The sequence below is a fragment of the Copadichromis virginalis genome, linkage group LG12 (genome assembly GCF_057382275.1).
Source record: "Copadichromis virginalis isolate Kocher_CV1m ecotype Utaka linkage group LG12, C_Virginalis_male_GT1.1, whole genome shotgun sequence".
In the NCBI taxonomy this organism is placed as follows: Eukaryota; Metazoa; Chordata; class Actinopteri; order Cichliformes; family Cichlidae; genus Copadichromis; species Copadichromis virginalis.
The window spans coordinates 23,509,905-23,654,083 of record NC_140629.1 but is presented as its reverse complement, the minus strand read 5'-3'; the positions used below and the strand labels follow the sequence as shown (position 1 = coordinate 23,654,083).

Genomic DNA, 144,179 nt, shown 5'->3' with positions numbered 1-144,179 from the left:
AGTCACGGCATATTTGAGAAGTCCTAAAATAATTTTTAGGGCCTTGTGGTCCTTTTGACTGTTACTACCTCTCTCTCAGCACAGGAAAATTCATCCTGAAGACTCACTGCATTGACCTCGAGATGTATCCAGTTTTTCAAGATGTGCCCACTTTCTTTATTTAATGATCAAAACATTTTTTTCCCATTGGTCTGGTCTTTATTACAAGAAGAAAAATTTGGTGCAAATTTTGGTGCAAAATTTGGTTGAAATTTGGTGCATTTATTTGAGTGCTTTGCGTATTTATTGTTGTTTTTTAATCCATAGCTAAGATTTTTTTCTTAAGCTCTCTGTACATGTACACTCCTTTTCTCTGTGTGATTGGAGCATCCCCATGCAGCACAACAGAAGAGCCTGTGTACAAGAATAATAGTGAGGAAAGGACACAAACTGTGTGACATGGTATTGATTTTTCATAGTTTATTACAGATTAACATCATGAATTTATTGTGGTAATGAAATGCAAGGTTGCAAGGTAAAAGATAAAGCATAAATAAGAAATGTGTTTATATGTCTTTAATTGTGAAAAAACATAAATATGTTAAACATGTAAATAATACCACTAGCAAGCATCTTATAAAACGTAGTGAAAACATGCCTTGTGACACATGATACACAGTAAGATGAGCTTTACTGCAACCTGCTAATGTGTTCTAAAGCCAGATTTCTCTAAATGCATGTAACACAGAAAGTGAACAATGGTAACACATTTATGTATTGAGCAATACATTTCCTAAGCAGGACACTCAACTCATGCTAATATGCTGTTAGCTGACAGCTTCACTATATTGTTAGTAACCCCACAGTCTCCTTCTGTCCTATCTGAAAGACTTCAAAGTAATTTGTCATTAAGATTAGTGTCAGGTATCTTGGATTACTGAAATCACAATGAGAAAAAAAACAAGCTGAAATTAAATATTTACTCTATTTCTTCAAAATATACAAAGCAATTATTAAATAAGCATACAATTTTAAAAAACAAATTAGCCACAGCAGCGTGGTCTGACTTTGTAATGTAAGGTTACAATGGATCACGAAAGCAGGTAAGGCTTGCTAACATTTGCAGTTAACACAAATCCTTGAATGTTTTACTTATATATATATATACACGCGTGCGCACGCACACACACACACACACACACACACACACAAAGATTAAACTACATGGACTTCACTGTGGTTTAAATGCTTTTGTACATCAATGTAAATATTGAATATCAATTAGCAAAAATGAAAGCAGAGCTCTGTCTGTCTATGGACACAATTACCCACTAAACACTTCTGGGAACAAGATGAAGTATATATGAGCCAGGGGATGATGTCATATCCTGGACCGGTTGAGGGCTCTGGCCACTGCATACCTGTGTTACATTTGAGCGGGGTGGGGTTATTTTGTTTGTTTTTTGTTTTTTTCTAAACAGTCTTTTCTGTCCTGACGTGTCATTTCATAACGGTGTGCTTTGCCTGAATCAGCAGCAAACCATTCATGCGCATTTCAGAGCACAGCAGTACCATTGTTGCATTCACTGTGAAGGGCCCTTCTGGTACAATTCAAACAGTGTCTTGAGTGCAGTCAATCAACTCTAGCAGTCGATTTGGAGTCACAAAACGATGTAGATGTACTGTATCTATTTAAGCCCTTCGAATTTCACTCTATTTGGCTCCGGGTATCTGAACATATTGCTGTCTAGAATAAGATATTAAATGTTTACATTCCAGCATGCCTTGTCCAGAGCAGTACAATATACTTTATCATAGCTGAAATCAAAATATTTAAGTTTAATGTCAGCTGCATAGGGATCTTCAACTTTACCTTTACTTGATTAACTCTGAAAACTATTACACCCACAAAGAAGAGTCGTAGCGATGATGCATCAGTTATTTATTTGAATGATACTTAAAGTTCACCAGCAGCTGCTGTTTTCTGTAAGAATGTTTTGGTGAGATGCCTCAAGCCCTTAAATACTTCTCCGTTTTCAGACAGCTTCAAAGTTAACAGAATGAGTCTTTCGATTTGAGGTCTTGCAGGCAAAATTAGGGAGCTGAACCAATATGTCTTTACTTCTGCCTCTGTGTGTGTGTGTGTGTGTGTGGGGGGGGGGGGGGGGGGGGGGGGGGTTGGTGTATGTGTGTGCATGCACATGTCTGAGAATGGATGTGCCCTTTGAGCTCAGCTCTGCTGGTTGAGTGGACATTGTCCAGGATGATGAATTGAAAGTTCAGAAAAATATCTGTTAGAATTTAAAAGCCATCAAAGTAGAAAATTGGCAATATTGTCTACGGCAGAATCCTCCACGCCCTCCATTTATCATTTAGAGATAAAAGGTTAGCGCGGTAGCTATGGCCTGTTTGTGTGTGCATGTGTGAGGCGGGTTACATTGGAAGTGGACAGACATTTGCTCATATCAGGTTATTCTAGGGTAATTTTTTTGCCTTGGCGGTGTATGTGCATATACAGCCTACAGTGTGTTTGTGTGCTTCTAAATCAAAATGAAATGCACTGATGTGTCAGTCGGCACCAAAAACAGAAACGTTGTGTTATTACCGATCACAGCGGGGACACTGAAAAGCATTTGTTCTCCCGTTAGCCTTAGTTTATTTTGGGGGAAATTTGTGTTCAGCCTACTCTGCATGCATGTCAGGCTGTTTATGCAGACTGGGGTTTTCTATAGTGTGGAGGTCTTAAAATTCTCGCTGAGTATGAGTGTAATTTGTAGGGAGTGGGATTTGTGTGTGCGTGGGGACACTGTTTGTGCGTGTACAATATGAGTACACAGCATTTCTGGCCCACTTCATTCAGCGACATAGTCTCACAGCAGGTGGTTCATTACACGGCCTGTAATTAGGTGGACTTGACTTTCTTCTGCTCCTGATTACAGATACATATTGGTTCCAGTGGAGCATGGAAACACAACTTTTTAATTATTTTTATTTCAGTAAATTATTTGTTGCTTTAGTCTACTGGGGTGCGTTTGTGAGTTGAGTCTGCAGTGTTGTGTTTTGTATGAGTCTACTGTGATTATAGTTCACTGAGCCAGAGGTGTGTCAAAATATTATTTTAAAGGTTTTCTGAAATTTGTATGCTAATGCAGATATATGCAGAGTGCGCCTTTCTGTTCTGCTCCTTTTGTATTAAAGACAAAAGTATATGCTTCCGAATGCCCCTTTTTTTATTATATGGCTTATGATTAGATCATTTAGAAACTGATTTAAGACAAATATCCCTGCTTCTCACTGCTGAACTGTAAAGTGTTCTTCTGTGTCTGTGTTAACTTCCCACAAACAACAATATTAATTCTGTGTCAACTGTTATTAGCCTTAACAAGCTGTATATACTGTATTATTAAAGGCTCTGAAGAGTTTCTAAGTCTCATGTGGTTTAACATTAGTCAGAAAATGTTGACATGATAAATGTGTCTTGCAACAGCCAAAGTAAAGAAAAAAGAGGGGTTTCCTTTCAGTTCGTCCATGATTCAGATTTTTATTTGCCTTTTGCGCATAGGACCAGCAGTCCATGCACATTGGAATTTCAGGTGAAGTTACATTTTTGAGAGGTATAAAGACAAAGAAAAATAAAGCAGAGAATGCAGCAATCTACTAATAATACTTACTATATGAAAACACTGTCCAGAGAGAGTTATATTACACTCTGGAAAGAATCTAAATGACATTCCAGGTATTGCACACATAGTATGTCTGCTTCGCAAATCTGTTTCAGTAAGTATATTGGACACTAAACAGACAGTGATCCACATATATGCTTTTCCATGTTTCTCCGTGAAAAGCCAAGAAGAGTGAATTTAAATCATAACCGTTGATATAAAATTACTAAAATATTATGCATGCAGTAATGAACTAGTACATTTAAATGTGGCTTCTAACTGAAAATCCATCTGGCTCCTGAGTTTTCCAAATAAGTTAATATTTCTCTTGAGCATGACTTTCTCCCATCAGCTCTGATTTTTCCATGTGATGGGTTGAGGGGAATGAGGATGGTGATCAGGTAACCTTTCTCCTCTGGCAATCACAGTCACGAGGTGACTCACTAAGTGCCGCCTGACCTAGATACAGTTATAGGCAAGAGCAGCTGGAGATAGAACAGTGAAGCGGATTAAGGGTATTTTGTGGAGAAGCTACACAAACTAAGATAGAACTTTATTAATCCCTCGGGTGGGTTCCTCTGGGAAATTCGACCTAACTAATTTAGTAATGTGTGTGTTTTACTAGTAAAAAACAGTGTTGGATATACTCGTACAAATTTCAAAAATACAAATAAAAATACAATGTGACCAGATCTAGCTGAACCCACACTTTTGATTTGTGGCTGGAATTGATTTAATCAGCAGTGAAACTGGAAGCGTTCAGCACCTTGGACAGCGACATCACCCACCAACACCCACACGCTCAGACTGTTTCTCTCTAAGGACAGAGTCCCTGGGACAATTGTTCTCTCTGCAATTATCCTAGACTAGATCTATGATTACACAACAGTTCTCTTTCACCTTTTACCTTTGTTTGCATTTTTTTAAACCCCATCATACCTAAAAATTTTAATTACCCAAACTTTAGTTCTATTACATTACATGCATCTATTACATTACCTGTATCTCAGCCTTTGACTTAAACTGAGTGGTGTTTCAGGATTTGGTTGCTGAGTACAAGATGAAGAAACTGAGCTCTGAAGGAATCACACAGGGTTGTGCAAAACTCTTGAGCCACTGATTTATTGAAATGTGCAAATATACATGGAAATATTTTATATAAGCTAAAAACAGTGTACAGTTCTAACAAGCTTTAAAGTCCATATTTAGTATGACCAGCTTTAGTCTTCAACACAGTCTGAACTCTCTTAGACGAGCTTTCTTGTCATTTGTTTAAGTAGTCTCCAGGAATAGTTCTCCAGGCTTCTTGAAGAAAATTCAAAGGTTTTCTTTGGATATTTGCTGCCTTTTGTTCCATTCTCTGTCAAGATGATCCTACACTGATACAAGAATGTTGGAGTCTGGTCTCTGGAGAGGCCAATCTGACTGATAATTCTGTCCAGGTATGCTTTTGTTGCATTTGCAGTGTGCTGTGTTTGAAGCTATAGCCAATCAGACACTTTCCAGATGGTATTGCATGGTGGATTACCTTCCTGCATTCATAATTCCATCAATTTTGACAAGACCTGTGTCATGGTTTGAGGCTGTTGAAATAACCGGCACCATGTTTTTGGCTGAAGACACTCACTGTGTCACATGATCATATTTTTTAACTTCAATTTGAAGCAAAAATGCCAAATTTAGATCCATCACTCCATAAGACTTGTTGCCACTTTTAGTGCAGTTCTTGTGTAATTTTACAAACCCGAGCCTTCTCTCGGTGATTGTCTTCCTTAAAATGAGTTGATAGCCATTCTTCCACTGAGACCATTTCTGAGATCTGTGCCAGATCCTTGACAAATCTTTTCCAATTTCTTAAGGACATGATGTTCAGATACTGTTCATCTGCTGTAAATTGTTTTTCTAGACTTGCCTCTTCTTTTGTCCTCAGCTTGCCAGTTTCCCCAAATTAAAAACGCTATGCTGGTCACTATGCGGAAATGCACACATTTTCAGCTAAAAGCTCTTTGAGAATCAAGTCTCCAATCAGTTTTACCAAGCAAATGCTCAAAGTTTTGGAACAACGGAGACTAAGCTAAGAAGAAACATTGTTAAAATTCCCTTTTAATTAAAAATAGTTTTGCTTTTTCATGTTTGAACCTTGCCACACAGAGAGAGATGTGTGTGTGTGTGTGTGTGAAGTTTTTGCTCACCCAAAAAACAGAGCTTAAGTTTTGTCTGTGGGTAGGATTTATTTACATCCAGCTATAATTTGGAAGCCAGTCCTGATTTTATACATAAACTTTCTAAATGTGGAAACTTTAAGCAATCAAGAATGGTATTTTCAGCAAGAGTCATCTTTTGTTGAGTGGTAGAATTTTCAAAATTAAAGATTTTTGTATATTCAGAGTCTCGATTTTAAAGGTCACTTTAGGAATTTCAACAAGGTTTCAGAAACACATTGTTTCTGACTGTCTTATATGTTTTATACATCCTCTAACATACCAGGAGGGAATCTTAAAGTGGAAAGTGAGTTTTTATAACTATACAAAGGTATACTTGACACCAAGAATCTTACATGTTATTTCAAAAGAGAGTGGAAGGGTTTAGAAGAAAAATGCCACTGAAATTGTTAAAGCTGAATGACTGAGAAAACAGTGATGAAACAAGGCATAGCAGCATGGCAATATATTATATATATTTTTCATGTTTCTTTAGGGCTGATTTTACCTCTTGCTTGCTTTGGAGATTACTTCATTCAATTACGTGTAACTGATTAATTTGCTGCTGCTGTAAATATTTACATGACATACAAATATAAAAATGAAAATCAATATGAATCCAGTTATTTAAAAGTTATTTAATATGGTATTTTGAAAAGTACTGAACAATTTTCACACTGATTTTAAAACATTATAGGTTACGCTTACTCCTATATGCACAAAAGCAGCACCCTGTTCTCTTTAGGTTGCTGTTTTTCTCCATTTACTCTCACTGCAGTTTTTCCACAGTCTTGACATTTAAGGCATTGGGCACATAAGGCACATAAGGCTGATTATGTACTTGCAGCATTTTGCTTAAACCGTGGCCTTTAATGATTTTGTTTCCTCTTACCGGTCGATGAAGCTCAGAAAAAAAGCAGGCATATTGTGGATTAGTGGCTAGACAGACGGGGGGGGGGGAGAGAGAGAATAAGGCAGACCAAAAAAAGATTGAGTGACAGAGAAAGGAGTGTGAGTCAGAAGCAGTGAATCAGGAATTTAATGATACCAGATAATGCTGGGATGAGATATTCTGGGAACCGTAGCATAGATACCCACGAGAAACATCCACATTATAACAGTGAGAAGGGAGGAAGTCTGATTTGGCCAAAAATATGCTCTAACAGAATGATAAAAACTTTGTATGCAGTGAGTAAACTAGAATTAACTTAGTGAATTAAAATAAAGTGAATTTAAAAAAAAGAACCTTTTCCTAATCTGTCTATATATTTTTTTCCTCATTTACAAGGTGTAAGAACTAACTTTGTTGACATTTCTCAGAAAGACATCTCAACTGCTTTTTCTCCAAGTGTGACAAAAAGATGGCATTTCTGGATATTAGATTGTATGCTTAATATGCAGTCTGGATAATATTCACAGTTCTTTTGTGTTGCATTTTTTAAAACCAACCATTACAACCATTGCTCCCTACTTTGTTGAAGATCTTTTGGCAGCAATTACAGTCTCAAGTCTTTTGGAGTATGATGGTTTAAGCTTGGTACACCTATTTTCGGGCGGTTTCTCCCATTGTGTTTTGTGTTTGGTAACTTCTCAAGCCCCATCAAGTTGGATGGGAAGCGCCGGTACACGGTACAGATCTCTGCAGAGGTATTTACTTGGATTCAAGTCTGCGCTCTTGCTGGGTCACTTGAAGACAAAGCAGTCTCAAAGTCAGTCCTTCTTAATTTTGGCTGTGTGTTTAGGGTCATTGTCCTGTTGGAAGATAAACCTCTATCCCAGTCTAAGGTCCAAAGTGCTCTTGAGGAGGTTATCATCAAGGTACATTATGGATTTCATCTTTCCCTCAACCCTGACTACTCTCCCAGGTCCTGCTACTAAAAAACGTCCTCACAGCATGATACTACCAACAACATGGCACCCCTCGTTGGGGGCATTTCACATCGGGGACAAATGGTTAACCTTAATTTTCAGTGAAAGCCTAAAAAAAGCCCGTCAAGATTTCTCTTTACAGCCAAACTTATAATTCACGACGCTGGAATTTTAAACTATGAGTTACTCAGTGTATCTGCTTCTCTTTCGTTCTCTTCTTCAAAAGCCTCCTGTCCCCTGAAAAGACACCAGCACTTACAAAAGGAAACACCTACGGACATGAAAAATGTTACCCCTGAAAGTGAGAAACATAAAACCTGAATTTAAAGAAAAGGGAAGGAGATGAGGCCAGAGGAGGCATGTGAACACAAACACACGCACACATAAACATGCACGCAGGGGGGAGAAAGCAGAGATAGTGTTGCATGATATCACAGAGAATCATCCACTCATATGCGTCTTTTCTATCTTCACTCTGACTATGCCACAACTCAAGCTGATTTTCATGGTGGACAGGATTTGATTTTCCCTAACCAATCACTGGAGACCAAAGTGTCTGCCTGAATCTAAATTACTTTTCAGATCAACACTGATGCTTAGCCATGCAAACATGATGGTTTTGCTGGGGATTTGGGAGCAGAGTAAAGTCAAAACAAGCTACAAGTTCGGGGCAATAGTCAGGATACAGGTTGGCCATGTTTTGATTTCCAAAAAAGAGGACTCTTGGCCCACTCATGAAGAACTTTAATAATACTGTTTGCTTAAAGAAAATGTTAACATATTTAAACGATGCCTTCTCTGTGCGGTTAATGAATGGTGAAATTAAAAAAAATGTGATATAGGCTTTTACAAGTCAACAAGGGCAAAAAAATAACTTAAAAACCTCTGGAATTAAATAATGGTACAGAAATAAGGCCTCATCTGTATAAGAAAAATTCCCAGTTCGGGACGGTACGAGGGACTTTTTTTTTTTGCAGTTTGTTTGAAAAGCTGCAGTTGCGCTTTGGCATCTTTTAAACATCACTAGGCGCTGCTGCGCGCTGTTTGTCCCGTCTATGAGCGCAGAACAACCGCTCACAAAGCAGCTGCTCAGGGATGAAGTCACACATATGGGTCCTCTGTAGAAAAATCCGGACATTTCCATTAATCTCGAAAATCCCCCCCCCCCCCCGGATGCCCCGGACAGAATGTGAAAAGTGGACATGTCCGGGGAAAAGAGGATGGTTGGTCACCCTACCCTGCGCATATACTGTAGTCCACATTGTTTTTGCTCTTTTGTGATATGAACAGCTTAACAACACTTGGCAACAGCTTGAAGGTGCTGTTAGTTCCACCCATCCTGCTGATTGGCTAATTATTAGGCCTCCTGTGGAGCTTATTTGACAGATTTCCAACAAAGACAGTGCTAGTTTATGTTTAGATGCCCCACAAATCAGTCACTGGATGGAGGGAACGGATTCAAAGGTCTGGCCCCGTGGCATGAGATGGTGGCTGTAAATGTGTCTTCCAGCATAAAATGCCACCAAATACAATGAGCTCTCTCTAGATGAGCAGTGTCAAAGGTTCCACTCCACTGAAGAAATGTACAGTGCATTCAAAGCTTGGAACAGTACTCAACCATTATCAAGAGCCGCAGCACAATATGAACTCCGTATATCAGCACACCTCGTTAAGCTGTCATAAGCATGAGTTATAACAGTGCAGCAGACATGACAGAGGTCGTAAAGCTGTCTGCTAGTATAACTAGTATGTCATAAACTGTACTAGCCACTTAAGCTTGGCTGCTTCAATAGTAACATACGTCAGGGTAGCTGTACCACAAAATGTCAAGTGCGGGTAATGACCTCCCTCACAGTATAAAACAGGATTTAGCCTTTAAAATTGCAAGAATCAGTCAGCAGTTTTCTGATTTGTTCTCTGTAGCAGCTAATATTAGATCCAAGATCCAAAATCACAATGCTTCATTTATATTTGTGTATAATTTGAACGATATTTCAATTTAAAAACTGCGGTTCTGTTTGTTTGTATAGCTGCTGCGCCACGATTTGTTGAAAAGATCAGTGTAACAGTCTGCAGATATCACACCAGACTAGCACACAGCAGAAATGTGTTGTTGGTTTTAATTGAATTTGCCTTCATTTTAATGACTCAGCAGATGTTTCACTGCAGGTGAAATAGACAGTGTTATGTTGATTTAGAGACACACTGTGACAGGCTAACCTGACAAGTGAATGCAATACACGGGGGGGGGGAAAAACGTGGCTTTTTCACAAAACATTGATTTTTTTACATTTTTTACATTCCAATGTCCTTGGAAAAAAATCAGTGTTAGTTTTAAAATATTTCTTAAAGGAGGTATAAAAAGTAATACCACAGATTTTTGGGAGGATTACCTGAAGTGCTTTTGTCTTGTTCTTTAATTTTGCTGTTTGAAATTTGAAGTTTCTGACTGAGCTGATGTACTGAAAAACTTCAAACTTCATTCCCTTTTTGAACTTCAAAATCTCAGTGTGAGTCCAGGGTACAATTACAGGTGATCAAATATCATTTTAATAATTAGCTTTAGTCAATACCTTTTTGATTGTTCATGCTCAAATGGCTTTTTTTTGGTTAAAGGTTAAGTGTGCGCCAGTTTGACTTTTGTATTGATATGCATGAGCTACTTAATGATAACAGTCCAGTTCAAACATGAGAGCCTACTTCTGCTCATTGAGAAACCGTAGCAAAGTATGTGTTGTTCCTTGCTGCAGTCTTTTTCTAGTCTGCTTGAACTGCACCCGAATCTAGCCAGAGGTAGGCTAATGCATAATGTTTAAAAATGTCCAATTATTTTTTTGTCTGACTGTCACTGCATCAGCAACACTTCTCTGAGCAGAAAGACCCCCTCTAACAGCCAGCAGGAGGGTGTAAGTGACAAACAGCAGCGTAGGGGGTCCAGTATCACTCATGGCCAAGATCATGATTTTTGCATTGAATCACAACATGAGCACAACAGTTCAGAATGGCCTGTGTGTGAAGCATCTCATCATGTTCGCCTGCTATTGCTGGACTTGTGTGTAGAGTGACTTTCTACAGAGTAAAAACCTCCCAGTTGAAACTGTGAAAAAGTTGATCTTGGCTGTGTGTCTCAAAAGTTGTACGGCTTTGTTGTCTGTAATTGTGTTTCTGTAGTGATGGCTGGAAATATCACTCTTGGGCTTCTATTAAAAAACTGACACCGGCTGGTCATTTGGTAAGAGCTTCTGTTATTTTTACAGACCATGAGATGTCTCTGGATGTTTTCTAACTCTGCTCTAATGTTAGTGCTGTTAAGGTGTTTGTTCAGTTTCCCCCTGCTTGCATTTGCAAACTCCTTAAAATCCCTGCTGCTCTGATATTTACCATAGCTTATCAGCATTCTGTGTCTAAAAAAAAAACCATTTTTCACAAATTAAGGTCCAGTAAGCTATAAGACAACAGACTTTTATTTCTATTGATTTTCATAACAAATTCAAGTAGCAGTTCTAACAATTGATACAATTCTGCTTTTGCTGATGGCAGAAAACCTAAGACGATAAGACTAGTTTGGATATGAATCATTACATAATTTTATCATGTCTTACTTCATTAAGTAACAGTCGCGTTTCAAAACAATTGGTGTTTATTCGATTCCAGCTGTTGCTAAGACACATCGAATGCAGAATTATGGTCTGTCTCCTCACCATTAACAGAGATTTCCATATGCTTGCTCCAGATGCCCAGTGTCTCTACTTCTCGCTCATTATCTGCTCTCTGTTTACAAGCTGGCAGAGAGGAAATCATATCTCATTCCAAGTGCAGCTGGAAACATTTTGATATTCAGCTGTCCATTTATTTTAAGTGTATGCTTTGCTCATTACAAACACCTCTTATTCTTTCATTATAGGTAATAAGATGTTATCAGATATTATCTGTGCAGAATACCAATGTACTCAATAAATGGATATCTGTTTCTCAGAGTTCTTCCATATTTCCATGTCAAACAGCAGCAATAATGAATAGGAAATAGGAAAAATTTACACTTAAATCACCCTTCGGATCGGCAGGAACAAAATATCCAAGTTGCAAATCTTTACAGATATACACTCTGTAATTTATTAAAGGAAAATGGCATAACAACAGTCACTGGAAACCAAAATCACCAAACCTTTGAAGGCCGGATTGAAAAACACACCAAAAATCAAAGCTGAAAACAGAATAAATTTCATAGTGTGGCTCAGTAATGTGTATGGCCTCCATTTGCACTTCCGACAGCATTTGGGCTTGCTCCTAATGTGATGGTATCGTGGAGGATCTCCTAGGCCTGGGTCAGTGCTAGGGATATTTCAATCTGATATTTGGATCAGCCATCAGTCAGATACTGACTCAAAAAGCTGCATTAAATATAAATATGACAACAAGCCAATCCACAGTCTGACACGTTCTCCATGGTTCTGTATACCTCTCGGTTTACTTTGAGCTACACCAGCATCAAGTGGCAGATGATCAGTTGATGCTAACAGCATGAAGCTAACAGCAATAATACAGCAGGGTGGGGGCTGTATTATTGCTGTTTAAACAGCTTCCATTTGTATGTTTTTGTGCAGGTTTTTTACTTACCTGCAACTTGTGGTCAAAGTGAGCGAACCAGAGTGAAAAGAACTGACAACAATGATGCTTTCTCTCACTCACTAGCTTGCATTAGCGCATTACTGCAAACAAGTTTAATGAAAAACACCAGTACATGTTTTATTTTTTTAACTGCATTAATTCTTCCCTTTTTTTCATATATTATTTAACAAATACATATGAAAAAATTAAATATAATTCGATGTAGTTATTTATTACATTTTATTTTGTAAGTTAGAAACGTCATTTCAGGTGGAGTGTCAAGTTTCCTTACACATAAAATTATTAAATTAATAAATATAAAATTATTATTACTTGCGGCAACTAGTAAAATTTGGAATGGGATGTCCCTCGTTGGTGCTTCAGTGAGCTCCTGGACAGTCTGAACAATCAGCAGATGTACAAATCCATAACACAGCCGAGGTTATCAGGGTTGAGGGGACTCTGACTAAAACATTTCATTAGATAATGATGGAACAACAATTAATATCTGCTGAATGTTTTTATTCTTTTCCCAAAATATTTTTTCCAATTACAGCCTGGAAACAGATTGGCATCTTTATCTACTTTAAAAAGTAACTGCGGAAAGTAAATTTATTAAAAGTTATGTTGTTGCTGAAGTTTAGATTTGTGACGAACAAATACAAATAAAATAAAAAAAATCAGCGGGCAATTTTAAAGACTATCAAATTCTGGAGCTTCTCAGTTTTTTACCCTAAATAACCATGGACACAAAGCAACATTCATCAAACTGTCATTTTACAGTTACCTGCAATTTAATACATTTAAACCAATAAGACACCAAAGAAAAAATATAATCATTGTGTTTTAAAATAAATTCATGACATTTCTGCATGCATATTTTACAAATTTGTCATATTTGAAGCAATTGGACCTGTTTTTCATAATGGCTCCATTCTTCTTCCTTTTTTGTAAAAGCCTGCAAAGCCCATCATCAGTCCATTGCTTTTAAAGAGCATGTGACCAATAACAGGTCTGAGCTCTCTCTCTTTCTCCAAGCGAGGTGGATAAGTTTGACCCTGCTGTGAGCGAAATTAAAGGCCAGGGCTGTTAGTATGCATTGCCTCGTTTCCCTCTATTTTTTATGCCTTTATCATTACTTTTTCTGCTCTTGTGCTTTATTTCATACTCTTCCATCCCTCCATCTCCCCTCCTCTTGCTTTTTTACCACTGCCTTTGTTTTGTTTTGCCTTTGAAATTTGCGCCTTAGAGTGTGATAATAAGCTGTCTGTCTAAGGGTGCAATGGCACCCAAGAGTCACTTTCGGTGCTTGTGCGCCTGTATGTGTGAGCTTGGGTATGTGCGACAAAAAAAGACAGCTGAGTATTTGTACGAAAGTGCCACAGTCCCTTTCTGTTTGTGTGTGTGAGTGTTTGTGTGAATGCAGACGTATAATTGTCTGCAAATGTGTGTTGTGTGTGGACGTGAAGGAAAGTGACAATCAGCAAGTGTGAGCGTGTGTGTGTTTGCGTGGCATCTGTCAGTTTCCCTCAGACTGTGAAGGCAACCCACAGAGCAGGAAGCAGGGAAAGCGCCACACCCCCCGCTGGAGAAATAGAGAATGAGCAGGGCAGATAATGCCCTCTTATCTTCCCCACCAACCCCCTCACCTCCCTTTTCTCACTCTAACCCACCTCCCCCAACTCCCCAATACAGACACACACAGACACACACAAACTCCCCCTTCCTCTCCCAGCACACTCTCAGCAGGGGGAAAAGCTTTAAGTTGGATCTGGTAGTGGCAGCGGGAAGAGGAGGGGTACTCACGTTGCAAAGACGCCAACCTCATAACTCACACAAACAAGCATTCACATTTTAGCCAATTTGCACAAGAAATAAACCCGAGTGTACAGAAACATGCACACCATCTCAAATTTTAACTTGTGATAAAACTGCCTGTAGGAATCTTTATGTTTAATTTAAGCAGGCAACTTAATTAAGTGTAAAGACTGACATTGGTGATATCAGATTTAAAGCCTGGGGTTGGATTTTTTTGTGTTTAATTTGTTCAAAATTGATTAGATGATTGTTAGTATCACAAAAGTTTATTTTCCTTTTGTGATACTCCTCCTTTCTTTTTATGTCCATACATGTCTTCCTTTGACCACAAGGATCCATATGCATTAAGATAGCTGTCTATTAGCCTTGGCTTTCTGAACACGTTCAGATTGTTCCATCACTCACACTGGCTGATGCACTCACGCTTGCCTTATTTTACTTTGGGTTTCTATCTTAGACCTCCACTGGCTTTCAGATACCTAGACCCAGACCAAGTACCGGTATGTGGGATTCCACCATCCCCCATCTGCCCAACTACCAAAGCGTACCCTGGACTCTTGGCTGTACATCCAACGAAACCCACCCGTGAAGCATACCTTTACTCCCTCTCAGTCCAGGCAGTTATTATCTTGTCAACTTGCAACCACTTTCAAGTTTGTAGTTAAATCTTACATCTTTTCTCTGAGTTACACTGTGGGCTCTGTGGTTAAAAGCTACCCTGGTGATACATTTCCCCTCTTTAAAAAAATCTTTACTTTTACCTTCCCTTTCAGATGATTTGTGACAGAAGTGTAGCAGCAAGAGTGAAAGGTAAAGGTGATAAGATGGTAGTTAGACCTGCTATGATGCTATGATGTATGGTTTGGAGATAGTTGCACTGACAAAAAGACAGGAGGTAGAGCTGGAGGAGATGGAGCTGAAGGTGCTAAAACTTTCACTGAGAGTGATGAGGATGGACAAGATTAGAAATGAGTACATTAGAGGGACAGCTCAGGCTGGGCTGTTTGGAGACAGAGTTAGGTTGAGAAGATTTAGGCATGTGCGGAGGGCAGTGGATGTAGTGAACCAATGATATGAAAGCTGGAGTTACTAGGCAGGAGGAAAAGAGGAAGAGCACAGAAGAAGGTTCATGGATGTAGTGAAGGAGGATATGTAGCTGGTGTGACAGAGGACAGGGTAAGATGGAGGCATTTGATTTTTCTATGGCGACCCCAAAAGGGAGCAGCCAAAAGAAACAGAAGAAGAATTGTTGGGTTGTATACATCTAGTATAATAGTTTCAATTTCCTGAATGATATGAATTATTCCATACCTGTGCAAGAAACGGATTCCTCCTCAACAAGCAGAGAGTGCCACATCGAGACAGCACCCATTATACTTGTGTTACAGCAATAAACTTCTGCACAACAACTGATAAGACACAACCAACTGTGCTTCACAATGCAAACTCTGTAGCATGCAAACAGGAATAAATACATTTAGACAGTTAAATTGCAAAAGCCCATAGTGGGGACCACTAGTTAGCCAGTTAGCACAACAATCTGTGAGTAGACAGGAAAGGCTCTGCCACTAACAACAGAAATGACGGAGGAGGAAAAAGAGAGGTCAAAGACACATCTAAAGAACCTGTGCAGGTCCTCCACACCCAGACAGGGGAGCATGCCATATTTAAGGCCAATAAGTGTTTTCCTGAGGGCTGCATATTTTCTGCCATGGGAACATTTTGAGTTTAAGCTGAGTGACAGATAAGATCCCATCAAGAGAATAAGCCACTAAGATGACTTGGTTTAAAAACAGTGGCAATTTTTGCCATTTCAGTCAGTCTGACAAAGTCAACAATTTTCCACTAAAATTTCTCCAGAAATGTCACTAGTTTATATAATTTAAGTACAGTTTGCTATAATACTAAAGTCAGAGAACCCATTTTATTTAATGTTTTGGATATGTGGTTCTATTTTATCTCTGTTTTGTTTATTTCATTAAGAGGGACTCTGTATTCTGGTGGCAAGTAGAAAAGCCACCAGAATGTTTAAAAATATCCCAGTTCAAATTTGTGGTGATACCACCCAGCGCTAATAGATACTGAACACCTTATCTTATTGTGTGCACTCTCTAATCTTTGGTAAATCCTTTATTGTTCTAATTTAGCTTGAGAAAGTCACAGATGATATGATTCTGATTCAGTTTTTGTTCCTGGAGCTACTGGCCATGAAACGTACCACAGACTGGTTTATAGTTCATCTAAGGTGATTGTCATCGTTAGTTGCAAACAAAAAGGCAAAGGCTTTTGATAATGTATCAAACTAATATCAGGCTTAATACAATCTCTCAGACATCAGTCACATACAATGGAACTGCACAGTATCAAATCAGGCAATCTGTGGATAAAATTAATAGCTTCAAGTCTGCTGATGATTATAATCTTCTGATTGTATTATCTTCACAAGCCCCCAGTGGGATTCTACGTGTATTATAACAGTCATTATTATGTTTATAACTGTAGTTGGGGGAGAGGTGTGTGTGTGTGTGTGTGTGTGTGTGTGTGTGTGCGTTTTTGCGTCTGTATCCCATTATCTCTGTCGTTAAGCACAATAATGGCACTCACTGTGGGCACCTCAGGCTATGTTTTGAAGATCTCTTGTGCACACACACCGAAGCTGTCTTCAGGCCTGCATCTCTGCCTAATTGGAAAGGGAATAGTTGCGGTGTGGGCGATCACACCAAAGCCCCTAGCTCATTGACACAAGGTTAAAGACCCATTAACTTGACCAGTAGAAAAATTGAGGAGAGGACAAAAGGGAGACCGGGTAGATGAGAGATAGCAAAAAGGAGAAAGAAACATGCAGAGAATCTCCAAGGCGGGCCTCTGCAAGCTCATTAATGTGAGCACCTGCAAGCCCGCCCAAAGCTTTGAAAACACCATCACGCAGCATGGAAGCCAGAGTAATGCTGTTTACAGGCCTGCTCATATTTGAGGTCTTTTCATAAAAGATCATGTTCGAGTTTTTGTCACAACACAATGTAGAACCGGGCCTGTGAAGAGGCAGTCTCCTAGTGTTTGCAATTACTATTAGAGAGGTTAGGTGCTACAGTTGCTAGAGTTTGGATGATTGCATTCATTATGTAACTAATAAGTAGTTTCCTTTAAGGAGACTCTGCAAAAGTCAAAAATACATATCACCTGGTTGACAGAGCACTTTATTTGCAAAAGCAAAGAAGAAGCAGTAACCACATAATAAGTTCACCACACATTATTTATTGAATAAAATGGGGACTGCAGTGATCTGTTGAGGTTTTTCACTTTGTGTGTGTGTGTCTTTGTTTTCATGTGCGTTTGTAAATCAGTGGGCACATAGGTGTGTGTGTGTGTGTGTGTGTGTGTGTGTGTGTGTGTGTGTGTGTGTGTGTGTGTGTGTGTGTGTTATCATTCAGGGCACCACATCAAGTGTCGAGAATGGAACATCCTCTTTCCTGTTTTTGATTTTCTGAGAAGCACGGTGCTGAAAGTAGTGAAGTCCAGAGGGTGAAGGGCTGGGCAAATCAATTCTTTTTGAGCTGAGCTTTTGTCTGAACTCTAACGCGTGTTTTGCTTCTGAAATCGAATGAGAAGTCTTGTAAAAGGAATATTCATGTAAAGAGAATAATTAAGAAGGAAAAACAGTTTCTGGAATCTTAATATGGCCTTGCCAGCGTGGTGCCTTGACTTGATACACGTAGAGGTCGGCTGATGTTGAGTCAGTTTGATTATTATCACAAAATATTTGCACACATTTTCACTGAAATCACATGCCCTGCAACCTAGCAAGTGGATAAAAAAAATCTAGGGGGCAAGTTAAACTTGCCCACTCAATTTCTGTTTTTCCTTTGTACTTCTCACCTCACAGCTCCTATTTTTTACTTTTGAATCTGCCATCTTTTATTCTTTTTGATAATCCTCCTCCTCGCTCATTTGTTTCCCTACTTTTTTCTTTCACTTTTTTCGTTGAAACTATTTTACTGTGCGCATCTCATTATAGTGTACTTTTTTTCATGTCTTGTGCATGTCGATGGAGCATTCATTACTTCTTCCTAGCCCCACCTACCCTAACCTAAAACAAAGACTTGTCCTGATAATGAAAGAAATAGCAGTAAAACAGCACAGACAACACAGGAATAACACCTGTCCTGATCGTTTAGTCCTTATGTTGTCCTTGTAGAAAGTGGCATGTGTTGGTGTTTTGTCCCTGCACTCAGCACTGAGGTGCTAAACTCCCACTTAGCTCTCAAACACACAAGTCTTCCCTTCAGCTCGTTTGCATCATTTGAAGTGACAACATCCCATTGCAGCCATGCATACGGGCCAAAGTCTGTTAACCCAGCACACACCCTAATGTATGCAATCACAGATACACACACAAAACAATGAGTGCCAAGAAACAGCAAGTGTATCTGACATGAATGTTCGTAGTCTCTCGCCTCTTTCACAGGAAACAACTGTACCGCAACAGAGCGGTGACTCATAATACAAATAGCCTTCGTGTATTGTAAAGCCTCAAAAAAGACTATGACAGAAATAAAGAAAGAAATCAAGAACCTAAAAAAGGGAGAGGAAATGAGAACACGAAAGGAGATGAAGAGATTGACAATGAGTCTATGACTCTCTGCTCTGACACTTACTGCACACAGCATGTTGCACTGCCAAGCATTCTTTTGTTTGTAACGTGATTGTTCTTAGCTTGCTCTTCAGAAACAAATTACCTGAGGTTGAAAAAAACACAGAATTATTTCAGCTCAGTTTTATGGCGCTGCGATAGTGTATAGATACCAGGTGTTTGTTTTGTCACAGTCAGAGTGACTTTACAAGTAACATATTTCAGCCGAAAGCTGTTTAATTCCATCTATTCATTCATTAATTTCCAGCTGCTTACCTGAGTGTGTGTCGGGGGAGGAGCAGTCTAAGCAGAGACACCCAGACCTTCTTGTCACCAGCCTTGTCCTCCAGCACTTCCAGGTACACACAGAAGCATTTCCAAGCCAGTCAAAAGATGCAATCTCTCCAGCCTGTCCTGGGTCTTCCCTGAGGCCTCCTTCCAGTAGACCATGCTTTCAGCCCCTCACTTAGGAGGTGCCCAGGAGGCATCCTGGTCAGTTGCCCGAACCACTTTAACTGACACAGAGTTATGGTTCTACTCTGAGACCTTTCCAAATGGCCAAGCACCTTATCCTATCTGTATGGAAGAGTCCAGTCACAGTCACGCTCATTTCCATCACTTGTATCCATAGTTTCATTCTTTTGGTTCCTATCCAGAGCTTGTGGCCATAGATGAGGGCAGGAATGTAGATTGACTGGTTAATCTCTCTTCACCACAACAGACCTGTACTGTATCCACATTATTGCAGGCGTTGCATCAATCTGTCTTTTAATCTCACTCTACCCTTAATACTTAAACATACAACAACAACTTATCCCCAACCTGGAGTTCATATCACCTTAGACCAGGGGTCGGCAACCTGCAGCTCTTTAGTCCTTTTAGTGCGGCTCCACGTGGTTTGGGAAAATAATTTGGGGGTTTTTAACCCTCAACGCAGGCGTTGCCGATCTGCAACAGTTAAAAACCAACAACCTGATTACCCCACATGCATATTTTATGAGTTTTTTTTACTCAGAAGTACCACTGCAGGACTTGGTTGTGCATTAGCAACAAAAAGTTTAATTTGAGCCTGAGAGGGTTAAGTAATTAGCTGAAGTGTATTTTATTTATGTTAGTTCTTTTTTTTAAACGTGTAGTTCTAAATTGGCCTTAGACCCATGTCTTCAGCTTTGGAGACGTTAGTTATCATTCCTCCTGCTTGACACTTACCTATGAACTGCTCCAGTCCGAGATGGAGGCTGTCCACTGATGAAGCAAAAAGAACTACATCATCTGCAAAAGAAGAAAAAAAAGCAGAAAGGTGATCCTGGAGTCACCAAACGAGAGACACTCTGCTACTTGAGAAATTTTGTCCAGAAAAGTCATGAACAGAGTGGGTGACAAATGCTACACTACATATTTTTTGAGACGATACATCAGAACTTGGTATCAAGGAAAACTAGAAATTTGATCAAATGTGATAAAAGACTAGAACTATGACTTTGTAAACCTTGCCATGTAGTTTTGCTGCATATACCTAAAAGAAGTGTAAAAATAATACAAAGGAAAATAAAATAAAAGTGTTATTTCCAATGCTTCATTCAAAATCCAGTCTCCTCTGAAAGTCCACCGACTTGTACTCTGCCGCTGCCTCCTTCCCTTTCAAGTGGATTTCGCAGCTTATTCAACCTGGAAGCCGCCAATTCATTCATGAACATGAATTGGAAGAAATAAGTTTTCCATTAACTGCTAAAACTAACTAACTCATAATACATCATAGGAGAAAAACTAAAAGAGAGGTATAGGGTGACTAGCAGAACATAGAGTCTGCGTGTTAATGAAACATTCACAAAATGTAATCTATCATTCCTGGATGCAAATTTCATTTTCATTTTCATGAACAATTTTTTAATAGAAGGACTCACATGCATTGATTTTGTCCATGTTTTAAAGGGACAAAAAAGTAAGAATTTGGATGTTGGAGAAGTCATTACACCTTTTGTATCTGACACCACATTTTTCTTCTACTGTCATTTTCACTCATTATCCAGTAAAGTTTAGAACCAAAACTACTTGGTAATAGTCAGAAAAAGATGAAACTGAAACGTCTGGGGGGGGGGGGCATAACAATCCTTTTCTTTATATTCTTTGAAAGATATTTTCTAAGGGTGTTACTAGTCACAAGGGGATGCTCATAATCAAAACGCAGAAGCTAAGGCAAGCAGAAGAGCACAGCGAAAATAAGAGAGATATAATACTGGAAGATGTTAGGCAGAGTAAGAAATGCACTGAGCAGATGGTGGTGTGCTCTCAGGTGTATAAAGACCTGCAGAGAAAGATCTGTTGCACAGAGGGAAGGCGGTAGAGATCCAGAGATAGGTGAATGATGGGAGGTGCTGAACAGGAACGGAAGGTTGTGCGAAAGCTACAGAACATGGAAGTAAACTGAAAAAAAGAGCTTAGAGGAACTGGTTAACGGAGGCTGGCGTTCAAGATCGGAAGAGAGGATGAAGAGAACAGAAGCTGGGTGCAGTAAAGGCACGGATGGAGGCATGGTGAGCAGGTTAGAAGTTGAGGTGAGAGCCAGCAGGATACGAGGTGACCAAAGAGATGAAAGACAGGGTTAGAGGCAGTGAAAGTTAGAACAACTCAGATATGCTTCATAGGTGGAAAGAAGGGTGGATGGAGAGGAAGGAGAGTAATAAAGGATCAAAGAAAGATGTTTTACAGAGCAAATAGATGAAAAGGGGCAAAGATGGAGGGATGGAGAGACAGACCAATAAAAGGAAGAACGTATGGATGAAAGGGAAATAGATCACTTACAAAGTATAGAATGGAAGGAAATGAAAAGGGGGGGCAGGCAGATAAACGGAGAGAAAAAAAATCTGCAGATATAGACAGATTACTTATGGAAAAGATAACAAAAGGCAAAATTTGGCTGTAAGGATGGAGAAACAGGATTCAGAAAATGCCAAGATATCAAGCCCTTCCTACTTGATCTTACATATATTGTTTTCTTATGTTTTTAAGCTTAGAAGGTGTTTTCTTTCTCCCTCATCTCTTTAACTCAACGGCCACTTTTCTTTTCTTACTCATACTTTTCTTATTTCTGTCTCAACATGTTAACATCAAGGGTGACCCTTTTAATTAATGAGCTCTTGAGCTGCTGGAGAGGTTACCTTATGACCGAGTAGGGCTTGATGTTCCCTTCTGCTCCCAGTCATTAAGGTTAAGTTAACTTAACCAGCTCTACTTCACACTTGCAATAAAGATATGTGAGTGGTTTAATTCCTCTCATTTGGCTTTTGGCAGGATAGCAATAAGAGTATGTTAAAGTATCTATCAAGCATGAGCTTTCCTTATCTTTAGCCAAGTGCTTTTCCTTGCGTTAAAGGAATAGCTAATAGTAGAAATATGCTTGCTTGGTTGCTTTCTTACCAAGATTGATTTCCCATCTTCAGGTAAAAGATGAAGCCTAGCTGCCTGTAGCCTTAACAATCTGTCTGGAGGCAACACAATGCTGCTACCTTTGTTTCTTTGTAAGCCACACTGATTTTATGAGGTCGCTTTTTTTTTTATTCTCAATTTCTCGGTGAAAACAAGACATCAGCATTGCTCAACCTAACCAAAGCTTCAATTTTACATGCCCTTGGTAATATATGCAAGAAATCTAGACTAATAATCTCCTCAAATGCCCAGAAAATTGCAAACCAAAATGTCTGACACACACACACAAACACACCAGTTGCAGCTTGTACATCACGTCTCCACCTTTTGTTCCCTCTTTCTCATCTACTCTCTCTCCCCCCCTCTCTTTTCGTTTTATACACATGATGACCTTATCAATGCAGCTGTCATAAATCCCTTCTACATGCTTGTTTTGTGTGTCATCGAGTTGAGGAAGAGTATGAGAGAGAAGGTTAGAGACAGACTGACAGAGAAATCCCATTCTGTGTTCAGCGTGAGTGCACCTTTTATCTTGTTCCCTCTCATTTGTGAGGGTTTGATCAAAACATTTACCGACGTGCCGATTGGTACAAAGACTAATCAAATTCGCACATAAAATTATGTCATAAAACTGGACTTCACAGACTGATAAACACACACTCAAACACCAAGCCTGTCCCACATGAAGTCTGTCTTTGAGCGTGAGGACATGCTGATTGATTGGTGCCTTGGGGGAGCTGTCCCTTCCCATTAACATCTATGTGACTGTGGGATTGTGTGGATTGTGTGGATTTTCTGCTAGCAGGGTCTGTGTGAGCATTTCTTTTGTGTTAGATGTTAGAAAATAACAGAAATATAAATCAAAGCAATGTCACCCCAAGATCCATTTATTAGCTGTTCTGGAAATTTTAATCAGATAACATGATGATGATGTTTGCTGAGAAATTAATGGATCTGTAAACAGATATATAGTACTATATTTGCCTATCAAATACAATATACATTATATTCGTACATGTACAGTCATTGTACACCCTCTTTCAGTTTTAAAGTTTTATGTATCAGGAAAAAAAACATCCCTAGCTGGTTTAAAAATGAGGTAAATACAACAATGTTACATGACATAATACATCGTCTCATTGTATTTTTATCAAAAATTAAGCCAAAACACAGAAGTGGTGTGCAGGAAAACTAAGTACAGCTTACTGCTTGCATTGGAATGAAGAGTGTAAGCAGAAGCCAGGTGCTGCTAATCAAATGCACTTGATTAAATGATCATCAGCAAGTGTGAGCCCCTCTATTAAGGCAGCAGTGTTGGCAGTTTGCTGGTCTAGAGTATTTAGGTGAGGAGAGACATCAGTAATGATCTCAGAGAAAGAACTGTTGCTGCCCATCAGTCTGGGGAGGGTCATAAGGGCATTTCCAAATAATTTAAAGTCCATCATTCTACAGTAAAAAGGATTATTTACAAGTTGAAAACATTCAACAGTGGCCAGTCTTCCCGGGACTAGATGTTCCAACAAATTCACCCCAATCAAGGTTATTATCATTAACGAAAACTAGCGAAATAACGAAAACTAGAAGTGAAAAAACATTTTCGTTAACGGAATTAAAAATAAAAACAACAAAAGGAAAACTAACTGAAACTGTAATGAGTGTTCACAAAACTAACTAAAATTACCTGAATTTATACCAAAAATGTGTTTCGTTTTCGTTGATGTGTGCGTGTCCTACAATAGTCAAGAGTGAAAATGAAGTTTAGTTTCCAGATTTTTTTCTTGCTGTGTCTAATTATGCCAGCAGGTGGCAGTACGTTAGTCGAGTCGTCTGTGTTGCTGCTCCGTCCACGCGCAGAATCTTGTTGTCAGGAAAAGTCGGGAGAAAGCGCCAGAGTCCAATTTGGGATTACTTTGAATATGACTGTGTTTTGGATAAAGCAAGTGTCTTGTAGTGGAAAGAGACAAATTATGAGGGACATTTATAAAGGGGAAAAAAATCCCACAAACCTTAAAGTGCACTTGAAAAGCTCACACAAGAAGGCTAACCTAGCTTACCTTGAGAAGGGAGCACACTCAACCCTCATCCCCAGAAAACAGAAGCTAACCCCAGGCAAGGCAGCGTGATGCATCCCGAGACAACAGGACGGGGACATCTACATAACTGTGTGAGTCAATTGCCTTCAAATAGTTTATCAATTCACTTGAACCAAAATTACAAACACCCGGTGCTGCAAGAGTTAATAGTCTCATTGGGGCCAAGTATATACATTTTATAGTTGCCTGGTATCAATGGTTGTTCATCTCCCTTTATTTATTTATTTATTTATTTATTTATTTATTTAAAGAACCCATAGGTGGGAATGTGAGTTGTCTGTCTCTACGTGTTAGCCCTGCGACAGACAGGCGACCTGTCCAGGGTGCAGGGTATGGTAGCTGGAATAGCAACATACCCAAGGATAAGCAGAAGAGAATGACTGATATGATGAAACTGGGATTTTGTTACACTTAATTATTGCAAACACAACTAAAACTATAACTGAAACTAATCAAAACTAAACTGAAACTAAGGATTTTCAAAAAAATAAAAACTAAACTAAACTAGCAAACAATTGGTAAAAACTAATTAAAACTGAAATAAAATTGAAAATCTGAAGTCAAAACTAAATAAAAATAAAAACTAATGAAAATTGCAAAACTATTAAAACCCTGACCCCAATGTCAGGCCATGCACTGCTCAGAGAAACTGCAAAAAAAAAACAAAAAACCAAGAGCTACATTTGAGATTCTACAGGCCTCAGCTGGCATGATAAATTTTAAAGTTCGTGACAGTACATTTAGAAAAAGACTGAACAAGTATGGCGTGTTTGGAGGGTCTAGCACAGTGGTGCAGGGGTGATGATTTAGGCTTTTTTTCTTTTGTTTGAACAACCATTCTACAGAGTGGCTAAAAAGAAAAGAGTCAAGGTGTTGAACACTTTAACCTGACTGAAATGCTCTGGTGGTAACTCAGCAGAGCTGTGCATAAACATATGTCTACCAACATCACTGACCAAAAACAATGTTGTGAAAACAAATCTCTCTGATGAAAGCCATCTAGACAGACAGGCAGACAGACCAGGCTCTGTTTATGCATTAATATTTGACCTTGGAAACAGTGCTGTACTTGATGAACAATTTCACTGAAAGGCTTCAGAACACCTCCACCTACGTCAACTTTTTGGTTAAGTTGTTATGTCAACTTTTGTTTCCGAGGTCAAGAATGAACTGAAATCATAATCGTGTACTGAGCCAGTTAGATAAATCATCCTCCACTAAAGTACACTTTTGGCTTGAGTTCAAATTTGGTGCCTTTCGCCCATAAACAAACAAAAAAAAACCCATCTGCCATGCTCTAAAAGTATTTTTAGCAAAATCCTACAATCGTAAATTTCTTACACATTTGACATGTGGAATTATTTTGAGCCTGATAGTTAATGATAAATGACTTGTGCTCATATATAAGCAATTTATATATAAGCAATTTGTCCTCAAAGCATTAGCTGCAGTTGCATTTTAGCATAGCGCTGCTTTCTTATTATAAATGGATCTCTTAGATATAATAAGATTACCTCATTCCTTACTTTTGTTCTTCTCACCTCATCTTTCCTTTTCAGAGTTTGTATGCTACGCTGAATGCTAATTAAGTCTTCTTTGATTATCTTTGTTTACAAATGAAATAATTACAGGGTATGGATTACAAATTCATGCAATCAAATTGCTAATTACTTTGTTCTATATTTAAGAACTAATATTTAGTAACAAACAGCATGTCTTGTACTTCTTCTTCTTCTTCTCTAAACATGCTATGATCAAAACAACTTTCCCCAGAAAGCAAGGCTCCATTACTTTCTAAGTAACATCCACCAGACTATACCAAATGTATATAGCTTGCTTTCACTATATGACAGAAAATACTGCACACAACACTCTGCCCCGTGTAATGTGCAGAACTGTAGGAAAGAACACCCACACCCCCAGAAGCTAAACAAGCCCTTCCAATCTAGTTGTCAAAATTATATTGCTTTGACCTTTTCCCTTAGGTCTACCTATTTCCCAGTAGCTATATGCAGAGATTCACTGAACTGCTGATGTCTGCACCACCTTCCCTCTTTCTACACATTTGGATAAAAAGGTGATGTGGGGGGAGAAAATATCTACACCTGCAATTTCAGCTCTTAATTTATACAGACAGGACACACGAATGGCAAACTGAATTCCCTGGAGCGTTTTTCTTTACCACTCAGCTGTTCCAGTAAACAAATGGAAAAATATATGTGCTTTGAAAATTGACTCGCTGGTTTTTTTTTATGTTTGTGTGCTTACCATGTGGCTTTCCCCACATCAAGTAAATTTGTGTGAAGGACTTCAAAAAGGGCAGCTACAGAGAGCAGATACTTGTTTACCCTCTGTTATTATTTGTGAGGATGATGTTGTTGGTAGCAGGTCAAAGAAAATTACAGTTATCTAGCCGTGACCTTAAACAACATTGTACCAACGTTTCAAAGGTACCTTGTAAACAAGGTCAACAGATTTTAAGCTAAGTTGGTCATAACTTGTTTTTCAAAATGCAGTGTAATAATTGTACCGGTTTTACCATCTACACTTTGCCTTGCTGTTCATGATTGACATAACTCTTTATACTGAAAAGCTGTGACTGGGTTTGCAGTACATAGTCAGCTGCTTAGTACCAGCACTTTCCACACAGACCAAACCAAAGCAGGGGAATCTGCTTGTAAAACATCAATAATTACATGTATGCACTCTATAATCTATATGTACCTTTCAAAATTATGCAAGCTGCCAATTCCATTTCTATGTACCCCTATACCATCAGAGTCCAGAAGATGCAGGGTCATTGTTTTTCAAAAATTTCAACTTGTCTGACCACAGATCAGTTTGCCACTTTGCCTCGGTCCATGTTAGCTTAGCTTTGGCCCAGAGAAGACAGATACATTTCTCAATCATGTCTTCTTATTTGCATGGCAGCACTTTAGCCTGTATTTGAGGACAGCACCACAAGCTGTGTTTACAGACAATGATTTCTGGAAGTGTTCAGCTCATGCCGTGATTTCCACAATAGACTAATGCCTGTTTTTAATGCAGTGCTCCCTGAGGCCCTGAAGATGACGGGCATCTAATCCTGATTTTTGCGTACAGAGATTTCACCAGATCTGATGTTTTGATGATATTATGCACTGTAGATGATAAGATATTCAAAGTCTTTGCAATTATATTATTGTTTTACAATTTAAAGACACATTTGTCTGCTGATTAATTTCTGTGCCCATTGTTACTTCTGAGATGCTCTGCCATTCTTAGAAACTCTTTTTATTTGCAGATGCGTTTTTGACCTGCCACCAAATAATCTAATTAGTTTCACAATGTTCCAGCTGTTTCTTTTTAGTACCATGTACTTTCGCAGCCTTTTGTTGCCCTCATTCCAACGTTTTTGAGACAGACATGAAATTTAAAATGAGCAAATAATTTCTTTATGAAATTGAAAAATGTTGCAGGTTTTCTGTGTTCTGTTGTGAAGATAATATGGGTTTATTAGGTTTGCAAATCATTGTATTCTGTTTGGATTTACATTGTATACTTCATGATTGTAGCTCAGGGGTGGGCAACTCCAGGGCCGGTGTCCTGCAGGTTTTAGACGTGTCCTTGATTCAACACAGCTGATTCAAATGGTTAAATGACCTCCTCAACGTGTCCTGAAGTCCTCCAGAGGCTTGGTAACGAACTAATCACGTGTTTCAGGTGTGTTGACCCAGGGTAATACCTAAAACCTGCAGGACAGCGGCCCTCGAGGCCTGGAGTTGCCCACCCCTGTTGTAGTTGTATATTTTGTCCCTCCTGACAATGGGTTGTCACTACTTTACAGAAGCCTTGCCAGTTGTGACCCAAGCAAATTTTTTTCACCAGCAAGTTTTTTTTTTCACACTCTGAGCACTGTTAAAAGATCATCAGATACTTCAACTGTGAGCAGTGTAATGTTTGTGTATATGCAGCCTAACATCCGAAGCAGTGTAACACAAAGGTTATCCATTGTGTCACTAATTCATTTAAAATGAAGAGGATGGAAAGCAGGGTTGTCTGAGTCAATCTATGTCATAGATGACTGTTTCCCAGTGTCCTTTGATTCACTGTCCTCTTGTCACACCCTAAGGAACAAGTTAGCACTTTTATGCGTATGCATTTGTGTGTGTTTGAGTGTAACCCGAGGCAAGTGCCAGCTTCTACGACCAGATTCCCCCACCTCCAAGCGTGACACATTAGCTAGTGGCAGCTGAGGGCAAGGACATGATGTGAGGGTTAGATAAAGGTGTGTGTGTGTGTGTGTGTGTGCACTATTATTCACTTGCACTACTGCATATGCACTTTTACCTCTGTGTGCAAACAGTATACATCAGTAGTACATGACATAAAATCATTGACCATGATTTTTAAAACTTCCCTCATGCTGGAGTGATCGCTCAGGCTCTTGGCCAAACAGTCATAAAGTATGATTGACTTCCACCACTGAAGCTTTTATTTAAATGTGAAAAATCTCATGAAATTGTATAGCACTCCCCAGACTTGTTAGTCTGGATGATATCAAGTTGACATCACGTTACACATGAATTTAGCACTCATGTTTACTGTAATAATTTAGCGTATTGACAAGAAAGTATTTCAATAACTTAGTGCTTGCCCAAATGTGTTCAAAAGCATGTCTGTCTTCTATTCACAAAAAAGTCTTTCTTCAAATTAGTGCATAAAAAGTCAGCATTATAAAGGTACAATCTTCAGCTGACAGGTATTTATCATATTGGCATGTTTCAGCAAGACATAGATTCAGATAATATAAATCCATATCTTAGAACAACTTAAACATGGAAGGAAGACATTAACAAATTTTTGGAGAAGCATTTAACAATACATAAAAGCTACACAAGTATTTTTCTTTTTTACTCCAAGCCTTTCATGATGACATGTGATTCACTAAACATGAGGAAATTTTTAGCCAAGCTAAATCTGTGCTGAACAGGGATCACTTAAGCTGAAAAGGGGTCATTTGTTTGCCCTCTTTGGAGTACACTAAAGCCCACTCCACTTTACATTAATAATCCTCATTCCACCTGTTAAAAACTGCCGATCTGAATTTAAAGAGAGTGTTGGCTGACATTGACCACTGAGGACAAATACAGCCACTTTACCATATTTATTCACCTTCAAATAAAGAGACCTCTCTGCTGCAAACACTTCAAGTTTGCACAAAACAGCAGAAACAGCACAAAACAACTAAGTGCTGAAAGCTAGCCTAGTTCTAAATTATCGAACAACAAACATCCTCACTGCGTGGGAAAGAATTGATTTTATAAGTCCACATAAACATAGAAACACACACACACACACACACTCGATGGTATAACAGTATATGTATTCCTGCCAGGTTTGACTCGTGCTTATATAGAAACTGCGATAGCTGCGAGTGTAAGTAGCATAAATGCTTGCTTGAAATGAAAAGATCAAAGTAAGTCGGTCTCAGCGATACCTATTTTGATCTATTGTTGTAATGAAACAACTTGCGAATACACGTTGAGGGCTGCTCAAAGACAAGCAAAGAGGAAGCAAAGGGCAAAGAAATATCCACAGAAAAGCTGCTGGAAAAAAGAAGTGAGGAGTGGAGAGAAGAGGATAAGGAAAGGGATATGCTGGGCAGGTTAAATGTGGTGTGGGGATACGGCGTGATAAAGACATCTTGCCTCGGAAGCTTTAGTGTTCTTGTGAGAGCTGCAGACACAAACAGCAGAGGGATTAAATACAAACCTTAGACCCTTCTTCTCCTCTCTGTTGTTGGTTTTATCACTTTATGGCTCTTCTCTTCAAATCCCTAGACGCACACTTGATACATGCTGTTTTTAAACGCCTTCTTCAAAATAAAACTAAGCTGTTATTTTTTGCCTCTAATTTGTGTTCTGGTATTTTTTTTATTTATTTTTTTCATTTTTCTTTCAGTATCCTTATACAGCCATACTCACTCACTCACTCCACTGAAGTTGAAGAAATGGCCATAAACATGAATGATCTACAGTCATTACAAAGTTTTCATCGTTCCAAAAATGAATTTAGCCTCACAGACCTTAACAGTCATGTGATTACGTACACAAGCATCAAGGTGCACTGGTCACTTGGTCCAGACCAAAACAACTACTCGGAGGAGCATTTACATTAGATTTATGATCTCTTACTCCTGAACCACTCTGATTTTTACAGATAAAGAGAAATTGAACTTCCCCTTCTGATGACTTGCAGTAAATGTCACACCATGTCACTCCTAAGACTACAGAGACTACAAAGCCGTGAATCTTTGTAGAGCTTACAACACTGTTTTGTTTTTGTTGTTGTCTTTTTCCTGTGTTTTACCACTTTTTTGTACTTTCCCTCTCATCCACTCTGAGAGATTTTGCAGTCTCCCTACGGGAATTTGCCAACACGTGTCCTTATATTCTCAGTGAATATTATTCTCTCAAGTGAGTTTATCCTGAGTTTATCCAAGCACTTGATGTTGTCAAGTGCTTGCTCGTGGGAGTGGTTTAATTGTTGGAGTTTTCTCTGTATTATTGTAGGGTCTTTGCCTTACAGTATAAAGCACGACACAAGTCGAACTGATAAATTCAAAACCTTTGATGACAAACTAGCCAGAAATGCACAGAAGGAATCAAGGGCACTGAACAGGCCAATCACAACAGTTGTGGGCTGCACCAATGCAACAAGTATTATATTATGATGCAGGATTTAAGAGGGGTTCATACTTACAGCATAGATTTAACATAGAAGTATTAAGTCTGTGCTCAGTTAGTCTCAGCTATGTTTTGCTTGAGTAAAATTAGCAGTTGTTTCATTGTTTCATGCTAACGATAATATGAGTCTGAATGCACAGTCAGTGTGGCTTGAATAGAGAACCTTGGATTACCCCACACACACACACACACACACACACACACACACACACACACACACACACACACACACACACACACACACACACACACAGGGATGAGCAAAGGACAATGTTACAACACAGTATCTGTACATGGAAAACTGATTTTTGCTGTAATCTTCATGATTATAGGAGATTTAAAAAGAAAGTTGTGCAACTCTGCACATAAAAAAGTCAAGGCCATGGCTGATTTAAATTTGAACGCTTTCTTCTTTCGTGGGGCGATCGTGGCTCAAGAGTTGGGAGTTCGCCTTGTAATCAGAAGGTTGCCGGTTCGAGCCCCGGCTTGGACAGTCTCGGTCGTTGTGTCCTTGGGCAAGACACTTCACCCGTTGCCTACTGGTGGTGGTCAGAGGGCCCGGTGGCGCCAGTGTCCGGCAGCCTCGCCTCTGTCAGTGCGCCCCAGGGTGGCTGTGGCTACAATGTAGCTTGCCATCACCAGTGTGTGAATGTGTGTGTGAATGGGTGGATGACTGGATATGTAAAGCGCTTTGGGGTCCTTAGGGACTAGTAAAAGCGCTATATAAATACAGGCCATTTACCATTCTTTAAAGTAGTCTCCTTGTGCATCTCTGGACTGCTTCCAAAGTTGTTGTTGTGTGTATATCGATGGCATCAGCAAACTTAACTATAAAGGAAACATCGGTTTTGTGTCAAACTGACCCAGCCTTGATGTATAGGTCATCACAGAAGCAAGCTAGCTCCAACCACAAACAGGTTTTCGGTGGAAGAAGAGTGACCAGGAGCTTACTCGACAATATTATTTCATTGAACAGAATGAATTTGTACCCCAGGATGAGTCTGACAAAACTGAATTCTACTAGAACATCCTGAGATGTCTGTGGTGCATACCATTTTGTGATCCAATTTTCACTCTACCCCTGCTCTGCTTGTCAGATCTGACTCCCTGCAGCAGCTTTGTCCTCTTCTCCAAAATGAAATCTAGCATGCATGGCAGCTGCAAGTTCAACTGGTCAGAACAGCACTCTGGGGAGCAGTCTGAAAATAACAGAGGGACTGGAAGTGGTACAGTGGCACAGGAGGAAATATAGCGAGCCAATTTAAATAAGGTGAGGTTGGCTTTTAATGAGAAGAGTATCAGACAACAGCCTGTATATAGGTTGTGATCATCATGTAGCTATTATGAGTACTAGAGGCCACGGTCATTTAATATGGTCAGCTTGTTAACAGTACAATGCAAAAATTGCAATTTCATTTCATTTTTAGGAAGCACTCATTTAAGAACACATGCTTAGATGTAAAACTAACTGTAAGATATAGAGCATGCCAGCTTCATATTACAGAAAGCTTTTGCTTTCGTTGTTAATCTAGTAATTCAATAAAAACTAGTCTTTTTTTCCCCAGTCCCTGCCTAAAACATGAATTCATGAACCGCAACAGACATGAATCATAACAAATTAGCAATCAAAATCAGTTCATTATACCTTACTCCAGGAAAGCCCCTTAATTATCCACAGTGTCCCATCATCTTCACACCTCAGCACCTGGATTCTGGAAGAAAAGAGGAAGTACGACTGCACAGCAGACCGGCATTAAGAGGAACACCCAAAGTTAGCAAAGAAAGTTACTCCACTTTTCAACCAGATGGTTGATTAACAGGCTTACATGAACCTGGAGTAGGCTTAATGTTCTGGTTTGAATTACACAAGTATGATGTGTGTGTAATATGAGCAGCTCCATCATGCCCTAAAAAAAATGCTTTAATATTGTCCCCACATGCCAGAAAGTCCAGCTTGATCATAAGACAGATCAAAACCATATCACATAACCTAGTCAGCACCGACACTTGAGCAGTTGTGACAGCTCTGTTGGCCAAATTTACTCATGAGTAACTTTCACCGATGGAAATGTCTGTCATTAGGAGTTTCTGCTCGCTTACCAGAAAAAAAATGTAAAATGTAAACAATAAATAAAAAATAAACCTTGGACAAAAATGGTTCCGCATGTCGCTCCTCCCTTATCTCAGATGGAGTAAAAATAAGACAGAGAAGCTACGTGCGTCTGGGACACGCCTGTGGTTGCTTGGCTGCATTGCTGTCCCAGCATCACAGTGACTCCAGGAGGGGTTGGTTCATCAGATCAAACTTTATTGCCAGCCAGATCATTACCCGAGGTTACAGATACCCTTAAACAGGGAGTGGAGGACACACCTCGCACATCTTCAGTAATACTTTTTATGTGTCAAAACATAATCATCTGTTTCCAGAATGCCTGTAATTTTACGCTCACTCACATAAGTGGCAACCTGATGGTTCCCGCTTCTCTAGGCTTGATGCATAATGGGCATTTGGCCAGTGAGACACAGAAAACGAAGCGATCCGTGTGATAACACTCACACACACTTTTTTTTTTTTTTTTTTGATCAGAACAGCTTGTCTTAGTGACTAATACACAAGTCTTCACGGACCATTAACTTGCTCCAATTAAAACATGAAGCAATATGTTGTTTTCCTAGCGAGAGTTTTTAGATACTCCTTCATCAGCCCTCGGGGACGACACCTTGAGTCTATTTCTGCGTCTTATCCCTGTGGTCATTCACATATGGTTGTTTGAGGCTTCTGGGTACTTACAATATGGTCAAGGAAAAAGTGGTTACTTTGAAACATTTTTTTCTTGTGAGATACTTGTACATACATAATACTAACTTGAGAAAGAACTCTTTCTCCCAAATTTCTTTGCAGTGTCTAAGGATGAAAAAGGAACTTAGCATATAGCTAACTGTGACAAAATAACTCATTGCTATTGGTTCAAATTCCTTTGGAAATCTCTTTTAGACCTTTTGTCAGGGGCTGGGTTTGTGACCCAGCATTTTGAGTTCACTTTGTATTTTTTGATTTCTTATATGATATTGAATATATGCTTAGTTCTGGTGTTGCCATTATTAGTTAGGATTTAATTGAGTTTTATTCTAGTTTAGGTTTCCATCTATGTGAGTCTGTTCTTGTCTTCTGTGCTAGTTGTCATGTCTACGTCTCTCAGTGTTTCCTGTTTTATTTTGAAAGTCTTGTTTCTATGTTCATTGTGCTTAATGTACCTTTCCCTGTGGTGTCATGATGTTCATTTGTGTCAGCTGTTTTCCCCATACGTTTCCACTTCCCCTAATCACCTCTGTGTGTATTTAGTCTGTGTTTTCTTTTAGTCGCCGTCAGGTCGTCAAGTTTCACGTATTCTGCTCGGGTTATGTTCAGGTTTCATGTTCTTGTACATCATAGTTTCTCGCACGTCCCTGGTCAGGATAATGCTCATGTCGGTTATCATAGTTATCACAGTGTGGTCAAAGTAACAACAAAGTAACAATTGGAACTTTAAGAGAAAGGAAAAAATACATTTATTTCTGTACCTACAGGGTACAGTAATGGTAAACACAGCTAAACTCCTACAACATTTTGCACTACCTCCTACGTAAATATGGCAGCATATAACATATTTCTCACACAGCATATAAAAAATAAAGTGCAAGTACAACTGCTTTAGCCTTGGCAGTTGTGACAGCCACTTTTACAGCTTTTGATTCAACTCAAATGTTCATTTTAGGTTCTAGTTTATGTTGCTGTATTAGAGTGAACAGTTGTTTTTTCCCACTGCAACTTAGGTGTTTTCCCCCTGCAGACATAGCAGCTTTGATAACTATTACTGTTCTAATTCTTTTGCAATATGAAATAACATGTGCATGGCAATAACGACAGTGCCTTACACCAGTACCTACCTCTTTATCAGAAATATTTATCTAGAAAATATAAATACTTAATCAGCCTTGGTGCATATTTGTGTTAACAAACAATCCTATAGCTATTTGACACAATGGATTCAAATTAAATTTCTCAAACTGATTTGAGATAAATATGGGAAACAAATTATAATATGTCAACTTTAAAATGACTAAAGCTGATCTAAAAGAGGTATTGGGGGAAAATAACAAATTAAACATTTTTAAACAATATAAATTAACTGAAATGTAAAACTTCACTCTTGTAACAAACTGACACTATGCTGAACTTAAAATTTAAAATATATATATACGAAACTATCATAACAATGACATCCTTGTGGGTAATTCTAGACACAAAGCACAGGGTAGTTTCCATCTTTTCTATGTTGGGTGAAGTTTTATATTGTTTAAACTTATAACTGTTTATTTGAAAAACAAGTTTAATTTATTGATGACAGTTAATTCAGCAAAAGAAATTCATCTAAAATGTACAATTGTGTATAAGTGGTGATGCATTAAAACCTAGTCTGCTTTGTTTTTTATTGCTTTTCTGTATGGCTGTTTGTTGCATTTTATAGCTAATTAGTCATTATTGAGGCAACATTAAATCTCTTAGCCAACGACTGACTTGGGAACAATGCGTGGGTGTGTGAGCGTGGCTCCTTAGCCACATTAGACTGCTGTCTATCAGTGTGGGAATGCAGACAAGCTGAAGAGATTTAATGCATATACAGGAAACTCACTGCGGTCAGTGTGCATTAATTACTGTAATATTGAAGTTATGAGACAGATGCAGCCACCTAGGTACAGTTGTGTACTTATTAGATATGTTGCTAACTTTCAACTAGCACTTCTTCTTTCAGCTGCTTACTTTTAATTGGTTGTACCAGTGGATAACCTGCTTCCACCTCACCCTCTCCCTAGCATGCTCCTCAGTCACTAACCCTCTACCTCTCCTCCTTCACTACATCCATAATTCTTCTTTATAGTCTTCCTCTTTTCCTCCTGCCTGCCTGCTCCATAATCAAATTTTTTTTGTCCACCATATCCTCTATCCCTCCTCTGCACATGTCCAAAAAATTTCAGTCTTTGCTGTCCCATGATATAGTCACCTCTTACTGGACATCATTATAGGGTGACCACACAAAGCCCAGCTGGAATGAGGAGACATTCCTCATTTCATTTAATTACATATTTAAATGTTGATTTCAGTTCTGCTTGTTTAGGAAAAATAGTTATATATATATATATATATATATATATATATATATATATATATATATATATATATATATATATATATATATATATATATATATATATATATATATTTTTTTTTTTTTTTTTTTTTTTTTTTTTTTTTTTACAGCTCATTATATTTTAATAGCTGTATTACTTCAATGCAAAACTGTACATGCCATGGCCAGAAAAATAATTTTGTCTTATCAAATCAAATCTGAGATCTTTGTGACTCACCCAGGATGCCCCCTACCATGAAGTAAGCAAATGGCACACATTTAGTTCACTCTTCTTGCTCTCTTAGCTACAAGCCAGGTTAGCTTATCTCAGCTCTCTTCCATTTTTATTAACATGAGCTTTAACACTTTATGGCTGACTCAAGTAAGGTGACTACTGTTACTTTTCTGTGGTACTGGCAGCGCTGGTAGCTACTTCTCACACACCGGGGGAGACTCGCTGCCTACAACAAACCTGGCCGCTGAGTGAAGCACAGAAGGTGAGGACTTAATTTAGCAACCTATTTGTTGTCTGCTCTCTGCTGCTCTGGGCACTGTGAACTCCTGCTGGAGTTCACAGTTAAACTGCTCCACTGTACACTGTGCTGTGATTCTCAATTTTTTCTATAGTTTCTGGATAGCCTGTAAAACTGAGTCACTGCATTTTGGCTCTCTAATTTAGCTTTGTGAACGAGCTGAGTACCGCATGTATGACGTCTGTGGATGTGGTGTATCCTGGTTTAGTCTAGACATTTTTTTCCCCCACTGAGCTGCCTGATTGGAAACACTGATGAATAACAAGGTATGCCTCTTTGGATGCACTCATTTCATTACATGGGTTTGTTTCATGTCTTGGGATTGATTTTTGTCAGATGACAGTGCCTAAATGTTGCATAAATTAATAAAAAAGGCAGTTTTCAGTTGTTCAAATAAAGAAACAATGAGTGATATGATGGCTATGACCTAAAAACATTGTTTTTGTTTGTACAATAAATGAATTGTCTCCCCAGCTCATCTACATATGCAATGGGAATCATATGCACGGGCATTAAATGGCATGAATCTGCAAGGATGTTTAAAGAATATGGAACAGAGCACAGCATGTAGTCCAAAGCTCTGTGTGTGTGTGTGTGTGTGTGTGTGTGTGTGTGTGTGTGTGTGTGTGTGTGTGTGTGTGTGTGTGTGTGTGTGAGAGAGAGAGAGAGAGAGAGAGAGTGTGAGAGAGAGTGTGAGAGAGAGAGAGATCATGTGTAGCATAATCTGTTTGAGAGAGCCAGGTCTGGGGATTTATTCCACACGAAACTTAGCCCTGCAGGGGTTTAGAGGGTGTATAGACACACTCCCTGCAGCATCACTGGTCATGATGAAGGAGGCAATTTGAAGTTATGCTCCTATTTTCCTGTATAATAGCTCAATATACAGAGCAAAACTGGACAGTCTAAAATATGCATAAATTGGGGTGTTATAGAGGCAGAAAGAAAAACAGGAATAGCAAAGGAGAGATATAAATCTTACTTAAAATGTTTTTCTTTTTTTTTTTTAATTTCTCCTTCACCTCTCACACTTTAGTGGTTCACACAAAACTACTTCAAGAAATAAAGCTCCACAAATTGTAAAATATTTCTCTCTGTAACTTCATCAAGCTACTTAATCATGGTAACCTTGCGTGGATCTTTTACTTCACTACTTTTATTTTTACTCAGTTGTATATAGTATTTGTATTTGTATTCTATTTTTATCTTATTGTATATTTATTTTATTTTATTCTACTGTATATAGTATATTATTTTATTCTATTCTGTACAGTTGTGTACTGTATTTATTCTTATTGTATTCTAATTTTTGCCTCATAACTTTTGCACTGTCCACTTCCTGCTGTGACAAAACAAATTTCCCACGTGTGGGACTAATAAAGGTTATCTTATCTTATCTACATTACATTTTCAGAACGGCAGTGAACTAAAGGGACACTATTAGAGTCTTTAAGTGTCCTTATAGTGATATATATGGAAAAAGAGCAGCATAAAAGCCTCCCAGCCATTTCACAGTCGCGTAATCTCCGGTAAAACAAATATAATATCACAGTCTTGCATATAGACAAACAAGCCAATGGGCAGGAAGCACATAGAGTAAGATACAGCTATATTAATATGGAGCTTATGTGACAGCGATTTATTTTTGTCTATCTTTAAGCCTGTGTTCACAAAGTGATCATAATTAGCAGAGCGGTTATTAGCTGAAGAAATGTAATGTAAATTTGAGGCACACCAAAAGGCATCCAGCATGAATAGCAGTGACTGTTGTAATTGTATATTGCCTTTTAATTTCACAAAGCTGTAGGTTTGTTTATACTTACAGGTGTAAATGTAATAGGCTAAGGCAGAAAATGAAATTTTGAAACAGTACTGATAAGAGCAAAATTGGCTGCAGCTTTAGTAACGGAAAAAAACGCAGAGGTCACTGCACCAAACTATATCTGAAACAAAATATCATTATATTAGGTCCATTTATCAAATGTCAGCTAAAGCCAACACTGCTCGTTATCGCAGTTTCAAAATGGTCTTATGTATCCGCCTCTGTCAAACCTAAGGAATGTGGTTTGTATGTGGTGTATTGTTTACAATGCCTCTCGTACCACAATCTGTGACACAGTAGTGTTATAATAGTCATATGTCGAAGTGTCAAAGGGTCGCTTCCCCGGTCAGATCATTAAATTTCCAGGTGCCCAAAAACACCTGGCTGGGGTTGAACAATGGGTGGCCCCACATCAGCTATTATTATTGCAAATGCTGTGTTACAGCTGGTTGGGGTAGTAAAGGGCAGATCCCATATCAGATCATTAATGCCTCCTGCAGAGCTGAAACTGAGAGAGGAGGGAGAGGCTGAGGAAGAGAAACGGAAAGAGTTAGTGAGGCAGATAGATAAGATGATGCCTCATGAAGTGTATTATCTCTAATCTAATTTTTTCTCCTCAACTCCACAACCAGTGTTGGGGAGTAACGGAATACATGTACCGCCGTTACGTATTTAAAATACAAAATATGAGTAACTGTATTCGTTACAGTTACCGTTTAAAAAGGTGGTATTCAGAATACAGTTACTTTGTTGAAATAAATGGATTACACGGCGGTACTTTCCCGTTTCATATTGTCGCGGACTGTTTGGGTTTTGTTTGACAGCTATGTTCTGTTGTTCCAGGCGGCAGCGTTACAGTTGCCATGGTTACAGGGTGACGCTCTCTCTGCGACTGTGTGTTTCCTAGGTGAGAGAGCGCCTTTTTGTTGTTGTTGTTGTTGTTGTTGTTGTGCTAAGCTAATAGGCAGAATGCTACAGGCATAGCCCTAAAGAATGTAGCCTCATGGGCAGTGTAGTCCGTGCTGCAGGGAGAATGGACTGCCATACCGGTGATGTGTCTGTGAGCGCGAGGAGGGAGAAAAAGGAGAGTTGAAAAGTACGACTTGTCACCGAGCAGAAACGGGAGCTGGAAGCATGTAAATATAATAATAACCACTGCAGCCTGACGAGCCCAGTTGTAAGTACGCTATTAAGACTCGACTGTACACCGTGTTCATGTTTTCCTCCGAAACAATAAGTTCCGTTGCAGCAGCCTTTCAACGCCTCTCTCTGTCTCTCGCAAGCAAAGTTGACCCACACAACAAAGTAAAGCTAGTTTTCAGCTACGAGCCCGACACGGAACCCGACGTATTAGTCAGAGGTCCCTTTACTACCATTCGGAGCCGCGGACCTTCAGTAATAGTAACAAATCACATTCATGTAGTTGTAAACAGCATGATAATATATTAAGTAATCCAAAGTATTCAGAATACATTACTCTCATTTAGTAACGTAACAGAATACGTTACAAAATACGTTTTGGGGCATGTATTCTGTAATCTGTAGTGGAATACATTTTAAAAGTAACCTTCCCAACACTGTCCACAACATAGCCGCAAAAAACTTGTTACCTGTGTAGCCATCAGACTAATTAAGAATGACCACCATTCTGAGATCCTACACAAAGATGGAACCACTGCATAAAATTAGAGTCACAGTTGACAAGAAGACTGGAAAGAACATGTGAACCTAGCTTGTGAACAACCAGGTGGTAGCCTTTGTGGTGTCCTCCTATTAAAACATTCTTATCAAGTGTTTATCTGTTTATTGACCGTACACAGCAGTGTCCAAATGAGAGTCCATTTACGATGGCATCTTTATGTTATCTAAAACTTGTGTTTCCACCGGTAAGAAACCTAATTTACGTGTAAGACTGAAAACTGTTCAGCTGTACATCGTAGCTACATAATTTACATGCCTGCCTTCCTACCTGACTTGCGCTCAAGTGCAACTACAAAAAGCCCTTCCAGTGATCACTTGGGGTCAATGAGCGTCTGCGTGTGGAAGTGTGAAAGATGAAAATGCAGAGGGAAAATGAGAGAAAGAAAAGGGAGTTGTGAAAGAGAGAGACATCAATCTTCCCTGTGCCCCCTGTGGTCCAAGGTACCTGTCCTGTTTCTGACATCAACAAAGCCAAGCCTTCTGGGTAGTAATCAATCAGTCACACTCCGACAAGCTGGCGGAACTGAATGGTCTGTTAGTGCGAATGTGTGTGTGTGCGCGCGTGTGTATGTGAGTATTCAAGTGTATGAATGAGTGAAGGGAGCACATTAGCCAGGCTAAAGATGTGTAGAAGGAGAGAGATAATGGAGTGTGGACGGTGTGGAGAGAAAAAAAACACAAGTGAGACCTGTGTGTGAAGGAAGAGCAATGAGGAAAAATTACAGTACAGAAAGCATGAATTTAACAAGATTATAGAGAGGCTGAGATGGCTGAGAAATGGAAAGGAATAAAGGGGGCTGGGCAGAACAAAAAGACTGAGACAAGCTATTTTTCATAAAATCACACAACCTTTCCTGTCTTTCACTATATGTAACTGGCCCACAAAATGAGAATGGCTGCATAAGCATGCAACTGTCTCTAACGCTAACAAAAATAAAAAGTCCTCTGTGAGAAGTCTCTATTTCTGTTGCCACATATGGATGCTAGGGTCAAAAGTTTGCAAAAACAACATGAAAGCATGGATCCATCCTTCCTTGTATTGATAATTTAGGCCCATGCTGCTGGTGATGTAACGGCATGGGCATTAGTTTCTTGGTGTACTTTGGGCCCTTTAGTGGTTGATTTCAGCAGTATAACACCATGTCACAAAGCTCACAGCATCTGTGTTTGTGAGCATGTGTGTGTAAGAAATAAAGGTAAGAAAACAGTGACTGCTGTTGGCTCTGATATGCTTGTGTTCCAATCAACCATGGCCAAGCATGCAAAATACCAGGATTCTGACACCAAAGCATCATCATTAATATTATGATTTAAACCGTTTTCATGCTGTGATATGTCAAAATGTTTCCCATGAACCATGGTGGGCTTGCAATTCCCAGCATGACTCCACTACAAAAGTAATAAACACCTACTGACCACAAGAAATTCTCACAATCGCAGTTTTAAGTTGAGAAGCATCATCAAGATGCTTAATCATGGTAACCTTCACATTATTTACTTCACAGAATTTAATTTAAATATATTTCTATTTGAAATTCTTATTATGAAGTATCAGGTGATGATGCTAACTATATTCCATAATATTTCTTTTACTTTACAGCCAAAAGTATCCTTTGAAATAAATGTCAATATAATTTATAACACTGGCTTTCTTACTTATTCCAGTACCACTGGAAGAGTTGCACGTGGCCATTGCTCACGGTCATTTGGTGGAAAACTAATTACAATGTACTGTACTAATCAACTCTACTGGAAAAAGAATAGAAAAGCATTTTTATTAGACAATCGTTTTATTTTATTTGGGGTTTCTTTCCTACAACCTTGTCTTTTTACAGAATGTCTTCTGAATGTGATCAATGAGTCCCTGCTTTAAAAGTCCAATAAAAGAAAATTATAAATGTCACTGTAAAAGTTTGTTTAAAGTTAAAAAGATTTTTGAAGGTTGTCAGGGGATTTTTAAAGCCTCATTCTGCTGAAAGATGTCAGTTTACATGTTTTCTGAGATCTCCTTAATGCCTCTTAGTTATCTCGCAATGGGATGTCAGACCACCAATCCGGCACTACAATAAACTGGCCCTCGTAAATCACTAAGGATCTCTATTGAATTAGCCCTACAGTCAGATCAAATCTACCATAATTGGTTAAATGCATTATGCTGATTAATTGGTTCTGCAAGCTGTAATAAAGTCACAAGCAGCTCATGGAGAGCAGATCTTTGTTTTGTCTTTTTTTTTTCATCTTTTTTTCCTTCACTAAGAAGTCTTTACGAATGACTAGGCAAATGAAAGTAAGTATCCTCCTCCTTCTTTACTGTCAGTCTCCCACTCAATTCTCCTTTTTGATTGTTCTTCCATTCTGTATCTTAGGCTTCCAGTAAAAGCTCTTTTTGCCGCCACCCCCTTTCTATCTCGTTATCTTCCTCCCTATCTTCTGATGCATAGGCTTTTAGGAATGAAAAACTTTGCAAAGCAACAAAACTGCCCATTCTAACAAAGAAAATCCCATTCTTCTTCTCTCTAATCACAGCCCCTTCATCAGTAAAAGCCCGAAACATGCTGCCTGTATTTAAAGGACTGCTTTTGTGCTCTGAATAATGCTATAATTGCTGCACACATTTTGGAGAAAGAGCCACAAATCCAATAGATGTTCCAAGAGGAGAACTATTTACACTTATCAAGTACTTCTTCACCAAAATCCAACTTCTCAGAAATTGACAAAACCCAGTCTTCTTTGCACTCATTAGGTGCTGAGCATAATCATCTGCATATTAAACCTATGTTTCATACAGAAATCCTCAAAACCTCTGCTAAGCTGCCGTGTTTTTGTAGTAAAGTGACTCAGTGTGCGATCATGGGGTGTAAAAGAGTAAAGTAGTAAAGGGAACCGCCTGATTTGCTCTATAATGTTATGCTCTTCGTGCAAACCAAAATTTTCCTATTCTTGTTTCATATTAAAAGATTTCCACCTTTAATCTTCTGGAAGGCTTTGCCTGTGGAACACATGCACAAACTCCTAATTGCTTCTTATAAAAATGAATCTCTAATATTTGGATAGCTTGGACTTTTAAGCCTAATCTGACTTTTATATATTGGAATAAATGAACACCAGCTTAAATTTTTAAACGTCTCTCTTTTGGGTGTTTCCCCAGTAATAATGATGGGAGTTAAGGATATTGAGTCCAGACTGGATAAGCTAATAGGTGCAGGAACCATTACCAATGTGAATAGTCTAAGTTTAAGTCTAAGGTTCTGTCTTACAGCTTGAGATTGATAAACAAAACTGGATAGATGGTTAGTCATGAGACAATCTGGGAGCCCATCTGTTACCCTGCTGTCTTAGTCTTTGGTATAAACAGCCAATATTTCAGGCTTTCTGCTAAAGCCAAGCTGAGGCGTAAAATAAGGAGGCAAAAAAAAACTGATACATGACTATAGCTAGTGGACGGCATATGAGCACATGTGTTCCCTCCTTAGCTACCTGCTTATAATTTTACCCAAAACGTTTGCCTTTGTATTCTGTATATTTAGAAGCAAATATTGGTTTATATAGATTAATTATATGAAAGCACATTCTGCCATGGTGAAACCATAAAACTGAGTATGCAGAGAAGCACAATGTTTCCGACAGGTTTGTGTCTCTTTTTGAAGTTATGAGATAAGCATTTGTGATTTTGCCATCTTTGCGTTTCAAAACCTGATGTCATGATAAGGCGCAGATGTGACTGTGAAGCCACACGCTTATTGGCTTACAGCTTGTCTATCACAAGTCATTATCCAGTGACAACATACTAGGTAAAACTCTCCTTTCTGACACTTGTACTGCATCATAAATGCAGCAGAAAAATGTTTAGCCCCCAGCAGAGGGCTGTTCTTCCAACAGACTTCTATCGAACTAGAACTCTTTTTGCAACCACAGGTATCGCCCTCTGGTGCCCTTTAAAAAGAATGCACAAGTTTGAGGCAATAAGTTGCAGAAACATTTGTAAAATATCTTTTGGGGCGTGGTTTCAATTGTTTTGATATATGTACAATCACCATTTAGTGTGGTTAAGCGTATAAATGTTCATTAGGTTTTATTTACTGAAGCTATATTTACCCTAAAACAATAACAGGCTACAGCTAATGTGACCTGATCTTTTGCCTCAAAAGTTTGATTTTCATATTATGGGAAATTAGAATAAATATTTATCACGTATGTGGAACATGTCCCTCGTCAACAGAGATGTTACACAGTCTGTTCCTACAGCAATCTGGCCGCCAAGCATCAAGGCTATCATCCAACATCCATCCAAAATATCAATCTCTCAACTGACCCAGAGCTACAGCGTTATTGCAATGAGCATGTCATGCTTTGACACAACTATAAGAAGGAGGCCCTTCTCCGTCCGCATCGTCGCCCGGCAGTGATCCTGTTTGACAGATTAAGCTTTTACCAGAGTTCTCTGGCAAGATACCAGGAAGGATCTTTTCTGTGAATGAAAGCTTCTCATGTGTCCTTCTTCACTTGAGACCATATGCTGCTACTGAGTAAGGCTACATCCATTCTGTTCTCTTTGCTGCTTTTTGCTTTTCATTTTGCAAGAGAGTACAAAATGGGCTGTTTTAATTAGCTGAGATGGAACATATTTGGGCCTCATGTGTTCCTAGTTTATCCCATTGTGTAGAAAAGAGTCTCTCTACACTATGTTTTTTTTTTTGTTTTGTTTTTTTGAATGTGCATCATACAAGGTTGAGAACTAAGGGAGACAGAGCTGTTACAACAGTGGCCCCCAGACTCTGGAAGTGTCTCCCTCTGAGCCGGAGATCTGTGGACTCAGTGATCTCTTTTAGAAAACAGCTTGAAACTCATCCTTTAAAACTTGCTTTTGAGAAACTTTTGTTTTGATGTTCTAGCATTTTTTTGTGACGCATTTTGTGATATTTATCTCAAAAGGTACTATATAAAAATTTTCCTTCTTTACTTTTTCATCTTAGATTGCTTCAGCAGTCAGAAAACCTTTACAACATGAATGTCACCATCATGCGACGGTGCTGGTGCTCAACTGTAGATACGAAAAGCTTTTCCACTGCATCGCTCTATGAATGCAAGACTAATTACTGGTCATTTTTGATCATTATTAGTGTTTTAAAATATATTTGTTTTAAATGCTTCCTTTTTCCACTTGAAATACAAGAGAATTTATAGATTTTAACAGCTAAGGCATATCTATTTTCAGAGACTTTTTGCAAGTCTCTGAAAATAGATATGCCTAGAAACAATACAGATTCGTCTGTTAATACAACAACAACTAACGTGTTATGAGATTCCAAAAACTATCATCCTGAAAAATGTGTTTCATACAGGAAAAGAGGAATGCTTTTCACAGATTACAGTATGTGTGTGATTTATTAGCAATACGCATGGAGTTATATTCCTGAAACCACTGTCATTCTAAAGTTAAACAGGAGATTAGACAAAAGTTAGAGTTGTGTGCTCATCAGCCCTGGGTAAAAGTAATTTGCAAAGTAATTATCCTCAACTGGAGTTTCTATTACCCAGGGACAGCATTAGTCGATGGAAACCGCACACAGTGTATCTTGTCATTTTATGCAATTCTTTCATTCTTGCATGATGTTGTTGCTCCTCTGTCATAACACACACTGGATGCAAAGATATCCTACATTGCAAAACATAGTGCCTAGATAGTTATGCAATTATTCCTGTAAAAATTGTGTTTATATGGAAATCTCTTGGTGGGTTATAATGTTTGCACCTGTACACACTGTTTTTCAGGAGTGTTTAGTTTAATAAATCTCTACAGTGGAGATGGAAAATAGAAAATTCAGAGAGCTCGCACACCCACAGTAGCCAAGTGTGCACATTGCCCATTTTGCATTTTGTCATGTCTCCTTTTTCGAAGAATACAGCAGGACAGTGCACACCCCCACACACACATATACACACGCCTTGTGCCTGTCCACGATCCTAAGTCTTAAGGATTATATATGAGCTGTCAATACTCGATCAATACCTTGTCTTGTTAGCTAAATGAATGTTGTAGTCAGCCAAAACGGTGACTGCAGTTGTAATAAAAGCTGATCATTTCTAATCCATAAAGTCAAAAACAAGTTGTCTTTTAATTAAACCCTATTTAGTCATTACTCATAAAAAAAACAAAAAAACATTGCTCTGTGTTTGTCTCAGCAGACAAACACTAGTGTGCCAAAATTTTAATTGACATCTGTTGTTTGTTTCTCTTTTAGGTTTATTCTCTCTTTTTTTTGTGCGTCATTTCCCTTGATTATTCCTCCTCTGTTTTTTTATTTTAAACTGCTGTTTTTCTGCTAGATCAACTGATTACAACAGCAGCACAAACATTTAAACCAAAAACAAACTTTATAGTTTTAGTTTCAAGGCATCATTATTCAGTGTACTGGCTGATTTTACAAATTAAGCTAAAGTTAATTAAGTTGTATCTTGTGCGCTAAACTGCAGAGAAGGTTTGTTTTACAGACGCTGAAGCAGTGATCCTTTTCCTTGTGTGAGAAAAGTTAAAGCACTGCACCTCACAATTTTTATCAATGATTGACAAGAAAAAAAGGATCCGTGTTTAATTTTGGTTAAATGAAGGTCAGCGTGATAGCTTCAGAAAACCCTTTTATGTTTTTCACAACAAAGTCATATTCATTCACTTTTATTTGCACCGCAACTAGTAGCTGAGTATTTCATATTATCACGTATCTTTATGTTATACCTTTGGATAATTTCTTTTTTTTTTTTAAAAAACAATGCCGCTGTCAAGTAATGTTGTCTGTCACAGGGCAGAATCACAGACAACCAACCAGTCTATGGGCCGGGCTTGTTTATACTGTCATCGGTCTTTGCCAGATGTGGAGAAGACTGAATTAATAACATACAGAGAGCCGAATTGAAACCAATTATTAAAAACAATGAAAAGTGTCCACAGCTGCATTTCTCCCATTTGTGGCGAAGGTCGTTGTCACTCCCTTTCCTATTGTGGCCCACTTTTCAACCAGTCAGCATTAGACCTACACTTTCATCATTCAGGTTGTGTAACATGCTGTAGGGTTTTTGGAGGACTGCAATGCAAGCATATTTGCATACGTTGGATACCCCTCTCCATAGCCTCTGCACAGACAAACAATTACCCAAACAGAGCAGAGCTCTGCCATAAATTAAACATCAAAGTTTGTTTGTTTGTTTTTTACCAAAAAATGAGTTTAAGTCACAATTATCAGGTGACCACAAATCTTAAAAAAATTGCTAACCTGTGTCAGCTGAATGCATTTCTGGGTTGAGCAGTCTAAGCAGACAAGTCCAGACCAACCTCTCTCTGGCTACTTCTTGCAGCTCGTCCAGCGAGACACCGTGGTGTTTCCAGTATGTCACAAAACTCTTCCCCCAGGAGGCATCCAGGAGAGATCCTGATCAGAAATCAAGACCACTTGAACTTGAGCCAAGACCAATGTTAAGAAGAAGCAGCTCTACACGAGCTTCTTCTGAATGACTGTGCTCCTCACAATCTCTAAAGGACTGCCTTGCCACCTGTCGGTGGCTCATTGTTTCGGTCACTATTCACCAAGCCGGTGGGATGAGGGTTAAAAGGTGACGTAAGTCTTCTCACAGTTTTCAGATTTGCCACATTGCTGCACTGCATAAAGCATATGCATGGCCTCTTTGTTATTAATGGAGCTTGCATACAGGTTCACTGAAAATATTAAGTTTCTGTCATGTTAACAAATGATGCAGCATGCTCATAATCAGGCAATCTAAAGAAGTGTGCATCTTTTTCTAAAGTGTAGCTGTGTTGCCATTAACAGAGAGAAAGGAGAAGTATGAATACACAGACACAACAAGGAAAGGGTGGTAGCTCAGACAGCCCTGCTAGCTGGTCTGTTTTGCTGGGCCATCAGGTGGGCAAGCGTGACTAAAAAACTCTAGTAATGTCCACAGCTCTTACAAAGACACAAATATATTTTTAAAAAAAATAGAGTTATAGGAATTCAACAAGAGGTTGGATCACAAAATCTGCATGAAACTTTGTCCCTGTTATTATTTAATGCTTTCATTATTTTATTTTGTTCAGTTCTATTCATTTATTTATTGGTTTAAGATGAAAGCCAACATTCATCTCATCCCCAGCACAACAGCAGCAGCCAAGAATCACTGGGTGGTGGAATATCAATTTTGGATACAGAGTGGAGGAAATGAAAAACATTTCAAACAGAAACACCATCTGCCAAAATTCAAGGTTTGGAGGGTGCATTGTTGTGACACTGATGTAAATTATGTAGCAGTTCATGTCAGTACTTCTGGCTTGATAATTACTGCCGCAAAGGCAGTAAAATATAAGTGCAGCTGGGAGAGGGGGGGCTGATTGCTGACAGAAAAATTAAATAATCAGAAAGGTTGAAATGAAAATCACATCTTCCACATTGCTTGGATGTGAAATAACAAAATCCACTTGATGTTCAATCTGTTTGGTGCCTTCCAGCCCTTCATGCCATCTTTGTCCATCAATCTCACATGAGGAGAAAGACTGGATTAACTTCTTTTTTCTTTCCAAGTAGTGTTGCTTTTTTTTTAAAAAAAAAAAAAGTAAAATTATTTGGCAATCTGCCTCTGGCTTCAGAAAATAGCAGTAACCTCGTTTTGGATGCAATATCACAACTAGATGAATATGCAGCTGGCAGTGGAATCATCCCTCCTCATTCAAGTCCAAATAATGTCTTTCAAACCAGAAAGGCACTTTCAAATGCCATCCTCTGCAGATGTCACTGACCTACTTCATAGTTTAAAAGAAAGTGATTCTAACGTATACTGAAAAATCCTTTCTTGGCCCGTGCACCACTTCTCCAAGTTTTATGAAATTCAGCTTGCGAGTTGCATGATCCTGCTGACAGACATCTAAACAGATAAGACAGTTGGTAATGATCGCATGCCTCCACCTCGGCACGTGCTCCGGCAAAGGATTAAATCTATGAGTTTTCTCTGCTGAATGTTTTCCTTTTGTCTTCACAGTTCATGCCTACAAAGCACACTTTTATTCACTGGCTCAATCCCATTATCTCAGAGGCTAAAAGAATTGCTTTTCTTCCTATCCATCTACAGATTCAACTGACCTGACTTTGCAAATATTTTTTGTAATCCTTTACCCTTGTGCATTTGCCCTCGATGTTCCTGCTAACGCCTACTCGCATTCATTTCCTTTCCATAAAAGTCTTCCTTGCCCTATGATCTGAAATCAAACAATGATTCAGTTCCTTTTACTGATGAATACAGGCTATGCTGACACATGCTCACCTCTCTGCTGTTTATCATTAATTAATATGATTTGTTCTCCCACCATCGTTTTTATTATTCAGATACTTCTGAGCATCCTTCGGTGAACTTGCATGCCTGTTGTCTGTTCTTTGTACTCCAACTGTGAACTAAAATGAACTTTGATTCTCACTGAAGACTCCCATCTGTCATCAAAGCTGAAAGTCTAAAATGAGCTTTTTATCTGGATGGAGGATGGGAGTTGTCCTGAAAGGGAAATCAATATAGCTTTAAAACATCAAAATGCACAGACATGTTTAAAAATGGCTTCTCCCAGCATGTCCTAAAATAAAAGACACACTTACACAGGACAGGAGGGTGCAGCAAAACCGAAGGTATAGTGACAGCTCTTGTTTTTGTGGAGATTCTGGTACCAGTTTTTTAACACATTCAAAGCAACTGCTGATTGGGATATGCTAATCAGGATACTGTTTTTGCTCATCTTTGTGGCAACGCAACCCTGGTAAAAAATCTGTTTGAAAGGGCGCTTTGATAATGATACTGAAATGAACACAGATGACTGTGCAAATGAAATCGAACCCCTATTCTTTAACTGTAGTCTCCTGATGAAGAAGGAGAGTGGAAAAACAAAAAAGCTCACATTGGAAAGCTACGCAGCAACAAACATTGATTGAAATTAAACCTAATCCCCAAGCGTAAAATAAATGGGAGTGGGAAAAAATGTGCGGCTCCAACATAAACAAAAAAAGTCAGCTGAGACTGAAGAAGTCACTTGGATGAGTGATGAAACGTTTCTCCCACTGAAAACGCTACATTCAGATGAACACGATAAACTTTTGGACATTTACTTACCTGGATGGATATCTTAACTCTACTCTAGACTAAATCTAGGGTGGAAAAGGTTAAGAACACACATGTACCCTGTTTCAAAGTCAAATGACAACAACCCAGGAGTCCTTAATTTATTGCATTGGTCTTTGGTTGTTCATTTATCCATTAATCGTTTTTCGTTTGGTTAATTTTCTATGTCTTCTCTTTCTTTTTTTAAAACTATTTTAAAGGAACCTATTGGTCTTTAGCAATAGTTCTGTAGACTTTCTGTAGGTCTTTCCATGTTTTTCCTTTGACATTGGTTGCTTTTTCAGTCCAGTCCTGATCTTTTCGGATGAATTTTTGTTTTTGTTTAAGTCACTATGAATCATTCAGTGCAAGCATAAAAAGGCATCTCTGTTTCTAGCAGCTAGTTGCAAAAACAGATAATTTGTTTCCATTTCTTTAACAGAATCTATGAAAAATATTAAAAATAACACGTTTTGATGGACATAAGACACCTACAAGGTGTTTACAAAGACCTGGTAGCCAAGACCTTCCATCCTTGGCCACGGTGTGCCGTGTGTACTTAAGTAATAAGAAAAAAACAGTGACCTGACACAGGACCTGAGAGATCCATGTGGCCTTACAGCTAATCTAGCTGCTATTTGCTGAGGCTTCGTCAGTGTCTATGGAAGAGTGGCTGTGAACGAGTCATTTTTAAGGAAGAAAACCAACAAGGAAATAGAATAGAGATATGTTACATTTCACAAGGACTGAACTCAGAATTAGTCACAAGAGGTCTTATCCAATCCAACTTTTACATTTGCGTTCAAATTGATATACGCGTGGAGGAAAGGGGTAAAATAGTGAATGTCAGCAACCATCTCTAAATTATGGTGGAGGCTACATCATGGTTTGGGCCTGTATTTTAGCCAGTGGTGTTCGGGATTTTTCCATTGGTCCTGAGTGCTGGTCACATCTTGACATAGGTCCCAAGTACAAAAGTCAGTGTTGCCCAAGAAATCATTTCCTAGTTTTCAGCTCCAGTGCAAACTGCTTATGAGTATCTTTCAATCCAGTCAATGTGAGTAGCATATGCAAGAAAAGGTTCACTGCACAAGAAAGTACAAACAGATAAAATACAGATACTAAGCAACTTATTATAGTGAGAATAACTGCAAAAAACAACCGGGCAAAAGAACCGCCTCTTACAAATTGTATAAGAAACAAACTAGGGGTTAAGTAGTTAATTGGAGAACTAGAAAATATATACAAAGAATATTTTTCTGTCTCAATGCAGGCTGTCAAATGTAAGGATTTGCAGCTTTTCTTCATTTACATCTTTTGAAAGTGAGCCACTTTGGGTTACTACTGACGACGACTAGAAAGGAAAACTAAAGCAATCAAAGGCGCAACTGGAGATTAGAGAAGCTTTTTTCCCCCACACTATAGACGATCATCCAACTCATAGAAATTTAATGAAGGGATTAATGAAAATGATCATTAGTTGCAGCATTAAAATGAAATATTATGTGAGACGTATATAATTAAAAGCAAAGTTTAACCTGCTTTTGGCACAGCAAACAGTTCTGGTAATCGGTTGGTATTTTTCAGGCATAAACAATATTCACCGGTTTCATCTTCTGTGTTTTGGACTTGTCAGCACAACAAGTTAATTAAAGTTGTAAACTAAACCCTGCTAAGCAGCTTTTCTGTGTGTTTTCTTTCCATTTTCAGACAAAGAATTGGTTATTTTTAATGATAAAATCAATTGTAAAAATACTTGCAGCCCTGCTCAATTATGCTTTTCCTGTGCTTGCTTGCTTTCAGTTTCACTCAGTCTTTGCAAAAATTACTTGATCACTTACTTTTAACCAGGCTGTTAGACACCATTTAACCAGTAAATAGCTTGTTTCTAATGAGACTCTGCATTTAGATGATGCATGTCAAAGTCTACAGCACAGTCAGACAAATGACAATGCAAAGGGAGCGAAATACTTGACAACATAGAACAGCTTATTGTATCATATATTCTAAAAAATAATACATAATGATGAGAAGAGCCGCGGTTTTAATAATCACGCAGATTTGTTTGTGTGCTGTTATATTTATGATTCTCTACTTTGCATGATTTGCCATGAGACAACGTTCCAAACAAATCTGTTCAAGAATGAGCCTTGATAATGGCACTGAGATGAACGCAGCAAAATGTGGAAATGAAATCAGACATCTATTCTTGAACTACAATGCCCTGATGGGGAGAGACAAAGGAGGAGGAGGGAAGGGCGTACAGGTAAATTAGATTGAAAGGGAGAGAGAAGGACCAGTCAGCCGAATGTCGAGGAAATGGAAATAAATCAAAAAGCCTGAAAAAGAAATGATATACTGTGGTAAGATGGAAAAGAAGCGAGTAGCAGGAGGGAGGAAAGAGAGAGCAATGTCAGTGAGGAACTCTGAGGAGGAAATCAGCTGCTTTCTAATGGGCGCTGATTGCATCTCCTCCTAAATGTCAAGTACATTTCCATTTAAAGTGCCCCACTACTTAAAAAGGCATGATGAGAGGCACACCCAGACCACACACTCACACACACCCCCACACATACGTACGTGGGCTAATACACGCAGTCACACAGTTCACAGATTCACAAACACAAACAGGAAGGTAAACACATGTAAGCAAATGGCACAAAAATGCACACAAGAACATTTGTCATTTCTTCAAACATCTCTAAGTTCATGAATCATGCCAAAGTGACACATCAGCCAGGATACACTTCAGTCTCATCAATAACATCCTCACACACACTCACACACTTCTTTAGCCTTCATTTTCAACCCACCCTCAAATCTGCTCTGAACCAATGAGGCATGTGCTCCCACCGGGGTTTGGTAATGAGTGCCAATCAGGATCACCGTAGCCAACAGCGAAGACCAGGAAGATAGATGAGTGGCCAACAGGCCCCACTGCGCTGGAGTGAACAGAGCTCAGGGATACATTCAATATGTCACAATAACACACACATGGTCTACCACCCCAACAGCCCCATACACACACACACACACACACACTGAAAAAGCTTGGTGCGTGACAAGAACACATTTTCCCAGCATCTGCCAACACGCAGAAACGGAGGCAGCCATTCTTTATTATCTTCTCTGTCACATATGCACAACAAAGGAAGCTCACAGGCATTCATGAAGTAGTCACAAAAAGCTTGCACAAACACAATATGTGCGCATGCAATTTCACACTCTCGCTTTCTTTATTTTCAATCAGCTCAGCGACCGCAATTCTCACGTCCAAAGTGCTCTAATGCAAACAAAGCACTTACATATAACAACATCTCAGCATTACTTTCACAACTTCATGAAATGAACTAATGTAATAGGAAACTAAAGTCCACCTTGTGATAGTCTCACACTATCCACAACACCACTAAGTTTCTGAACCACACCAATATTCAAACTCACTGTGATGTTAAACACAGAGCGGAAAAGTGTTATGACTGAAAAAAAAACCTGTCCGTAGACGCATAAATGCCTGCCAAAACCTTCTGTGTGGTAGTCTCATCTACAGTCGATGACTTCTACTGCATTGTGCATTAATATGCTGGGCATAGCAGCAGGAGGTTACAGGAGATGGGGTACACCTGGGGTCCAGATCAGGATGTGGCAAGGGTTAAATGGAGGGAACTTGTTGTGACCTTATATTCCACTCCAGGATGAAGAGATAAGAAGAATAAACAACATGATTTTTATTTGTATGCTGTTCCTAGTAAGGTGCTCTGAGCTCTCTGTGCATCAAGAATGCTAAAATCTTCCTTTTTAAGTGTATTGCAAGAGAGGACATAAGGTGTGACTTTTGGTACTTACACATCCTTATCCAATACTACACGAGTATGTATGGTGAATATTATACCATAGTGTGCGTGCGCGTATGTGTGTGTGTGTGTGTGTGTGTGTGTGTGTGTGTGCAGAATTGGATATTAGCAGCATCAGCATCAGTGCACATCTGACATGCACCGATCAGGTACAATATTATGACCACTTGTGTGATATTGTGTTGGTCCCCTTTTGCTGCCAAAACAGCCCTTACCAGTTGAGGCATGGACTATCTTAGACCCCTGAAGGTTTTCTGTAGTTTCTGGCATCAACATGTTAGCAACAGATCCTTTAAGTTCTGTAAGTTTGGCCTGATCCTCCATGGATCAGGCTTGTTTGTCCAGCAAATCCCACAGATGCTTGATTTTATTGAAATCTGGGAATTTGGAGGTCAAATCAACACCACAAACTCATTGTTGTGCTAATCAAACCATTCTTGAACCTTTTTTGCTTTGTGGCAGGGTGCCTTGTCCTGCTGAAAGAGGCCACAGCCATCAGGGAATACCGTTTCCATGAAAGAGTGTACGTAGTCTGTAACAATGCTTGGGTAGGCGATACCTGTCAAAGTAATATCCACATGGATGGCAGAACCCAAGGTTTCCCAGCAGAACATTGCCCAAAGCATCACACTGCTTTCTTCCCATCCGTGCATCCTGGTGCCAGGTGTTCCCCAGGTAAGCAATTCAGATACACCCAGCCGTCCATGTGATGTAAAAGTAAACATGATTAGTATTTAGTATTTATTTATTTATTGTCATTGTCAAGAACAATGAAATTGCGTTTGGGGCTTCCATACAACCCAAAAAAAAGAAGAAAATAATAAATACCCCTTAAAACCCAAGTGTACATATTTAACCCAGTGTGACTCCAATGCAATAAGACAATCCTTAGCAATAATGTTCGTAGAAATTCAGACAAAGACCTGAGAAACATGACAAAATACAACAATGCAACCCATTCAATATTATTGTACTGTGAGATATGATATCAGATATGATAGTTATCTATTTAAGAAAGAGGGGGGGGGGGGGGGCAGGAGGGGGAAGAGAATAAAGATATGATGCACCAATGCAGACCAGTTCATTGCTATTAAGAAGTTGGATATGGTTATTGTCCGTGAGAGGGGGGCAGAGAGTTCAGGAGCCTCACAGCCTGTGGATACAGGCTGTTGGCCAGTCTGGATGTTCTGGCCTGTATAGACCTGTACCTTCTCCCTGAGGGCAGCAGATGGAAAAGGTGGCGCGCAGGGTGATTCACCAGACAAGGCCAACTTCATGGGCTTCATGGTATCATGGGCCCACTGTTGGTACTTTAGGCGATGGACGGGGGTTTTCACATACGCATGAAACTGTGATGCACTGACTATTCTGACACTTTTCTATCAGAACCAACATGACGTTTTCCAGAAATTTGACCTACAGCAGCTCATCTGTTGGATCGGATCACATGGCCTTCACTCCCTAAGGGCATCAGTGAGCCTTGGCTGCCTATGACCTTGTCGCTGGGTTACCACTGTTCCTTCCTTAGACCACTTTTGATAGATTCTGACCACCACACCTTAATATACCACCACTAACAGGTGCCACGATAAAAGAGATTATAAGTGTTATTCACTTCACCTGTCAGTGATCATAATGTTATACCAGTTTGCTGTATCTGTAATCTGTAATTATGTGTCCCTGAGAAGAGAAAGTGAGGCTGTTTGAGAGTCCTACCCAGTATTTAGCATGGTTTTATATAATGAGCAGTAAGTTAAATAAATATCTCTCTGACAGTCTCAGTAAAGACTGAAAGTTATCTTTGTAAAGATATAAATTATGAACAAGCTATTGCACTGATTGCATTAGAATTGTTATACACTTCATATACTCATTGCAAACATTCACACAAAAATATACTCTGCTACACAGCTCAGACTCTTAGGGTATGAATCAGTGCTCAAAGGCAAATCATACATCTAAATGCGAACATTAGAAAAATGTCCACAATTGTATTAAGAACATGCTGGCACACGCAGCCATATAACATACTCTTCAAACACAGATAACCTTTAAAGCCCACATACTGCACAGCTTGGAATTTTTCACAAGCAACAAGTGGACCTGTGTAGTAACAGTGTTAACATACGTAGTCAATAACAGCTCAGCGACATGTGCTGTACAGAATATCAATAAGAATATTTTGATATTATATTATATTATATATCATACCACTTACTCTCAGTCAAATGTTAACTAATGCTCCACACACATGGTAATGTGGCCAGAGAACTTAAAAGCTGTGCAACAGTGAATCAGTGCATCAGGAGAAGTAACCTAATGTAATACTGTCTTGATAATGATTAAAATAATTACACAGCTGGAGAAAAGGCTTAATGTAGTGTCACATCAACATAAGCTAATCTGACCCAACTTCAATATTGCAATATTCCTTGATGTTATTTAAAAAATAAGGAAAATAACAGGAGAAGAAATGGCCATGCATTTAAATCCCACTTATTTTGTCATTAAATAAAATGGTCTGTTGCATTTATGCCAACACCATAAATAGCCCAAATAATATTGTAGCATCAACATATACTAGTTTAACCCGCTGCTAGATGGTTGCCAGGTGGCCAATGGTATCATAATACATTAAGTATAAATGAAGTTTTGTGGAGCTAAATTACTGCGGTGAAATTAAGCTGATATAATGCTTTTATAAGCTGTTATAGTTACATAAATGTTAAAAACTGGTCATGTTAGCCCGTTGCTACAGGGTGATGATGATGACATCTTAATATCTGCTACAGATAAGAACCTTCAGTCTCTTATGATGAACTTGTGTGTCAAGTTTGGCTGCTTTGCTCCTGATGATGTAGTTGGCATACAAATAAACAAAAAAAGGCAGTTTTCATGTATTACAGTTATTAAATAACTTCTGGAATCATCATTACAACAAAACTATGTAAGGCTAGTTTCCTCTATTGTTTTTAAAAGCCTAAACATGTAAATAAGTGAAATAACCTTCATCATGCAATCAACTAAAGCTAAGATTCTGAGTATTTAGCAGCTGAGTTTAAATATGTTGTGTGTTAAGTGTACAGTTCTTTACATCAGTGAAGGAGTGTGATATGTAAAGTCTCCTGAAGAAAACGTGCTAATGAGAAAGTACTGCTAATACACCAGGAACAAGCACTCACTGATGCTGATGAGTGTATCAGTGTTAGTGGTGTAGATACAGTATAATAGTGTTAAAGTATGAGCAGCCAAGTGTTAAAAAAACAGAGTTGACAACTTCAGCAAATAAGGGAGACAGTTCTCAGACACAAATGTATTAATTAGTGATATGCAAGTGATGAGACAGAGTGAGAGGAGCTGGAGAAGTTGATGATATGACTCAGAAATTACGTCAGCATGAAGTACTGAGGAAAGGAGCTGCAGAGATTTGGGAAATATATTTTGATTGAAGCTGTTGATGTTTGGAGGGGTGGGGGGGGGGGGCAGCTAGTTTTTAGTACTGTGTGAATCACATTTGCATTTTTTATTAATCTGAAGGAAGCTCCACGCACCTGCAAAAACACTGGGAGACCATGAGAGTTTTTTATATTCAGTGGATGATGGCAAAGACAGAAAGAAACGCTAAAGGCATTAAAAAGCTTTACAGAGGATAGTGTACCAGAATACTTATAGCCACAGAAGCGCAGTCAAGACCAAGACAGTATTTTCCATGTAATCCAAGTACAATAAGCAAGTTTTTACTCTTGAGAGAATTTAATTGTTTGGTAAACTTAATTTCTTAAGCTTGACAGCTCATAAAAAATTAAAGAAGTAAATAAAAAATCAAATATCCATCATTTGCCAATTTGTGCTACTTTAAGGCAAGAATCACCCACAGCAGGTGGAGGAAAGAGAGAGTAGTTCAGAAGTGATGACCACAGAACGTAACCCTGGCTCGTTCTTCTCACTGTATCTTAATAAAGCCTCACAGTCTATTCTGCCCTTGTCAGCGCTTGTTAACCTGCAGATTGATTCTTCTGGACTACTGTACATCTTCTTTAATTAAAGTCACCGGCTAATCTGGCTTTCTACCAAGCTGTGTAGCTGTCATCACACGACGATTGCAGTTGAGTATATCCCATTAGATTTGCATGCATTGAAAAAAGGAGAGGTAAAGTGATCTGAATATTTTAACGTGCATCAAAAAGCATCAAAACAGAATGTAACCCTGTCTAGTTCTTCTCACTGTTCTTCTCACTGCATCAAAATGGAGCCAGTACACTATACTTTCAATATAATTCAATATATGATAGTGTTAAAACCCAGTGACACGTGTGGATGAGATGGAAAGCCCCTAAGATCATAAAAAATGTGTGTTTACATCAAAGCAATAAAATTTTAAAGGATTTGTTAATTAACCTAAATGGCGTTTAATGGTACACAAAAGCTTACAAGCACTTAAACACATTGAAATAAACATTTTGTAAGTTACAATTAATAATATGGTGAATGCTAGTTTCACTATGAATAATCCAGTGAAATCCTTTTACTGGGAAAAACTTTATTTTCACCGTTACCCTGTGAAGAGAAAGAGAAAAACATATATTCAAACCATCACGATGACAGGCTTATTTAGTAATTTGTGCAGTTTTGTCTTTTTTAAAACGTTGATATGCCTTCACTAAATAACAGTGTTTATCACACAATATGAATGTTAATTTTATGCTTGGTTTGGCCAAAAAATTATACATTTGCTAACATATTTGGACAACATATGCCCAAACATTTATTTCCCTGAAGCAGTTATTTCTGGGAAAGAAAGCTTTAGCAGCTGTTAGTTTTTTCGTGTCTTTTTTTTCCACCCATGCATTTCATGTACAAAAGTAACCAGTAAAAGCACCCATTAACTTACCCCCATTTTACAATTATCAAGAGATCTGTCAGGGACAGTTTCAAGGTTTGGCAGAGTTAATTATATTTAATAAGGGCTCACAAGGAGAGACGGTGCTTTAGTAAATGAGGTAGTAAAACTCCATTTATCTCCCAAAGACAATAAATAGCCACCATCAGGACACAGCATCCTTATGCTGTGTCCTGATGGTGGGATGAAGAAATATTGTATTGTGTCCTTACACAATACAATATTTCTTCATCCCACACAAGACATGTGTAAGTGACAGTGCTTGGTGCTGTGTGAGAGATGAGAACTGAAGAGAAAAAAGAACCCATTTGTGCATCGATCACTTTTATGCCCCTGGTCTGTTTGCATATTTTAGACCTATAAACAACATGAATGATGTGCCGTGTAATGCACCATAATCGAGATTTATTCGGAGGGTGTATGGGAAGGAGATGTTCATGATCTGAGAATCAGGAGGGGCAGTTGCAGCTGTGTGTGCGTGCTTGTGTATGTGTGTGTGTGCTGTGATTTATTTCATTTAATTAGATCGCCGATGTAAAACAGCTCGCGGGGGGAGAAAGGTAAAAACGAGTGCCGAGGGAGGCATAAATAACACCACGCTCTTTCCTTCCTCTCTGGCTTTTTTCTTCCTCTGGCTCTCCTTTTCTCTCTGATCTTCCCTCTGCCTGTATACAATCTCTCTTTTTTTCCCCTTTTTTCCCCCCCCCATGTTCCACTGGACTCCTTTTCTTCAACCCTATCCTCTTTTATGCTTCCCTCTGTCTTGGTTTTACTTCACATCTCACCTCCCTCTCTCTACCTTCTCCTCCCTCTGCTCCGCTCCCAGCTGAATAATGATAGGGGGTAAACACCTCATTAGGCTAAAAGGCCCACAGGAACAATCAGAGACATGGTACTCAGTCCAACCTGTTACTCTGAATGTTCAGAGAAGCATTTTGAACACGGCAGGGCAAAGAGACATCCCACACAGTAAAGGGGGAGTGGGTGGTTTGAGTCATTTGATGGAACGGTTTTTATTTTTGTTTTAAATAGATGGCCAAACTGCATCCTGGCAACAAGATGTGCACGCAAAGTGTCACCTGTGCTTCTACAGCAGGTTATTAAAACACTTGTTGTTGTTAACTTTGTCTGAAAGTGAGGAAGAACTCACACAACCATGAGTAGCTGATTTATGCCGAGCAATCAGCGGGGGTAAGAGACATAAATCTACACTCTCCGGTAGTAACTGCCAGTAAAAGTAGTTCATCCAGCATCACAAACTTCTATCACCTCATCACATCCACCCATCTTACCTACACAAGGTCAGGAACTTTTGAGCAGGCTTGAATTTCCTAACACGTCGAGTGAAAAAAACATCCTTGATTTGAGAAAGTATTCTCAGACTGCTGCTGAAGATTTCAGCAGTCTGAATCAGAAGACACTCCCAGCAGAGTGAAAAGTGGCCGGTCAGCTGAAGCCCCATATTTCACAGACATATGAAAGTCTTTCCATTCCCTCTGCAAACGCACAACGGCAAATAAGTGCTCTCCAGCAACATCAAACTATTTCTTTAAGGTTAACTATTTCTTTCTTTTTCCCATCACGGTGCCACACAGCTTTACTATAAAGCCTCTTCTCGACTCTTCAGCCCGTCTCCACTTTTAGGTATATCAAAGCCCAACAGCGAGTACACTTAATATTTCATACCGCAGTCAAACCTCGGCTCTGTGCATGATTAGTAAAACTGAGTGTACAGCACCAGGTAATTCCACAGTAGATAAGCTGTAGCGTTGTTTTTACAAGGAGAATATAGTTCTACAGGCAGCTGCTGTTGGTTTAGATGTATATGTTGTGCAGCATGTGTATGTGTGCATCAATGCGAGGACATACAACACGTCTATGTGACTTCCACACTTGTTTCTTTGGCAGTCATTGCAAATATATATAATACTTGCTTCATGACTTATGCATGTTAAGCACTAATGTGTGGCAACAAATTTATATGAATTCTAAAAATGTGCTGGTTTACTGGCATTAACTAAGGAGTAGCTTCTCATGACCTTAAGATGCATCATGTGTGAGTTCAAAGATTAATCATATATGAAGCAGTTTGCTCGCCAAGCACTTTAACTGTGGGTCAGCTTCTGGTTTAGTAGGCAACTCTCTTGTGTATTTCCCACACCGCCGTACATCAGTCAGCAGTATCCTCCACTCCCATTGATTGCTCCAATCACTCGCCTCAAAGTCCAGATTAGTTTTACTCAGGACCCGCCCATTTAGGGTCACCAACAGTTGCATTGACTGTCATCTACACAAGTCATTAGATTTTATTGGCGTTTCTCTAGCTGCTACATCGCCATTTGTCTCTTCCTGTGTGTACGCCCCATCAGGGCTGTGATCTGTGCTAGCATTCATCCAGCTTTACTGTTATTAACTATAACAAGAAAAAAAAGTACTGTAGCAAAACTTTCACAACATTTTTAATATTTGACTCATTTATGCCAGATTGGATCTTTCGATGCTTGACTTAAGACAACAACATGGCCTATGGAATAATAACAAGTTAACAAATCATTTCAAGCATTATTCATATGAATGCCTTTATCAATGTTACTGATATACAAAGTGGTTTATACAGGGGGAAATAATCCACAACAGCCAACTTCAGATGAAATGTTCTTAGTAGGTATACAGTATCACTCTGTGACAATAATGCAAAGTCATCTTCTTCCAAAGTGCTGCCTAAAACATTAAGGAAAAACAAATATGTTAATCAGTCAGCATTATGCACTGTAAACTTGATGTTTAAAAAGATACTGGCTGTTATAATTAGCTTAAATGAACTGTAATTTACTCTGAGGGCAATTTCTAGCACTTGAAAAACTGAAACCTATTACCAGAACAACAGCTCTAGGGAACTTCTCTGTTATTTGATAGCCCATTCTGGGCTCAGACACACACTCAAACACAAATATCACACACAGTAAAACAAACAGTTTGGACAAATTGCAGACATAAGCTTTCAAAAAGTGGCTGGGAGTAAAAACTACGCCAAATGCATAATGAAATGCACTCATACAACATATAAAAATATTACTGTCATTCTCACAATTAGTCTAAAAACCTCCTAAAGCCTGATATTGAATTATAATACATATTGTAATTGCACATTTCTGTTATTACATGAACAAACTTACCTTGTTTTCAGTTATTAAACTGTAACTTTACTCACTTATTATCTGCTATATATTCAAACAGAATGAACATGACATCAATATTCATGAAAACTCAACTTTTCTCAGAATATGAATTGAAATGTAATGACCTGAGGACTGATCTTTTCCCCCCACTAACCTTTCATCTTTAAACTCTGACCCACAAAGAACTCTATGAACTGCTGGTGGCGATAAAGGTGTTGGGTGTGCTTGCTTTAATGGCCTTGTGGGCTGTTAAAGGCCCATCAGCCACGCGGGGGGAGCAGCTGGGACTCAGAGGGTTGTTGAGCGTCGCGTTGAAGGTGCCCTTCAGTAGTGTGTTCATAATACTTGGACTCAACTGTAGAGACATAAACAAAACAGAGATGAGGGACAATGAAGGATGATGAAAAGTTAAATGGGTGTTCTCGGCCACCCCTCATTTCTTCACATGTTGCTTGGAACATATGCAAGCATACCTGGAAATACAGGTTATAAAGCAAAACGTTTGTATAATTCTAATGAGCTTGATGAAAGTCAATATTTGGTATGGCCACTATTATTCTCATAGCCTGATCTATCTATTACTTTTGCAAAAAAAGTAATTAGATTACTGTTACTTTCCCGTAAGCAGGTTCGTTCCTGCGTTACTAAACTGTGATTTTGTTTGTGAGAGTGTCTCATGAAAATGAGCAGTAACAGATGTGTGTAGATCAACAATGAATAATAGTGCGGGACAGAGTACGACCATGTAGCGTTTAAAGGTTGGAAGTACTTGCATTACTTTAAGTTGGATTCTGTAAAAAGTGACAAAAACATTAGCGTCCGCTGTACACTCTGCGTGGGAAGAAAACTTCTTTCTACAGTGAAAAATTAAAGTTCAAATCTTAGCAAGCAGCGAGCACGCTGCCACAGGAATGTGAAATTCAGAGAAAAAACCCCGGATCCCCCCACTGACATGAGCGCTGTGGCTACCACATCCAATTCGGCTGGGGAAACTTCCACCGGCCCCACTCCTGCTAAACAGGTGAAAATAGACTTGAGAGCGACAGGACTTGGTGCTGCTGAACTTTTGTTTTTATTTATTTATTTTTTTGCTGTTTTACTTGCATCTATTTGAAAGAGTGAGTGTAAACACAAAATATAATTTTATTTTATATGCTGGAATATGCAGAAAATAGGTTTAAATGTTAAACAAATTTCTTCATGTCAAAGACTGTTGCATATAATTTAATTTCTGCTTGATGCAATGTGCATAAAGTTAAAAGATTAAAACTAATAAAAAAATTTAAAATGACACTTTTTCATTTAATTAAATTTTATATGATGGATTATGCATAAAAAATAGAATTGGGCTGAAAGGTCTATTGCTTTATTACGTATTCAGGTTGTGTATCATGTTTTTTTTTTAAAGGAAACTAAGTAATACAGTAACTAATTACTTTTGAAAATAAGTAATCAGTAAAGTAACTGGATTACTTTCTCGGAGAAGTAATTAGTAACTAATTACTATTTTCAACTAACTTGACTAACACTGGTGGTGAAGATGCATGTCTCAGGTCCTGTGTCAGGTCTTTGTTGGATTCTTTTCAGATTCTTTCAGGCAATTTTCGTCTGCTATATATAGTTTTTTAGGTCTGTCACTTTTCACACTGACACCATTTTCAGATATGTCCTTTTATCCATTCAGCTAATGCCTCTATAGGTAGAAATGGAAACTAACTATGTGTTTTTGCAAAAGGCCGCTATTAACAAAGTACCAAAAGATATAAATTAACATTGGTTCTTTGCTACGTTTGTCTGTTATGTGTAGACACAACACTGGTTCACTTAAGTTAGGTGGCTTTTTATGCTTGAATGATTCATAGGTCAGTGTTAAGTGGCTTAACAAAGGAGAAAAAAAACATTCTTCTCAAAAGACACAGAACTGAACTAAAAATGAGTGAAAACGCAGCCAGTGTCAAAAAATCTTTAAAAAGACCTTCAAGCCTAGGTTATTGCTGAAGATCACTTTAAAATCTGGCTCTTTCCAAAGAAAATCGTAAAGAATGATATGAGGCTCAAGACTTTTGCACATTACTGTATATTTTTAAAAATCGAAAGAGAAGAAATAGAAAATTAACCAAAAAAACCCCAAAACAATTAATGCATAAATGAATAACTGGAGGCCAATGCAATAAATTCAGGACTCATGGGTGGTTGTCATTTGACTTTAAAACAGGAGTAATGAAGTGTTCTTAACATTTAGGGATTTAATCTAGATAAACTTCAGTGAATTCACTCACAGTGTATGATCCTGCTGACAAAGGTTTTGTATTGTCTTTTAACACACATGGTCTGCACACTTACTAATTTCTTGACGAAGCTTAAGAAATTAGTAAGTGTGCAAATTTATACTAAATTTCTTCAAATTTATACTAAATAACATATATTATATTATGGTCAAACATTTTGTTCAGTCCTACCATAGACTGGTAACAGATCCAATGATATAAAGCCCAAATAATTTAAAATTAAATAATTATCTGAAGAGCTTAATTATTTCCAATATGCTTTTAGAGCGAGGGGTCATTAAGGTTAAAATCACAAACATGACTCCAAAAACCCTTACAAATACTGAGTCTGTTAGTCCATGCTGGAGGGGGAGTCTTACAGAGGAAAAAACTAAACAAAACACCACGTTCACTTCAAAGTCTGCCCCCTAAAATCACCTCCCAAAAAACCCACAGACATACACACATATATATGCTCTATGTACTCACACACTTCATCAGCTGTCCTACTCAGGTACTGCTGAGCCTTTTCTGCAAAGCTCTATCTCCCTCTCTCTCACTCGCTCTCTCTCTCACCCCCCACTACCTCCATATAACCTCTGAGCACGTACGTGCACACACAGACACGCACACATCAGTATGCCAGAGGTGCTGCAGCAGGATTTGAGAACACTGGCGGCACGGCTCAGATCTCAGTATTGATCCTAATGGGAAAAGGGTTGCAGGTTCAACTCCAGGTCACCCTCGGGGTTACTGGGTAGGTCGAGGAGATAGGGGAAGAGCCCTTGGAAGTGACGACACCATTGGAATGGCAATGATGAGGGAGATTATGGGATGCTTGAGTAGGTCAAAGAGGGGAGAAGGTAAAGGGGAAAATTGCAGGTTGGTAATTGGTGGTGGTGATTATGTTACTTGGTATGTATGAAGACATATTCAACCGCGCCCATGAGCACAGACGAAGGAGTGCAGGATGCACAGTCGTCCCTATAACACACACACACACACACACACACACACAGCACCTGCCACACACAGTGAAGGAACGCAAGCATTTGCTACCCACAATCCAGCAAAACAAGAGACGCAAGAGAATCAAATTACTTTTCATGAGCAGCTTGTATTTACCAGTACTTCAGTCGGCCAAAGAACAGATTATACACCTTTTGAGTCCGTCCGTCAGTTTGACACAAAGTGTAGATGGAACAGCCACAAGGTCTGTACATAACAACCCTGCGAGATCTATTCAGGAAAACTTTACAAGACTGAGAACAAAATGAATGCCAGGTACCAAAATAGATTCTGATCCAGCCAAAGAGTGAGACAAATATGGAGACAAGGACCCAAGACCCTAATCAGGCTTTAGAAGTTTGTGAGCTCAACAATTTTTCTCTATTTAAGGCATAGCACTTGTGCTCGACTGACCAGCAGAAAAGGCTAGAGAAGGTCCTAGAGGTACATGCCAGCAAAACCAGGTATTTTGAAAACTATGAAGGACTTTATTTTGTACAGCTTGCTTCTTTTTTGCAGGAGCAACACTATATATGAAAATATGGAAGATGAATGCTGTGTGTATAAACCACAACTTCACAGAATCCCTTTAGTCTTAAATAAATAAATAAAAACAAAATAAAACAACAAAGATCTAGTGTGTAACACACTGATTCGTGCTATTTTTCTTGCCAAAACTCCAGACTTCATAGCTGGTTAAAGCCATGCAAGGACCTTCCTTTTTAAATGTATTTGTAACTCCCACAGTGAAGTATATTCAACAGATTAACAGTCAATTAAACTGTACTGTAGTTTCCAGCTCTTTTAAAACACACATTTTCCAAAGTCAACAAGAATTAAAAGTAGGAACATGAAAACTCACACACAGTGAGAGCCCTTACAAGCCGCAGGCATCACACTGAGAAGCATATCATAATATGTCAACTGCGTCAAGAAAACCTTATGTTCTAAATCATAGTGACTAAGAGCCTGAGTAATAGTAGATTTTTATGAAGGGTGCCAATAAATACATACAGTATATATACTTGTACAGCAGAGTGATATTGAAATTTCAAATCTAAAGGGTTACCACTGTCTGCTGAGCTTTGTGCAGCACATGAAATAGAGTAAAGTGCTGAGAGTATTGTCAAAAATATACTCTTTAATTATTAAACTATCACTTATTTCTTTTTTATTTCAAATGAAAAAACTTACGTTTCTTCTTTTCTTGCCTCATTATGTGTTTTGTACTCATCTAGCATATATATACCATTAAAGAGTACAGCATTTAATTAATATTTGTTTCTGCTCGACATCCGTTCCCCGAATCGTTTTACATTTCCATATTCCATCCACACTTTTCTCTCTGTTAAATGAAGCTCAGCCACTAAGAACAGTGTTACTGTATGAGTGAGAAAGGTAATCAAGCCTGCTCAAGCAGGTACCTCACATAGTGCATTTAATGGAAACTCTAAATGAACCTTCACAGTGGACAAATGCTGCTCAAGTAGATAGCGTTGTGACATTATGCACATGTATGGACGAATGATCATGCGCACACTTATGCTGAAATAGCTACTGTTCCATTACATGAAAAGTCTGCTTCAGATTTCAGACGCTCAGAACACATTTCCAGCTGTTGAATTTAACTACCCTCTTCAGCAGCTCAATTTTCTGCTTTCTGTCTCTCTGCTTCTCTTCCTCCACGCATTTTCACCACCTTTTCAGCACCAACTCACCTCTACCACCGTTTCCCCTTCTCTCTCTCCCCCCTGCCTCCTTCTCATTACTACCATGCTACACTCTGCCTGCTCATCTTCTACAAGCACTTATTTATCTCCCTCTCTGCTCCACTTCATACTATATTTAACGCTGCATGGCCCGTGGTGTCATATAGAATCACAGTCACACAGCTAATTACTGAGCAGCGAGCTTAAACTTGCATTTCGCTATTAAAAAGGAACTTGACTTCCTCCAGCTAAATGGAGCCATATGATTATGTACAATGCAATAGAATCAGTCTATAACCCATGAATGAAATCTTTTTTTATGTTCTTGTATGGGGCCTTTACTTCATTATACATATGTATGAATACCAGATGGACATCTAAAATTATTTAGATCACATGAAGGTTGAAAATAAAAAAGTACTTACAAAACAGTGTGCAGTGCTTCTGGTAAGAGGCATCATGAGTAATCTGAAATGCCAAATCTAGTTTACCAAATTGTATTAGCTCATCTTAGAAGTGACTGGCAGGTTTGCAACATATGTTCTTCTGCTGCTTATGGTGGGATTGAGCCTCTTGAAGCCTCTAACACATTGCAAGAGAAAGTCATTTACACCTACAAAAAAAATTCCAACTGACCTATCATGCCTCCTCCAGAGGCATTCATGAGAAACTGGTGCACCCAAATGAAGTATATACTTGGACAGAAGAAAGATACAAATTATGCTGTCGGAGCTCTTGGGAAGCCAGTGGAGCAGAACTTAGGGCCTAATTTACTCATCTGCAGCTCACTTCTACAGAGAGCATTATTAGCTGATATTGAAGATCTAATCATGTAACTACACTGCTACAAAGTTTAGCAAAACCAATTTACTCTTACTTTGAGACAATTATCTACCATCTTTAAAGCTCTCTGTGATGGTTAAAGTAGCTGCAGACAAACACTCGATGTGGATCTCAGTTCAATACAACTTTTACCACCCAACCGCTTGGGGGAGAAAGGATGGAGATAGGACAGGTTGAGGTGGGAGCAGGATCATATCAGATTTTTCAACAGTTTTACTAGCTACAGTAGAAATTCCCACAGCTACAGGTGTATTTACAGCGTCCTCCGTCTTGTGTGATACTTACAAATAAATGTAGAAAATGTATCAGCTCATAACAACCAAAAAGAAAAGGCACATAATCTTAACAATGCAACCTCTAACATCTAAATGACTATATAGTATGAATTTACACACAGTTAACGTAGCTAGTGCCAACAACTAGGGCTGGGTATCGTCACTGATTTCTAGAATCGATTCGATTTCGATTCACAAGGTCCTGAATCGATTTGATCCCCGATTCGATTCAATCTGATTCGATTCGATTTGAATCAGGTAAATTTTGCCTCAGACAGTCAGAAATATTATAATTCTGATCACGTATCAGTACATTTCCATATTTTTATTTCTATAAAAGGAAAGCTGACACTTGCGAGACTTTATCAAAGGTGTGAGCATCACAGCAGATGCCTTTGTGTCAAAGTAACTGAGGATAAAACAGAAAAGCATGAAGGCGACTTTCCTGGCCTGGGATTTTATAGCAGATGACCTTAAAAATATTCTGCAGTAGATCAAAAACAAAAGAAAACCATTAATCAACACATGAACATTACCCGATGCTGCTGAAGTGAAGCAGAGCAAAGTTAGAGGTTTTAAGAGTAAGTAAAAGGAAAACAGGGGCCAACAGAGAGAGAGAGAGAGAGAGAGCTGTGCATGAAGTGTGATTTTATCGTGGTGGAAGCAAAACAGCAAAAGTCAGAGGGAATTCATGACGATGTACGTGAAGCGAAGTTTGGATCTTCTTTTGCATCTGGTTCGGTCAATATTGTTTGGAGAGAGATAAAAACCCGCAGCTTCAGAATCTAGCGCAAAAAGGGCGTAAACACAAAGCGCGGACCCGCCGAAACATCAGAATCAGCGAGCTGTCAGCTTTCAGCCCCGACCGTGTCTGTGCCGTCGGGTGAGAAAGGCGACATCTAACGATTCTGATCTGTCGGCAGGTCCATGCTTTGTGTTTACGTCTTTGTGCAGAATGGTGGTTATTGAAATTTTGTGAGGTTTAACCTGATATTCTGGCATTTCGGGCAAAGTACATTTATATTTAAAAATCGATATCGCGTTATCCAAGCCAGAATCTATTTTAATCGATAAATCGATAATCAAAACCCACCCCTACCAGCAACCCAAGGCAGTAAAGTTATAGATGCAGACAAATTTGTTTGTACCATCCCACAAAAAAAAAAAAACAACAACTTTACAACCAATTAGCAGTCGCACTCATCAGGGCAGACTGATTCAGTCTGAACATTCAGACTGAAAATAGAAGGCGATTATTTAACAACTTTTGCCCATCTGAGAGCAACCGAAGTCAATTTGAATTGGGCTAAAATTGTTTGGAGACTGGCCACCTTCTACCAGGCAGCCAGTGCAATTTCCTTGCAGTGAAAAGCGGCCACCACAATTGCTTGTAATCGGTTGTCAAATGCAAAAAAAACCCAAAAAAAAAACAAGACCTAGTCATAATGAGGTTGCCATCCTATTTTAACCCTAATATGACTGATCTATTGTCAAGGCCTCTGAGTCTGACCTAATTCTTCATGCAAAAGTTTGTTTTTTTGTTTTTTTTAAAAAGCACATTAATGCATATCAAACCTTTGTATAAAGTCTTATGGGAAAACGTGCATGTTTAGAAATCCTGTGAGGAAACAAATTCTCACATGCCAAGACTGACTTACAAAAAGATACTTTGCTGAACTTGTGATGTAAACTGCACAGAGGAGGGGAGAAACTCTAATTATGCTGGAGACAAAGGAAAAACAGACTGAAGACTCTAGAGATACATCTGATATATTAGAATACAAAAGTAGAGTTGAGCCTCTATTGGTTATCTCTCTGTGCTGAACCCTGACTGAGCCCTGTGGTGTTATATCATAAACAAACTAAAGGTATGACTACAATAAGTATTGTTTATCAAATGCACTGTGACTACCCTGAGGTCTGACAAACATGGAATGATCGTCGTTTTTCATCAAGCATGTGCAAAGTATATTCTTTTGAAGTTTACACTCGCTTTGTTATCCATTGTTTACTTGGAACAAGTCTTCCCCTTGCTATTGCCGTTTCTGCTCTTCTGGCACATTACACAGTGTGCATTTACCAGTTACTTTTAATTTGTGTTTTGCTGCCTGATTGGCAATATCAGTCAGGTGGATAATTTCACCAGTGCCGGTCATATTCAATTAAGCCTGCAATGTTGCTTTAATTATCTGAGACATCTCACCACTACTGTGCTGATACATTTATCACATTTTACTAATGTGCTAAAATTTGATGGTGTTAATTGAACTAAAATTGTGTCCGTGTCAGTGTCTCGAAACACCTTTTGAGGCAAATTTCCCTATGCTTTTGAAGGGCAAAGCTTCTGGAGAAAAAGTCTTCATATTACAGATACAGGTAAAACTAGAAAACAGGTAAAGCAGGGAGAGAAGAGACACAGACTGTAGACTACAGAAGAGAAGACAGTAGAAAGCTGAGAGATAAAACTACACAGAGGCAGCAGGCAGACTGGGACACAGGCAGACGGAGAAAAAAAAGAGCTCTGTGATAACATCGCACCCATGGACATGAACATGATGATGAACTGTGTAGTGAGATTTGAATCAAACCTCGGGTTTTGTCTTTGATGTTCGCCATTCAAAATCAGCGGGGACTGGCGAACAACATTAGCACTTTCTTCTCACTCACACACATTCACCATCAGTGGAAACCCAAAGCTGTAATCTCTATTAAAATGCACTAAAACAAAGCAGAGAAAGATTATGCTCTGGTTAAGTTTCATTACAGCTACATTATGCTTCAGTCATGAAGTGCATTTGTCTCTGTCAGTCCTCTGTGGTGGCTGCATTAAACGACATTACACTTAATAAAAGGCATCTATTTTTACCCAGTTTAATTCAACCAGGTAGGTCAATTAAGAATAAAGTCTCCCACAAACTGAAAACCTGCCCTGTGCAAAAAAGCACATCAGCCCAGGAAAGATAATGAAGTTTGGATTTGTTTTTCTTTTTTCTATTAAGCAATCAATTTCTGTGTCCATATATGCTAAAAACTCAGCATGCATCTGCACACTTAAACTTAGGTCTGTAATGTTTCAGAAGGTGAGCCTGGTTAACTTATGATTTCATGACAAATGAAGCAGATAGAATATTTGAAATTGATTCAACTGTGGAATTTGTATTTCAAAGACATGCTAGTGAGAGATGCCATTGTTAGGCGGAAAAACCAAAATAAACTTATCAGAGAGAGCAAAATCTTTAGTCGTGGCTAAATTACCAGTCTGGTACAAAAGGAGTGCACCTAGCAGCTCAGCAACACCAAAAGACCCAAAATACCACACAAATAAAGTGTATTAAGACAGAGTTATTTCCGGGGTTAAGAAAAACAACTTTACAACACCCGGAACAAGTCAAGAACACTGTTAAGGAGATAAGAGTATCACTGTCAAAGTCTACAATCAAGAGATGCCTTCATGAATTCATAAAATGTATAATGTGTATAAAATGTCTGTAATGTAACTTTGTTAAACCCTTGAACGTCAGTCATATAATTGTTTGATTGTAAATCCACTGTGGGGGTATACAGAGGCAAAACTGTACAAACTGCATCAAATTGTGGACATAAATGCACTTTAGTTCAGTCAAGCGCACTGGGAGTATGGTACAAAGTGAGGATGTTTTACAAGGCTGACATTAATAGATCTTTTTGTACTGTTACCCAATAAGTGTCAGGTCCTGGGCTGATGTTCTTGGGAACTTTGAATCGATCTTCTCTGGAGGACATCAGTGCCAACTTTGGAGCAGATTTTACACTTGGGTTGTACTGGCCGGGGCCTGATGAACACAAACACACTTAAAAGCCAGTAAACATACAAAGAACATTCTTTTTACCTTACCGGACTTAGTATAGTTTTGTATTTCCTGATTAGTTTTTATTTTTATTTATTTTTTACGTTTTGGTTTTAATTTGATTGTAGTTATAGTTAGTTTCCTTTTCATTGTTTGAAAATGTTTATTTTTAGTCTAGTTTCTATTAGTTTTCGTCTTAGTTCTAATCTTTATTAATTATTATTGTATGACAGGCATGTGTCAGAGGCAACATTTAGCAAAATCACTACAAGTATTACAATAAAAACACAGAACCTTTTCAAAACAGCTCACTCACAGTCTTGTGGAAATCTAAAGTCTCAAGAAATATTTCTATGAAAGCCTCATAAGGCAAATTGGGATAACATTTTTACCAAACTAACAAATACAATATGTTTATTTTATTTTCATTAGTGTTCCAAGTTCAAAAAATCATTTCAGTTAGTTTAAATTCTTTCTAAAAGTCTAGATTTAAATTTAATTTTAGTTAACTAAATCTTTTTTCACCTTTAGTTTTTCATTTAGTTTTAGTTAACTATAATAACCTGGCCACATACTATCACCTTCAGGCTAAGCAATCATAAGATCTGAGCCAAAAAAATCCCATCATAATCTTAAATTGTTAGTACAAATCTATATTTCTGTTGATTATCAAATTCTATACAAGTTTTAGCACAATTAAAACTAAAAGAAGTAACTGCCATGTGACTCTCTGGATAAAAGGTCTACAGCAAAGCTGTGGCAGATAAGAATTGTAATTGTTTTTTGTAATCTCTGGAAAATGATATACCTGCATAATACTGGACTCTGATGTGAATCAGAGGATGGACAGAGGATGGACACAATCCAATAAAACTTCAAAGCTAAGGTTACAAGAATAATGCTAACACCCAACTTTTAAGGAGTTATGATAAGAACTTTTACAATTGATTTTTAAATGGTTTAATGGACCCCTGGGCAAGATATTATATTCACTGCATTTAGAATTGTGATGAGGGGACATAAAATATATAAAGAATTCATCATTGGTCTAACAGCTTTAAAGTAAGACAACAGTAGGTGCTATTCAGCCCCAGTGGCTAAATGCAATCAACTTATGACTACACACATGGTTAAAAACACCTTGAGCAACTGCTAATGTCACAGATCATTATGAGCACCACAGTCATTAATTTTTGCTCAGAAATAATGCATAGCTAAACGCTCGGTCCTACCATTATCAGAAATATGATCACGTTAGACCCAGCATGATAAGTAATATAATGTTCCATATATTATAGACCTATTCATAAATGCAAATTCAACTATGGGGGGGAAAAAAAGCATGTGCATATCAGTGTGCTTATTGTGTGTCTCTAAGTTCACGTTAAGTGTCCATATACGCGTGTCCACATAAGTGCTTCAGGGTGGAGATGTATAAGTGTGTGCGTGTTTGCGTTCTAAGCAGAAACAATTCTGCAAACAGTTCAAATCTATTTATATGCAAATTGAATTTTGGTTAAACGGTTTGAGGTTTCTCCTGGGTTGAGTCCCTTGGTGAAAGGGGGCTAGTCATAAATTATCCAAGTAAGTCATGAATCTATCAATTTTCTAACAACATTTTTCAATGGGGGTGTAACTCAGGTAAATATTAGGTTTGAGGCCCATAGAGATGAAACTAATTGGACTGTATGATAGCAAAGGGAGGCACAGTACAGTTTGTGAATATTTAGCTCTGAAAAGAAAGGAAGGACCGACCCACACATAGACCAAGCCGTTTCTCTTTACATAATGTCCTTGTGGGTCTTTATTATAATGTGTTTTGAGGGGGGCCACTGAACCTGTGGAGCCCAACAACATAGAAGACCAAAATGCTGGACGCAACAAAGCTAACACTTGAAATTGGGTTTAACGCTTTGTTTAGTGTTTAGGTATTCAGTTAGGCATTCAGCTGTGGAAGTAAGGGTTATGGTATGGGGCAGGGAAATGCATTATTTTGATTGACAGACCAAACATAAAATCGAGTGCTACACCTGGCACGCTGGAGTTACTGTGTAGGAAGAAATCATTTCTCGGTGCAGCAGACAGGAAGCAGCTTTGCCGTTTCTTAGCGTCTTCACTTCGGGGTTCTAAGTAAGAGTGGCCATTAACCTTCTCAAATGTCTGACTCACATTGTATCTGCTGGGTGCAGGGGAATCCTACAAGAAGAGAAAAGCAGAGCATAGGAGAGTAATGATATATTAGAAAAAACTGACACTAACATTTATGCAACAAAATGAAATGCACAAATGTGCAGTTTCCACTTTTAACATTTCACAGCTGCAAGGTCAGCCATCTGTTATTAGAACACACTCACATGATCCCATTTATTATAGTGTCACTCATGTATGCATGAATATTGGCGTGCAAATGCAAGGTAATCCAAACAGTGTCAAATCATCTTCGTCGGGGCTATTGTTTTTATCTAGAAATAAAACAAGCAGTGAAAAACTACTTTAGTTAATTGATGTCAAAATGCAAACTAGAATTTAAAAAACTGAACAATTTAACAAACTCAAACAATATTGTGAACTTACAAAACAAGTTGCTTAAAAGAAAAATGCACCAATAATGATAAACACATGCACAGTGTCTTCAGTTGTAGTGTTTGTCATTTTGGTCAAATTTGTCAACACATGTTTGTGAAGAATGAAATATCTGCATAAGATTTACAGTTATGTTTAATATGGCTACTGGTTTTTAGGCAGATAGTGTGCAGTTTGAACTGCGATACCTGTGTGACCGCACATATTCCCCCCCAGGGAGGCGTCTGAGGACATCACCTTGGGAAAAGGTGGGCCCCTGTTGAGGGGCCCTAGTGTAGCACGCAACTCAGGCTCCCTTCAAGTACCTAACGGTTATCGCAAGTCTACTTCGGAAGTGACGTGATGCACACAGACATCATCTTTAAAAGCCTGAATGGCACAATGGCAATCATAAATGCCATCATGTCCCGTAATTGTAAAACGGTGTGAAAATGGAGTTGGCGTACAAAGTGAAATTCAGCAAAGCCACCCTGTGCTCTGACAGACATGCACAGCTGGAAACTGAGAATATTTCGAGCCTGAAAAATGAGATCTGCTGATTCAGAGTTTGCACGCTTTTTTGTGGAAAAAAAAAAAGTTTAGAGAGAAACTCAGAGTTTGAATGTGTGACAGAATGACCAGCAGCTAAATTGCCAACTGCTTTCTGCAGCCCAATCAACCAGGCAGGCTAAGATGCCCCGATATGTTTGGAGTTCATGGTCACAGAGTTCGCGGCAGGGGCAGTACCTGCCTGAGCCAGTAAATTTGGTCCAGCTGAGAAGGAGAAAATTAGAAAATTTGTAGAAAATTTGCAGAGGTTAGACAGAAGAGCTGCGAAGGCAACCCACACCATGGTTGCCGGACAAGACTAGATAAGACACTGACATTGACGGCTCCACAGGTGGTGGATTAAGCAAGCCGCTATTTTCCGCATTGTTCAGATCCAAAGATAATTCATAGCTGTGCACAGTGATGCAAATAGACAGGGGTTGGCTCCATGTCGAGGTGAACTCGGATATCTGAAAACAGGGACAGGTGTTTCTTTTTTTTTACCCTTGTCACCTCTGAGTGTATTATGAACTGCACAGCTTTAAAGAACTTTCTCCTCAAATGTTAGCTCCGGGATACCTTTCAGGAACGTTGTTGTGCAAAACAAGCTGCACCCCTGAGAAATTAAATTAGTTAAATTAGCACACCCCAGGCAATCTGCTCACTAAAGGGAGCACTGCTAGCACCAACAAGAGGAGTTAAACTAATGTTAAACTGGCAGCTGACAACAACGCCAACTAGTAATAGTTAACTATGATGACAGAGCATTGTATGTATGTATGTGTGCTGATATGTGGGCCTCATATGTGATCACGTCTATCTTCAAAACTGTGACTATAAGTGTCTTTAACCAGGACATGAAACTGCATGAAATCTATCTGTTGTACCAACCAAATCAACCTAAATGTGCACATACACTGAAAGTTTGTAGATACTACACTCCTACAAAAAACAATGTCAGAAACAGATTGCAACTCCAACATGTCACAAGTAATTTCTTGCACATAGACTACATATCAGATTATTATAACCTTAGTGTTTATAATAAATATTAATACATAGCTAATTCACAGAGGTACCCTTGGTGATACCAGTGATAGAATTTTAAATCTGAAATGGAGAATGGGTGAATCGCGGGTGAAACTCGCACTTCGACTGCTGCAGAGGAACCTCAGTTACTGGGGATTTGTCAGTGGGTCTCTGAATAATTGATGCTGAATGCTGAATATAGCGGCACTATCCACTTATCCTAAACATAGGAAGGCTGTCATTTACCTCACGCTGTCATTTCCCAACTGCTGCATTCTCCCTCTCCTCCTAGTGAGCCGTCCATCTTTAATCACTTTTAACTGCGGCCATTTAGCTTTTCATTATAGACACAGCAGGGGGACAAGGTGGCAAGCACAACATGTGTACAACAATATAACCGTACACAAAACATGGAAACATTCAATTTGAAGATGCACATAGAAAACTGAAATTGAAAGAAGGTGAAGAAAACAGTGACACAGTCTCCTGTAGTTTGCCTGGTTTGGTTGGTGTCATAGTTGATTTAATACAACTGACACCTGTAGGCACATCTGTGGAGCCCTATGGTCTATAATTATACCGGAATATGGAACAAACCATGTTCCCAGTAGTAGTCATCAACTATTGACAGCACTCAGGTTGACTTTAATTACACACCCTTGACATTTAGACAGCTCGATACTTGCCTTCTACACACACACACACACACACACACACACACACACACACACACACACACACACACAGACACACTTTTCTTAATGATTCTGTCACATTGCCCTTGTCTGTCTGAAAGTGACTGAGTGAATAAATACAGTAGATGCTAGATACATGTTTGTGACAGCCAATGGTACAGAACAACATAAATTAAATATTTTTATGTTGGTATTTTTATAATGCAAGTCTATCAGAAATTAACAGAATATAACTATAAGTATTAATAAGATAATTAATGATATTTTTCTAATGCATGCTCTCACTGAAGGATTAAAAAATAACTACAAAAACTGAATATGTGTGCATCTCCACATCAGTTGTTAGACCTCACATTGCTGTGTCAAGTGGCTGGTGCTATTTGAAGAAAACAAATCTGTTCTCAAGAGGGCTGCTGCACAATTTCACATTATAGTGAGGGTCTCTGTGGAGCATTCGGTTTATTCATGAAAAATGTTTGGAGCACACCTCTCAGAACTGTTACCTTGATCAAGAAAAATGAAGTTGTGGGAACAATTTTTCCTTGTACAAAATTTTATGTTTATTATGGTTATTTCTAACTATTTTATTCAAAATTTTTACAATTTCAGCCATCATATACATGTATATGTATAAATGTTGGTTATTTTTTACTTTTTCATGCACATACGTAAAGTATCATTTCTACAAGAACAGCCAGAATACTATCCTTTAGTATTCTCACGCATCGTCATTCACAGCTTTAGAAGAGTTTCACCATGGCTAAATCCAAACACAAAGTGAGATGTTTCATATTATCTTTTTACAGTATAGCCTTTCTTCCGCACCATCTCCTCTCATACTAATGACTCAAGCACACTTGACAGTGGCTGTATTAATGATCTGGCGGTACGCGCAGTGACAGCTTTGAATAATGGTCAGGCATAACATATGAGGTGTATGTGTGTCTCTGTCCATGTGCACATCCACGTGTGTGTGTGTGTGTGTGTGTGTGTGTGTGTGTGTGTGTGTGTGTGTGTGTGTGTGTGTGTGTACGTACATCCCATTCTTCATCATCTCATTACTCTTAAAGCCTTTCACTCTTCTTTTCAGAGTGGAATGCTATTTTCAGACTTTCAGACTGTACTTCCATGCTGGATATAATATATTTTGACTTTCTACCTCTCTCTTGCATATATGTATGTATGTGTATGTATATATAGATAGATGGATAGATGGATGGATGGATAGATAGATAGATAGATAGATAGATAGATAGATAGATAGATAGATAGATAGATAGATAGATAGATAGATAGATAGATAGATAGATAGATAGATAGATAGATAGATGTGTGTGTATGTATGTACGTATGTATATATATATATATATATATATACATACACAGTCTGCATGTGTCTTCGGAATAATATTACCTGTTTCCAGTGCAAAGACTTTCGAATCCTTAAATTCTCTGTTTAATTTGCTCTCAAGTGTAGGCAATTAAGACAGTTAAGTCCATGCAACACTCTACTTACTTTTCAAAAGTGCTTAGACATCTGGGGCTGTGATCAACACCCAACAAGAGTACTGTTGGCCTAAATACTAAATAATTCTAGCAAAGAATTTTCCTTCAGCAAAGAAAAAACAGTGGGAGATTGTGTGGTTCACCCAGCTGCTATATAAAGGGTGTTACTGGTTGAATTAGAAGAAAAATAAATTAATGGATCGTAAATCTATAGACACAATAATATAATTTGTTTATATGACAAGCACTGCACCATTTTTTTGTTTAATCAGCAGCATTTGTTTTATTTTCTTTTGTGTGTGTTGTTTTGCTTTGTGTAACAAAATGGAGTGATGACATTTAAATGAAAGGAGAACACCCAGAAAGCACTGTCTATCAGTGTGTCATAGGCACAGCTGGTGTCTCATCACAGAGCCTGATAACCATCTGTCTGATTTTAGTAGTGGAGGTATGGTTGGTGTCGTAAGGCCTTAATGAGGTTTTAGACAGGTCTTCAATATAGATGCAGTGACAGAAGGAAACCATATGGGTCCCATTTGCTTCCTACTCACACTTTATGGGCAGCAGTTATTCTAACAATTTGCTGACAGCTACAGTTTTCTGCTGTGTTTTGTAGTCTTGTAATCTTGCTTTCTCCTTAATTTATTTTTATCCTTGTCTTTCCTTGCATATTTACTATTACCTTATTGCCTTGCCTTTCTCTTTCTTGAGTTTCTTTTTGTGCTGATTTTTGCTAGCTCGGTCTCCATCACTCATTCTTTTGCAAAAGTGCTCAACTTCCTGCTTTAACAAACTTAAATGTACACATCCATAGCTGGTTGGATTCTGAGGAACAATTGTATGGAAGTTTTACATTTCTGTCTTGATGAACCACAGTGAACCGAGACCTAACACACTTTTCTTTTTTTCAGTCACATTTACTGTTATAATCAGGGATGCTCATATTAAATATTGCCTGTAATCCTTGTAGGCCAAAGCTCAGGCTTCAGACAGCTTCCAACAGTGTTTTATAATGTCATTTGGAAGAAATATAATCACCTCATTGATTAAAAAGAATGCTTTTATGAATGGAGGGAGGAATTGGCTTCAGTAACATCAGGGGCAGAACGGTGGTACAGTGGTTAGAACTGTATTGTTGCCTCAGAGCTTAAAAGTCCTGGGTTTGAATCCACCAACCACCCAGGGCTGAAGCAAATTAATGGATGTAACTTGTTTCAGACAAAGGATGAACTGACGCTCTGCACCAAGGCTGAGTAAAACCCAACAAAGTTCTTCTAGTGGTGTCCAAGAATACAAATCTGAAGCTCAAAATGTGAGCATAATAAGTTCCCTTTAAGTGACTCCTTCTGACTGATTTATGCAGCAATCACAGACCAATCTATAGAGTGGGGCAGGTTAATAATCCTGTATAAAGTCTGACACCCACAGCTGGGGCCTTGATGATCTATGATAGATCCAGCAGTGTTCCAGAAGTGCCCAATTGAGTATAACACCCATGCCAGGCCTTACACCTTACTGGGCTTTACTTTTCCTGCTGTCCCCTGGCCGCCTGCCTAGATGACAGTGCACTTGGCTCCTAAAATCATCACCTCCTACTAAACAGCTGTCCATAGCCAAATACACACAAAACACACAGCTGCTGCATAAAACGGATACATGCCCACACCTGCATATGGCAGCACACACACACGCACTCAAAAAAAAGGCACTAAACACACAGCTGCTGGCCACAGCTGGTGCCCATACTTTGGACAGAGAAATACACGTGTACATAGGCATGCACATACACAGAGTGGACACAGCTGCTTAACACATGCGTCTCCTTCATCAACTCGAAGAGTGAGACAAAGAGAGAGAAACATCGAGAAACCGATTAACCGTCAGAGAAAAAAAGGTAATGCGAGGGGAGAAAAATATCTAGAGATGGTCAAACCAAAAGATAAATGGTATACAAGCAAAAAGAAATCTGTAAAGATTAGAACAAACAACTGAAGCTGAGAAAACTGGCGGCATAAGTGAAATGCAGTCCTCTTAATAGACAAAGACAAGATCAAATTAAAGAACCAGGCCTGCTACATCTCACTTCTCCTAATCCAATCTATACGTGGAAAATAAGTTTTTAATTTGTTTAAATACTGATCTCTATTCTGGGCAGTGTCACAGGTCTGCAGGTATCTGCTGACGATTCCATTATTCTCAAATAAATAAATACAAATGGGACCCAATCTCTCGCTACTTTCAAAAGCAGGTCGATACAAATAAGATTTGACAGAGCATCGTCCTGACGCTAGAAAGAAAAGATGCATCTGAAAGGCTTCATTTATCAAAATCGCAGCATCTGGCTTTGTATTAATGCTGCTAGCTGACAATATTTCTTATTTGACTCACTCTAAGCAACTGATTTGAAAGAAACAGTGGACACGTGAAAGGAATCATTACCTACTTTATTAAAGACTTTCCTCACCAGAAAGCAGACGGCAGACTGGTGGATGTTAAACTGAAATGTTGTTTCAGTGCTTGGCACCAAACATTTAATTTAATCCTAGAAAAGCAAGCTGACCAGAGAAACTTTTAATGAAGTTTCTGAATATGCTTCTAAATGATGCTTCGATATTTTGGCATAGAGCATGTTACAGTAATGGGTAAACTTTAACAAATCAAGCAGATGACAGACAACCTTATTTTTTGCCTTATTTAATTGGCAAAATAAACAGTTTCCTTTTAAGTAGCATTTTAGTGTAAGAAAGGTTGTTTACATTGATGATTCTGATCAAAATACAATCTGTTTGTTATATGTCTTATAGTACAGTGTAAAGATGTGAAATCAATGGAAAATATCTGCTAATTAACTCATTCACTGCCAGCCATTGGCAGTGAATGAGTTAAACCCATTGACTCATTCACTGCCATTGACGGCTATAGACGTCAATGGCAGTGAATGAGTTAATTAAGAAAATGTAAAACAAATGATTTTTTTTGTCTGTACATGATACAGATATGAGTATTTAATGACAACAGCCCAAACACCATACCAGCAATGCACATGATGGGTGTGGCCTCTGCAAACGCTTGTTGTACTTTTATGAATTTGCCAGAAGTCATGTTGTGTTTATCCACCTTCTTTCGTAAAACGTCTTTTATTCCGAGTCACAGACTGAGGAGGGGCTGTTTTTCAGTTGACTTGTTTTATAACAGCGAGACAGCAGGGAGGTAACAATAACCAGGACTTCACAGCAAGAGGGGAAGAGTAGGGGGGAAACGCCAGAAAAAGAATTCCACCAAGCGTATGTGATCTTTTTTCTTCAAGCAATAACTTAGATAGCATCCACACATCATCAAATCTGAAAGTGCAACACAGACAAGTTCCCCATCTGTGCCCTATCACACATTTTAAGACGTACTTGTGTTTCTCTCTCATTTCTTTGTCTTTCCTCTGTTGCTCGTGCATCCAGCCGCATTTCCCACATTTATTCCTGTGCCTCTGACACATTCCTTTTACTGTCTCTGTGGTCTCCATTATCTCTAATCTTTTACGTCTCCCCACCCCCTCTACAACCCACAATACGCTGTCTTTGTACACTGAAAAAGATTTGCAACAATGTGCTATAGTGTTACTAAACATCTACATTTTCATCAGTTATGAATCAATGAATATGTAGCCGTCTCACTCAAGGGAAATTAAGCTTACCACGCCTTAATTAGAGGACAGGTGGGATCAGAAAAAGACATTTTTGCATTAAGCAAGTAGCTATTAAAAGAAGTACCCTTCAACAAGTACCCGTTGTTTACTCTTAACCAATATTGACATTTTACAATAACATGTTTCAGTGAAGGTTGGAACTATAATGTTGTCAAGTTTATTAGGATTTTGGCACAGCAGACATGTAGACCTGTGCTGCACAACAATCAATAAAACAATGGAGAAAACCAAAAAAGTAAGAGAACATAATTACAAGCATAATTAAAACATTAAAACTATGAGCCTAAGAGCTTCAATCAATTCTCTCTAGAAGCCAATCTAGTGCTTAGAACTATCAGAGCTATCAGTCAGCTGAAATAAGAATATAACAAGGGGTATAAAACTGTAATTTCTGTGACTGATATTTTGGTACAAGCCCATGTAAGAATTTATAAGTGAAGAAAGGGTTTTAAAAATGAATCCTAAACTCCACAGGTGGTTAAATATGTTCATGTTTCCATTTACCAGCCAGGAATCTAGCAGCAGCATTTTGTCCTAACAGCGCCTTGCCTACTCTAAATAAAGAATATCAGTCTGGATGTGATAATCACCCTCTCATTGTTTTTAAAAGAAAGCAAAGGTTTGACTTTACCTAAAAGTCTTAATTGAAATAAGCTATTTGATGACAGGTTTAATCTGCAACTCTAATTTCAGGGTGGAAAAAGATTAACAATTATACAGAAATTGACATGATACATGATTCTTTATATGAAGGTTACAGAATGAAGTGATATTTGTGAACTGAGCTTTCTGGCATCAAGCGAGATTAAAAACCAGGATTTCATTTTTATTCTCATTGAGGGCGAGGACGTTCAGCAAAAGCCGCATTTTAACCACAGCTAAATACAATTTTCTTTATCGCATCTTCTATGGCACCTTTATCAGTCAAAGTATCTGTCAATAGGCTCTGAATATTAATCTTTTATGTGAGGACTGACAGGAGCCTAACTGAGAACATGTATGTACTCCTGAAGATAATCACTCTTTATTTTGGACACTATGAGCTTTTGGCACATGAGGTACAGGATGCTGTGATGCAACAGACAAAATGTGACTGATTTAAATGAGAGCGCATCCTTTGCCCTCTCATGCAACACAAAGAAATGTTCCCTAATCTGACACCTCCAACAGCAGCATGACATTATCTATAATAGCTCCCCAAACTGCCAACCTTTTTTCATATCGTATCACTGCTACTGTTAAAGTTTGTTAGGGTTAGGTAAGGTAGCAAAGTTCCTTGATCCAACTTAAGACAACATAGTTTAGTTTAAGGCATTAATTAAAGGCAGTAATTTTGGTTATTGTCACAACCAGTGGTGATAACGGTCAAAAGAAATCAGCATTTCTAGCACAAAGTAAAGTTCAACACAGTCAGGCTTTCTTCACAGTTTGCACTCTATTCAGTGGCTTTAGTGAGATACGACTTAACAAGCTGCACATATAATACGTATTCCCCCAGCAGAGACTATATATTGTGCCTACACTAGCTGTAAATGAAATAATTGTTGGAAAACAGGCACTTCCAGCAATTTTAAACCAAAATTCAGAATGTAATTCCCTCCGTTTTGTTTTTGATTCTCTCAGCTGTCGACTCAGCTCCTGTTTAAGGCTTTGAGAGTAAGGATTAAATATAAAAATAGAATTCAAACATAGGATCACTCTCTGGACAAATGTCATCTGCAACAGTGCAGATGTCCTGTTTTAGGATCACATATTAATGCTATGTTATAGAAAAATAAAACTGTTATAAATTGTTTGATGTCAATAGATAAAAAAGAAAACCAATGAATAAAGTTCCATCTAAGAAGCTGTATGTCTTACTGATCCTCATCAGGGAATTATGAAGACTAGATGCTAATGAAAAACTTTAGATCCACCAACTGTCTGTGCACAGAGGTCCGATGGGTGTTCCAGGAAGTGGGTTAGTGACACTATTTTATGGAAAATCAATTGGTCCGTAGGCAATGGTTTCCTGCCTGCTGATCTCTAATCTGGAACATAAATTGTCCCGGAGCAGGTTAGGATTACAGCATAAGTTACCAGGGCGATTTACTCCAGTGAGAAGGGAAAAACCCTTAACACTTAAATTACCTGGATAAAACAAGACCTCAGGACAAAAAACTGTGGTTAAAGTGGTGCTAAAGTCTGCTAAAGTCGTTCCTGTGCTAAAGGATTTTACCACAGGAACGTAAACATATGTTGTTTTTGGACATTATACTCACTTGGGAGACTCTCCAAAATGCTGTGTAATTTTTGGTGTATATTCATGGTCTGAATAATCTAATCTGGTTTTAATGAAGCCCAGGCACTGCCTTTAATAGCAATCTCACCACAAAGAGCAGTGAAAGTTTTGTTGTTTACTACAGTTAATTAATATTGTAAGAGGTCATGGAAATCCCAACCTCTAAAAGACACCAGCAGAACCTTTAGCTTTGTCATTATATGCATTTATAAAGCAGCTTTACCTTCTCCTCTCCCTCTCTGTCTCTCACACACACACACACACACACGCACGCATACACACATACACTCAAAACATGTCACAACATCAGACCTGCTTGAGTACATATAGTCCCACTCATCTTCATCCAACATCTGGCTCCAGTCAGTGAAGTGTCAGTACTGTTTTGGTCAAACAGGCAAAAAAACACATTTATTTTTTTCTGAATAAATTTCTAGGCAACACTCAATCTGACAGTTCAAACAGTTTCTGACATGATAACTCTTAAGTGCTATAAAATACCTACTTGATGTATTATATGTGGCTACCTTGTTGTGGCTCCTAATAAGCCTTAAAACTTGTGGATCCACTAACAAATCAGTGTTTGCCCCACCCCAATGAAAACTGTCACTTGTGGAATTTCAAGTTATCACTTTGTTGCACTTTATTGCTTTTTACTTTTAAATATGGGAATCCCACTGTAGCTTGTTTAAATGTTATCCTAAATAGTGTATATATCTTTATAATGATTCACCATCAATGTTTGAGGTATGATTAGATTTCTCTCCCTAGGATCGTATGAATTGTTTTAAAATTTTCAAGGGAGGTGATGCTGAAAAAGGCTATTTTACTAGCAGTATTAAATACAGGACAATATACTTTAACCTGTACATTCATTTTGAAAGTCTTATTATATTGCAAACCTTAACCAAATATAGACATATAGCTGACGAGTATTCATTATGTATTATACAGACAGTTTCTATCCATAGATTTTCTTAAGCACCTATCAAATTCAGAGTCACAGGTGAGAGGTGGCGTACACCCTGGACAGCTTGCCAGTCTATTACACTCACACCTACAACGAATTTAAAACACAACATGCATCCATGTCTGTAGACTGTTAGAGGAAGATTACCTGGACAGAAAAAACATAGCCACAGGGAGAACAAGCAAACTACATTTGGATTTGAGTGCCAACGTTTTTTGCTGTGAGATATTCAGCGCTGACCACTGTGCCGCCCGCATTTGTACTTCAATCTTAATAGAATGTATTTCTATAAAGTAACATTTATTCCTATAAAGTTTGAGCAAGCAACCTGTTGATTCCTGTTTCTTTAACAGTAGCCAGTACATTTCCAGAGGCTGCATTCATAGCTGTGGCTAAATAAGCATTTGCATGCAGAGTTCGCATATAGTGATCAATTTCAGCCAGTGGATCCAAACAGAGCAGCAACAATCACATGATACCTGGGAAACAAACAGGGTACACTTCACTGAGCACAGAAAGTTTTTGTATGCATCAAGTATTAGTATCCATGAGGACTGGTATTCAATATATGCCAGCCGGGGTTTGACTTTGTGTCGGATCTGAAAGGAAATAAGTGGTATCGCACATCACAAGGAGGAGGGTAAATCAGCTCGCACAACAGCACATAGCCGTAGGTCATTTCCTTTCTTATTTTGTTTATTGCTGCAAGCAAACAGAGGAGAGTGAGCAAGTATAGAAAACACAAAAAGATAGAAAAAGGGAGTCAAATCTCTCACCTGAAAAAAAACCAGTCAATACCGCTACAAAATGCAGCAGCAGGAGTCGTTCCACCCCCTGTTTCCTCTTCACTTTTTACTTTGCTATCTATCACATTTATGAAATGTTCTCAAGATATTCAAAGCATGATGGAAGTGTTACTGTCTGATGCCTCAGGGTAGAAGTGTCACTAAGCGCTCATTCAATCACTTAATTGTGCGTGTGTGTGTGTTGATCTCCTGTGTGTGAACCACTACAAATTGTGTGTGCATTAATAAGAGTTTGCAAATGGACCTATCTAGACATGTTTCTACATTCCAGGTGATATCGGAGTAATATGTATGTATTTATGTGTTTATGGGTGCATTTCAAATGAGTCGCGTTCACAGTAACAGCACTGTGTGTCAGTGTGTGTGAGCTTGCTTAAATTCTCACAGGGATTCCCATCATCATCATTACCCAGACAGCTGACAGTAAAATCCATATCAAATCTATAAGTCTATTTTCCTGTTTTTGTTCCTTTCTTTCATCACCCGACTCCCTTGTCTCCCATAAATAGAGGCTGCACCATGACATGCCATTAGCTGTCCATGGATATATCATAAAAATGCAATGAAACACAGAGACAAAAAGTCAATAAGTGACAAACCCTGGCCCACTGCATATTTTGCAACTCAACCATATCTCGCCCATGGCATATGCAACTGTCACACTCTCTGACTGAGTCCCGCTGCTTTTATTTATCATCTTTAATTTTTCACCACTTGTCCTCCCATCTTTCTCCCTTCATTTGAACTCTTTTTTTCCCTCTTCCATCAAACCCCACCACCAACTTTCTACCCAGTTCCTTAATCTCACCCCCTTCATTCTCTGTGTAATTTCGCCACATGGGTTTCCACATTTCGGTTCATTCTGCAGCGCAGAGCAAGCGTTGATGCTCTTCAGCTGGATAAATGTATGTTTAGCAAACACTCTAATTATCTCAACCAGAGCTAATAGGATAGATAATTACACAATATACACAGAGGTTCTCTTTCGCGTTCTCTTTGTCTCTCCTTCAATCCCTCCTACTGTTTTTTCCATTTAGTTTCATCTCTCCTTTAATTTTTCTGTCTCTCTCAAATCCATTATGTGTGGTATCTTTTTCTGAGAGCAGTATGTTGTTTTTTGCACTTGTCATCCACATTAATGAGGTTTTTCTTCACTGTGTCAGCCCTTGTCAATGATGTCTCTCTGTGTCACTACACACAGCATCGACTGAATAAGAATTTTATGCTGTATATGGCCAACAAAAGGGATAGGAGGGAAGCACAGCAATTTAGAATCCACATACCTCCCCTTGACAATATATTTTGACTTGGTGTGCATCAATACTGGCAGGACACTCTGGAGCTGCCTCACACACTGTAGGTACAGTAACACCTAGCACAGTTACATATTTTAGCATTTAGCGTTAACTATGTTTTATGAGTGAATTAACTTCATTTCAGTACATGGCCCTTATTACCCATCATTCACAGGAACAAAAGCAAAATTATAATATATGAGTAAGTGTAAAATGCACACAGCCTGTGTATTATCTTAACAAGCAACAGAAGGAGCTGCCAAGCGGAGGATGGAAATGTCTCCAGCTGAGAAGTGCTCCCTTTTTTCTATTTGTTTTCATTATTATTTTGGCACCATTGATATATTATGAATCTTGCTTCCAATCAATGTCAGCGGTACATGTAATAAAAAACATGTTTAATATCGTCTCTCACTGATTCAGTTTCTCTGAGAGAGAATTATGAAGTCTTCTTCATTGTCAGTAAAAGATATTAGTACAGATAAAGTGAAGTGTGTTTGACTGACAGAGACATTATTGCTTGGTTCCAGTTTCTTCCATGAGGCAAAGAAAATTGCAACAAAAATCTTCATATTGTTGAATATTTAAATTGGGGGGGGGGGTCACTGGCCAGCTGGGGCCCTGCATGTGTTCACTCTGATACCAGGACTGTAGGGTTCCCCCCATAATCCAAAGATATTTTTGTTTAAGATATTGGTGATGTACCTGTGTCAGAGCTCACATTTATATGAGAGTTTCCTGTGTTAGCCTTGTGTTAGACTGGTGACCTGTTCAAGGTATACAAAACCTGCTCTAGTTAATAACTTATTGTGCTCACTGAATTTTGAGCTTCTAGAACAGGGGTGTCAAACTCAAATACACAGTGGGCCAAAATTCAAAACTGGAACAAAGTCGCGGGCTAACGTTAATATTTATTGAAATATATTTATTCCTCCAGATATAAGAATGAATCTTTTCTTATGGACTCAAACACGTTTAGCTGAAAAACTGAATATGGAACAAGCAAAGCTTAATACTAAACAATATATATATTAGCTGTATAATACCAGTAGGCCAGCTCTAATAGTAATTTGGTATGGCTTCGCGGGCCAAATGTAATTAGGCTGCGGGCCAAATTTGGCCCGCGGGCCAGAGTTTGACACCTATGTTCTAGAAGGTAGGGGAGGCCAGTGAGGATACCAAAGCTATGCTATGTTTATGCTGTCTTTTCATCTTGGTGTTACAATTAAACTATTTTCATATAATAGTAGATGTCGATATGACCATAGCTGAGGGAAGGGGCGTAGATCAACCGGTATATCGAACTCTTCGCTTTTACTCAGCTGTCTTTTCAACACACCAAACCACTACAATCAACCATCTATTGATCTCCCACTTCCCTCTATCCTCACTCGTAAACAAGACCCTGAGATACTTAAACTCGTCCCTGACCCATAGTGGGCATTCCACCCTTTTCCAGTTTGTCAAATGTCTGAGTTAGATGTTTTTCTTTCATCGCACTAAAATACATACATCTTGAGGACTATTTTTAAATGAGGCAAAACATCTGAAGATCTCAACTTGGACCACTTTTACATGTTGTCATATCGTAAGTCACAAATGCCCCCAAACTGCACAGATGAACAGATTTTAATCACATTACATTTATTGAGTTGCCATGGAGCGTTCCCTTTTTCTTATGTTTTTGAAATAGTTTTTGTATTAACTTGTGTATATCTGCCATAATTCACACCTGTTCATTAACAACAATAGCATACAGTCAGTATTTAGAGTAGTTACAGATCATACATTAAATGAGGAAAAACCTCTTATTTTCTGTTGTGCTATAAACATAAGAGAGGGCAAATTTCTCACACAAATCTGTGCGTAAATCATGCATACAGACATTTCGCACAAATCAGTGATTCATCAATATTTTCATACCTGGATTTGTTTGTACTCTACGATCATTATTTATGGTCATTATTTGGAGTTTTCCAAAACGCTTTAAGTTAAAAAATATTCACAATTACAATTAAATAATTAAATAAAAGATTAAATTGTATGTAAAGAAAACAAAATGCTAAATGTGAGGGTATAGGATTTCATCTTTTAATTTACAAATTTTTCTAATATTCTTAATCTCATTTTATTTTACCTTAAGTTATGTCGTCTTTCATTAAGAATGACTTCTGTTATTGTTGGATGTCATCACACACAGTCTCATTTCTTGGCATTTAACGGCACCGCTGATGCTGAAGAATACTGATTTTTTTCACTGCAGTGAGTTTCTCATCTCAGACTGACAGATCAGCTGCTCACTGATCTCAACCTGTTTTCTTCTCTTGCTTAGTCTCGTAGTCCTATAAACTTTGATGTCCAAACCTTTGTTAGTTTTGTTTTGTTTGTCTTTTTAATTTGACCCACAGTGAGTGTCTTGGAGGAAATGATAATAACAACCTCTGTCACTCCCATGGAAACACTTTGGAAAGCTGCATATTTCCTGGCTTCCTCCTCAGACAGTACTGTTTCAGTTTCTTGAGTATGACTTTCTAATCTTCATCACTGCTCAAGCCTGTTGGTTTAAGGTGTCTGAACAACATGAGTCAAATGTGTTATTTTTATTTATTTTTAATTCTACCTACTTTAGGATAGTACTGGCAAAATTGAATATGTATACTAATTGAGAATATAGTAATGAGATAAATGAAAAAATTGCAGGACTGTTGTTAATGCTGGAAATAAACTAAAGCGGAGAAAGTTGCAACCTTTCACTTGCTGAAAATACAGAATAATGAGGCTCTGCTTCTTCGGTGAGTTTCTGCTTTAGTGGTGTAACGGTGGTTAATCTAAGGTGTTGGCTGAACTTTTCACTTTTACCTCATGGATTTTTTTTAATATCAAATAATACTCTATTTACTCACAGTCATTGCATTGTGTATCTCATTGGATTAACCAATAAGTTTAACCCACTGTCCACAATTCAATGACATCACAGGTTGCAATGTACCCCTTATTAAAGGAATAGCTATCACCTTACGATAAACCAATACCCTTACCACTGACAATTCCTCACTCTCACTAAATAAAAAAGAGTGAAAATCCACTAGAAACTTAACTAATCTTATCACTGCTAACAGAGATGATGTAAAGCAGAGATGTAGTTGAAGAACTTGACAGACAAAATGCCAAGTCAAATTTCTCTCCTGTCACTTCAAGGGACAAGGCAATACTTCACTGACTTATAGAAAAGGGAGGAATTCCACTGCCTCGGGTTGAAACATAGGTCCAAATTAAATTCTACACTTATTCTCTGCCAGCACTGCCTGAGGGTATCCCATGACCTTTGAGGGAGAAAGGCCAGTGTCAGGAAGGGTTGGACAGGAGGAGGAGAGAATGTGAAAAGAGGTATATGAGGTGAAAGAAAACAGTGATGAAAGGGAGATGTAGGGAGACCAGTCCAGAAGTGAAGAAAGAAGGTTTGGGGATCAAGGGAAATGATACTGGAAAACGCTCTGGATTAAAGTGGGAGAGAAAAGCAAACACTCATTTAAGCTGTGCTCTATACTCATAATCATCTCTCCTTTCATATCTGCCATTTCCCAACAAGGTGTGAGTCTTTCTTCTCCCCAGACAGGTAATCAGCCCCTATCAGATCCAGACATGTGGGTAAAGTGCAGATCTGACATAGCTTCAAGTATTTGAACAAGTCATGTTGTGTTTGATTTAAATTGTCAGAAATTTAAGAAATCCACCACCAGATAAGACTCCTCAAAATCTTCCTATTAAATTATGCAGTACTTGTTACACAGTATACACTTATCAGCCACTTTGTTAGGTACACCTTGCTAGTCCCAGGTTGAATCCACTTCTCTCTTGAAAACTATTTTTTTTCTGACATAGATTCACTAAGATGCTGGAAACAATCCTCTGTGCTTCATATTGACATGGCAACATCACACAGTCGCTGCAGATTTGTCAGCTGCACATCCATGATGCGAATTTCCTGTACCACCACAACCCAATCTCTGTTGGATCAAAATCTGGTGACTGGTGAGGCCATTTGAGCACAGTTAACTCATTGTCATGTTCAAGAAACCAGTTTGAGATGATTTGAGCTTTGGGACATGGAAGTAGCCATCACAAATAGGTACACAGTGGTGATAAAGTGATGGACATGTCTAGGGTGTAAAAGTAAACCCTAGACATGGTTGTCTGGGAAAATCCCAGCAGATCAACAGTTTCTGAAATACTCAGACCAAGTCTTCTGACACCAACAACAATGCCCTGTTCAAACTCACTTAAATGAATTTTTCTTCCTCATTCTGATATTCACTTTGAACATCAGCACGTTGTCTCAGCCAAGCAGTTACACAGATGACCTAACAAAGTGGCAAGTGAGTGGCTATTTAGGAACTGTTTAGTCATTAAATCTTTAGAAAACTAATTTGAAATTCACTGAGAGGAAACTTAATAATAGACTCCTCTCAAATAATGTGGAACTCGCCAGTAAACAAAAAAACCTCTTTAAAATAAATGATCAGAAAAATAAAAGTCACCCAGTAATAGCAAAGACAAGTTAGATAACAGGTCTCCTGGATGTGTGTTTAATGCACTGCACAAAAGCAGCTTCTATCATTTCAACTGACATGGTGTATCTTTTATATTTCTGATTTCAAAAGCCATGAAATGTGAATAAATTCTCCAGCAAAATGTTGACCTTTAATACTAATTGAAGCTTTTAAGTCAAAGTACAGAAGACATAAACTCCCACACATAAAAGAGATAATAAAGACACACTTTTTGCCTTTATTCTTTTTTCCTGCTTTTTTGCCTTCTCATGTTCGTGATTGCTTTCTGATTAGACTCTTTTAATATCCATCCCAGTGGGGGACCGTTACCAGGGATACAGCCTTGGCTGAAGCACAGCATGTGGCTAACTGTTACAGCTAAGATGTCCCCAGGTGATTTTTCATTAAATGGTCATAAAGGGGGCTCTGTGTGCAGCAACTACACTTAGCCTCAGATCGTCCCCACCACGGACAATTTGAAGGTGCTATTCCCCTATAAACAAAACCACAGACAGGTGTAAGCGAGGAAAACAGGGTGGCGATATTGTAAATGAAAGCTGTTTTTTTCTGCTATTTTGAGAATGATGTTTTGATTTTTTGTTTGTGTTTTTCCCCTAGCCCAATTTGGAATGTACAAAATCCTCTGTGCTGCAGTCCTCGTCTCTGTTAATGCTGTTTGCCTGAGAGATGCAGACGGGCATGTGCTACCTCTGAGACATGTGCCACCAGCTGCTTCTTTTCACCTCGACTTCAACAGCCTCCCACCTGCAAACATGACCAATTATGTTTGCGTGAACACACAACCAAGCTGGAGGTACTGCGACTGGGAACTGAACCAAGTTAAAGCCGTTGTTAAATATTTAATCAGCTCATGTCTCCAGCATGTAATGAAAGCCTCCTGCTGATCATTTCAACTTGCAGACATCCAATCCTGATCAAAAACTATTAGCACATGACAATGTCAAAATCTGAACATTATGCAGATTCTGTGTAGTATGCTGTCAAGTTTTCTACTGCATTGGAATTTAGCAAACTAAGGATTCTAAGTGAGTCAGATCATCCATCAGCACAATATACTGCAGCTTGACAGAAAACTCAACTGAGCCATTGTCATGAAAAATAGCAAACGCTGCAGACAGATATATGAGGTAGAGACTAATAAAGAGGTGATCAGCACCACAATTCTTGATGGATCGCTCGCAGTTTTCTAATTAGTCCCAACACTCTCACTTGAGCTCATTTGTGATATGCAATAAAATCTGACAGATCTGCATTATCTGAATGCATAAACAATGTAAAAATGTATAAATATATACAGCGTGCTTACTGCATTTTTTGCCAAACTGCCATAAAAAAATACAATGAGAATAAAAGCTTTAACAAATGCCCTGTTTTGCCTGATGGGATTTTAGTGGCAGGCACACAGTACAACTCATGAGGCCAGCAAAAATAATGTTTTGCACTACGCAGATAGTTTTATGACATTATTTTTCTGCTGTGCAGCTCATAGCACCATGAAACACAATTAAGTTAACATCTTTTGCCCAAATGACAATGATCTCTGATCTCACTACATGGCAGAGCAAGAGAATTTTTTCACTGGAGATTGCCAATGTGTGATATTAGTATGCTAAGTCGCAAATGGAGACGCATTTGATAATATTTTCATTTCTCGCACATGTCAATTTCTAAAGTTGAGCTACTTATGCAATATCGCGGTTCCTAAGCCCTGCTCCTTTGTCCCCAGAGTCCTGCTGGTTTAATGTCCTAACAGGTAGTTAATGGCATCCAGCTGGTGTCCACGGTGTAAATCCCTCTCTGAACATACAGCAAGAACAAAACCCATTAAGGTTATGTGTCACGACCAGTGACTGTAAAGCATTTTTGGTTTGTGCAGAGGGGATGGAAAACCACTGGGACTTCAACGTCATCTAACTTGGGAAATACCATTATCATTATTTTTTAATATTTAACTTCAAAGGGACTTAAACTGTCTGAGTTTCCTATCGTTTTAACTATTGATATAGTATAGTAACCAAATGGGATATAATAAATAAACACCACAATAATGCAGCACATTAAAACTGACAACAAAAAGTAGGAATTTCATTTGTCACCTATATACACACACAAACATAGAAAATGAATATGTATATAGGCAGAAAGCTTTTAATCAGCTTCTTTGATGTACATACAGTAAGTGCACAGCCATGATTTCGAATATGAAAAATCTGCGACAGCAGAGTGTGAAGTCAGATTGAACCGAAATATTACAAAGCAGCATCTTGAAGTCTAAATAAGTTCATTCTCACTCCTGAAAAACACTGAAAAATTCAGGCACATTCACACTGTGAGGAAAAGCTGCGCACTCTGCCAGTCAGTCTGTCACATCACTGTGCCACCACTCGCTGTCGCGCACACACACACACACACACAATAGAAAAAAGTCATAAAGGAGCATGCAGTTAAAATAAGAAAGAATTGTTGAGTGCCTGCATGTACACACGTACCCATATTGTGTAGTTTGTTGAGTGTCTATAAATAATAACACTGCTGATATCGCACCAATTTAATTAGAGTTGCTGAGAAGTGCAAACAAGTGGACATGTCAAGGCATGTTCAAGATTACTTGCCAGAAATAGATTTTTTCTTTGAAACATCCTGTGAGAGTGATATGCAGAGAGAGATGCACATGAATCTCACAAGATCAATTGAATCCAGTGATGCTAGAGTTACAGTATGTACCTACAGATCTTTGCCCACAATGCCAAGTGCAAAATTACCCTTTAAACATTGTCTTTGTAGAGAGCACCAGTTTGCAGTGTTAAAATCAGCTCTGGGGACCTTTGCCTCAAGATGAAGATAACGCTTCTACCCTTCAGAGTTAATCAGAGTAAACAGCAGCTGGTACCCAGAAGGGTACTTGAAAGTACAAATTCTGCATCTTTAATATTCACTGTAGCTCAGGCAGAAATTCACATGTTCACAATTTTTCAGTGCTCGAGTTAGTAAAATTCAATCCCTCACATCCAGCAATTTCACATTTGCATTATTTATATGCAAGTAAATATTGGCATGTCTCATACAGGGCAAAGAAATACTGCTTCACATTCGAAACAGTTACTTTTTGCCAGTTGTCTGTTTGTTTAGATGAAAATCTGCAAAGACGTGGGATTTATTATCATTTTTTATCAAATGTAATATTAGATTTAAGCATGAAATATACCACCCAGGAATAAATAAGTCCTTCAATTTACAGTGTGTGTGCAGTTTCCTTTGGCTGTGTAGTTATCATCTTGTGTTGAGCAGTAAATTGATTCACTCTTGCAGGACTTCACATCTGTGAATATTTACACACTGAGGACCCAGTATGAAAAAAGTCCTGATCTCTCAACTTTAAAAACAAAAGAATATAAACCAACATTTTGACACTGAAAAATTAAAGATATTAAAGATTAAATCATGATGCCACCCTGTTACACGGACCTAGAACCCGGCCAGCGACCTCTCATACCCATCAGTTACCAGGGAAAAATGTATATATTTGCCAACTGGTTGGTGAATATACATTGCTGGGGTTTGATGACAGTACCTTTATGCACACTACCTGTGCATAAAGGTCAGTCCATGGCCCCCTCCAAACCAGAGAACAACTAGAGAAAAATGCTCAAAATGAGATACACAAACCTACACCAAAACCTTCCTTGTGATTGTTTTGGAGTCTGGAAGGTTCCCATGGTTACCTGCAATGCTTCTGTGCATGGAGGATCTCAACTTGTCTGCAAATGCTCATGAACTACTCAGTGAGCAGCAGTAAAACTCTGAAAAGTGTAACGCAACTTTCACTTTGAAGACAAAGCCAAAATCTGTTTCCAATTTGGACCACACTTTTTCAAGTTGCCCTACCAGCACCTTCCAATAACAAGTAGGTTTTCTGATCGCATACTGCTCTGTCGCTGGTGGTTTGTTGCTAGCCTAGATTCCAGCCTCCAGTTACCTAGGTAACTCTAATGTATGTTAGGGTATATCACTTAACAGTGTCCTGCGTTTTATTCATAGCTGCTCTAATCGCTTGCCTTAAAGCTGAGAAAGGTTTAACTCGGGACCCGCAGAGTAAGAAAGCAAAAGTTAACATAAACACCAAAATTTCTGGGGTTGAGATGAATTATTAAACACTTTAAGATAACCAGTTGCTGTAGAAATCTTTAAATTCAAGAATAATATCCTTATAATGGCATCTAGAAAAACAACAGTTTGAAGACAATAACATCAAAGTATTTAATATTGAATCATACAATTAAGCCTAAAAACATAGCTTCCTCTTGTTCTAATTTTGAGTCACACACAAAACTGTTTGATCATAAATAAAATAAATAACTGCTTTGAAAAATAATCAAAGTAACACTGAGAAGTGGAAAGAGTTTGGTATGTAAATATATGACAGATTTTGTATTAAGCAAAGTGGAAGAGAACAAAAGGAGGATGTTCACAGGAAAAGTGACATCACAGAGGAGAGGAGCAAGAAAATAATTATCACAGATGTGACCTGTTTTCTTCAGCTTAAATGAGCATTAGGAGGAAAAAGGAAAAGAAAAGAAGACAATCTGAGAAAATGGACTGCTGTGATGGCCCATTTATGAAACTAAAACCTTGGCACGCTCTACTGTTTTACTTCATTTCGGCTCTTCTGTTAAGTAGGTTTGAGAAGATTTGCAACATAAACTTGATCTCTGGATGGAAAATTGTCCAACAACAACAACTGTGGGAGAATCAGAATCAGAATACTTTATTGATCCCTGGGGGAAATTTTTATTTTTTTTTTTGTTACAGTGCTCCATTTTAAACGAGAAACTGGGAGACAAACTCAGAGAAAGAGGAGAGAAAAAGAAACTTACTTTAGCCAGCAGTGGTGAAGCCAGACGCTCTGTGACCGATTTAAAAGCCGCTGTGTGCTGCTGTTTGTAGCTCTCCTCTGTCTTCTTTTCCTTCTATATGCAAAACATATGACAATGACATTAATGTGCCCATACACGTGACAATATGAACATGCAACGTACATGCAAGACTCTAATCAAGCTTAAACTTTTTAGGAGATTTTTTTAAATCAAAAAATATTGACAAACATATTGACGAATCTGGGACTAATCTCTAAATGATGTGATGAATAACACTGTGAAAAATTCATGACTTACTACTAATCTGTCCTACCTCATACTGTGCTGGACTCGGGGTCTCGACAGATTCCTTTTTGTAGAAAAGGGAGCTGCGTTGAGAAGAAGAGCCAAAGCCTCCCGTCTTGGTTTGAGAAAAAAACGCCTTTTTAAAACTTTCCCGGGCTAAGCCATGCTCAAAGACATTGTAGGAACCTGGACCTGGACAGACAGAGGTGTTCACTGTGCATTTTTACACACCTGACCTTAAATAAAGCAGTCCAGGACTACATCGTAATTGGTTGTTGTTCTACTTTCCCTCAAAACCAGCACTTGTTAGTTTTATCTGAAACAACTACGATGATGCAAATCTTGCCATTCAGGCACAGCTATTAGACACATGTTGCAGAGGTGTAACTTTGGCTTAGTGGCACATTTGGCAGGGTGTGTAGCATTCATGTTGTGCTGACTGGGAAGTGACATCTGTGCTACACCTGTGCTACAATAACTTTCATACGGAGGCATTTTACTGCTTTTCTAACATCTGTCTCCTCTGCAATATGTTGTGTTTACAGATGTACTTCAAAAAAAAAAAACTGAAGAACGAACAAATGGTCCTTTGCACTTTAACCTAAGAAAATACATATTTGTTATGCAGAATTTGTTAACAGACACACATGACAAAATGCAGCAATATTCAAATATTCAAGGTAGCACAAGTGAAAAACATTAGCATTTTCTCCATTTTTCTCAAGCTAAAATAAAACTAAGACTTTGCCAAAAACTTTTAAAAAAGCAATAAAATATAACTAAACTATCTGTATAAAGTGAATCATCAGAACCATAAAAAAATTAAGGCAGCTTCTTAAAATCAATCATGTGATGCATCACATCTGTTAGTTCTGCTCCACAGACTGCAGAGAGATGTTTGGAAAAGAAAATACAGAAATAGATTTAATGTTGGTGTGCTCGTAAAGTCTAAGGGTTGTTTTTACATAAATGACTGCTGTTCAAAGTAATATAGGTAGCAATGCCGAAATAGACGAGGCACTAGTTTTATTATTCCTTGTGTTGTATTTCAAAGGCTTAATGCAAGCAGACATCAGAAATTAATCATACCTCTATAAATAAGGGTTCACTCATGGGACAACACAGCGTGCTCTCTCTCTCTCTCACACACACACACACACACACACACACACACACACACACACACACACACACACATAAGTCACGTCACTTTCATTTCTTTTCAAAATGTTAACACAAGCTGCAAAGTAGTACTTATTCTTAATTATTACTTGTTAAATTGAGTATAATGGCCATGTCAGGTTAAACTCTGATCTTTCAGAGAACATGGCTTGTTTAAAAAAGCATCAAAGGCTAATAAATACTGTCCTCTAACATTAAAAGGCAGCAATCAAGTGCAAGTCATGTTTGACATGGTATGAATATTAACTGAAAAGCCTCAGCTATTAACTAAGAGAAAGATCTTGTCATGGTCCGGGTGAGCACGGGGTTTTTCCACTCCGCTGGGTTCTACCTTCAGGCAGAGACTCCAATCAGCTTCCACACCTGGTTCCAATCAAGTCACCTGCATATAAGACCAGCATTCACAACAGACCTCGGCCAGATCTTCTGCTAACCCATGTCAGTGCTAGGCTGCGAACCCCTTGTGAGAACCCTCAACTACTGCTTTTCCCTTACCGTGTTTTTCTTTGTCATAGGACCCACCTGGCAGTCACGTTTCCCGAACTACTCTCATCTCCGCCTGGACGCTGGTTCTGTCATCTGGTTTCTTCCTCTCCACCATCGGACTACACCTGCCTGCCTCCCTGCCAAGTCCCTCACTCCACGCATATTCTGGATCCTCTCTGGACACTCCTCACCCGGAACCCCCTGGACACCCCTTCCTCGCATGACACTTTAAACCTGCAACGCGTAAGCCCTAACCTCCATAGCCTAATCCTGCAGCTGTGATTCACTGGACTGCCACTGACTACTTGTCTCTTCTCATTATAGTGACTGCGTACCTCCATCCAAGCCGCTGCCTCTTTTTCCATCCGTGAAATCCAGCACCTAGCCATAGCACTCAGTTTCATGTTCACAGTTTGGCCTCACAGTTCACAGTTCATAGCATTTCATAATTCATAGCATTCATAGTCTCCTGTTGTGTAATTTCACTAGACACTTGTAAATAAAGCACTGTGTTCACGCCCGTTTGCCTCCCTCTGTGTCTGCATTTGAGTCCACACCCACAGCCGGGCCCTCTCGGCCGTAACAGATCTATGTTTCAAAATCTGTGCAAAGCAAGAAACCCACAGTTTGGAGCAACAATTGATTACTAGATATCTGCTAAACTACATTCTACCGGTCAGAGGAAAATCACTGCCTGTGCATTCAAGTACACACAGACATACGCACACACAACAAAAACACATATTGACCTGGTGTGGTGCCTTTTCTGTGGTTAGAAGAGAAGCGAGGTGCAGTGACACCAAATGGACTTTTCTTTATTCCTGAGGTCCTCTTCAGCAGCTCCAGGGCACAGCGCGGGTCATTATATGTACCAACAGGGGGCGACACTTCATTCACAGGGCCAAACCTCTAATGGAAAGAGAATAAAGAGAATGACACAGATGAACGCGTGAAGGAAGAAACACAAAGTGAGGCGTCTTAAGTCAAGTATCCAGCACACACTGAAATTTCACAATTGAATGTTTAATAGCCCTCTTCTATCGATCAAATAGAGACCAACACAGTTTCATCTCCTCGGTGTCCATCTGGAACACGGCAACAAATCCAGCTGCAAATATCCACAGACTCCGCTTCAATCAGTCAAAGCTTTACTTTACCAGAGTCAGCTGGGCCCTCATCTCTGTCCAGGTCATTTGGGATGAAAAGCAGTGGTGGAGGAAGTTCCCATGGTGATATGGGTTTGTTTTTATATCAACAGTCTTTGTTCCTAATAAAGACGTTTTTTGGCAGAAGTATGAGCAAACATGCACAGCTGAAAAAAATCAAGAGAGTTGGGGAAATTGTGTAATGATTGAACTGGGGTTAACATACAGTAGATATTTTGTTGGAGCACAGCAGGGCTTTGAGATGCTAATCTGCAAGCACTAGTTTGATTGGTTTAAACGACTACTGTATCACATTTGATAAACCTAAGTCATCAGCGTGATTAAGTTTCTCCCCTTAAAACCTAAATAAACTGAACAATACATTTTTAAAAATTCCAGATGTAGCAAATACTGTAAGATACAAATTAAAACTCATATATACAAATTAATATTTAATAATTATATTTTAATTCGTCAGAAGATTCAATAAACACTTCATTTAAAAATAAATTTCTGGCAATTATTTAATAGTTCAGGCTTTAAAGGGTTAACATATCATATATCAATAGCATAAGCAGGGTAATAAATGAAAGTAAAGTTATTGCATTTCATCATGAGAAGGACACAAATTTCATGACAATTCATTCAAATACTCATTGAGATATTTCAATCAGTAACAAAGTCAGACAACAACACAAATCACTATCCATAAAGCCATAGTTCTTTCCTGCCTTTTTGCCTCAAATCTCAAATCCCAATTACATGTGGAAAAGCTCTTCTGACAAAACTAAAAAACACTAAAGGCAAAATAGAAAGAGCAAAAGTGATAATGAAATCAATGACACAAAAAATGAGAGCAGAATGCATACAGAGAGAACTAAGTGGCAGGATAGAAAATGAGATGGAGAAACAGCATCTTCAATGCAAAGATAATGATTCACACAATCAGGTATGTAATGTTCTTTGAACATTTTGCTGATGGCAGCCTCACTTCCAGGGTGTTTCTCTAATAGTCTATTATAACAACACAGGAAACCAAAGAACCAAAACAGATAAGTTGCCTTTTTAGTCAAGATTACTGAAGGTGAACTATGCTTCAGTTTAACTCACAACGGAACCATTCAGCAGAGGAATACAAATCACCTGATACCTTCAAATGGCAGCGAGGCTATATTAACAATGCCTACCCCCACACAAACCACAGCCAATTCCTCAAATGACTGATGTTCAACTACAGAATGGTCTTAAATATAATGTATTTGGAGGCATGCCAATTATTGATTTACAGTTTGCATTTAAACAAGATGCAGCCTATGGAAAATTAGTTGTGGGGTAATGAATTGTGTTAGTAATGCACAGCTGAATTATTGAGCTTTTTTTTAAGGTAAAAAAAACGTGAAGGGAAAATAAAGGAAGAAAATATGTTTAGATGGAAGAAAAAAACTGAGCGAAAGTTGAAAATGACACAGTGGGGAAGTTTTTTGGGTTCGAGATTGAAAAGAGAAGAACAAGAATGACAAGAAGAGCTGTCCCAGGGCCAAACCACACTATTTTTTCAAACGCAGTTATAGAGCGGGGGTTTGTGACCATCTGTCAATCTGATTCTGGCTGTTAACAGGCACATTTTCCCTCTTTAACTGACATGCTGAGCTTTGTTACCACTTCACATGGATGCTGGATTTTTTTTCTGCTTCCTGTTGTTCCATTTTTAAGCACATATGATGAAAAATGCCAGAGCAACTCTTTTGAAATTCAAACTCAAAGCCAAAATGTTCATTGGCACTGTTGAGTATTTCAGTGACAGAATGTTATAATGACTGTTAAAGTGAAAAATGAAGACACGGAGAGAAGTGAGACTATAGCCCAAGTACAAGAGCTCTCACTGGTGCCATTTGGCAACAAACAGCTATAAGTTACACTGTTGATGTCAGTTTATACTAAGCAGAAAGAAGGTGGACTACAAGAAGTGAATCCTATGGTGGCACAAAAAGGCCAAGATGTATAACCTTAGCCAAAATGTCTACGCATACACAGGGTGGGTGACGTGAGTGTTTTTTACATGGTGTGTTAGTCCACTGAGCATTCAATGTCAGGTCTGAAGAACGTAACGTGTATGTGGGTTTGTGTAGGTCGGAAGAAAAAGGACAAAAACTAGGAGAACAACTAAAATTTCTGATAAATTCTGAGATTATTTTGAGTCTGAGCTGTTTCACAAATTCAGAATAGAAAGACTCAGCACACATGCTGCCAGTGTGTAAATTGCTAATAGGCTAGAGCTTGACTCAGCACTCAGCAGAGACAGTCAAATTTACATGAATAAAGTGAGATAATGAGTTCTTTGAACAGAAATAATTGTATAGCATTAAAGACATTCTTTCTTGAGTTTAACCCCCTAGGACCTGGCGTCCACATATGTGGACATCACATTTTGGGTTATTTAGACCAAAATACTCAATTTTAATCTACAAGGGCCTGATATCCACTTATGAGGACATTATACTGCTACTGTTGTATCGAAATTTTAAATGAATGTCCTTATATGTGGCTCTCATTTTTCTTAGAAACAAAAATTAGGTTAAAAAAAAATATCTGGTAATTCTTTGTTTTTACATTGATCAGGTCCCAATCAGCCCAAAAAGTGAAATTAAAAATGCATGCCGTGGAAAAGTTCGGGTCTTAGGAGGTTAAAGAACAAGAATTGGGTGATGCTGTATTTTACCTTGACAAGCCCGAGGCTTATTAACTTCTCTTTGTGAGCATGATTGACTACAAATGGTAGTTTGTCTTTGACAGCATAAAAAGGATTTGTTCTACAGCACTCTTGGACTGACCAATACTCAGTGCAATGGAAAAGTTAATGGAAATCAGTGAAGATCTAAGAAGCAGACTGTAGATTTAACTACGATCATTAGTCCTAACAACTATATGTAAGTAGAAGTTGTTCGAATGTGTCACCATTTTGTAGTGGTGACACACCTTGGGTCTGGAAGAAGACCCAAGGTGTGTCACCCACAGACAAAAAGAAATTGGTGCAGATTTCAGAAACCAATAAGGCTCAAGTTGGTCATTAACTGGTCATTAACAGTGTCACTGTTCACAGTGAAGTGAGTTTTTGATTGCCGTGGACCAAGATGGTGCCAACAAAGAAAGAAAGAAAATCAAAACCTCAGCTGAAAGCTGCAACTGCACACGTGGACGAGCCAAATGGAGGAAGGTTTTATCGTCAGACGAGACAGATTGAGCTATTTGGCCTCACTGACAAGAGTAATGTTTGATGGGGTCTTTCAATCCTAAGAATACTGTACCAAGAAGAGAGGTCAAATATCCAGCCAGAGTAAGATAAATAAAGATGTATACTGTACAATTACACAGGAAAAACAACAGTTCAAAAGAAATCATTAAAAGGCAGAAATTACCATGATATACATGCCCATGATGAGTGTATGTAAATTTCTGACCACAACTTTAAATACTATCAGTGTGCTGCACATTAAACTCAAGGCTTTGTTTCTAGGCCACATCAACACTAAGGGAGTAAGGAACATCACGGTTTGTACTAAATCACATCTAGATCACAAACAATAGCATCTGCTAGATAATGTTATCTTCATAGCTTAGCTACCATTTTCCATTTGTATTCAAATATCAGATGACAAACGCGATGTCTTCTTAAACACTCTATACTGACGCATACATGAAATTCATTTTTTATGTTCTCAGGTTGTCTCTGCACAGCATCAGCTGCAGAAACATTTCTAAGCTCCTTTTAGGATTTTGTGAGAGCTTCACGGCTCTATGCTTATTCAAGCATTATCATCTATAAATAAAAATAAATAAAATCATGCAATCCACAGACCGTGATTTTTATTAAAATGTGTGGATTATATGAGGAGCGATCAAAAAGTTTTGTGGCTCAACCAATAAAAGGCACCTGATTTAAATTTAGCTGTTCTACCCTTCAAGGTTGTCACACATCTGAATTCACATGAATTCATGGAGCAAAGCCTCATAAATGTCGAAAAATGACAGGCAATCTCCTGTCTGCATTCCTGATCTCATGAGACACTTTAGGGCTTAAAGATTGTGAACTCCTTCGCTGAAGACTGCTGTTTGCTGTCTGTGTCATAACCACTGATTATACTTATCATAAACGTTGGATCACGGGAAGTCGTCCAGAGGTATGTATGCAGAGACCACCTTGAAGAGGATGGTGGATGAATTTAATTTACATATTTTCTTCATCTACCTTTTGGTTTGTTGTGTACAGAGTCCCAAAACTTTTCATTTTCACATCTTAGTGATTATTTACCATCAAATTCAAAAAATGAGGTTGTATTTTTATTTTTTTTTTAATGAGGGTATGGGGAGAAGCAACCAAACAAAAACATGGGGACAAATACAGAAACGCATTAAGTATAGCACACAGAAAGGTCTTACAAGCGATCAGACAACGAGTAAATAAATAAAGGGACTGGACGACTGGAAAAGTGAGACCAAATAAAATCCATGTTTTCACAATGTGTCAGATTGATGCTTTGATATTGGAAAATTGGGAAGTCAAAGGGAGGAGAGATGAGAACTGGAAGATTCCAACTGTTCCTCTTTTATCCTTGCCTCTCTTGCTTTTTTCACCCCTCCCTCCTTTCCTCGTTTCCTTTCCATCCCTCCACAGGATAACAGTGTCAGATGGAACCGGACTCACAGTGAGACGAAGATCTAAGAAAACTGTCGCTCTCAGTACTTCACTGAAGATGACTTGTGACACATGCACGCACACACACACACGCTTCTTGGTGGGTGTCAGTGACGACATCACAGGGTCGATGCACCAACACAGCATGTGGTCGAGGAAATTAGGTCATAGCAAACTGTGACACACACACACCCATGCATGCACACACATGCATAAAATACATCCAAGAATCTAGCATTGGCCGTTTTCACCAGTAAAACTTTTACGTTTTAGATCTAATAAAGGTAGTTTTTGGAATGTGTTTATGCATGTGTGTGTATATCCCAACTGTGCTTGCATATCAGCAGCAACTTGAATCTGAATCTGACTGCACCTAATATACACACAATCTGAATTCGTAATTATGTGTGAGAACATGCACTATCACGTGTGTCAGAGCGATAATGAAATCAGTCTGAGAATTTCACAGGACTAGATCTGTGGGCCAGTGCCACGGAAGAGGAGAAGACAGCTATTCTTGAAACGTGAAACTACACATTTTCACGTCCTTCATCTTCGCTCCTCTGAGCCTCTTAATAAACTCATCTTCACCCCTATCTGAAGAATCCCTCCCATCCCAGCACATCAATTAAACAAGCCAAGAAGGGCTCAGTGTTGTGGATCTGTAACTGATCTGAAAGTATTTCATATTAAAAAGCAATCTCCTTTGAGATATTGTACAGTAAATTGAATATATTTGATTCCTGTAGATTATGTCCAAGCCATCATATATTTCAGCCTGTCATCAGACTCAGAGCTATGAGACCACTGGTTTGAGAAAAGAAGAAACACTTTAGGACTGTACCTGGTGTAGTACTGTCTAGTGCTATATATAGCTTATAATGGGACTGACTACATGAAAAGAATTCAGATTAGGAGGGAGTTGTCTCAGACAGTGGATGAACTGAGAGGTTGTACTATGGCGCAGTATAAAATAGATAAAGATTTGGAGTCTAAGAATAAATTTATGGATTTGCAAAATGACCGTAACAGTTCCTCTTTGAAAATGATAAAATATAAAGGTGTGTCACCAACCCCTTTATTCATATTCTATCTTACAATCAATATCATGTCAACTAGACACTTGCTGCAGTTGCTAGGAGACAGCTAACTACTATATAAATACCTAACTGTAGTACAGTAGCTAATGGGGGTTATAACTCTGATACAAACAGAGGTTTAATTAATAGATGTTAATAATAATGATTTATTTTTACATAAAATTAAAAGTAGAGAAATTATAGAAGCATTCTTGCATTTAATCTAAATCTGTCAGATCGTGCAGACCAGAGGAGAGGACCCAAATGCAGTTGCATGGACACAGGAGCTAAGTGAAGGCAAGCCGTTTATTTAGGCTGATAGACAAAAACTAATACAAACGTGAGAAAACCAAACAAATTACTAAACTAGAAAGCTAAACTGGGAAATTAAACACTAGAAACCTGGAAGCCTTGGAACATAGAAACACATGAGAGGTAAACAGATGCTCTCACAAAGGACCAAGGAAAACAGAGTACACAATATACACAATGTGGGATGATCAGAGAAGTGGAAATACATGGGAACACAGCAGGAAGAAATTTGCACATAACGAGACAATGGAAGCAAAACTAAAAACCATGCACATCAGATGAGGGACTGACAAAATAAAACAGGAAGTAGCATGCACAGCAAGACTCAGACAAGGACACACATGCTTGACACTAGGACAGGGATAAACAAACACGAGAGAACACAACAGGCAGGAAGACAAGGACGAAACACAAGAAGAACATGGGAACAGGTAAGGGAGACAAAACCCCAAGACATAACTGGGATAAGATAGAGAGAGAGAGCAGGAGACACAGAGCATGAAAACAAACAGACATGGAACCATGGCAGACCTAACATGGAAGATCCTAAGGGCAGAACATAAAGGTGAGTGTAAGAAGACAGGAGGAGAACACTAAAGAAACACTAAGACAAGACTGAGGGATTACAAAGTTATTGCAATACTGCCCAGTAAGATACAAATAAATGAACTGACATAAAATCAATGCAACAGCAACACGAAAACCAATACATAAAACTGAAATATACCATATTATCCTGAAACCAACATAGGTTACCACAGACCTGTCTGGACTGTACCTCAGTTTTTGAGAGGAAGGTACAAGAGAATTTCGGCAGGCCGCCAGGCTCAACAGGTTTCTCAAACTGACTTCTGATGTGATACTGGCCTGGACCAGGAACTCCCTGTTGGGAAACAGAAAGTGAAATTTACAGTACATCAAAGGTGAAATTTATCGGGATGCATTTAAATGATTTGCTAATATCACCTTTCGTGTAGCTGTGTCAATAAGAAAAACAGGAGAAAAGCTGAGGAAGTGAAAGAAACAGAGGATAGGATGCAAGGACAGAGTTTCTGAGATTGCGCTTTCCTGTATCTCTTATGAATGATGAGCACTCACTGGCAAGGAGATGAGGCTGAAATATTAAGAAGATCGAACGGAAAAAGAGCAGAGAAAAAAAATGCAGCTAATGATGAGTAACTTGTGAATACATACAGGAAAAAGCCCTTTTCTTTCTCTGCTCTCCAATGAAGTCATTTATGTAAAGAAACAGAGCAGAAAAAACAATCAGCATTAAGTGTGCACAGTGTTTGTGCTTTTGTGAGACCGAGCTGTAATAGTCATGTCATACGCCAACTTAAGAAGACTACGTAATTTTGAGGCAGCAATCATTGCATCTGGCAAAGCAGCAAACAGCACTCACAGAGAGGCTGACAGTGAGAGGCTAAGAAAACCTGGACACTTTCTTACAATCACACCTACGCACATTTCGACGCTGCCTGATACAGAGCTGGGCATTTTTCTGTCGGTTGGAAAACAACAAGGTTTCTCTACTGCAGGTGGTTTAACTAGTTCTGCAGTAAAACATCACAAAATTCTTTGGCCATTGTTAGCACTGTGAGGGGGAAGCTCAGTGAACCTCTGGACCTTCCCCATGCCATAGGACAGCTCAGAGTCTATTAATGAACAATGACTATATTGCCCTCTTATTTCCTTTCCTCTTAATCAAATTTGCCACGGTGTGCTTCACGTACAGTAAGACTGCCACCATTTTCTTAGGAAACCTGTTTTACTGATTTGCAGCACATACCTATAACATTTTTTCCACATTTAATAATGATAAGAAGATATGTGCCTGTTTTGTCATTCATAAGAATTTGGTTTGCAAAGACTTTCTGAAGAGATTTACAATGCTTTTATTTCATCATTGCATATGCAAATACATTTGCATATGTGCTCAAAAAGAGTCTTCAAAGCTGGCTGGTTAAAATCAAATCCAGTAAAATACATGTGTAACTTGAGAGAAAGGAACTCTGTGTAAAGGTTTCTGCATGCAAGTTATTGCCAAGTGTTCAAGAAAAACTGTATTCTACCTGAGCACTCAAAGCACTTTATATAACAGACCTCATTCTCCCATTCATACAAGCACTTCCCCCCCCCCCTAAGCTTAAATGCTTTCTGTCTAACTTTCACACTCCGATGGATGCATCAGAGAGCAGCTCAAGGGTTGCCCAAAGATATCTGCCATGCTGTCTGGAGTAGCCAGGGATAAAACCATCAACCTTCCGATTAGTAGATGACCTGCTCTACAGCCACGCCAACTTTATACAACTTCTCTATTATTTTAGGGTCTTTGCCTTACAGTATAAAGTACTTTGAGGAGACCGTGGTTGTGATTTGGCTGTATTTACATAAAATTGAATTAAACAGAACTTTAAGCTTTTGTATAATGTCTTTGTTGATACAGTTTTAAATCAAACCATACAGTATATAGACATTCTTAATTTTTTTTACAAAGATAACAATGCCTTTCTGTCCCAACACACATATTATAATTAAAACGCATTTAAATGAATATATTGCATGCCCAATAGGCTCAATTTACAGTTTTAGAGGTAGGTAATCCTGTAAGTTAAACTTCCTGCCAAGAATTCTTCCTTCTTCCCCCCTGGGAGCTGTGCTGCTTCCCTGTTTCTAAATATATCACATGCTGCAAACATAATATCACCACCCGTGATAACATTAACATGATATTCACAGCATTTTAAAGGTGAACTGACAGTGTAATTTGTATATCCAGGGTTATATCAGACACTGCACGGGTACAACTTTATCTGTTTTTCTTGTGTTTGCAGGGATGCACACTGTAATGGTATCTTAAAGTGGTTTGCTCAGATATTGCCCTAGCTATGTCAGAATGTCTATTTAATGGGTAAATCCTGCACACAGACTCTTAAAGTCTATAGGACACCAGCAGCCCCGAGCCATTAGAGGCAGACTGTCTGCTGATCTCCAGGAAGTAAAGGTGTTTGTCCTGAGTGTCCCCACTGTGGGAAATGACCCATCTGGTCAGTGTATGTATGTGTGGGAGTACATATGGGTTGACATGTGAGATACTAATGATGACGGATGGAGGTGCAACCAACATGGTGGGGGTCCAAATACAGCATATAGAACACACAAAAAATACACAGACAGTAAAGTCAGTGAGAAATTTCAGGTAAATTGAAGGTACGTGTTTAAACAAACTGTTTAACGGTTAAATATAGATAAAGAAAAGTGAAGAGAAGTAAAACAGCAATAAGAGGCTGTGAGAGACAAAAGGAAAACAAGTAATGGGAAAAGCATAAATGACAACAAAAAAAACCTAAACGGTGCATTTACCTTTTTTCATGAACTCCAGCCTTCACCTCGCCCTCTCTAACCCACCGATCGGTAAAATAAGGCATCACAGAGCATTACTCTGCCAGCACAGTCAAGTTCATATGCAGGTGAATAACTACCCTCTACTCATCCACTTCCAATATATTAGTCTGTAGTAAAAGCTTATGTTTTACTGCCCCCTATGAGATGAACTAGTGAACTGTCTTTCAGCTTAGAAAAATCCATTAGGAATCCAACATATTTACCCGGTTCTCCATGTAAAAATCACACGTTAGTTACCTGTTAATCAAAGGCCTGTTGTTGAAAGGTACTACCATATACATTGTATTTTAGTGTAATTAAATAATAACATGACATGCTCAAACAGAAGGTTAGAGGACTCATTAGGCGGGGTCAGAGGCAGTGCTCATTTTTCAATCATAATGTGATTATGATGGCTTTACATTAAATGGTACTTACAAAAGGACCATAACACAGAGATCATTTTTATAATTAAGTGTGATTAGATTTATTTGTGGTCAGCATGCAGCATTCTCAGGGAGAAAAAAAAAACACAGTGTGACAGTGCTGTTAGTAAGTTTCCTGCCTCAGCTTGTAGCACAGCTCACTTTGTGTGCTCAAGCTTGTTTTTCCTCAGTCTTTTTAGTTCCAAGGTTGGTTAGTGCCTTAAAAATAGCAGGTTCTGCTGTCTTGTTATTTTTTCTGATTTTAGAGTAAGACTACTGAAACAAATATGAGAAAATATCATAAAATATATAAGTAACACAAATAAAATTAAGTCAGTGACTTCAATGTCTATTATTAAGCATAACTGAGCAAGATTATTTAATAATTGAATGGACACATTCAAGTCTTTGTTTTACAAAAGCATAATTCAACATTATTCTTGTGCTGTATTGTACTATGTTGGCTAATAATTCATACAGCAATAGCTCAAATAACTACAGTGCTGTGAAAAACCTACCTCGCCCCATGTGAAAAACTAACTACAAATGGAGAAAACTTTAAACCAAGGAGAACACCACTGCTGACCAAAAACAACACAAAGCTTCGTCTCACATTTGCCAAAAAACATCCTGATGATTGCAGAGACTATTGGGAAAATATTCTGTGGACTGATGAGACAAAAGCCAAACTCTCTGGAAGGTCTGAGTCCTGTTAAATCTGGTGTAAAACTAATGCAACATTTCACAAAAAGAACATCGTACCAACAGACAAACATGATGGTGGTTGCATCATGGTCTAGGACTGCTTTGCTGCTTCAGGACGACTTGCCATAGTTGATGGAGCTGTTCTGCTCTCTACAAGAAAATCCTGAAATCAAATGTCCAGTCATCAGTTTCTACCTTGAAGCTCAAGAGCACTTGAGATAGATAGATGCAGCTGGACAATAAACCAAAAAAAAAAAAAAGTCTGGACTTAAATTCAAATTTGAGATGATTTGGCATGACTTTAAACATGCCCTCCAAAAGTGATGAGAAATAAATCACTGTCAGTTGCTGCAAATGCTTGATTGCAGTTCTTGCTAGCAAAGGTGGCACAACCAGTTATTAGGTTTAGGGGCAATTACTTTTTCACACAGGGCCAGGTAACATGTAAGTGGAACTGGATGTGGAAGGGGAGAAATACTTGTTCATGATACTGCATAAGTTAGTTGCTGTCAGCTCTGTAGAGCATTTGTGTGTTAGTGTTTTGCCCACTGTTTTCACAAGCCACAGCTTTATTTTTCAGCTTTACTTTGATCAGTCATTTTGTGGCAGCAACAAGAAACTTCTCTTAGCCAAAATGATCCTATAAACTAACTGACAGATACATGTCCAAAAACTAAAAGACTGAGGGACCAGTTCGTGAACATAGTGGAGTAGTCATCAGCTAAAGAGTCAGTTTAGCTGATGTCTTTACAAAAAACCTGTAAAGACCAAAAACAAAGATGAAAGGAGAGTGAATATCGCACTGACGTTAACCAAGTAAATAGAGACGTGACTCAGTAAATGTTCTGTGTCTGCTTGATGTCTGCTACTGCGTTCACCACTAGGCTAACAGCGTGATAGCACTGGAAGGTGCTGGATTTTGCTGACATTTTAATTAGCACTTGTGACCAGAATGGCCACTCTTTAGGATAATCATTTGGGTTACTTAGAATGTGAATCTCCTGTCACTTAAAGTTGGCTCCAAAATCAAGTCAATCCCCAGATGCTCAGTTTAAAACTTTACTTGCTTGATGCAAAAAACTGTTTTGGATTCTATGGCTAATTTTTCTCTTTATTCCCACTTTCTTTTTTAATAACAAACAGGTTTAAACTGAACTAAGAAATAAAAGTAATCAAGATCATGTGCATCAGCACTCTATGTGACATATGGGTGCCAACCAGAGGGAGCTGTGTGTTTGCTAGGTGTCACCTCAGCTGATTCCAGTCATTGAACTAGACCTCTTGACTGTGTTGGCAGTGTTTGTGAGCATTTTAATGCATTTATTGGAAAAATTATATGGCTTGTATTTACTGTAGTGATCAATGCCACCTTGGCTGCATCAGCCGTTCCCATACAGATTGTGAGCTCAGAGTTTAACCTTGATTCATGCCCTCTAAAGCTTTTTTTTATCATTGATTTAAACCTTTATATATGGAATCAAAGGGATACAAAGTCATGCCAACCCACCTTCTTTTCTGCCTGCATGGACACAAGTTCATGGTAGCGAGGGATGGCAAGCTCAACTCTACCTCTCTGATCCTTTTGAAGGTTCACATTCTCGTACTGTGTTTCTGGGACTCTACAGGAAAAAGAGGCAATGACAATGTCTTTCAAAATAGAAAACATAGGCAAACAAGTATAATATATACAAAGGGGGAGGTGTTCAAAAGCATACAAAATAGAACAGAAAAAATGAGAATTGGGGAAAAAATATACTGACTGAGTGGCAAAGACAAATGTGGAGTGGAAAAACAAATAGAAAGAGAACAGCAAAGCAAAGAAAGTGGGAAGCAGGGGAGAAGAGTGGAAAGTTATAATCCAGAGTAAAGGAGCTCATAAGGATGAAATGCCTGTAATAACTGTAACAGGAGCAAAGACTGAATATACTGTTATTTTTAAACATTTCCAGTAGTCACATGTGTGCCACAGACATGGCTGTGTGGATGTTTTAATGTCTACCTGCACCAGTAAACCACCTTCCTTTTTATTACTTCTGCTGCCAAGGGACAATGATGCTCGAATGGTTTGGGTTCTGTTTGATCAGAAGGTCAGAGTTTCAGCCCCAGCCACCACTAAAATTAACCTGCTGAACCCTTTAGCAAGGCTGCTAACCCTTTCTGATAAAGATGTACCATATCATCGCTGACACCAGCTGTCTAACAACGGTGATGCACAGTCAAAAGAATTACACTGTGCTGCAAAGGAAACGTGACAAATAAGGGCTTCTTCTTTTTCTTCTAAGTCAATTCCTTTATGAATAGCTGAGCTGAGTGTGTGCCCACCCATGTAGAAGTGCTTAGTAAGCGTCATCCTCTGTGGCCATCAATAGAAATGGTATTTGAAAAATGTCAACTGTAATGCTCCAGCTATAGGATCAAAGTAATGTTTCACTTTGGAAGAGCAGCCTCTCTATTCAGCGCACATCTTGGTAAGAGTTCAAGAGCAGTGAACATCTGAGATCCCATGCAGGGTAGAGTGTTATCTAACCACCCTCTCAGCTCCTTGCTTCAAGATGTGAATTTGTGAAAATAAATTCCAAATCCATGCACCGGTGGTTAGCCATCAAATCAATTTAAATATCAATATTTCAGAACTGCACATGATGCTACATGGTTGTTTGGCAAGGCTCTCCATAGGTACTGCAAACTTAAGGAGTTCCTACAGAAAACTTACAGAAAACCAGGCATGTGAAGTTACATGCCTGGATTGTTAATTAGCTGTCCATGGGACTGTTTCTAGCAATGATGTGATACTCACAGTTCGGGGTCATATTGTCCTGGAGCTGGTCCCACATCCACCTTCTCCTCAGATCTCCTCCCTGTCATGTTGCCAAAGTGGACCCCTTTATATTTCTGTGTAGAACTCATCTCCTGGAGAGAAGAGAAGAGAAGAGAAGAGAAGAGAAGAGAAGAGAAGAGAAGAGAAGAGAAGAGAAGAGAAGAGAAGAGAAGAGAAGAGAAGAGAAGAGAAGAGAAGAGAAGAGAAGAGAAGAGAAGAGAAGAGAAGAGAAGAGAAGAGAAGAATATTTGTCTTCCAGCCCATATTCTTGAAGACTGAAGGAAATATAATTATGCCAGGTGTAGATCCTCTATATTTTATAGATTGCACTTCCATTTTACAGCTTAAAAATTAAGAAAGACTTCTCTAGTGGGTACTAGTCTGCAGTATTTGAGGTAACATTTGTGAATTTTTCTCAAAAACAGCCTTCCCTTTCCCTCTCTCTCTCCCTGCATTTTTACCTGCATTTACCCAGTCTGAGACTTGCTAATCAATATGCAGAATAAATAACTCAAAGCTGACAAAGCAACCCAATTTTAACTTACAGATGGCAAAAAAAACCAAATAAATTTCAGCAGTGGAAATAGGTTTGCATAAGAGCCACAGAGGGAAGATTACACTTTGAAAACAACAATGGTTGCACAACAACATCTGTATTTGAAACTAGTATGAAAGCAGTCCCCTTCACACCAACACTGACACGATTAACACCTCACACAGCCACTCGATATTGGATTCTTTCTCTGATTGATATGACATTCTGTAAATGAGCTAAAAAAAAATAAAACAAAAACCTAAATAAATAAAAATTAATGCAACTAATAGCTAAATTATTGTTGGCACTCTTGTACCAGCAGTGAGTGTCTTCTAACTGAGAATGAGAAGGGAGTAGGGCGGAGGAAAGAATGATGTTATTTGTTTAAATGGTGAAGGTTCATGACCGATATTAAGATATTCAAATGCTTTTTTGTGTCCTATATATGCACACACATGCCAATAAGCCCTGATATTATCCATCCATTCGCTTCCGCTTATCCTTTGCCCTGATATTATATTACATATTAATAAATACATGTATATATATTATTAATCTAACAACTATGCATCTATTTTCCTGTTTAGATTGGTGATAATGTATTGGTTACAGTATCATCAATCTCAAATTCAAACAATTATCTGCTGCTGCCTCATTCACAAGGAGTTGCCATAACAGAGCAGCTGATTAATATGATTAAGCTGATTTTTTTACCCAGTGCCTTTCCTGACACAATACCCAATGGATGGACTGTAGCTCTACTAAATATAAGAAAGATTAAATGCTTTACAGCATTCTGTTCATAATATGTGATTCATATAAGTAGCCTTCTTCTCAGTTTGGGCTTCAATTCAAATAATTCATGTTTCTGACAATGGCATAAGTCTGCTGCTTGCAGCTCAAAACTGAATACAGAAAAAACACACAAAAAATGTTTGCTAGATTAAAAAAAAATCAAAGCTGCAAACCTTTTTTCATTTCTCTTTTAACTTCTTCCTTGACCCAACTGTCTGTGAGGCAGGTTATGGAGGTACTGCCAGGCAGTCTTAAAAAGTTTCAAACTCTGTGTGGTGCCTGTCTCCTTATTTCAACTTTAACAGTGACTGGAGGACAAGATCTAAGGTTAGGCTCCCTATGATCCCACAATCAGGTTTCAAGGAAGGGAGATAAGAAACAAGGATGTTCAAAAAAAGCAACACTTCTCTACTGCTTACAGACACAAACTATGATGATTTTGCAGCCGGCACTGAACTCAGAGTCACAAATTGCCTATTTATGTCAAGGAAAGCTTTTAAAAGCAAAAACAACATTGCAAATAGAGGGCATAAAGATGTGCATTCAGATATGATGAAATGGAAAGGCAAAATATGTATTATTTATATAAAAATTTGAAAAAGTGGACTAGAAAAAAGGGCTGGTAGGGCTGTTTTTGTGGCAGGTTCAATACATTGAAACTCCTAATTGTGTGTTACATAAACTTATCCACAATGTGCCAAATGCTGATTATGTGTAAAATGACTAATGCATTATGTTAGGGCCGTGATTGTATGGTGTATTATGGACAAACTATCATTCTCAAAGGCTTTATTTTTTTTTTTAAAATAATAAATTAAAAAAGCCTGCTGGTATAAAATAAAATAAGAGGTCTGACAAGTGATACAAATATCTGACATATTAAAAAGAACAACATAAATAAAGACGTTTCAAAGTGTGAAATCAACAGAAGGGTCTGATTTTTTTTAATCTTTTTGGTGTATTTTGCACCACAAAGGATTGCGTTGCAAATCCTTAATAATAATTTACACCATGAGAGTTATGATCAAAACTCTTAGTCTTAGTCATTGTCAGCTATAGGGTCTAACTGGTAAAGACATTAACAATGGTCTGCCATAGCACACTGAAGCATGTTTCCTGGTTAAATCAGAGAACCGTGCTGATATATTGCTTAGATTGACTGACTAGAAAAGCTGAGCCATTATGTTGAATGCGCACTTATTTTTCTGCTTTGTGAAATAATGGTGATATAACACCATGAAAAATAATGTTTTCATATGTTTTTAGAAAATAACATAAAAGATATAAAATGTATTTTTATAGGTTCTTATGTAATGGCTTTACCTCTTTTACTCATCTGTCTCACTAGAGATCAGTTGGGCTGTCAAGTAAAATAAATCTGACATCCCTGGTTCATAACACGACTTTTGCCCAGTAATTTGTCATCACGTGTCCTGGCTATCATCAATAAGTGTTCACAGAGCATAACTTGACATGGTGACGATGCTGTGCACAGCTGAAAGCTGAAGAAACAAAGCAGATATTGTACAACAGATTTTGGGGTCTGCAGAGTCTGCATTCCACATCACCATCTGGATGGCCGTTAATTCGCTAAATTTAATACTGCACAATACTGTGAACTAACAAAATATTAAGTGGTTCTTACTGCATTATTCATGGATTTAACATATGAACCATCGTATGTACTTTAACCAATATATCAGTGAGGAATCTGTATTATACAGCTTAGCAGTCTGACTCTGATCCTGTGTACTATGTTGATTTGGCCAATTTAATACACAGAAGTCAGTTGATGTTGTTTCGTAAATACAGAGTCCAATCATATCTGTAAATAAAAGTGATTAAACATGTTTTTGTGCTTCTCAATAACACAAAGATAAAAAAAAAAAGTTTTGTTCTTCTGATGTCTTTCTAATGTCTTATCATTCAGAGATTGTCCCAGGCACTTTGAAGTTATGTCCTCAGACAACCACTTAATTCTTCCTCTGCACACTTTTGAACTCAGTCAGAGCACGGGGTGGGGGAAGTGTTTGAGTTTAAAGAAATAAGTGTGTCAGACGGATGAACAGAGGGAAGGAGACAGACAGATACCGAGGTCGAACCTTCAAAGGGAGAGCAACAGAAGCTGAGTCAAAGGAGAAAAGAAAAAGAAAAAGAGCCATGGATGGATGCACTGCTGATAGCCCTAAATCACAGCACGCCTCTGTGCCTGCGCCGGTGTGTTGACACAACCTCGGCCAACACTCAAGGACGCTGTTGACTTCCTCAGGTCATTAACAGATGAAAAATTACTTAATTGAGAGCCAGACCAGCAGGCGTGTGCATTATTTTAAGTGAATACAGTAATATAGCTTGAAGAATAATTACTAATGGCTCTCTTTGTTGGCATGTAAAATGGATGAGCATTGGTGCACTGTGGCTTTTTTAAAGTGGAGCTGCATTCATTAGCTATGGAAATGGTTTTTGGGCCAAGTGAATGAGGTGGGGTGGGGGTTCAGCGGTGCATTAGATCTACCTAACACTAATGGATGTTGCCTCATGGAAGAGAAAGTACACTCAGACACATACTCGTACTGATTAATGAAAGCACGCATGCATTCACAAATGAGGGTTTCACCTTTTCTGATGGATGAATGTTCAAACTCCAACAGGACTTCGAAATTGTCTGTGTGTATTTGTCCTTACCAGCAGCGGACTGTAGTAGGCTGGCCCCATGGTTGTGTCCTTAGGAGGGGGCTGTTGCTTACGGAGGACACCCCGGGCATCCTCTTCATAGCCATAGGCCTGGCTCGGGGAGGGAATGGATGGAATGTCTGACTGAAGAGCTAGCCGGAGACCTTTAGCCTGCAGCCAATGCAAAGAGAAAAAAAAGGCAGGAGAAAAGCAGAAAGAGTAAAGCAAAAAGTCAGGGTTTCTGTTGGAAAAAAATGCCCTGGCTTACAAAGCAGCTGAGCAGTGCCTGGGGCCAATAAAAGACGAGACTGAGAGAGGGACAGAGCGAGAGGGAGAACCATAAATGAGGGACAGAAGATCAGCAAAAGATAGTGAGGGCACGATGAAGAGAAAAAGAAGTAAAAAGTAGAACTGCACCAGTGCAATAGAAACCAGAGATACTGAGGGAACATAAAAAAAGAAATCGAATGAAAAAAATGCCAGGAAGTTTTTCTACTGACTTTCTGGGATCTGAGAGTAATGTAAATGTACATTCTTGCTTCTTGGTTAATTACAACTAGCATAAAAAAATAACGCCTACTAAGACGCTCGCATTCAGCTCTGGAGGAGCAAGTTTCAAACGCACCAAGTTAGGTATCCACTAATATCCACAGATAACAGCTTGTAAAGCACTTACTTATAGCTGATTTTTGCATATATTCTTGAAAAAATTACAAAAGGGATAAACAAGATACTGTGTCATTCATTACCATTATTCCATAGTTCATATATGATATAGAATGCGAGTTTGCAAGTGCACTCAACACTCAAACCAGCACAAACAGGATGAAGAGTCTTCTGTACCAGCTTTTGATTGTGCAAGTCTCTTCTACTTGCTTTATTCTAAGAATAGCAGTATTAAAATGGGTATTACGCCTGCCAATGGGATTTTGCCCAAAATGTACACCAAACACAAAGAGTTAAAAAAGTTTGAAAGGCCAAGAAATAACAGCACTAAAGTGGATATGTGGGCATATTCAGCATTATAAAGCCATTGCCATCTATGATAACTGAGTATTTCAGAAGAACAGATGTATGACATAATACAATAAAAGTAGCAAGTGTCAGTACTACTCATGTACTATGCCCTCCTATCTTCACCCATATGCTTACCACTTTGTTGCCAGGCCTTCCAGGGTGTCCTACATTAGCTGTCACAGCCCTGTGTGCCTTTTTTGAGGCAGGCGACACATTGTAGGCCCCAGGGCCTGGAACCTCTGACACCACATCCTCAAAACGCTTGGAGCGGTTCTGAAGACTGCTGCCACCATGGACATTTAACTGAAGAGACAAGGGTTCAACAGAAAGCCAAGCAAAGAGAGAATAAGGCTGGTATCAAAAAATATATTTCTTAAAATATTTGTTTTAAACCATGGACAAGCAACATCGTCATTTAGCTTTTGTAAATTAAATGGATCACTCACCTTGACAGGTGAGCAGTCATAGTGTCCAGGTCCTAATAAACTCTCACTGTCTTTGGAGAATATTGATTGCCTGGCACTCAAGGAAAGGAATGGTGCATAGCCATCTGCAACAGTGAAAATTTTCCCAAGGTAAGGTATACAAATGACTGCAAGCTTGCAGGACGCTTTATTTTCTAATACACTTATGTAACTGTGAAACAACAAAGCAGCAGGAAGGTTTTTTGCTTACATATTTTGTTATACTTCCAAGACATATTAATTTAACTTTTATCAATTGAAAGTGTATAAGCAGATTCAAATCTGTAAGCCTAAATATTCGACGTTCTTTCTTTGCAAGCTAGCTAAATTTAATTTAAGTTAACTTAAAGTTTTACAGTTTTCTGAAGAAGAAAAAAAATGATTTTGGGAGGACAGATATTTTTCCTTGTAAGTACCTGATATCTTGTAACTGGACTGGCTCACATTGTATGATCCGGGACCAACAGCAGACGATGCACCCCCTGCTGTCATGAAAGTCACTCTTGGAGCCCGTCCGTACATGTTTAACTCACAGAGTGGTAGTCTCGCTAAAATGTAATTACACAATAAATACTCCTTCTTTATTCTGTGATAGGGTGTAGCTGTACTTTCATTAAATTATGCTGCACCAAGGTTAAAAAATGCCTGCCCTGTGCTCCCCTTTGTCAGGACTGCGCTGGTTACTTCGCCTGCATAGTTGCTTGGTTACCACATATTGTTACATGGCAACTGCAGACCGAACACACACGGAGGAGGAGAAGTAAGCAGAAGGACCACAGAGACAAGACAGGCGAGTGAGAGACGTGGCACTCTGAGAACTGAAGTTCATGGGAGAATTCAGAAGAAGAATACAAGCTCCTACATATTTATATCTGTCATAGTACCAACTGCTCTCCAAGTGGAACACCTGACTTTCTCTTCTCCTCCTGCTGTTCTATTTTTCTTTCTCTCCCTCGTGCGTGGTTGTGCTAGTGAGCATTAATTTTGCTCGCCTCCTCCCGGAGTGGGCGTGGCTTTTCCAAGCTCCCGCTGCAGCACCTGTGCACCATTATTCGCTCACCTGTTGTATTTAAGTCCAGCTCGTTCCGCTGCTCGTAGTTAGCTCGTTTACCGACCCAGTGTAGCAACATAGCTGTTCTCTCTGCTCTCCTACTGGACGAAGCATATCTTCGGAACATAAAGACAACCTGTGAGAGTAAACTAAGAAACGTGCTTTTGACTTGAGGAAAGTCTAAGTCGTGATTGCTTTTAGTTAAAAATCACTGCCCTGTAGCCTAATACTTAGTATATATATATGTAATGGAGAACAAATGTATCAGATTTGACTAGTGCTTCTATGCTTGTAGTTTTGGATTCCAGGCAGCAGTGAATTTAAATTTAATTTAGGTAGACTATTACTTCCAAATAAGTCCCCAGAGACATTTCAAAATAGCTGCGGAGTGGCGAGACTTCCTGCTCGAAGGACTGGTATAATTAGCCCACAACGTCTGGAATAAAAAAAACTCTTTGAAAGCTTGTAAGGGTCAAGTCGACAAACCGTTTAGCTTTTACCTGATTCAGTGGTGTCTCTATGGGAGGGAGGGGATTGAACTTCAAGCAAATTTCAAAAAACTACTGAAATAAGAGTGAGACTTGCTTTTGGAAGGACTTTGAAGAGACGTATCAGCATTTATTACCTGTATCACCTGTACATTTTTTTTGTAACTCTTGTAGTACTGCTTATGTTACATTATTGGCCTTTTCTGGCATTTTTTATTCATGGAGGGGGCTTCTTGTTTTGTTTTTAATTAGAGCATTAGCCTCTATATTGAAGCCATAGTCCCATCCTACCATCTAGTGGTTAAATGTGACAGAGCCTCACCCCATCCCACCCACCACCACTACACTAGTAGTAGTACTACTGATTTACATTTTTGACCAGTCTCAGTTCATTCTTGACCCACTTCTTCCTGTCCCACAATGTAGTTAAGGTTTGGATAATGAGAACTCAGGGGAAAGCTATGCAAGTAACAAGTAGCTCTCTGAGGGGGGCACTGAACTGCATATACTTGAATTTCCCTTCACGTCTCTTAGTTAGTGGAGTGTGTCTTTGACTGGACAAATCTCATTAACGTTACACAGCACATATGATATCTTAAAGATATATTCTCAAAGACCATCTCTGACAACTCAGATGGTGAGTCTGAATTATCATAATTGCAATAGTGATATCCTAAAAGCAACTGTATTTATTTATTAACCCATCATGTATTCATATTTTCTTAAGACTCATATTACAGTTTCACACCTGGGACTCCTTGCATTTATATTATTCATGTTGCTGACTGGAAAACTGTGCCATTACCCAAACTCTGAGAGTACTTCTAATAACACTTTGTAACTTAGAAGAACTTGATGTAATAAATGCTTTCGTTTTCTGGCTGTGGTTTAATAAGCAGCTGTTAACATTTCCTTTCTCATAAACACCAGAAAGCAGAGCGTTTTTTTTAAACTGAAAAATACAAAGCATGCAGTATCTGTGATGGGAGAAGGAAACTGGACAAATCACGACAGAGATGTACATCGTAGATAACTGACTAAACACGTAACAACGATGGGCTGCTATTTAGCAGTCATTTTAACAGTTTGGGTTCAGCTTAATAATGGTTACACATACAAATTATAGTACATTTACGTTGGGGAAGGGCTGATAGAAATAAGGGGTACGATGGAGATGGGGAATATATCCACCAGAGGGCAGCAGGTTGCCTCAGATGAGTCTAACCTGTTTTAAATTCACGTGAAGGCAATGCTGCTTCTCATGAAAACGGAAAACACAATACCCAGCCGTAAGAGACTAAAAGGGATTAAAATGCATTCAGTAGTATATCACTGAATAGTTATAGTGTTTCTATATAGAATTTTTTGTATATTTAGATATATAGAAAGTAGATTGTAGATTTAATGCAATTATTTGCAAATAAATCTAGAAAAGCACTAATTCCCACTAAAAACGATTTCTTTATTCTTTTAGTGGACTGTAGTTCATATATTTGTTCTCTATCTGAGAAAATAAAGCCGTGTTAAAGGGTGTTAAATGTATTAATCAACTCTGCAGGTAATCTTTTACTAAAGTCTCCCAAATGGCAAGTCGGTAAAGGCGAAGATCGAGAATTTTACAAAGCGTCCGTGAAAGCGCCACAAGTTATTTCCACCGTCACGGCCAGCGTCGGTCATCGCCCGGCAAGGTGTCGCTTTCGGCAGCTAATTACCCGTTTTATTCCTCGTTTAAGTGAAAATTTTTGATACACATTTACTTTTGACACTCTCGGCACTTGGGGCCATGGAAAGAATCAGGTTTTTCGTGTTTTTCTTGGTGCTTTCCGCGTCTTTGCTGGGCAAAGCCGAAGCGGGCAGGAGCAGGACCAGCAACCAGAACAGCTTCCGACGGGCAGCTAACGGCATCTATCAGACTCTGAGCAGCGTCTTCGGAGAGGACAACATTAGAGGGTTATACAAGGTCAGTTAGGCCCATATCATGCTAAGTCGGCGGCTGGCTTTGTTCATGAGCCTCATCGTAGCTGCCATTACGGTTTGTGGTCCAAGCATGGCGAACAGGAAAAGGCCTGGTTAATAATTCCACGGATGCCATTTTGGGAAAAAAAAAAAGCCTTTATCGCCCCCTTTTTCTGTTTAAGTCGGTAGAAAAAGCCTGGGTATAAAATCGTAGTAAAAACAAAAACGTGCTTCGTGTTCTTGCATTCTTATTTGTGTGTGAAGCCAAATCAAGCCACGAATGAGAGAATCTAAATTTAAATAAAATAAGTATAGCTTCATTGATTCACAACATAACCGCCTTTATGTTTCTTTATGTATTAGAAATCTGCTCTTATTAAGGAACTAGTGGGGCCTGCTCAAGTGATCTCATTGGCCCTGCGGCATTTCCTGCATTTTGAAATGTGATGTTATTTCCTGCATTAAGCCGCCAAAGCGTAATTAAGTCAGATATGTTGAGTTGAGTAGTTTTTCCTGTAGACTTAAGTGTAACACGGAGCTTCATGTCTTAGTGTGCATCTGCTTACCTGATGAACATGCAAATAATGAGTGCCTGATTAAAGTTATGGCGTAAGATAGTGATGTGTGGATGTTAAACCACTGTCTCTGATACTTACATCAGCCTTTGTGACTACTTAGATACAGCTGTAAATGCTTCATTGCATCTGTGACTTTTCCAGCAATGTTTACGTGTGCTGTGAAAAAGAGCTACTAAAGCGGGCAGCCAAAGGGTTCTTATGAAAACACTGCTTTCACGGTGTAATAAAAGCACCTGCTGCTGTAATGATAATCCTGTATAAGATAAGATAAGATAAGATGAGATAGAACTTTATTAATCCCTCGGGTGGGTTCCTCTGGGAAATTCGACCATGGCCACTGTTATATCAACACATTAGCTACCTGTCCATTTGAGAGTGAAAAATAGTCGGTTGCCTGGAGAGTTGGTAAACAGGGGTTTGATTTATAGCTGCAGAGACCATGGTGTTGGGTCACTGCCAGATCAAAAGTTGTAACACACCCATAACTGCCCTTCCTGGTTTTAATGCAGTTCTTTGCATACTTTGCATAGAGTCCCTATGAGCACAACATCATTCATAATATAGGTTATGGACTGAAAAGCCACCAAAGCATTGCTTTATTTAATAGTTGGGAAATGCACATTGTAGTCTGACCAACAGACTGCCATAATTCATAGGAGACGATGATGCACTCAGTACATGGACGTTATTTTTCACCCTGCTTTTGCTATTGGTTGTTTATTTTCTCATAGGTTTTCTCCAAAGCAACGGAGAGGTTTGTCCATGGAGTGGACTCTTTCCTGGACACCATCTGGAAGATCTGGTCGGATCTGCTGGATGTGATGGGCATTGACTGTAAGTCTACAAATTGCTGCTTAGGACATGTCTGTTAGGAATGTCCGAATGATGAAGGCAGGTAAAAAAATTAAAAATGCCAAGACGTACAGTCCCATGAAAAAATATTTGTCCCCTTCCAGATCCCTTAGTTTATTGCATACTTGCCACACTTGCATGTTTCAAACTAAATTTAATATTAGACAATATTAATATCAACCAGAGTAACTAAAAAATGCAGTTCTTTAAATTATTTCATTTTATTTATTAAGAGGAAAAAGCTATCCAAACCCGCCTGGCCCTGTGTGTAAAAGTAATTGTGCCTAAATATTGCCAGATGTGTTGAGTGAAGAAATCACTTGAATAGAAACTGTCTGGCTAAGTGAAATTTGCTAAAGGAGCTCAAAAAGCAACACATCATCATGATCTAAAGAAACTCAATTACGGATGAGAAACAAAGTTGCTGATGAAACATGTGAGTGTGACAAAGATCATAAATACTTTTCAACAGCACTGTATGTTTAAAATTCATCTTCCTAGATCGCATCTGAAATTATACATGCTTCTGGAAACAGTTAACAATTTTAACTTTCTCTCGTGTCTCTCCCTTTCTCCCTGTACACGTGTAGCTTCAAACCTCAGCCATTACTTCAGCCCCACATCTCTCACCAACTCCCCAGCACGTGCCCTGCTCCTAGTCGCCGCTGTGCTCTTGGCCTACTGGTTCCTGTCTATGTTCCTGGGGGGTTTCTTTTACCTGCTGCACGCTGTGTTTGGACGCTTCTTCTGGCTAGCCCGCGTCACTCTCTTCGCCCTATCCTGCCTCTACATCCTGCAGAAGTTTGAGGGTGACCCTGAGCGCGCAGTGCTCCCGTTGTGCTTCATCATGGCTGTGTACTTCATGACAGGCCCTGTGGGAGCATACTGGCGCCGTGGCGGTGGGGCGGGTTCACTGGAAGAGAAAATCGACCACCTGGACACTCAGATCAGGCTGCTCAATATCAGGCTGAGTCGTGTAATAGACACCATTGAACGCACCGGAGACCAGTAGGCACATTTTAGGTTGAAGCAAAGATGAGTTTGGGGGGTGGGTCCAGGGGAAAAACTGATGTATTTGATAAGAGAATACTGTCTCCTACACACATCTACAGCAACAAAACTACTGGGTATTTACAACTCTATTGTCAGTTGGGGACAAAAGTACAAATGAAAACAGTATTTTAATGGCTTGAATTGATTTGGGTAACAAGAGAAACTGTTGAATTGGAGCTTGCACAAAACCAAACAACTTTTTTTTTTCCTTTGATTTTTTTTTTGTTGATGTTTTGGAAGGTTTTTTTACATCGCTGAGGAAGTTGTCAGGAGATGTCTGAGGTTTTCTAAATGCTAGCCTACTTCTACACCTCAGCTACTTTTACGAAACTCCTCTATTTTAAATTTTTAAGGTTTGCTTAGGCACTGTCAATGCTTGTGCTTGATTAATAAGCATATTTTACATATATTTACTTAATTTGATCCTTGTAAATGACCTGGGGGTTAAGTCTCAGTTCTTGTCCACAAAAACATTTTTCCCCTTTTTTTTTTTTTTTTCTTTTTTTAAGCTACTGCTATAGGAGGGGGTAGGGTGTGTGGTACCGGGGGGCATTGTTGTTTCTAATATGTATATTCCAGCTGTTGGAAAGTTGTCCATAGCAAGATTTATTTATTCAATTTTTCCATCCAAAGTGTTGAAATGTAGATCTAGTTTGTTGAATCACCACCTCATAGTGACAAAAGCTTGACATCAGGACCTCTTTTTCTTGAATATGTGTGTAGATGCAGTTCAGTGACCTACTTGAATATGTGTGCGTGTTTGTGTGCATGTGTGAGGGGCAACCTTGTGAAATGGAAAAACACTGTATAAAAAGTCAACACCAGACAGGCAGCAATATCTCAGGGACTCACCCAACACATGTTGAACTCAAATGAGATATCAAGTATGCTAAAATCATGTATTGGTCTCTTCACAATTCAGATGCGACTTCTCATTTGTTTCCAGCATCTTACAATACTTTCTGTTGAAATGCTGGAGTTTAAATCTAGCCTTTTATTCTTTATTTAAATGCCAGCATGGGGTTATTTTGGTTATCTGAACTGTAGCTAATCGTCCTAAATATGTAATCTGTCTCAACACAGACGCATCTGTTATGGTAAGAATTTTTAATCAATTGTAATAGGATCTGACCTGAACTTGCAGATTAAAAAGGTTTTAGTGACTTTAATACTGCTGGGAAAAAATTGTATTGGATATTACTTAACCCTGCTTTTGAAACTAATATGAAAGTGATTATTTCTCCTATGAGTATTTTAATGGTAGTTTAAAACCAGCCTGCCTGATTCATGCACTAAAATGTTGTGTTTAAAAAGTAATGCTTTGGGTACATTGTTAGTCTGCATCACCATAGCTCTCACTAATTGGTTTGATATATTCTTTTTCTTTTAATTGTATATTTCTGAAGGTGGTTTTCTCTCATAATCTCATTTGTTACCATGGATTGGTGTAAGAGAATGTCCCCTGCACTGCTTGTCTATGTTTATAGCATGTCTTCCTTAATAATGTCCCAACATCCTTTACTCTAAATTAAAGTTATTAAATCTGAACTCCGTAATCACAGTTTTGTTATAACAAATGACCCTAATGCTGTTCAGATCTTTCTTTTGGAGGTGGTGGTGGTGCTGATGGTTGGATGAGTTCATACATCAAACATCATGATTGTGTTAATCATTTTGATTAACACAAACTACCAGTATATGTAGTGGTAGTTGCTGGATTAGTGGGCTGTAATTTTGTTTCTCTCAATAGTGTGGGTGCTATGACATGCATTGTAAATGAAAGGTGTTGTATCAACTGGTCAGGGTTGCAGTGGCCGTTTGGCTTCAGAGTATACAGGGTCTATCAAAGAGAATCATCTGATTTAAAAGTGCTTTAATTCCGTAGGTGTTCACAGGTAACATGTTGAGCACTTGTGAACATTGTAGGTTTTCTATGTAAAACTTTAAATTCAGCCATACATTTTAAAATTTACTGCTGTCTCCTGTATGTATATCTTTAAAGAATATAGCCGTTAGAATTGGATGGTTCTTTTTTTAAACACCCTATATAGTGGACTTTATCATACAATTTGTATTTGCTTATATACTATTGGGAGAAAAGCTCCACCCACCAACTACTTTTATTTTGAAGTCTGTTACTGTACTTTTAAGGGTCGTTTGGGGTTTTTTTTTCTTCAAACCGATACACTAATAACTCTGTACCTTGAAACCATGATTTCTTTGTAGGTTGTTATACCATGAAAATCTCATCTTGTGTAATTTTATGCCAAGTATAGAAAAATGAACTTGTTAACTGATTCCCAGCGCTGTGTGATAATTCCCATGGAGTTTAGGTTGTCATTAAACTCCATCTCAGAATTAAGCCTGATGATGGCAAACTTCAATAACTATATAAACTCTTAGTGTCTCCTTATTTTGCCCAGAGTGCCATCAGCCAGCCCAGGTCACCCATATATCCCGTGTAACCGGAGATTTTCCTGCATGCTTAACTTTTATGCCTATAATGTTGCATTGCATTACAGTATATTCATGTTATTGACTGCCTAGGCAGGGCCCTTAAGTATGTGTGATGGGGTTGAAATAGCCAGAAGTTAATTACTTTTGGAATTGTGTTATAAGTGTTGTTCTTCTGCACTGATGATTAAACTGTGTATGCTGTTTGCTATCATTACAATCCTGAGCCGGACAGACTCTCTCCCATCATTCCATTATCACTGTGTCGCTGACATGGAGTCAAATTTTAAAGTATTTAAAACAAAATTATCATTTTATGAGCTGTAAATGAACAGTCTGGCCAGTGACCTTTGTTTAACTACTGGCAGCATGTGAGGTAAATAAAGGTTTAGTGTGTGATATTGATGTATGTTGATGGGTTTTAGTATATGATGGTATTATATTGAATTCGGAAAAGGCCATGCGGTTGGTTTAGAGCGAATTCAGGATTTTGGTGGCTATTTATCAGACTTTAAATTCTAGACACTGAAAACTGTTTAAAAACAGATACAACTTGAAACAGTTTCTCTTTAAAGTACCCAGAAGTTCTTACACTGCTGTCTAACATCTTGAAAACACTCACAAACCAGCTCCAAGAGGGAGGTGTTACCATTCCTTTTAGATATTATGGAAGCAATTGTTCATGTTTTAAGTTGCTGGCAGCTGTATGTCTCCTCATTTACCATGTAGATGTCAAAAGATGCCAGTAGATCCTTCTCGGCATAGAATATATGCTGCATTCAAATTCTATTTATTCCATGTTAACAACATCATCTGAATGACATGTACTTCTTTCTTTTTAATGTACTGTATCTTGTGTATTTCTCTGTTTTCCACATAGCCTGCTTTTATATTGTGCTGTGCCAATAATGTTTTCTTTTATTTTTACTTCACTTACTTTCTTTTGTTATTTGTAACTGCTGATTTTAGAGTAGATGCAGATGGCTTTTCTTTTTCATATCACCACTTAATGTTTTTAGGCCTTTTTCTTTCTTTGTTTGTTTTTAATGAGTATTTTTGTACTCAGTTGTTGTTTGAAGAGCCAAACTATTCTGCCTGCTGTTACTTTCTGTTTGGATGTTTGTGTTTATGAAAACCTGTCAGTGGGGATGCAGTTCTTTTTGTGCCAGAGTGAAAATGAGGTCCAGATTTAAATAAACACCAGATTATGACTGAATGTCTTCCACTTTATGATTCATTAATAATTTTAAGATCTAAAGTTTGTTTGTGCATGTGTGTGTGAGAGAGAAGGAGAAACACATTGCTTCATGCTCAGTTTCATAATACACGATAAAAGTAAATGGCTATTTGGTTTGCAATTCTTCGCCTAAACAATTGCTTCAATATTGTAGTATAGCTAGTAATTACTGGAAGTGTTCTTTCAATTATATTTCTAACACTAGGTGGTGCTAAAAGGTTTTATTTGGTTGCTAAAAGGCCGTGATTGTTTGGGAATAGGTGCTCCCATTCAGCCAGATTGGGAATTAAATGATCACTTTTGGCAGCAGTTATCCCAGCAAAAATACACGATACTGTAAAAAGCTATATATTACACTCAATACTCTTATTGTAAGAAAGTGCTCAGCCTATAGTTCAACCTATAGTTCCAGTATGACCATCACAAATGGAAAGAGCATTACTGAAACAGTGAAGTAAGGATTGGAAACAGTGGGAAAACAGTGATCTCAAAACAGGCTTTCGTGGTAAAGCAAAACAAATAACCTTCAGAAAATTGCCAGTGCCTGATGAGAGAAAAATGAAGTTGTACTTGGCAGCTTTCCTGTGTAAACTTTATCATCATCATTTATTTATTTATTTATTTATATAGCATTTTAAAAACACACCTGGTAGACCAAAGTGCTGTACAACTTTACCAACAGGAGTGTTTTGTTTTGTAGATTTGCATCTCTCAAATTCATGGTATTACTACAAATAGTTTCATATAACCGTGTTATTAACCTGATGAATTTAAAGCAGTCCTACGCAAGGTGGTGGATAAAATATAAGGCTGTGACCTAGATAAAAAGTCATCAGACACAAAGAGCAATAAAGCTTTACCACTATGACACGAAATGCTTTTATTGCTGTATTATACGATATCAAACACACAGAATGAACTGAGTCATCTGGCAGCTTGACAAATATCCAAACAAAACTAAATCTCACCGTCTCTACCACTGGTTTTCTTCCCCAAGGGTAGATAGAATAACTGCTGTGGGGACTTCTTAGCACCTTTTGACAGAACAATCCATCATACTTGGAACAATCCATCACCGAAACTCATTAGTTTCCTTGCAATCTTTAGTTGCTACCTATCATCTATCTGGAACAAGCCCATTTTCAGCAAAGACTACACCAACATTCACTCCCCCGACACTTTATTATATACGCTATGGTGGTACTGGGTCACTTTTGACTTCAGAAGGGCCCTAATACCGAATGACATGGATTCAGTGAATTGCTGGAAACTTTCCTTAGAGATTTTGATCCATATTAACATGATAGCAGCTGCTACAGATTTGTTGGCTGCACATCCACGACATCTCCTGTTTCACCACATCCCAAAGGTGCTCTATTAGATTGAGATTTTGTGATTGTAGAGGCTGCTTGAGTACCATGTCATGTTGAAGAAAGCAGTTGTGATTTATTTGAGTTTTGTGACATGGTGCAGGACGTCGTCAGCTACAATACTCAGGTAGGCTTTGGTATTTAAACAACGCTCAGTTGGGACTGAGGAACCTAAAGCACGTCAAGAAAATATAGACACCATTATACCACCATAAGAGGATACAAGGCAAGATGGATCCATGCTTACATGTTGTTTACACCAAATTTTGAGACTAAAATTTGAACACTACGCAGAAATCAAGACTCATCAGACCAAGCAACATTTTTCTGATCTTCTATTATCTACTTTTGGTGAGTTCATGTGAACTGTAGCTTCTGGTTCCTGTTCTTAGCTGACAGCAGCGGCACCTGGTGTGGTCTTTGCTCTAGCCCATCTACTTCAATGTTTGACAGGGCGTGCGTTCAGAGATGCTCTTCTGTAAATCTCGGTTGTAACAAATTGTTATTTGAGTTACTGTTGCCTTCCTATCAGCTCAGATCGTTCTCTCTATTCTCCTCTGACATCAGCAAGGCATTTTCACCCAGAGAACTCCCACTTGGTGGATATTTTCAATTTTTAGATAGCCATAGTGATGGCTGTGTGGGAAAATCCCAGCAGATCAACAATTTTTGAAACACTCAGACCAGCCTAACTGGCAAAGTTGAACAAATGTACCTAATAAAGTGACTCTGAGCATATTCCACAGATGAGCATCCATATGTTGTATCTGAACTCATCTCGCGGTACATAAAATATAAGTTAGTCATTGTGGTTCTCATCCCTGACCAAAACATTTTTGTTTGATTAAATTGGAAGCTTAAGCAACAACTGTCCTTGTGACAGATGGCCATCTAGATCTGTAAAACAAAAAAGGTGAATGCTGTTGTATTTAAACTGTTTAAACCTACACTGTAAATACAATAATAGTTTGTTTCATATCTCCAAAACAAGTTCAGTTATTTATGAAAAGGGTTGCTAAACTGCAGCGTGTACTTCAGCATCTGCAACACTTAAATTCTTCATCAGCCTTGATTAAATAAGATCTAAAGTAACTGCTGGAAAGTTTTATGTGGACAGCCTGCACAGCATTTCAACTTTAGCTTTGCAATATTTCGTATTTTCCGTGTTTACTGAGTCAACGTTTTATTAAAAAAGTGGAATTACTCTGGTATTTTGCATAGTACTTTTAAAAATTACAGTTAACACTACAAAAAACATTCAACTATCAGCTGCTTTTCACAAAAATATCAGGATCTCTATCTTTTTTTAAAAAGAAAAAAGTCTTTGTCCATTTACGTTTACATGGCAACCAGATGTGTTACAGTTTGGTGTTGTACTGACCTGATCTTTAAACCCCAACAGGTTGACGTTAAAATACAAACCAATAAATATTATCAGCATACAAACAAGCTCTTTTGCTGACATCACATTTGCTGACAAACAAAAAAACCAAAGAAAAAAAAGAAACATCAGGAAAACAAAAAACGATTGCTTATTCTGGGCTTCAAATTCTCCTTCATGGCTCATGATGTATAAAAACTGACCAAACAGCAGGTTCACTCCTCCTCTTTTCACCGTGCATTAGTTTGTGTTTAATTGAGTGCTTAAGTTCTTGTACTGTTAATTATGAGACATCCACTCAATCTGATCCTTTGTAATCTGGGCAGTTCAGTTTGTCAAAATTAATCCACTAGTCCAGTTGTTCAATTGTTAAGATTAATTAGCACCACCTAGTGCCAGAACTGTCAGTGGTAGAAAACGGTGACCAAACTGCAATCATCTCACCAACAAAAGCAAAACAACATCTGCACCAAACTATAGCAGCTCATAAAATTTTGTAAATATTACTTTGGGCTAAATAGACAACATCAGCAAGTAAGTCAATGTATACAGAGCCTAGACCAACAATACAACAGCGAGAGGCTGTCTAGTAGTTTTTGGCAATTTAGTTAACTGTGCAAGAACTTGAACCACTCAATGTAAACTACAATCACCTATTGGAATGGCTGTTTACCCTCATGGTACATATTTCTAAATAAAGTGGCAGTTTATATATATAAAAAAACAGGTAAATCCTGCCCTCCATCATGTTACTCTGGTGGTGACTGTAGGTATGATTTCCTGTTTTTAGTCCCCATGAAGAGTATCTATGATGGACATCCATGGTGGGCCAGAATTGGACAAAAGTTGCATCTTCCATACGTCATTATTGTCGCCTCTTTTCACTGCATGGCAGTCTAATAAATCAAAAATGTTTATAGAAATAAAGTCTGTAAAAAATAAATAAATAAAATAAAATGACTTGATTTCCGTAGCCAGCGATGCGTTCTCGCTGAGTCTCTGGCTGTTCACATTATAATTCACACCTGGCACTCCTTGGGTGTCAAAATCGTGCCACAACTTTAACATCCAGACCCCCTGCACCACCTGCACCAGAACTCTGAGCCTGCTGTGGTCCCTGGTCCACCTGGATATGATGAACGCCATTGTTAAAGCTGGCACACAACAGATTGCTGGAATCACTCGGTGCCAACGAAACCAGTGGACCGGCACCTTCCAGAGACAGCGTCCCTAAACAAACTAAACAGAGGACAGGAGAGACAAGGTTGCAGCAAAGCCAGCACAGAGATAAAAAAGGCAGAGTGGTTTTTCATTATTTATTTTGTGTTGAAATGGTTTCATCAGTGAGTAGAGGTGTTACCTGCTGTATGTTGATCCCAGATTTTGACAGAGCTGTCATGGGAGGATGTTCCCACTCGAGCTGTGCCACCAGGATGCATGGGGAGAAACACACTGCAGGCTGTGGTTTGGAGGTGGCCTCTGTACTCCACAACTTTGCAGCCAGGCTGACGCAGGTCCCAGAGCTAGTAACCCACAGACACAAGTCCACCCATCACAAATCTCAGTGTTTTATGTTCCAAAAGCATCGGCAAAATCAGTGGAGTGTTTGAGATACTGTGAAAAAAATAATCTGATCCATTTTTCATGAGGGCAAAACCTCAACCTATATTACTTTGTATTATACTCACTCTAAATCTCTATATTAAATTGGAAGTTGGAAGTGAAGCCCGCAAGAAAATCAGTCAAAGACAACAAACACACAAAACAAATTGTGCTGCATCAGTTCATAATTTTAAACTGGCAGAGCAAAAGAAATTGTTCATTCCAATTAGTGTGTCTTTCACACCAACGTAATACAACCCAGACAATAAATAACCTAATGACAGCCTCAATCTACCCAATATCTGTGCATTTAGAGCTTTACAGACAACAACAAACACATATCTCCAGAGGTCTTACTGTGGCTTCACACCCCTGTCCTCCAAAGCCATTGCTACTGGACACCAAGTAGTTTCCATTTGGAGAGACATCACAGTGGGTCTGGATGTACTGCTTAGCTGGAAAAGTATTGGTCACCTGCCATACACGGCTGTCCCACACCCTGTATACATAAGCAAACCATTACTAAAGAAGGACATTTAACACACGTGTAAGAAAATGCTGTGTTTACACATGAGAGTGCATGTCCTTAGGGTCTTCTACTTTTCAGGGTGAATTTTCCAAATAAATCGCAACACATGCTGATTATCCCCAGAACACATCCTAAGTCTCTAAATGTCTTAACTGCATCAAATGCTTAGGGTTCAACATGATCAAGGGGTCATGGATGTGTTATCTAAGTGTTAGGCTCTGTAATCACTTTACTCTCCCAGGATCTTGAACAGTAAAAACTCCAAAAATGTTGGCTTTGGTTTAAAACATTTTCTAAATCCCTTGATTATACATTATATATGACTCACATTTATAGCCTTACTAAAATTAAAAAAAAAAAAAAAAAAAAAAACAAGCAGTATTGCTTTGTGTGAGTTTAGGTTCAATGCCGAGGCTTAATACTGTCTCTGGTGCTCTAATTGGCTGCTGCAGCTACGTTTTGGCTGACTTTATGTGGACAACAGCAGTAAGTCCTTCAGCATTAAATAACAGGATAACAAGGGTTGCATAAGTTCATGTTAAGGTTTGTGTTACTGTCTGATTTGCTGTCTTGGTGTACTCACAATATTATCTTTTTTCTTCTATGGCATTTCAAAGGCAGAAAGCGTGTTAGCTCCCAAAGACACGAGGTATTTTTGAATTTCAGCAATAATTTAGAGATGGGGTCAGGTCACGGACAGGAAAAGTGCTACAAAGTAAAAACTAGGTGAACGGTTTAATTTCCCAATCCAAATTTTACCACCAAATGGGACTTGAACTCACCTTTGACTGATTGAACAGTCAGACATGATACTGACTTAGCAGAGAAAATAGGGAAGGCATAACTGAATCTATTTTTTGTGCCACATAATTCAATAATAAAAGCTGTAGATTGACATCAAGTATATCTTTTTCAGTGTTACCGAATGAGAAACATCCCACTCCTGCTATTAATTACACATAAAAAAATCTGCACTCATTTGAGATTTAAACAAATCATCATATTTTACAGCACACAAAATTAATTTCCACTGAATTTCAATAATAATACAGCAAAAGAAAATCCTTCTGTGCCTTATAGTCTTATCCTCGGAGGTCTGGACAATAGAGGAGCTGGCTGGAACCCAGCATACATGAGTCACCTGGAAAGAGACACAGGAAAGTGGAAAAATCTACACCCTGCGGACAAAGGATCTAAAAGTCTGATTAAGTAGCTTGGTGATCTAATTATTTCTCTCATGTGCTCAGGTGTTTATCTAAAGCAGCCCAGTATGCTTAGTACGCAGATGTGAACACATAAAAATATAATACTGTTACTCTTACCAGGTTTCTAGATATGTTGTGTCTCTGTTCACATTTTGCAGATTCTATATCCCACAGGCACATCCAGTTGTCACGAGAGCCAGTGCACAGCTTTCTTCCATCTACCGACCATAAAAGAAACACTTATATTTGGTGCAAATCGTTAACCTGAAATAGATGTTGGTGTGCAGCCAGAAGTGAAAATAAAAACTCTTACTTCCAATAAAATGAGAAAATCCGACATTCCAGGTAGTGCTAACTTTCTACTAATTAAGGCAAATTATTCAGTCAAGTTGAGAATAGCCATTTATCATACCACAGGACACGCAGAAGAAATACTTCAACTATTATAGCTGCTATATGAATATGGGTTCACTTCAGGGATATTTCATCTTTCATTATGATTTGGTTTGCTAAGAAGTCACATTTCACACAACACACGCATGAAAGCTGTGGTCAAAAGTTTACATGGAAATGACTGTCATGGTAATTTTGGTCTTTTAATTATTCCAGGTTGAATCATTGTACAGCATACATGTTTAATGATTTTTATAAAACAAGCATTGGGTGCACAAGTTTGAACTTATTTTGGATTTTCTCTAATGCACACAGAGTCAAAGATACGAATACACCCCCACTAACATTTAGTTAAATGTCCCTTGGAAAGTGCACTTTGACCAGACACTTTTGGCAGCCATCAACAAGCTTCTGGCTGGATATTTGACCACTCGTCTCGGCAGAAATGGTAAAGTTCTTTGAAACTGGTTGATTTCCTGGCACAGACTCAGCTTTTAAGCGTAGTCCATAAATTTTCAATAGGGTTAAGTTCGTGAGGGCCATTCCAGAAGCTTAATGAGCCGTTCCCAAATAACAGCAGGTTCCAGGATCATCAGATCAACAATTATACATAAGTTACTAAGATGTATTACAACTTTGCCATCGTCTAGAAGAAGACCCAGACTTTCAGCCTAAGATGAGAGGAATTTGGTTAGGATGTTTTGGAACACAATTTGGGTATCTCCAAATTCAAATTGCACCCAATTCTTTTTTAAAGTTAATAAAGATGTATATTGTACAATCACTCGACCCTGGAAAAACAGTTCATCAACAGATCATTAAAAGCCCAAACTTATCATGACATTGACGCCATGACTGTAAGTTTGACCAGACCTTTACAGATGAAATGTGCTTATTTTTGTTTATACATTTATAGTAAAAGTGTTCAAAAAGTGAACAACAGAAAAGACCAAAAACAATACTAAAACTGATAAAAATGTATCCAAAACTAAACATTTTCAAACAATAAAAACTAAACTGAAATGAGCTAATTCATTCTGCAAGTTACCTCTAATTAAACTGAACTGGTAACAAAAACTAGAGCTAATTAGGTTTTATTTTGTTTTTGTCTGTTTTGTTGTTGTTTTGTTGTTGTTGTTGTTTTTGTGAGGGGGGGTTGCCTTTGTTTTTCTTGAATTGATTGTCTGCAACTGCAAAAAAAATACTTGGGGATAAATAAGAAGCTATCTGTACAAAGATATGACAGAATACACTTACTAATTGTGTTTTATCATGCACTTTAACATACTAGAAATCAGAGACTGGTACATTTACCTTAAGCAATATAACCTTTAAGACAACACTTAAAACATTTACTCACGTCTGAGGAGATTCATTGTGTGTGAGTGCCTGTGTGTATGTACCAGGACTGATAGCTAGTCCATTGACCACCAACTCATGCCCACAGAATTCCTGAATAGGTTCGTCTCCCTGGTTGAGGTCCCACATCAGTACAGTTTTGTCCCGTGAGGCACTAAAGATCCATGTACTACCTGGATAACAAATCACCTGGTAGAGTACAGAATTCACAGGAGATAAGAGGAGACTGGGGAACGTGAAATGTGTCACACGTTTAAGGCGTCATTCCTTTATCAGTTTGTGCGCACACGGTATTGATGTTACCTTGGTAACCTCTCGGTTGTGGCCCTGGAAAGACTGACACATCCGGCCTTGTTTCCAGTCATACACCACCACAGCCTACAGAGGTAGAGATGCTAATCACACCATGTTTAAGTGTAGTTTTCACAAAATCTATACCCTTAATTCATGGGTTTCTAATATAACCTGTATCATACCTTAGATCCAATATTGTGAGTCTTTTTTGAATTGGGCATTTTACTCTGTGAGCTCTATGATTTAAAATCACTTAAAACCATGATAAAGTTCAATTTGTGGCTTGAACATTTATAATATTTAAAGAGACTTAATAATCAGTACAACAGTTCAATTTTTGGCTTTACCTGGTCACTCCCGCCAGAAACACACAGGTCTGGACTGAGAGTGGTCACTGTGTTAATGGACCCATGATGTGCAGGCTCATACTGCACCACCTGACTGTCAAAGGTATTATCTGTCTTCTCTGCCTGAGATGCCCTGTACACACACACACACACACATAAAAATACACACATACATAAAATTGCAAAAACTTTAATATGTAATAATATATATAATACAGACACACACACACACACACACAGAGAGAGAAGGCCTAGCACAAGTCTCACCTGTAGAGCTCAGACCTCTTGCGGAACTTGCTCTGTAGTTTGCCCATGTCTGCCTAGGAACCTGCAGTCACACTGACACACACAGAGAAATGCCATCAAACTGAAAAATCACGCTTCATAACAACTAAACGCACATGTTGTGGTAGTAACGATGAGGGATAACTACTCGGACTTCACTACAACCCTACAGTTCACTTAGTGATTGTCTATCCCAGAGCAGTGCTTAATGCAATAGCTACATTAGGCACACACTTTCTGTGCTTCTCTTGCAGCTAAAAGAACAACAACAACTAACTACTTTGTCTGTTTTTAGTGAGTTAGAAGCCTTGTGTGACATTTTGGTGGAAATCATTCAGCAAACAGAATACAAACAGTACTTTCTCACACACGCACAGCTACGCCCCACCCTCGTTATCCCGGTGTACTCCACTCCACAAACAAGCGACAGGAAGGAGAGGGCTCAAATCCTATTACAGCGGCATCATTACTGTCACAAGGTATTAGTCACTGGAAAACACCTGCTAAGAACTTTGCTGGCGATCATTATGCAACGGTACTCGGTGGATTTTAACCGTAGTTAATAAAGCTGAAAAATGGATGATGACTCGCGCACACTTGTAGTGCACAGAAGCAGGGTTTCTTACCTGTCACTGGCAGGTGTCGTCGCTGGGTGATGCAGAGGCTGAGGAGCTAGCTTGCTAGCATGCTAACTAATCTTTATCTGTCATTCTAAGAAAGATCGATGCATTAGTGGCAGTAGAACATAGACGGGCACGCGTTAAAGCTTGGAAAAGTTGTTATTTTAACAAAAGCGAACCGTTTCCCACACACTGCCATGACAGACCGCTGTCCTAACTGCGTGGGAAAGTGCACAAAAGTGTCTTTTTAACTGCAAAACACCCATCCCTCCCTCCGTAGCGACCAGGGAGCGACGCTTTCTCGTAACCAGGCGAGGACGAGGTCACGTGAGAAACAGAAGGAAGTAACCGGAAACTTACAAAAATAAAAGCCTGTTCACTGTTTGTTTCTATAACTGGACAAACGTGAACACAAATGAACACAAAAAAACACAATTTTTTAGGAATGTTTGTTTTTTCAGGAGTAATCCAGGTGAATGTACTGGCTTTTGGGTATATTTCACCACAGGGTTGTTAGGTATTTTAGTACCATGGTAGCATTTACTGGATATTGTTTTATAGTGACATTATGCAGGAAAACTCTGTTACTCAATAAGGCCCATCTACTAGTTGTTTTTCTCTTTCTCTGTGACCCAAGAATTAAGGTGTAAGACTCACAAGCTGGTACCCCAAGGTCGAAAACACCACAGAGATGAGACCACTTCCTTACTCCCATCCTCCCTTTTTTCTTTATCTCCTGGAAAAGGCTCGTTAAAGGCTAGGTGGTTTGTTTCAGAATTCACTAATGAAAGAACTCTGTATTTTATGTCTAGGAGTGTATTTTGCTGGGATGATCATAAATTATAGCTGAACTGATAAACTACACAGGATACTTCTTTGCTCACAAGGCAGGAAGACGTTTCCTTATTTGGTCTGTACCGGTTTGAACTGGGAAAGCTGACACACGAACCTTTTTTTTCATCTATATAAACTGCTGTGTATCAAATAAACCTTTGAGTCGATTTGGGAGGACAACCTGAAGCAGTCTCTGTTTTCTTGTTCTCCCAAGCTGCTCCCGAGCTCGTACTAACACGCTGAATGGCATACCTGAGTGTTACTTTAAATAATTAGGAATCTTAGAAGGAAAGGACAGAACTCTGCTTATCGCTCACGCCACGGAGGAAACCCGGGAAGGCAATTTCCTTCAATTTTGGTGTCAGAAGTGGGATCCTGACAGAAGGTAAATATGCGTCTTTCATATTTATATAAAGACCTATTATACCTCTCTCAGTGATCGATCCATAAAGAAACGGGATATGCTGACGAAGTTTCACTTAGTGATCCAGAGAGATACACTGACTGACTTCCTCAGTCCCCGAATCCATAAAAAAACGGGATATGCTGACGAAGTTTCACTTAGTGATCCAGAGAGATACACTGACTGACTTCCTCAGTCCCCGAATAAAGTAAATTAACCCTTGTGTGGTGTTGGTGGACACAGGAAGTTGCCTGTTGTCTTGAATATTTTAATTTTGTTTAAAAAAAAAAAATAAGTTGCTCACCAAAGAGTGACACAGGAAGTTGCCTGTTGTCTTAAATACTTCTCGTTAAGTGAGAAGTTGCTCACCAAAGAGTGACACAGGGAGAAGTTGAACGGGTCTCACAGACCCGATTACCATACAAGGGTTAAAAGCAGTAAATTAAAAGCAGAAAGACACAGGAAGTTGCCTGTTGTTTTACGAGAAGTTGCTCGTTAAGCGAGAAGTTGCTCGCTAAGTGAGAGTTGCTCACACAAACAAAAAATTGCTAGCAATAAATTTAAAGTGACCTCAGCTGTGCCGCAGCGAAAATACTAACATAAATCCTCCTAGCGTGTAAACCCCTCTGGAAATCACTGAACATGGGTCAGAATAATTCAAAGACCACAGACAGGTCCGATAAAAAATCTAAAGTACCTGTAAAACCAAAAATTAATAAAATACAAAATAAAGTCTCAAATAACGGCTCAGTATAACTCCCATTTCCGGTTACGTGTAACCTACGTCCGCGAATTGGTGAAGACGTCCATGATCACGTATCCAGAACATGCGGGAGTGCTTATGTGACTGACTTTGTTTACAACTTAAGAAGTTCAATGCATTCTAATTTATTTCCGGAGCCTTATCCCGAACGATTATCGCCAGAAAACAGGTCAGTAGAAATGTTGAATATCATTTGTGATAAGAAAAGTAGTCTGCTTAAAAAGTCCTGTAGAAAATATATGATAGAATGCCGCGACGTGATGCATCAAATGTTACCGCTATGGACAAAAGGAGGGTAAATAATGACAAAGTCGCCGATTTCTTTAAGAATCTAAAGAAATTCCTGCTAACAATGTCCAGAGACAAAATTGACTTAAATGCAGTAACTATGTGTAAACAGAAGCCTGATGAATCTATCCTAGTATTCATAAAACGCTTTATGCACTGTTGGACAAGCTAGAGGTGCAAATTTAGCTCAGTTTTCCAGCAGCCGCAGACACCCAGAGCAAAAATGGATTTGTGTATTTAATTTAACATAAAGGGTGAAATGTTTGCTGACACTGATAACAGCTTATGTTTTCTCTGCCCTATGTACCGACATGATGGAGAAGGAACATCCTCTGTGTCAGCTGGACCCTCAGCAGAGAATGAACTCAACATCCTTTTTGTCCGGTACTCTATGTCACACACTGTGCCAAAAAAAAAAAAAAACGTGTACAGACGCCACTAACAGGTAATCCCATGACTGGGAGCCACACTTTTGTTTCTCTCACACTGTTCAACAACATGATAACTGCTCACACAAGTGAAGGTCAAACAGTGATTTTGTCACATAACTCAGACATAGGTTATGATATAACTACACCATGTCGTCACATAGATCTAACCTACCCTATCCACTGTACTATTTCTGCAGTTACATTGCCAGCTGAACACCAGAATATGACATTGTGGTCTAAAAGTGAGAATGATATAGGATTTATTGACTGTACACTTTATCACGTACACTTATTAAAAAACAAGCAGTATATGTCAAGCAGCATCCCATTTCCACGGAAAAAGCCGCAGTCCTAGATGTCATGATAGGAGATTTATTGACTACAGGAGTAATAAAGCCCACACTCCTGTCAATCCTGTGCCAAAGCCTAACAAACCTGGCGTATGGCGTTTCATACAAGACTTAAGGCAAATTAATGCAGTCAACATTCCTCTGCCACCTATCGTTTCAGATGTTCACAGCATATTGACATGCATTGCATACACATTTTACCGTGGTGGATTTATGCTCCGCTCCTTTTTCTCAGTACCTGTGACACACAGCCGTTATTTGCATTCACACATAGAAATAAGCGGTACACTTGAACTCGTTTGCCCCAAGGCATGATAGACAGCTCTGCTGCTTTCTCTATGGTGCTTCACTCCTCAAGGGCTGCAACATGATCCACATGTGGATGACCTCCTCCTCTGTGCTGAAAGTGAAAAACTATGTCAAACTGCTACACACATGCTTCTCCAGCACCTCCAAAAGACTGGCCACAAAGCATCAGCAAAGAAAATGCAGTACTGTCAGACTTCTGTTCAATATTTGGGATTCACACTGTCTCACGGAAAACGTTCCATGACTGCAGACAGGGTCAAAGCTGTGACCTCCGTCGCTCGTCCCACTACACAGAAGGAAATGTCGTCCTTCTTAGGCATGGTGAACTATTGCAGACAGTGGATACCAGACTGTTCTTTTCATGACCACATTCTGCGTGACTGTTGTAAAAAAGAGAAGCCTGCTCGAATACTGTGATCCACAGAAATGACTGTCTCTTTCAATGCATTAAAGGGAGTGCTGACCTCCGCCACTCAAAGGTGCTGCCTGAATTGTTCAGGAATGCCGGCCTGCCTGAGGGCAGTAGCAGCTTGCTCTATCATGATAAGGGACTGCGAGAAGCTTACACTCTCACATGACACTATTCTACACACCAATCACCAGGTCACGACCATTCTAGCAAACATAACTAAACAACATATGCAAATCTCACTATAAAAGCGAGCAGCACACCTGATTCGCCAGCACATTTATTGATCCTATGCTGTGTTCTTCTGACCGACAGGATGGCTCAGACAGGCTTGATGATCATGACTGCATGACACGTATACAGGAATCCACAGCACCACGTCCAGATTTAGAGCAAACACCTATCCCAGACTCAGCCACGGTTTATGTGGACGGGTCCTGTTCAGGCCGAATGACAACTCATTTCTTTGTGGCTATTCAGTGGTAACAGTGCCTGACATCATACTAGAGGCTCACTCATTACCATTTCACTCAGCACAAAAAGCAGAGCTCATGGCTTTAATACGCGCCTGTGAGCTACATTTGGATAAGCATGTGACGATTTACACAGACAGCCGCTATGCATTTGGCGTTGTGCATGACTTTGGCACATTGTGGAGACAAAGAGGATTTAGATCTGCTGATGGAAAATAAATTACTAAATTGTGATTTTTTTCAAAGACTTTTTCAGGCTATACAGCTGCCATCGGCCGTTGCAGTTGTAAAAACGAAAGGACACAGTACAGCTGACACAGACGAAGCAACAGGTAATGCCTTAGCAGACGTGACAGCCAAGGCTGCAGCTCCCACCTCCGCAGGAAGTATTATCTGTGCCCCTACAGCTGCCACTTAAACTCCCAGACTATTTAGGAACAAATGTTGATTTAAAATTCATACAAGAGCAAGCCTCTGCATGTGATTGCACCTATTGGGAGAATAATGACTGTACCTTAGATGACAGAGATGGCTTATACAACATCTTAAGGGTTTGATTGCCCTCTCATATTCCCTGATGCCAGTCCTTGCCCGACATTTTCACTGTGTGAGTCATGTCGGACAAAGAGGGGTAATAGGGGCAATAAAATCAAGATTTGTAATTGAGAAAACATCACACGCAGTAAAACGCATATTAGCAACCTGTCTAACATGTGCACGAACTAATGTAGGAAAATCAAAAGCGAAACATCAGCATTTACCACAACCAGATTTTCCATTTCATACATTACAAATTGATTTCACACATATGCCAGCACAAGGAAGCATCAAGTACTTACTGGTAATAGTGGATCAATTTAGTAAATGAGTAGAAGCTTATCCAACCTCAAAAGAAACTGCAGAAGTAGTCTGTCAAAAGTTGAGCAATGAAATAATACCCAGATTCGGAATACCTCACCAGATTAACAGTGATAGAGGATCTTCATTCACATCAGAAGTAATTCAAAAGTGTGCTAAAACTTTAATGACCTGGGTCAAATTACTTACTTAAGTCCTGTGTGAGATTAGAAGGACTCAATCTGCAGTAACCAAATTATCTCCATTTGAAGTAAGACCATTTCCAACACCATGGTCAGCTTCCAGAGGGGCACCGCTAGTAGAAGGTGATGTATATTGCATTGTCCACTGATGTTCACAACCTGATAGAAAAAACTGAATAATAACTATCAGAAAGTTTGTCTCTCTCAGCTTTTCCCCTCCACAGTTCCACCAGTGGAGACAAGGAGATGCATGTTGGAGAAGCCACTAAAACCAAGGACTCTCTGGGAGGCAGCGCGTGTTCCAGCCCCCAGACTGTACTGGCAGTGACGAAGAACCAGCATCCTCACAGACGGACAACCTCAGTGGATTCATGCCAGCAGGGTTAAGACCAGCCCAATCGGACCATCTCAGGCGTCGGATCAAGCAGACGACATCTCCGGCGAGCCAGCGCCCGGAACTAGAGCAAATAAACACACACGGGTAGATGACATCTCAGGCGAGCCAGCGCCCGGATCCAGTACACACACACAATCACTGATTAACACACAACGTCTGAAAGAACAACAACAAGGTACTCAAACATCCAGCAGGAACAGAAAGCCAAAAGTACCACATGATGTCTAACCTGATAAAGCTAGACTCACTCCATCCTGATAATGGAGAAAATGAAATGCCCATTGTCATCATGCGGCCCTTATTTAATGTCTCTCGAACCTGGGACCAGGCCAGGAGACGACTGAAGAACTGTTTTTCTTATATATTTAGGTTA

The 144,179-nt window shown here is 38.8% G+C and overlaps 3 protein-coding genes across 6 annotated transcripts; 1 reads left to right on the top strand and 2 right to left on the bottom strand.

The window, feature by feature from the left end:
- Positions 1-61,553: 61,553 nt before the first annotated feature.
- Positions 61,554-120,059, bottom strand: stpg2 (sperm-tail PG-rich repeat containing 2). 3 transcript variants are annotated; one of them, XM_085475558.1, is made up of 14 exons: positions 119,472-120,038; positions 119,038-119,141; positions 118,727-118,894; positions 117,587-117,745; positions 113,551-113,663; positions 112,261-112,372; positions 107,003-107,122; positions 99,760-99,919; positions 97,371-97,534; positions 97,058-97,150; positions 74,250-74,415; positions 72,089-72,204; positions 62,445-62,645; positions 61,554-61,832 (listed from the first exon to the last, which is right to left on the bottom strand). In XM_085475558.1, exons 1-13 carry the CDS (start codon positions 119,575-119,577, stop codon positions 62,478-62,480), a joined length of 1,749 nt encoding a protein of 582 aa, XP_085331684.1. In that variant the 5' UTR covers positions 119,578-120,038; the 3' UTR covers positions 61,554-61,832; positions 62,445-62,477. The 3 variants fall into 3 exon arrangements, with proteins under 3 accessions (XP_085331684.1, XP_085331685.1, XP_085331686.1); XM_085475559.1 differs by having other exon boundaries at positions 107,018-107,122; positions 119,472-120,037; XM_085475560.1 differs by lacking the exons at positions 72,089-72,204; positions 74,250-74,415 and having other exon boundaries at positions 119,472-120,059.
- Positions 120,060-122,196: 2,137 nt separating this feature from the next.
- On the top strand, positions 122,197-128,703 carry bri3bp (bri3 binding protein). The gene is made up of 3 exons (XM_085475557.1): positions 122,197-122,554; positions 123,860-123,962; positions 124,571-128,703. Exons 1-3 carry the CDS (start codon positions 122,378-122,380, stop codon positions 124,990-124,992), a joined length of 702 nt encoding a protein of 233 aa, XP_085331683.1. The 5' UTR covers positions 122,197-122,377; the 3' UTR covers positions 124,993-128,703.
- Positions 128,704-129,589: 886 nt separating this feature from the next.
- On the bottom strand, positions 129,590-138,431 carry wdr31 (WD repeat domain 31). 2 transcript variants are annotated; one of them, XM_085475555.1, is made up of 11 exons: positions 138,116-138,431; positions 137,472-137,543; positions 137,205-137,337; positions 136,867-136,941; positions 136,608-136,752; positions 136,365-136,394; positions 134,929-135,029; positions 134,680-134,747; positions 133,435-133,576; positions 132,836-132,998; positions 129,590-132,714 (listed from the first exon to the last, which is right to left on the bottom strand). In XM_085475555.1, the coding sequence occupies exons 2-11, from the start codon at positions 137,516-137,518 to the stop codon at positions 132,518-132,520; spliced, it is 1,101 nt and encodes a 366-aa protein (XP_085331681.1). In that variant the 5' UTR covers positions 137,519-137,543; positions 138,116-138,431; the 3' UTR covers positions 129,590-132,517. The 2 variants fall into 2 exon arrangements, with proteins under 2 accessions (XP_085331681.1, XP_085331682.1); XM_085475556.1 differs by lacking the exon at positions 136,365-136,394.
- Between the last annotated feature and the right edge of the window lie 5,748 nt (positions 138,432-144,179).

What these genes read in the sequence shown, in the direction of transcription:
- wdr31 (XM_085475555.1), bottom strand. Translation starts at nt 137,518, where the DNA reads ATGGGCAAACTACAGAGCAAGTTCCGCAAGAGGTCTGAGCTCTACAG. An exon ending in TCAATTCAAGAAAAACAAAG is followed by an intron (nt 135,030 to 136,364) that starts GCAACCCCCCCT and finishes TATGGTCGGTAG; the next exon opens with ATGGAAGAAAGCTGTGCACT. An exon ending in GACAGGGGTGTGAAGCCACA is followed by an intron (nt 132,999 to 133,434) that starts GTAAGACCTCTG and finishes GTGGGTTACTAG; the next exon opens with CTCTGGGACCTGCGTCAGCC.
- stpg2 (XM_085475558.1), bottom strand. Translation starts at nt 119,577, where the DNA reads ATGTACGGACGGGCTCCAAGAGTGACTTTCATGACAGCAGGGGGTGCA. An exon ending in GTCCAGTTACAAGATATCAG is followed by an intron (nt 119,142 to 119,471) that starts GTACTTACAAGG and finishes TCACTGTTGCAG; the next exon opens with ATGGCTATGCACCATTCCTT. An exon ending in CCATGCAGGCAGAAAAGAAG is followed by an intron (nt 107,123 to 112,260) that starts GTGGGTTGGCAT and finishes GTTTCCCAACAG; the next exon opens with GGAGTTCCTGGTCCAGGCCA.
- bri3bp (XM_085475557.1), top strand. Translation starts at nt 122,378, where the DNA reads ATGGAAAGAATCAGGTTTTTCGTGTTTTTCTTGGTGCTTTCCGCGTCT. An exon ending in ACATTAGAGGGTTATACAAG is followed by an intron (nt 122,555 to 123,859) that starts GTCAGTTAGGCC and finishes ATTTTCTCATAG; the next exon opens with GTTTTCTCCAAAGCAACGGA. An exon ending in GGATGTGATGGGCATTGACT is followed by an intron (nt 123,963 to 124,570) that starts GTAAGTCTACAA and finishes GTACACGTGTAG; the next exon opens with CTTCAAACCTCAGCCATTAC.